The 144,179-nt window shown below is 35.0% G+C and overlaps 1 protein-coding gene across 1 annotated transcript; it reads left to right on the top strand.

Annotated features, from left to right (window-relative positions):
* The first annotated feature begins 26,322 nt into the window (after positions 1 to 26,322).
* Positions 26,323 to 104,440, top strand: valopa (vertebrate ancient long opsin a). Its single transcript, XM_030155635.1, has 5 exons — positions 26,323 to 26,988; positions 37,438 to 37,648; positions 65,694 to 65,811; positions 71,309 to 71,542; positions 102,882 to 104,440. The coding sequence occupies exons 1-5, from the start codon at positions 26,625 to 26,627 to the stop codon at positions 103,113 to 103,115; spliced, it is 1,161 nt and encodes a 386-aa protein (XP_030011495.1). The 5' UTR covers positions 26,323 to 26,624; the 3' UTR covers positions 103,116 to 104,440.
* The last annotated feature ends 39,739 nt before the right edge of the window (positions 104,441 to 144,179 follow it).

The raw sequence follows: 144,179 nt of genomic DNA, 5'->3' as shown, positions 1-144,179 counted from the left end.
GGTGAAGCAGCATTTACATGTCCTGCTACTACAGTAAACAAACCATTTGTATCTATCACAAAGGCCAACATAGTAAATCCAAGAAAATAGTTTCACTTTTCATGTGTCTGTGATTGAACTCCTCATTAATTCTTATTTAACTGTGTGATTTACTGTCAGTAAATTCATGACGGCTGTTCATTCTACTCATTTTTTAACCCATAAAAACCCAAACAGTCAACGACGACCAAAACCATCTGTTTAATAACTCCTGAAATGGTAATCCTATCGATACATGTAAATAATATGTGTAAAATACAGTTTGTCATCTTTTCATGCTCATCAGATCAGACCCATTTGGACATTCAGAGGCTCCGTAGTTACCGTGGAAACACCGTCATCTTCTACAACATTGATTCACCAGTAAAACCCATGGAGTTGGATCAATGACAGTAAATGGAGACAGCTGGTCTATGTTTAGTTAATGATATGTTTTGCTGAAAAAGTCACTTTTTCTTCAGTTTTCTGTAATAACCATCAAGTGTAATCTGAGCTTTTATGAACATCTACATGATCAGTGCATTAAATACAGGAAAATACCTAATTTTCTCTGAATAAATGCAAAATACAGAGGATAATGTAATAATAAATTAAGATAAATCACTCAAGAAATCTTTGACAGTGGACGGAGACACTGGGTTTATGTTCAATTAATGAAAGATTGGACAGAAAAAGACACTTTTTCTTCAGTTTACTCCATTTTTGATATAATAACCCTCAACTTTAATTTCAGCTTTTATGAATATCCACATGATCAGTGAATTAAATACAGGAAAATACCTAATTTTCAAAATAATTTTTAAAATACAGAGGATAAAGTAAATGGATGGATAAAGTAAGATAAATCACTTAAGAAATCTTTGACAGTGGACGGAGACACTGGGTTTATGTTCAGTTAATGAGAGATTGGATAGAAATATGACAATTTTTCTTCATTTTACTCCATTTTTAATATAATAACCCTCAACTTTAATTTGAGTTTTTATGAACATTCACATGATCAGTAAATTAACCCTTTCATGGATAGTGGTCACTACAGTGGACAGCTGTTCTCTTGTATATTTATAGATTTTGTTGTTTTAGTTCCATATCAGCCAACACAGTGGACTCTTATGCACCATCCCATCCACTGTAATTCATACCATTGCTGTAAGTTTGCTGTTCTAGATAAACCTGATCTGCAGTAACATGTTTGACATTAAAAAAAAGAAAAAAAAAATTGCTGACTGTAATTAATTTTTTTTTTTTTTTTTAACAAAACGGCTGTTAAAATGTGAGGAAAACATCAGATTAGCAGCATTAAACATGTTTTTATTTCATAATTTTCACACAATATATCAGTAAATACATGTTTCTTTGCTTCTAAAATTGAACAAATGGTGTCCAGCTGAGTGGACATTTTTGTTACTCCATGAAAAATAGGTTCTTTTTTTTTTTTTTTTCTCATACGTAAAAAGCAATAAAAACACTCAGGAAAAAAAAAATCTTCATTAATGTTCTCATAATTCATGCATGAAAGGGTTAAATAAAGGGAAAATACCTGATGTTCACTGAAAAAGTGCAAAATACAGAGGATAATGTCATAATAAATTAAGATAAATCGCTTAAAAGAAGTTAAATATAGATTAAAAAAAAAAAAAAAAAGATTACCACTGGGTATTTATGGCTTAATTATATTACTTTTTTCATTTTTATTTTATCCATTTTGTGATTTCTTTTCTTAGTTTTCCTATTTTTTATGATTCAATTTGTCTTTATCATTTGCATTTATTTATCATCATATTTAACTGTATCATGAAAATAATCTTGTCTCTTGTCTCACAAGATGGTCTGATAATTCGATTTTAATTAATTTTGCACTGCTGAATCCATTGCCTCTTCATTCTTTTTAGAGGTTTTAGTTGGTTGTGATCAGATCTTTCTCATTTACTGGCGTTTTCAAACGACTCACGCAGAGGATTATGGGTAGTAAACCAGCACTCAGGAACCATAAATGCATTCTTGCAATTTCTCTGAAGGAAGGACCCAGTTCTTGGAAGGATCCTTGACATGGGAACAGTCCTGTGATAAAATCTGATCACCTATATTTATGTAAATGAATCTGTGAATGATCCTTCACTGAACTGTTGTGTGTTACGTGTCTGCTGTGGTGCTGTTACCACCTGATGTATTTTCTATAATGATTTCCCCCATTGGTATACTATCAGTATAATTTTCCCATAAATGTAGTTTCTAGGAAATGTGAAGACCTGCAACAGTCACATGAGTTTCATTCATTGTCGCAGCAACAGAAAGAAAGAAAATGAGAGAATGAGTGAGATTGTTCACTAGATGTTGAAATATGAGGCGGTAAATAGAAAATAAATAGAATTAGAGGCTTTTTGTGGTGCATTTATTCCTCTGTACTTACACGGCAGTACTTGAGCTACAAGTAAAATACTGTTTATGGTTTAGTTTTGTTAGTGTTACGTGCCAGGAGGTCTAGGGTGCTGACACATAACAAAATTAAAAGAAAGAAAAAGATGGTCCGGGAGACAGCAAAGGAAAACGTGGAGAGCAGGTCGCTTGTAGCAAAAAGACTGAAAATTTATTATAGAAAAAAGAAATTGAAATATAGAAATATAAGAAATATATATTTATAAGAAATATAAATAACAAAAAGTTACAACAAACAAAAAGTAAACTGCCGCGGTGGACCCAGTCTCCTCTTCATGGTCGGAGCGCCAGGCTTTTATAGGCAGGCGGCGAATTGAAGTCAGGTGTTCCCAGTTGGCCCCAGATTGAAGGCGGAGACAAGGAAAAAAAAACAGAACAACCAACAGCCCCAGCCGTAACAGTTAGTAAATGGAAAAGCGTCTTAAGAAAAACGCACAAGAACCCAAACATACAACGGCGACCAAAATTATTTACTGATATAAAAAGTTAAATACCTGTCGGTCCATTAATTCTATCAATACATGTAAATAATTGGTGTAAAATGCAGTTTGTCGTCTTTTCATGGTCATCAGACATGACCTATTTGGACGTTCAGAGGCTTCGTAGTGAATGTGGAAACACCGTCATCTTCTACAACATTGATTCACCAGTAAAACCACTGGAGTTGGATCAATGACAGTGGATGGAGACACTGTGTTTTTATGTAAAGTTAATGATATATTTTACCGGAAAAGTTACTTTTTCCTCCGTTTTCTCTGTTTTGCTTGAAGATAGATTCTGTCCATTTAAATGTCATTTTGTTTTTGTCTTAATTTGCTTCGTTTTATTTTGTTTCTTTGCATGTTCGAAATGAATAAATAAATCAAATCAAATCTTAACAGCTGATTGCTTGATTGATTGATGGAGTTTTGTCTGCACTTTCAGAATATTCCACAAATAGCCGTGGTTCGTGGAGTTAGACCAGAGTTGGTTAAAGAGCCTTTTCATGGCTTATTCTATCTTCAGTGAATAATTTACAGAAGGACCTGAAACTCTCAGAAGGAATTACAGACTATTTTAAGGGCTGAGAAAATAGTACTTTTGGTCAATGTAATACAGTGGTTCACAACCTTTTTTGGCTTGTGACCCCATTTTAACATCACAAATTTCTGACGACCCCAGACATTCAAAACTGACCTTTTTTTTTTTTTTTTTTGCTAAAATTAATTTGTTTTTGATCATATAATAGTTTGCTATACTATGTTGCAAATAAACATTAATTTTAGAGGACATTTAGTCTATATAATGTATATTATTATGGACGGTGGCAGAAAAGCCAGGTGTAGATTACTGCACAAAGTGAGAATTTTATTTTCCTTGGTCAGGATATGTACAGTCAGTCCAGCTTGGATTTCCAAGGCTGACAATTAATACTGAACAAACAAGAACTCAAACTATGAATTATGAAAGAGCTGCAGCATCTGAAACTGACCACAATGAACATTTGACAGATAAACAGAACCACAGTGCTTCAGTTTCAGCTTCACAGTTTGTCATGTCTTTTATGTATTGGGATTGTCTCTGTCAACTCAACATATATTTTTATTAGTACATTTTTTTTTTTTTTACAATTTTTATCAATTACTAGAAATTTCAGGTGACCCCATTTGAATTCCAGGTGACCCCACGTGGGGTCCCGACCCCAAGGTTGAAAAAAAAAACGATGTAATTGCTTCTAAATTTGCACTGGAATCCTTTTCCTTCTTCTTGATCATCTTCTATCTTCTATAATTACACACTGGATTTATTAATTTTAAGTATTATGAAAGTTGTTTGTTCCATCTTTACTTATTGTTGTAACTATGTTTGAAGTCATATCTTGGTCAGGTCACAGTTGGAAAAGAGATTTTCTTTCTTTCTCTGCTTTTAAAAACTGTGGGAACAAAGTTGGCCACATCACAGCAGCATGTCCAGACTTCACAAGGTAAAAGAATGCCAGTGATTTTTTTTTTTTTTTTTTTGAGGCTGTTTCATAAATATTATTCTGCAAAACCTTCTCTGCAATAACCCCCCAAAATAATTGTGTACAAAATAAATGGTGTTTAGCATGATATTCCTTTAAGTTACACTATAATTTTCTGATTTTTTTCTAACACATTTATTTCAAAACCTTCAAATGTGTTCACACACCATGAACTTATGATGCATCCTGAGCAAAAATGTAGATCTGAGGCTAAAATTAGTTTGTATTATAATTGTCTCTCTCAACTCACTACATATTTTTTATTTTTTTTTTGTTTTTTTTTAAATCAATTACTAGAAATTTCAGGCGACTCCATTTGAATTCCAGGCGACCTCACATTCACATGGGATCCCGACCAAGGTTATAATAGTTTTGGATTTTTCATTATAGTTTAGTTTTATTTCGTTTTGACTTTTTTTCTCTAATTCGGTTAGTTTCAATTAGTTTTTAGAGCCGGTTTGCTACTTTTTATTAGTTTTCGTTATTTTCTAAATGCTTAGTTTTAGTTTAGTTTTAGTTTTTTCATATATTTTTTCTTTGTCACCGTCATATTCACAGAAATTCCATATGGGACTCTGCTGCTTTCTCCCAATTTTAGTCTCCATGTTTCCAGGTAGAGTGGGGACGAGAAACCAACTTTAAAAGACAAGTGACAAGAAGTGACAGATCGTTAAGTACCATATGGTGCCACCAGCTAAAATTACTCGAGGGAAATAAATCTATTTCATATCAATCCAACACTGACAAAGATGAAAACGAAGGGAATTAAATCCATAATTTTTTGTACGTTTTAGTTAGTTTTATACGCACACAATACAGTTTCAGTTAGTTATCATTTTTCCTTTTAATTATAGCTTTTATTTATTTCAGTTAACGAAAATGTTTTTGCAATTCTAGTTTTCGTCATTTCGTGAGTTTTTTCGTTAACGATAATTACCTTGATCCCAACCCCTTGGTCGAAAAACACTGGTTTAAATGGTAAATTAGTAAGAGGACCACCATTCATAAGATAAACATTTAGCTAAGTCCTCTACTCTGGTGCAGAAACAACCATTTTATTGGTAAAAATCAGCATTATTATTGTAATATTTAAATATTAATGCTAGGGCTGTACAATTAATCAAAATTCAATTACGATTTCGATTATTACACGCAACGATTACAAAAATTATGTAATCGAGAAAAAACGATTATTAATTTTGAGTTTTAATTCATGTGTAAGCAAGCTACCATGAGCTGCTCCGCCCCCCTCTAAGCTAGTACTGTCAGCTAGCCGGCAGGTCCACCCCAAGAGGACAGTTGTACCTAGCGGTCTGGAAAAATAGTAGGAGAATCGCAGCAGAAGTGCTTGGTAAACAAAAAAGGCAAGTCAGATTCAATTGTAGGTAATCACTTTGGGTTTGATGAAGAGCAAAAACCCATTACGTGCAAAAAGTGTTTCGTAGTTGTGTCCGCACCGACCGGTAACACAGCAAACCTTTTTAACCATCTAAAGTTTAACCACTGCCACCTTTATCATAATCTTATGAAAAACTAAAACACATAAAAAAAAAACTCCGTCTACAACTTCGTCCGCAATGCAATCTTCAGTCTCCGAATCTCTTTACGCTGCAACTCCTGTATTAACCTAACTGAAACCTCACAGCACGCCACTGAATTTACTGTTTCATACTACATTGAACATACTTGAATTTATAATTTGCACTTTACGTGAGTTTTTTTTTTATTGCTCCAGTTCTATGGCAAGTCTATAGCAGTTTAATTCCAGTGTACTATTTGTTTACTAAAGGAAACATACTTGAATTTACAGTATACTTATTTGCATTCAAAGATTTTTTTGTTTCGTACAAAAGTGAACATACTTTGTTTTAATGGTTAAAAGCTTTATTTATATTTAAAGAGTATATCTTACATTGTTTTGCAAGAAAAAAATAAACAACTTTAAGGTTAATAAATAATCGTTTCTAATAGTCATGATTTCAATTATTGCTAAAATAATCGTGATTATTTTTTTTCTATAATCGAGCAGCCCTAATTAGTGCATTATTTGACACATTTTTTCCATACATATAACTACATGGTCATTACACTTACACACGCTGATACTCTTTTTTATTCTTACTCATTAACTGGATTTCCCTGTCAGGTTTTGCATTATGTGAACCAGATGCATCACTTATAATAGGCTTTGCTTTGTGTATGTTTCGTGAGTAGACTACGGGAATTCATTCACATCACCTTTTCAAACATGCACATTAGTCATAAATATTCACCTTATACTCACTGCTAAATCTGCCACGAATGTAATGGAGAAATGAAAGTGTGTGGATTATGCAGTGTTGCTGTTTTTAGACTCCTCAATGAGTTCCTCAGTGAGATCATTATAAAACATGCATCCTCCCACTGGTTGTAATTATTGGTGTGAACCCTGACACAGCTGCCCATGGCTGCGTCTGATGTGGACATACAAGACGCAGAACGCCAACTAAAACACACTCCTCACACTAGTGTTGGTAGCAAGGTTATAATAGTTTTGGATTTGTCATTAGTTTATTTTTATTTAGTTTTGACTTTTTTTCTCCTCTAATTTAATTATTTTTAATAATAATAATAATAATAATAATGGATTAGATTTATATAGCGCTTTTTTGGTCACTCAAAGCGCTTTACATCATTGACCCTTTATTCATTCACTCTCACATTCTCCCTCTGGTGGTGGTGTTACGACCCTGAGGTCGTATATATGTTTGTATTTGTCCTGTTATCCCACCCTGGCCTGTAGAGGGCCAGTGGTGTATTTTTCTGTTAAGTATGTGTGTTGAAGTCCAGGTGGCTGTATTGGATTGGTGGGACACGCATCCTGTGGGTTGGCCAGCCTGGAGCGCACAGACCGCTAATTGGTGGAGGAGGACAGAGCCCGCCTTTAAAACCGCCTGTGGACAGCCCAGCCCTGCTCCTCGTCCTGCTCCCAACTAACGCCGCCAGTTCGTCGTATTAGAGAGAGAGATTTTCGACATCTTTGAATTCAGTATTTAGGCACATTGTAAATAGTTTATTGGACACCGCAGCACTTGTTTAGGGTGAGAAGTCGATTTTATTTTCATCACGTTTTCTCCTGTTTTGAGTTAGGAGGCCAGGTTAGTCCTGTGTATTTTTGTTCTTTTATTTTTTACTAGGGAAGTACAGAGTGTTTGAGTTGGTTTTGTTTGTTATTTTTACCACTGCTCACCCTACATTAAATAAACTGCTGCTCGGATTTAATTTAACCTTATCTGTCACGGTCTTCCTTGGGAGTGGGAATCGAGTGGGGAGTCATTTTATGTTATGCCTTATTTTACCCCTAGACTAGGGCGTAACAGTGGTAAACTACATATGTATCCACAGAATTGACAGATTGACAGAAGCGTGGCTGCCAATTTGTGCCAACAGCCCTCGAGCCACCACCAAACATTCATACTCATTCATACACCAGTGTGAGTGGCACTGGAGGCAAGGAGGGTGAAGTGTCTTGCCCAAGGACACAACGGACTGACCAGGACAGAGCGGGAATTGAACCGCCAACCCTTCGGTTATTGGCCGACCCACTCTACCATCTGAGCCATGGTTTAATTACTTTTTAGAGCAGGTTTGCTAGTTTTTCTTAGTTTTTGGTTTTTTTTTCTAAATGCTTAGTTTTAGTATTAATTTTAGTTTTGTCGTATCTTTTCTCTTCTTCGCCGTCATATTCAAATAAATCCCAGACAGGACTATGCTGCTTTCTCCCAAGCATGTCAGATTTGTACTCAGCTTTTATAGGAAGCTTCCAAGATTTTTAACTTAATATACTAATATGTTAAGTTAAGGCAGAAATGTCTGTTCAAAATCAATATGTTATTAAGTTAAGACTGTTTTCCTTGTTTTTCATTTAGACCAACTTAAAACTCCGGTATCCAGGTGTGCCTTTTAGGCACACTTTGCACTTTGTTTTAAAAAAACTTCGTATTATTTTTCACAATTTAAATAAGGTTAGAATTCAAAAGTTGTTCATTTTTGCATGATCTTTAAAATTCTGGCCACCAACTAAAATTTACACATTGTAAACAAAAGAAAATTACAAGACTAGCATCTGTCTCCTAAGTGTGCCTAAAACGCACTATTTCTTCCACTTGATATGCATGATTAGGGCTGACCTTGATTTACAAAAATAAAATCAAATTAGAGCAGAAAAATAAATCAATATATATTATTTAATAGTTTGATTTATAGGTGTGCATTTTTGGCACACTTGGTGACAGATGCTAGTATTTTTTAACATTTGACCTAGCGCCAAAAATAATAATGCAAATTAACCAGTTTTGGAGTTAATCATTGACATATGCCAGGATGAAAAAAATCAAATAATATATGATCCACTTTTTATGTAGTATATTGAAAAAAAAAAAAGTATTTTTTTGTGTATTTTGCATCCAAAAAAAAAAAAGGTTTGCTTACAATACAAACACGGCATTTAAAGGGTTAAAAAATGTGACAATTATTGAGTATTTGGTATTTTTATTTATGGCTCAAGTTGATGAAACAGAAAAAAGTGTAAAAGAATTAAAAGCAAACTGTGTGAAAATTTTTTTTTTTTACATTATTCCACAATGTGCCAAAAAGGCACACTTGGTGCTTAGTAAGGGCCTTGCTGGACAGGATACCGGAGGGTTGATAAAATAACTTGTCAACTGATTTAAATGTGTACATGTAACAAACTTAAATTTATAAGCAGAGAAAGCTCTTGATTTTAAGCTTAACTTACTAACCCCATGAATCATTTTTTAGAGTGTAGTTTCCATGTTTCCAGGTAGAGTTGGGATGAGAAGACGACTAAACAACAAGTGACGGACCATGAAGTATGGTGCTGCTAGCTAAAATTGCTAAAGCGAAATAAATTGCTTTCGTATCGATCCGACGTTGACAAAGATGAAAATGAAGAGAATTTTATCCATAATTTTTATCCGTTTTAGTTAGTTTTGTAAGCACACAATACAGTTTCAGTTAGTTATCGTTTTTTTCTTTTAGTTATAATTTTTATTTATTTCAGTTAACGAAAATGTTTTTACAGTTCTCGTTTACATTATTTCGTTAGTTTTCGTTAACGATAATAACCTTGGATGGTAGTGGCCTGTAAAGGTAGATGTTCAGACCAAGTGTGTGATCCCAAATGTCTGCTGTGGATAATATTGAGTTTTGTTATACTTGGGGAGAAACTTTTTTTATTCTACATCTGGGAATCTGTGAGAAAACTCTAAAAATATTACCATTTTGTCAGACAGCTTTTGTGTTTTTATATGGACGTGTATATAATATTTTAATCCAAATCCCTGTGAAGTCTGAGACATGTACCCACAAAGCCGGAATAATTTAGTTTTCAGACAAAAAGACCTTCTATTAAATACACATCACACTGTCACCACATGTAATGATTACAAACTGATTCCCAGTTACACTTATTCATCAAGAATAAATCACATTGAGCCTGTTTACATGACCATGAAAATCTGATAACTGGGAGTAATCAGATTATTCTAATAATATTAGATGATGTGATGTGTTTACATGCTTTTCAGAAATGGGATAATCATTAAACCCCGGTTTAGATGTTTCAGTCCATTATTAGATTTCTTTCAAAGTACGTACGTATGTACTGACGGTAGAATCAAACATCCAATTATTGTCTTCTGCTCACATTTGAATAAATCATACCTGATGTGTGCAAAAGTTTTTTTATAGTGTCTGAAAGTAAATATGAGTTGAGATGAGGTCAAATTTATGTTACAAAAAGCTAAAAAAGAAGTTAAAAGAAGATGTATGTCTTTTAAAGGGGTTTAACTGTGAAATAGTGATCATTTAAAGGGGTCATATTTTGCTAAACCCACTTTTATGAGTCTTTGGTTCATTTATTTAAGTATTTGGACGCTAATAGTTCATAAAGTTTGAATTTGAACCCTTCAGGTGCTGCAAAGTTATCTTTATATTCATTCCAGCAAAAATTGAGTGGATTTCTACAACCTGTTTCAATTCCTTCTTAATTTGTTACATTTTATAACTAGTTACATCACGACATTTGCACATATAAGGTCAAGACTTCAGATGAACATTTCTCCAAATACGACATAATTGTTTATCAGCAGCAGCGGTTGTAGTAAAAACTGAAAATATGTCCAAACTTTGAGCCGATTACCTAAAATGTTCAGTTGTTGGTTGTATTAACGAACACAAGTGGTTGAACGGGACAGAAAGCACAGTCAACAACCTGGAGGGGGCGGGGTATGAAGTGGCTCATTTGCATTTAAAGGGCCAGTGCTCAAAATGGCCTTTCTGGCATCATTAGTCAGAAATAGGGTTGAAGATGGACCTGTGGAGTTGATTTAATGAAGAATTCAGACCCAAGCAGAGCATTTACAGTTTATGTAGACCACAGGGAAATGTTTGAAAATACATAATTCTATTTAAAGAAAGCAAACTATCAATCCTTCAAGTGATTTATCACCATTTCTTATAGTGCTATCTTCTGCATTTTGTGTTAAGTGAAAATCAAGTATTTACCCATATTTAATTTACTGATCATGCACTTTAAACATCATGCTGAGATTACAATTGAAACTTAAGCAATCTACCTCCTTTGTTATGTTCAAAAAAGCATTATATGCATCTATATTGGAGAGCTATGGCTGTAATTGAAATATATATATATATATGTGCAAATTTTATTTATTTATTTTATTTTTATTTATGTATGGTGTAGCTTAAGCTGTAAAGTAGGAGGGCATTAATAAGCTTTGTTTCTGCCTGAGCCTTTTTCAGTCAAATTACATTATTTCTCTCTTCTTCTGTTGTTTACAAATGCATATATGACTGAAAACTAACTAACGAACTAACGAGCAAACTAACAAACTAACTAACCAATGAACTAACTCACTAATGAACTAACTAACAAACTAACTAACGAACTAACCAATGAACTAACAAACTAACTTATGAACAAACTAACGAACTAATAAACTAACGAACTAACAAACTGATGAACTAACTAATGAACTAACAAACTAACTAATGAACTAACGAACTACTAACAAACAAACTAATGAACTAACACACTAGCTAACTAACTAATGAACTAACGAACGAAAACAACTAACGAACTAACTATTGAACTAACAAACTAGCTAACTAACGAACTAGCAAACTAGCTAACTACCTAACTAACTTCTGTTTCCTTCTGTTGCCTTGCCCTTTTATGATTTTAACTGTTTTTTACACAACGAACGAACCAACTAATGAACTAACAAACTAACTAACCAATGAAGTAACTAACTAATGAACTAACAAACTAACGACCTAACTAATGAACTAATAAACTAACTAACAAACTAACTAACAAACTAACTAACTGATGAACTAACGAATTAACTAATAAACTAATGAACTAACGAACTACTAACAAACTAATGAACTAACACACTAGCTAACTAACTAATGAACTAACGAACGAAAACAACTAACGAACTATTGAACTAACAAACTAGCTAACTAACGAACTAGCAAACTAGCTAACTACCTAACTAACTTCTGTTTCCTTCTGTTGCCTTGCCCTTTTATGATTTTAACTGTTTTTTACACAACGAACGAACCAACTAATGAACTAACAAACTAACTAACCAATGAAGTAACTAACTAATGAACTAACAAACTAACTAACTTATGAACTAACAAACTAACGACCTAACTACTGAACTAATAAACTAACTAACAAACTAACTAACAAACTAACTAACTGATGAACTAACGAATTAACTAATAAACTAATGAACTAACGAACTACTAACAAACAAACTAATGAACTAACAAACTAGCTAACTAACTAATGAACGAACAAACTAACAAACTATTGAACTAACAAACTAGCTAACTAACGAACTAGCTAACTACCTAACTAACAACCGAATGAACTAACTAATGAACTAACTAATTAATGAACAAACTAACGAACTAACTTATGTTTCCTTCTGTTGCCTTGCCCTTCTATGATTTTAACTGTTTTTTACACATGCATTAATGTAATAGAATGAAATAAGTCAGGTTAACAGGTATCCATGCATGTAGACATTGGACTATTGAGGACAAATCCAGGTGTGTTTCTCAAAATCAGATTATCCTGTTTGATCCCTTAAATAATCTGACAACTCCAGAAATCAGATAATAACCGCAGTATTAGTGTGTATGTGAATGGACTCACTGTTACAACAGTAAACATTTATAAACCTGCAGAAATAGACTTCCCCAAAAAAAGCAGCAGGCTGTATCACACATGTCTAAACTCACATAAATGTCAGAAGATCTTCTCACCCGCTCTAAAACACCAGCGCTGCGGGGAATTTCTACACACCACAGGTGATATGGAGCACAGGACGTGAAACAAACATGGCCCGTGGGCTCAGTTTTCCCTCCTTTCCACCAGATAAAACAGAGTAACGTCATCCTCCGACCTGCACACTTGAAGCTTTGTGTCTTATATGTTGAGAAGGTGAAAGAACCTCAGGACGAGAGTTCAGCAGAAGATGTGGATGAACGTGTAAGTACAATGAATGAGTTCAGATGTGCAGCCCATTCTCCTGCAAAACATACAGACATAATGTCAATGTGTTTCACCAAAGTAAGGGAAGAGAAGAAAAAAGAATAGAACAAAACAAAACAGAATAGAACAGAATAAAATAGAATAGAATATAATAGAACAGAACTGAACAAAAAAGAACAGAACAGAATAGAATAGAACAAAACAGACTAGACTAGAATAGAATAGATAGGACAGAACTGAACAAAAAAGAATAGAACAGAACAGTAAAACAGAACAGAACACAACAGAATAGAACAGAATAAAATAGAATAGAACAGACTAGAATAGAATAGAACAGAACAGACCAGAATAGAATAGAAAAAACAGAATAGAATAGAATACTGTGAGGAAATACAATAGATAAAATAATACCTGATATAACACCTTTTATACCTTACACTGAAGCAGCACTGGGTTAGAGAAAGACATCAGAGCTTCATTCATACAGAAAAATGGCTGATTTACACAGGATTAAAATCACACATCACTGCTGCAATTATTCTAAATTACCTGAGGCTCATAGGTAATAGTGGTCCTGTGTGAATAGGGCCTGAGAATACGTCCCATTTTGTCCTAGTTGGATTTACATGGTGGTGCATATGGACATACAGTGAATGACACGTAAAGAAATGCAAATAATATAAAATACAAAACAAAAGCAAATGATATAAAATTTGATTTCCTGGAGACTTTACATGTTGATAAATGCATCATGAGTGACTTGGTTTGAATAACATCTTTGCAGGCTTTTACTCTTTCAGTGAATATCCATGTTATATCACAACATGAGCCGCCTGAATTTCCATCCAAAACACTTTAAAAACTTTATTTATCATCTATAACACAGCCTCCATCCTCCTTGACCAGGAAATAAACAGGATAAATGAACAGAAAAAACAAACAAAAAAAAGTCATAAATTGCAGAGTGGAAAGTGGAAAGACAAAAGTTGTAGTCTGTCCTTTTCAACTTATCTGCGGCACCTTTATCTCTTCAGTTGATGTCAAACTTTTAAAAAGCCACATAGATTTAGTTTCTTTTTAAAAACAAGACTCCATATTTTACTAAAACAGAGGGCATTGTTTTCTTTCAGCAAACATTCATCCATTCACGAATAAATTCTGAAGTTGGAGATACTGCAGAACAACAGATTAATCAACCCAGGTGCCAGAATAAAAAAAAATATTACCATTATTTTCCTCTGCAAAACACAAATAGGTACACTGCGATATGGTGTGAGTCATACTTTTAAGAGTTTATTCCGTGTTAAACGAATCTCTGGTCCCTGCCAGTTCCTGAACCTAACCGTAAAAAAGTTTAATAACACTGATATTGTTTTGGGCAGAAAACAAACGAATCATGTTTTCTGTGAACCAAAGCTTTGTGAAGGATTACAACTCATTTTATTCTGGTAAATGGACTGAGTTAAAAGATATTTTAGTTTGAGTTATTTAGGGCAAAAAAGTGCTAGTGTTGATGCCACCCAGAGTGTTTGGCTCTTTTATGCAGGTTTAATTAGTTTGGGGCAACAAATGAGTTTCATGGCACAGAGGAATAAACTACATAAGGATTAATACTTCTTACTGACCTTGTAATGATCAGTGTACGAAAACTGAACCCAGATGCAAGACCCAGAGACAGAAGTAAAAGTTCACAGTGTTGATTAAACACCCAGCTCACTGACAGATCAATGAATATGAAAAAGAACAAAAATCTTGAGGACAATGGACGCTGAGTTCTTCTCTGGGTTAGAACTCAGGACTGGGGACGAGAACCCTCCGTCCGGTTCGGTAGTACGCGTCGGTACCCCGACTAGGGAGAAGCAGAGGGAGGTCAGTGGCAGAAACAGGTCATACACGGGGAAGCAGTCAGACAGGCAACAGGACATAGGGATCAGGCTAGCTCACGTACCGTAAAAAGTCAGGCGAGGAGATCAAAAACCAGGAGGTCAGAATGAGGCAGACAAAACCGACAGAGATAAGGCAGACAGGCAAAAACGAGACGGCAAACTGGGTCAAAAAACAGGTAGGCAGACAGACAGACAGGATCCAAAAACGCTGGTAAGTACTTCACGAGAAAATACGAACTGGCGACTGACAAGGGGGAAAGACAGGGCTTCAATACACAAAAGGGAAGGAAGACAATGAGACACAGGTGGAACAAATTAGGGCGGAGTCAGGTAATCAAGAGCAGGTGGACACAATCAGGGAAAGGAAGCAAAGACACCAGACATGACACACGAGGGAAACTTAACAAAACAAAACAGGAAATGACAGACAACATAAAAGAGACAAAACCAGACTATCGTCTGGGGACAGGCTTGACAGACCTGCTGTTAATTGAATTGATTTAGAATATTCCCTGACCCACTTCGATGGCTTAGAAAAGACACTTCAATCAGCTGTTGACAGGACGCCTTCAATTACAAATAGAGGTGGTTATTAATCTTTTTATTCTAAATTCTGAAACTGTGACAATATAATGGTAATGCTGACTGAGTCAGTGCGCGTGCTTGTTTGGACTGACCTGCAGTCGGACGGACTGGGTCCGTGCGCGAGCCCCTATCCTCGAATCTCAGGATCTCTGTCCGTGCAGGTGCCTTCCGCCATGTTTTCCGAGGCCAAACATTACAAACTGCGCACATACGCCTGGAGTGCTGCTGCTTCTTCAGGAAATGAACAGTACCGTGAGTTTTCTAGGTGCGGTAATCGAATATGGTTATCACAATAATTAGAATCTAAACGGTAATACTAACCGTCGGAAATTTTACCGCGGTTTATCATTATACCAGTTATCATTACATCCCTACTACCTAAGTGGACTATCTCAGTTTGTTTCTTCTGATATTACAGAATGTAAATCCCAGCAGAAGAGATCAGCTGAAACTCCAGTAAAAGTGTGTGAAGTGTATACCTGCTGACAGGTGGGCCAGCTGATCCCCCACAGGTCTGCACAGCTTTTCCTAATTTATTCCTGTGAGTCATTTTGGAATGTCCATAACAACATAACGTACAACACAAAAGATATTCCCAATAAAAGATTCATGAAACGCAGCTGAGAATTTTGCTATCAGTAACAGAAAGTTGTATGTGCTGGGTAACATGTCAGCAACCTCAGCAGATGCATAGAACGCATCTGGGTGCTTCGATGAAACAGAACATGGGGGCTAAAAATTCAAACCAGATGTAGACTAATGTTATGAAGCAAGTTTGGAAGAACTTGGGGTCTATTTTAAAAATAAATACATACTGAGATAAAAGAGAAACCATTTTTCAGATACAACACATTTTTATATTATTTTACATCCTACTATATAATGCATGTTCTGAGTCCGTCCATCCGATCAATGTCCCGATGTTGCAGCACAGGAGGGCGTTTGTACGGGTTTTCCTCAGCCTTCACAGGCCCAATTGCTGCCAAACTCGCCAAATGAATAGAAACATTACCTGACTATCTACTAGGCACAATTTTATGTCTGTATTCAAATGTTGTGAGGTATGCTGGGTGATTTTAACAGGGTCCCAGCTCACCACAGACCGTCTCCCAGCTCACCACAGACCTTCACAGGCCTGATCGCCGCCAAACTTGCCAAATAAATATATATTATCTGACTATCTACTAGGCACAATTTTATGTCCGTCTTCAAATGTTGTGAGGTGTTCTGGGTAATTTTAGCCTCTCATGCTATCGTACAATGGCAGCACAAGTACAATGCTGCTAGTTATATTTAATACAAAAATCTGCATGTAACATGGTCTAAAATTACACACTACTATTCTTTTTTATATACAGTGTGGTGTCAAAAAATCAGTATTTTCATCAAAAGTATTCAATCTGTATTCAAAAGTATTTAATCTGTACTCATTTGCATGCCAGAGGTTATTCTTAGTGTAATGTGTGGATTATACCAGAGTAGCTGACTTTTTTCCTGAGAGACCCACTAAAGAACGAACACATGAAGCCATCGAAAGAACATGTGAAATTGTGGAAAGTTACGAAATGGGGCGGGCAGAAAGAGCATGTGAGCTCATGGAAAGTTTCGGCGAATATGGTGTACAAGCGAAGTACACGTGAGGGAAAATTCTGGATATCCTGGGAAATAATTTACATTATCTGAGAAAAAGTTTAATATTAATATATGATAAATTAATACTGGGAATTGGCTGCATATGCATAGTTATTGACCAATCCTGACCAACACTAAAAAAGGGGGTTTCCGACGTGACTAGATTAATGTTCAAAATATGATAAAAAAATGGGTATGGCTTGTAGCTAAACCCAACCTACTTCTGATAATATAAAAATGGTCTCCTGGGGCAAAAAAGTCAGTTGCTTCTGTGGATGTCAACTCAGTGTTTATTTTATGCATGAATAAACATTTTATGCAGCCCGAATTCTGCTCGATCTCCAACTTTGACATGACTCTGTGTGCATTTATTTGACGAAGCTCCACTACATAGATGGGAGTACAGAGACATAAATTCAACATGCCAGAGTACAGTGAGAAAGAGCGTCAAAGGGACCAAAGATGTCTCCCACCTGCGGTCGTAAATTTTTCACGACAACAGTATCTCGTACATTTTGGGAATTTAACTAAGTATGCAAGCAGAGTGTTTCACAAAAATGACCGCTGTTGCAAAATCATTTGCGATTTATATGTGTTTAAATGAGTAGCTTCTCGATATAACACAAGTGGACCCGGATTGAGACAGATTCATGAAAAACCCACATGTCTGGATTACAAAAAAACACTAGGATCATCAAATTTAACACAGCGTCTTTATCTTTCTGTCCATTTACAGGCAATGAACCAAATATGGCAACTTGTTACTATAGTTAGTTACCGTATTGTCCATTGTTACTTTTATTGTTTTATGTGATCGAATTTTAAGGTTAGCTTTTAATCTCGTTGTACTGCTGTGCAATGACAAAAATTCTGATTCTGAACTCCCTCAACCAAAATTTTCTACTTAATGTTACGGGTCCCAGGTATGGTACCACAGTAACAAAATACGAATCTGTGAAATACAGATAAAGTTGAGCAGCAATGAAGACACCGAGCATTCAGTTCTTCATCCAGATTGCATCTGTATTCAAAAACCACAAAATCTCAATAAAATATACAATACAAAATATGGCTTTTAGTGTCCGTCTGTTTCAGTTCTTAATAACTGTAAAATAAGTGCGATAAATGTCCATAAGTCCTTTCAGTCCATTTCTTTTCACAGAACACATTCACATTAATAACCATCACATTTTCACTATACTGTGCATGGTATTACATTTTATATAAATGAATCAGAGCTACTATCATGACATAGTGCAAATCACAGCAGTACTCAACTGTATTTAGAGCAGCAACATGTTATAGATGATTCTGGACATACACACTTAACATAAATTGTTCACTGACAGAGAAATACAAAACCCTTTTAATATAGAACCATTCAACTATACCTACATCTTAAAGAAAACACATTTACTCCTTTGACTTCATATTTCACATTAACACTCCTAAAAAATGAGCTAAACTTATTATTTTATTATCTTTAACACACTTAACCAATTATCAGTTCTGCTGTAAGATGTATTACATGTGTGAGAGCCGAAATAATAATCAGTACAAAGTACATAAACATTAGTGACATGCCTGCGAGACCGGACGGAGGGAAAAATAACCCACACACCCGCGATGCGGTGTGTTCCCGCTGCTAAGAGAGCGGCGCTACTTTTTAAAGTTCACAAAAATACTTAAATCAACACTGAAACACTTTCACAACATTTGTCCACATGCAGTAAGGCTTTAAACAACCGCGACTGGTTATTTTTACCGACTACTAACCTGTGAAATACAGATAAAGTTGAGCAGCAATGAAGACCCGAAGGATTCAGTTCTTCGTCCAGATTGCGTCTGATACGTGGGCAGAAGTCCCCACCTGAAACTACCTGGAGTGCAACCGCTCCCGTGACAAAGGTTCCACCTGGATGCCGCTTACATTTATCTTTTTTTTTTTTTTTTTTTCATAATGTACATGAAATATAAAATGACGTGGCTGTCAACTAATTTTTCCGAGCATTATTCAGCCCTGTAAACAAAGGAAATTATTTTCCAGCTACCTAAATTAAATACAGGGTGGGGAAGCAAAATTTACAATATTTTGAGGCAGGGATTGAAAGACAGTGTATGACCAATTAATTTATTGAAAGTCATGAGAATTTATTTGCCACAAGAAAATTGACATAATAGAAAATGTTTTTATTCTATGTGTCCTCCTTCTTTCTCAATAACTGCCTTCACACGCTTCCTGAAACTTGCGCAAGTGTTCCTCAAATATTCGGGTGACAACTTCTCCCATTCTTCTTTAATAGTATCTTCCAGACTTTTAATAGTTTTGCTCATAGTCATTCTCTTCTTTCCATTATAAACAGTCTTTATGGACACCAACTATTTTTGAAATCTCCTTTGGTGTGACGAGTGCATTCAGCAAATCACACACTCTTTGACGTTTGCTTTCCTGATTACTCATATGGGCAAAAGTTTCTGAAAAGGTATGGATAATAGTGTTAGGTATGATTATGACATCAATATATGTTTGGTTTCAAAACAATTGATGTAGTGCCTGCTGAGAAAAAACAACTAAATGTTCATTGTAAATTTTGCTTCCCCACCCTGTACTATACAAAAATGGTCACACTATTTTTGGCATGTCACATTAACAATAAAAAATTTAGAAAAATTTCACAAAAGTAGTCTTGTTTGGTCCTCCAATAACACACTCATGTTTATGGGTTAAAAACTTAACTAGACCTTTTTTTCTGTAGAAATTGTGACTCTTATATAGGCAAATACTGCTACTCTGGAAAAAACAGCTGCAAAGGTTTTTCACATTGTTTAAAATTCCCTTCCACAGCGGTACAGGGATCTGCAGGAGCCACCACATACATGTCCATTTCACTACTGTCTTTTACTTGCCAGTGCTTCTCCAGAATCCCCCCATGGACTTACATTCCCTAGGCTTCTGTGAAAAAGCCAGAGCAGCCAATTCCATAGGTCACTGCCCTAGTGCAAGCCTACAAACCCCCTAATAGATGAGCTGGGATGAGATAGGACTGTGTTGAAATAGAGCACGACTGAAGACATTAGGACTCCAACGATGCACGAGCCTCGGGACTGTAAACTAAGTTGCTTTTGTCTCTGATTGCCATTTAAATCATTTGCTTGACCTGAGTCAAAATTACCTCGTCAGGTTGTAGGTGTTCATGCACAACCATTACGCTGAGAGTAATAGATTTTTGCTACTGCACAGTTAGGGATGTAACGATATAAAAATTTCATATCATGGTTACTGTGACCAAAATTATCACGGTTATCAATATTATCGCGGTATTGTTGAAATTGCGCTCAAAATGTTCAAAAAGTACTTATACACACACTAAAATAATTTAACCAAGTTGTATTTTGAAAAAACAAAACAAAACAAAACCAAAAAAAAACAAACAAAGAAAATAATAGGCACAATGTACTTTCTGTTGGCAGAAACATGCAAGTATTAACCCTTAGGGGTCTGAGCCTATTTTGGTCATTTTTCAGTACTTTTGATTTTGCCTTTATATTTTATATAAACAAATGTTTACTATACCCATGTTTGGGATCTTTTTTTTCAGCACAACTTCATCTATATCATCTGTCTATTATTTTTTTCACTTTAACCTACTATAGCAAAATAAAAGGACAAAAAACACACACACAAAAAAAAAAAAAATCCGAGTTGAAAAATGTATATAATTTATTGCATAAATAACACAAAGATGCTTAACAAACCTTTTCAAAGATTTTAAAAGTGAATATGGGTTCCAAATATTAGGTATAGACAATTAAAATTGTAATAAATTAAAACTATACTCAAATATTTGACATAAAAGCAGATCTTTACATAAGAGTTTTCTCTAGAAAAGTGCGGTAATCGAACACGGTTATCATGATAATTAGAATTTAAATGGTAATACTAACCGTTGGCAATTTTACCGCAGTTTATTGTTATACCGGTAATTGTTATATCCCTATACAAAGTAAATCAATGCATATTTAACCCTTAAAGACCCAAACATTCAAAACCATCTGCTGATCTAAACTGTTTAATACCTGTTGATCCATTAAACATATTAATCCATGTAAATATTTAGTGTAAAAGGCAGTTTGTCACCTTTTCGTGGTCATCTGAAGACCTACCCTTCAACAACATTGATTCACCAGTAAAACCAATGGAGTTGGATCAATGACAGTGGAAGGAGACACTGGGTTTATGTTCAGTTAATGATCTATTTCACTGAAAAGGTCATTTTTCCTTCAGTTTTCTCTGTTTCTGATATAATAACCCTCAACTTTAATCTGAGCTTTTGTGAACATCTATATGATAGTACATTAAATATAGGAAAATACATGATTCTCACTGGGAAAAAAATGTAAAATACAGAGGATAATATAAAAAACAAATTAAATATAAGGAAAAAATATTTGAAACTGTCACAAATTAACACTGGGTCTTTATTGGTTAACTAACATGTCAAAACAACAAAATCACATAATCACACCTTTTGGCCACATTTTGCAAGTTTGGGAGGCACTTCAGGACTTAGTTCTTATAATGGCCATGAAAACTGGTGAAAATATTTTTATTTAATACAAAGGATAATATTATAAAAAATGTTCATCAGTTACTTAAGAAAAGTTGAATGTAGGGAAAAATATTTTGGAGCTACCACAAAAGTAGCACTGCAGGACTTAGTTCTCATGATAATGGCCATGAAAACTGGTGGGAAATAAATAAATAAATAAATAAATAAATAAATAAATATACACACAAAAGAGGGAAACACTGTGATCTTCTATTACGTTGATTCACCAGTGAAACCTATGTGGAGTTGGATCAATGACAGTGGATGGACACACTGGGTTTGTGTTTAGTTAATAATATATTTTGCTGAAAAAGTCACTTTTTCTTCAGTTTTCTATCATACCTCTCAACTTTAATCTGAGCTTTTATGAACATCTACATGATCAGTGCATTAAATATAGGAAAATACCACTGAAAAAAATGCAAAATACAGGAGATAATATCATAATAAATGAAGATAAATCACTTAGGAAATCTTAAAAAGAGAGAAAAATTTATTTGGGGACTGACACAAAAGTAGCACGGGGTCTTTATGGGTTCAAGAACCTTATGCAAAAATATCTGAGGAACACTCAAAAGTTTTGGGCTGTTACTGACTGAATACTCTTTGGACTTTTCTTGGGTGAAGTACAAGGTTGAAGCGGGCGATTTAACACCCGCCAAACAAAAGCAGTCATACACAGGTCAGGAAAGACAGAAAAGGCAATAAATCCTCATTTACGTGCTGGTCACTGAGCTGTGACAGGCTGGCTTCCACCACACAGAACTAGATCAAAGCCTGGGCAGAGGTGGAGACGGCGGAAAGGTGAGCCGGTCACCTTGAGGAAAAGTTCTGTGGACGCTCGCCGTGACCTCCAAGTTAACAGGAGGTGGAACTTTGAACCTGCTGTAAATGAGTTTAGAGGAAACCTTCAGCTAAGCCTTAAAGAGGACGGTATGACTACGAACATACTTGTGGGTTAAAACATCGTACTGTCAGCAGCAGTTCTTCAGTGAAACCATTTCATGCTTCATCGTTTTGATCTTGTTACTGCAACATCAAGTTAATCTTGCAGAGTTTTCTCAAATCCCTGAGCTTCTTTACTAACGCCTCGGGTCATAACCTCTGGATGGTTTTGATGAGAATCATATTTGAATAGTTTTTCATCTGCGTGACTGTATTAACACAACGAAAAGTAAAACAGTAAGGGTGATGGTAAAAAGATTAACCCATAAAGACCCAAACATCCACCAACAACCGACAGCATCTACTGATCTAAACTGTTGAAAATCTGTAGATCCATTAATCCTATCAATACATGTAAATAATTGGTGTAAAATACAGTTTGTCATCTTTTCATGGTCATCAGATATGACCCATTTGGACGTTCAGAAGCTCTGTACACTGCAAAAATCGAAATCTTACCAAGTGTATTTTTCTCATTTCTTGTCAAAATATCTCATCACACTTAAATTAACACATAATCACCTAAAGAGTAACTTTTCAGTGAGATATAACAACTCATTTTTAGACAATAGATCTGGAAAATCTTATTTCAAGAAATCTTACCAAGATAATTTTCACTTGTTCTATTGGCAGATTTTTTTATTTTTATTTTTGCTTGAATTAAGCTAAATAAATAAATAAATAAAAAAAAATCTTGAATATAGTGGGAAAAAAATGAAAGTGAAAATCATCAAGGTAAGATTTCTTGAAATAAGATTTTTAAGATCTATTGTCTAAAATTAAGATCTTATATCTCACTGAAAAGTTACTCTTTAGGTGATCGTGTCTTATTTGAAGTGTGATGAGATATTTTGACTAGAAATGAGAAAAATACACTTGGTAAGATTTAGATTTTTGCAGTGTGATAAATAGATTAACCCATAAAGGCCTAAGATCTAAACTGTTTAATACCTGTTGATCCACTGATCTTATCAATACATGTAAATAATTGGTGTAAAATACAGTTTGTCATCTTTTCATGGTCATCAGATATGACTCATCTGGACGTCCAGAGGCTCTGTAGCGAACGCTGAAACACCGTCATCTTCTACAACATTGATTCACCAGTAAAACCCATGGAGTTGGATCAATGACAGTGGATGGAGACACTGGGTTTATGTTCAGTTAATGAGAGATTTGACTGAAAAAGTCACTTTTTCTTCCGTTTTCTCTGTTTCTGATATAATAACCCTTAACTTTAATCTGAGCTTTTATGAACTTCTACATTATCAGTGAATTAAATATAGGAAAATACAAGATTTTCACTCAAAAAGCACAAAATACAGAGGATAATATATAATAAATGGTGATAAATCACTTTAGAATGGTGAAACCTGGAGAAAAAAAATCACCTGGGAACTGACACAAAAGTACCACTGGGTCTTTATGGGTTAAAGTAATTCTGTCTTAAATTGGTGTGATTTTATTTCTTGTACTAAGCACTGTTTGCTGAAATTTTAGCATTTTTGTCTATTTTTAAGGGGCATTGTTTTGTTTTTGTTAGTTGATAGATTTTTTTTTTTGCTTGTTTTAAGAATTTTAGCCAAGATTTTTTTTCGTACCCCATTGACAGATTTTTTTTTTGCTCAATATGAGTCATTTTGACCAGATTTAGGAATATTAGGGTTATTTCTAGCAGGACATTTTTTGCAATGAAACCCATGGAGTTGGATCAATGACAGCGAATGGAGATACTTGGTTTATGTTTAGTTAATGATGTACTTTGCTGAAAAAGTCACTTTTTCTTCAGTGTTCTATAATAGCCCTCAACTTTAATCTGAGCTTTAATGAACATCTACATGATCAGTGCATTAAATATAGGAAAATACCTGATTTTCACTGAAAAAACTGCAAAATACAGAGGATAATATCATAATAAATCAATATAAATCACTTAAGAAATCTTAATCTGTCTCTGTTTCGGATTTTTTTTATTTATTTATTGTTTTTTTTGTTGTTGCTTGTTTGTTTGTTTTTAAAGATGATGATGATGATGATGATGAATAACCCTCAACTTTAATCTGAGCTTTTATGAACATTTACATGATAAATAAATAAAATATAAGAAAATACTTGATTTTCACTGAAAAGTCACAAAATACAGAGGATATTAGTACAATAAATGGTGATAAATCATTAAGAAAGGTTAAATAGAGAGAAAACTACCCCCAAAGTCACGCTGGGTCTTTAGGGGTTAAAACCTGTATATTTCCCAAAAAGCATTTCCTTCCTTCAAATGTTTAAATGCATCTCCCTAAATTGAACTCATCTATTGGTGTGGATACCGTTATTTATGACATCCGTGGGCAGGAGATGTGTGTGGATAGGAGGTTTTCCCCACACAAAGACCAGTCTGTTGTGTGAGGTTTGTGCAGAACATTTTAATGCAATAGAGCACGGGTGTCAAACATGCGGCCCGGGGTCCAAAATTGGCCCGCCAAAGGGTCCACTCCGGCCCGTAGGATGAATTTGTGAAATGCAAAAATTCACACTCAAGTTATTAACAGTCAATCGTTTTACTTTAAGGGTCATAAAAGCCCTTCTTTAGTCTCAAGTGGGTCAGATCAGTAAAATACTACCATAAAAACCTACAAATAATGGCAATTCCAAATTTTTTCCTCTGTTTTAGTGTTTAAAAAAAGGGAAATTACATGAAAATGTGTAAATTTACAAACTAGCCTTTCATATAAAATATGAAAAACTAGAAATGTGCTAAGAGAAGTAAGTGCAATTTGACTAATTTTCTGTCAGCTACTCAAATATTTTGTGAATTTGCAGATCCATTGTGATCTGTAAGTTGTAATGCACATTTACAAATGATCATCAGCAGCAAAATATAGTTAAAATTGCACTTATTTTTCTTTATAAGTTTCAGTTTTTTCATGGTTGTTCATGTTCTTTACATTTTTAAAAGGACAGTTTACAGATGTAAACATTTCCATAATGTAATTTTACTTTTTTCACTATAAAACACATTGAAATGTTTGGAGTTGGCACTATTTATATTTTATTATGTTATTAATTCACGGTCCGGCCCACTTCAGATTATATTGGGAGGATGTGGCCCCTGAACTAAAATGAGTTTGACACCCCTGCAATAGAAAAAGAAGAAGAAATGTAACAGAATTTGTTGACATGACCCCTGTGAGACTGACGCGCACAATTAAGGCTGATCAATGAAGTGCGCACGGGAAACGCGCAAATCCAACAGGTCCATAAGCGCATCACCTGGGGGGGGGGGGGTAGTTTGCTTTTACAGGACCGAGAGCAGACATAAACGACTATAATATCCTGAGGTTCTGGTTCGAGTGGACTGAGAGCCGAGCCTTGACACTTTGATGCCACCGGTGTCCAAAACGCGTAAAGACGCGCACGAAAGGAGACGGACAAGCCGCGTCCTGTCGCCTCTCCTGGGGGGGTGGGGGGGCAGTGGTGACGTTGGAGCCGCCTATATAAGAGCTTCCAAGATGCAACTGATCGGTCATTAATGCACTTGCTTTTGCTTGTGTGTGATTTCCACGGCGCCCACAGTCTGCGTGTGCGCCTCCGCCACGACTCCGCTCCCACACCCCAGCGCGCGCGCTCTCATGCTCCACTACTCGAGATTTCTGCTTTTCCGTGCTCCAGCGAACACGCGGATTTCAACCCACGAACTTTGTCAAAGAAGCGTCCCAGGGCGCAGAGGATGCTCCACGGTGGTGCAGCCGCAGCCGCAACTGTGTGTGAACGCGCACCGGTGAGCGCGTCCGGAGAAGGTGCGAAGTGAAGTTGTGAGTATGAGAAAAAGAGATCACAGCGGATTTTCCCTGGGTTAGAGCCTTCTAGCAGATCAGCCCCAGTTCTGAGCATGGACAATGGATACTTTAAGTCTGTCCGTGAACGCCGTGTCCTACACTGAGGCCACTGAACTCACCACCTCTGATGATCCGTTCAATGGACCCATCAAAAACATCGCGCCATGGAACTTCACCATCCTGGCCGTGCTCATGTTTGTGGTCACGTCGCTGTCTTTGAGCGAGAATTTCCTGGTTATGTTTGTCACCTTTAAGTTTAAACAACTTAGACAACCCCTGAACTACATCATAGTCAACCTGGCCATCGCAGACTTTCTGGTGTCCCTCACCGGTGGACTAATAAGTTTCTTGACAAACGCCAGGGGTTATTTCTTTCTTGGGAAGTGGGCTTGCGTCCTGGAGGGGTTCGCTGTCACTTTTTTCGGTAGGTATTACCTGGTTTTATCTGTTGTGCTGAATGTGAGCAGCATCTACAACTGTAGGTGTCAGTGTCGGAACGTTTTTGTTTTTTTTTTGCTCCGAGAAAATATCGCAGAGATTTTATATATTTATTTAATCCTTTATTTAACCCATAAAGATCCACACTCTCAAAAACAGAGGTACCATCTTGTACTTAAAAGGGTACAAATGCTTGTCGCTGGGGGTGTACTTTTTTGAGAGACATTTCTGTACCATTTCGAAATGGTCCATTTTTGTATCTTAAGAACTTTACATAGAAAGAAAACTCTCATATAGTTGATAATGCCATGACGTTTAAAGTTTGAACCGGTGGCCTAATTGAGAAAAAAAAAAAAAAAAAAAAAACGGGATAGGCAAGCTACAACATCAAGACATGGAGGTGTGAATGAAAACTTGATAAAACAGAGATTATGGCAATAATCAGAGGTTCTAATAAGATAAATAAATTATTAGGCCATTATCATTGAGCTAATTGGGCTATTAAATTAAAACTTAAATTATTATTAAATATAATATAGAGTAATTACAGTATGATACATAATAAATAATGTCCTAAGCCTAATGTTTGAACTATAATTAGGCCTACTGTTCAGTTCTCCTAGCCTATAGCCTATTCTCATGGTCTGCACACAGTTTTTAATGCTGCAGGGTACCTTATAGTACAGATTTGTACTTTACATAACTTTGGACCCTTTCTCATAGTCTAAAGGTGCAATTCTGGCCTCCTAAAGACCAATATTGTACTTTTGAGAGAACAATCTTCAAAAAATATACTTATAGGTACATAAATGTTCTGATCTCGTACCTCTATTTTTGAGAGTCCAGGGATACTTTTGTGGCTGTTCAAAAATTTTTTTTTTTTTTCTCTTTCCTTCGAAGACCCAGCTATGGGTTTTCTGTCCATATTTGTGGACAAGAGTTTCACAACTTTATACAAAAAAAAAAAAAAAAAAAAGAAAACTGTCCACCACAAAGGACATTCCATAAAAATTTTAAAAACTGCATCTGAAAAAACTGTTCCTTCATGATGTTTCCAATATACACACTTATTTAATAAATAACAAAAAAAAAAAGCTTGTACTTTGCTGACATTTCCTGGGCTATATTTAGCTTTTTTAAAAGTGATTTATTACTTTTTATTCTGACAAAATCTTCTATATTTTGCATTTTTTCAGTGTAAACCATGTATTTTCCTCTATTTAATTCATTGATCATGTAGATTTTCATAAAAGTTCAGATTAAAGTTGAAGGTTATTACATCAGAAACAGAGAAAACCAAAGACAAAGTGAGTTTTTCAGTCAAATGTATCATTAACCTCCTAAGACCCAGGAAATGTCAGCAAAGTACAAGCTTTCTTTCTTTTTTATTAAATAAGTGCCTATATTGGAAACATCATGATGCAACAGTTTTTTCAGATGTAGTTTTTAAAATTTTCATGGAATGTCCTTTGTGGTGGACAGTTTTCTTTTCTTTTTGTATAAAGTTGTGAAACTCATGTCCACAAATGTGGACAGAAAACCCATAGCTGGTTATTAGGAGGATAATTCATTGATGATGTAGATGTTCATAAAACTTCAGATTAAAGTGGAAGGCTATTATATCAGAAGCAGAGACAACTGAAGAAAAAGTGACTTTTTCAGTCAAATCTATCATTAACTGAACATAAACCCAGTGTGTCCATCCACTGTCATTGATCCAACTCCATGAGTTTTACTGGTGAATCAATGTTGTAGATCACAGGTGTCAAACATGCGGTCCGGGGGCCAAATCCGGCCCGCCAAAGGGTCCAATCTGGCCCGTAGGATGGATTTGTGAATTGCAAAAATTACACTGAAGATATTAACAATCAATAGTGTACAAATCATTTTAATTCAGGTTCCATACATACCCATATAAACTAATTAGATCTCATCTGGGTCAGACCAGAAAAACACCATCATAATAACCTACAAATAATGACAAGTGCAGATTTTATCTTTTTTTTTAGATTTATGAAAAACCCACGTCTGGATTAGAAAAACTACTAGGATCATCAAATTTAACACAGTGTCTTTATTTATAGCACAATATAAGACCATTTACAGCCATGTTTTCATGATGAAATGCACTGACACCTAGGCAGGTTTTCGTGTCCCAATTTTGGTCCTATTTTGGTCCCAATATTTTATTAAAAATGCGTTAATTTTGGGATGGCTCAGAGCAAGAGTATAATTTTTTTTTTGCATTTATCTGAGGTCATCATTAAGTACATCCTGGGGGAAATATGTCTAAATTTGTCTTTTATTATTGGGTCTAAAAAAGCTGGAAAAGTGCCAGGTACCAAAATGAACCCAGTTTCATAGAAGAACCCAAATGAAGTTTTTATATTTTATCATTTTTTAATATATTTTTATGTGGGTATTAGTGTTATGAAAAGGACAGAGTTTATTTTTGTTTTTTTAATATGGGTATTATTGTTATGAAATGGACAGAGTATATTTTTGTTTTTTTTATATGGGTATTTGTTATGAATTGGATATAGTTTATTTTTGATAAGTATATTTCTACTAAGAAGGGGGAAATATGTTTACATTTCTCTTTTATTATTGGGTGTAAAAAAGCTGAAAAAGTGCCAGGCACCAAAATAAACCCAGTTTCAAAGAAGCACCCAAATGAATTTTTTATATTTTATTTTATCATTTTTTTAATATATTTTTTATGTGGGTATTAGTGTTACGAAAAGGACAGTTTATTTATTTATTTTTTTAATATGGGTATTATTGTTATGAAACGGACAGAGTATATTTTTGTTTTTTTACATGGGTATTTGTTATGAATTGGATATAGTTTATTTTTTATAAGTATATTTCTACTAAGAAGGGGGAAATATGTCTACATTTCTCTTTCATTATTGGCTGGACAAGTGCCAGGTACCAAAATAAACCCAGTTTCATAGAAGCACCCATCTACAAAGAGTCTCAGTTCCTACTCAGTTTACTTTTTAGATTCCAGGGTGTACATAATGTGTTTGACAGTTTTGGAATCATCGTCTGTGTAATAGTCATATATAGTTTTCTGTTCTGCTTAGGTCTGGGTATCAGACCAGATCCCAGGCTCAGTAACAGCTCTCTGTAAGTCTGTAAGTCCACGCTGACAGAAGCGGTGGGACAGGACTAGTCTTCTCATACTGCGACGCATGACTCCCCATAAGTAGTTTCACCACCGCCGTGACCACCCGTATCCTGTATCTAAGGCGGTGGATTGTCTCGTTGTGTCGACGCAAGCTAAGTTTGACGCAGAATAATGAAAGCAGACGCTCCCAACGTGGATGTGGGTGAAGGAACGAAGAACAGCCTGAGGTACACGAAAGTAAGACTGGAGAGAACATGATCAGTTCAGGCAACGGTGCCTTATTAGATTTAGTAACAAGGTTTGTGCAATTTATTTTTGAAACTTGGATAGCTTACAGATGACTAAGTCACAAGATACAAACGTACAGGTTTGTTGTCAGAAGTGAATGTTAAATTACAATAAATGCTGCAGAGAGTGAAGTTTATGTCATTTGTGATAAGTACATGATTAATTTCACTATAAAAAAACAGTCTTATTAGGAGTTTATCTGCCATCATGAGTTATACAGTCTAAAAGAATGCATAAAATATGATATTATTGTGTATTGCCTATTTATAATTTATTGATGATGATGATGATGATGATGATGATGATACTGCAACGGTGATATAAATGAATATTTTAGCAGGAATAGCTTTGTTTGCATTTTGCTTTCTCTTAGGAAACTATCCAATGATAAGAATATATCAAAATAATATGCAGCAGCTGCAGTTTGGTTATTGCACTTGGCTATAATCCAGTTTCAACAACACTTCAGCCCTAATCTACAGGAGTGTGTAATAATTACCAAAACATGGCCTGTATCTTAGTGGATAAATTGCATGATTATTCCTGATGTATTGCTTGGTTTTGAATTATATTATCACTTAAAACACAGATGGCTCCCCTTGTGTTGGTGGAGAATCACATTATTTATAATCAAGAAGCGCGTGCATTGAATAAAAAAGGGCAAAGGGCGAGTGTCCGCTGACACAAAAACTGTTTTAGTGGGATTAGAAGCTGGACACGTCCTCTACAATAACCACCTGATGTAATTATTGTTGAAGAAGCCATGCTGAGGTACAATCGATAGCCAACTGAAGTGATGCTTACATCTTCAAGAGCCTCGTGGTCGAAAGCCACTCCAATTTTACTCTGGACGACTCTGAGTGATTGACAGCTGCAGCGTCACATGGATATTAGTGTGTGTGAGAGAGAGAGAGAGTAGATGGGAAAGTAATTAGGCTGAGTTTGCTCTTTCCTATGAGATGGATGGATGGATGGATGGATGGGAATATTTTTACTCCACCTGTGTGTTGAACTTACCCCTTAAAGTACTAAATGGATTTTTTCTCTATTTAACTTTTCTTAAGTAATTTATCACCATACATTATAACGTAATCCTCTGTATTTTGCATATTTTCAGTGTAAATCATATATTTTCCTATATTTAACTAACTGATCATGTAGATCTTCATTAAAGCCCAGATTAAAGTTTGACGGTTATTACATCTAAAACAGAAAAAAACAGAAGAAAAAGTGACTTTTTTAGTAAAATATATCATTCAGTGAACACCCAGTGTCTCCACATCTAATCTCAGCATGATGATTAAAGTACGTGATCTGTAAATTAAATATAGGAAAATACCTGATTTTCAATGAAAAAATGCAAAATTCAGATTATATGATTTGATAAATGTTGATAAATCACTTAAGAATGGTAAAGAGATGAAATATTTATTTAATTTTTGTGGCAGTTCCCAAATTGATTTTTGTCTCTATTTATACTTCTTGAAGTGTTTTATTACCATTTATATATTATCCCTTATATTTTACATTTTTTCTGTAAAATCTGGTATTATCCCGTAAATTAATTTATTGGTCATGTAAAATTTCATTAAAGTTCAGATTAAAGTTGAGGGTTATTATATCAGAAACAGAGAAAACTGAAGAAGAAGTGACTTTTTCAACAAGGATATTAATAAGTGAACATAAAAACAAGTGTGTCCATTCATTGTCATTGATCCAACTCCATGGGTTTTACTGGTGAATCAGTGTTGTAGAAGATGACAGTGTTTCCATGTTCTTTTTTTTATATTTTCACCAATTTTCATGGCCATTATCACAAGAACTAAGTCCTGAAGTGTGTCCCAAACTTGCAAGATGTGGCCAAAAAGTGTCATGTGATTTTGTTGTTTTGACATGTAAAATAACTTATAAAGACCCAGTGCTAAATTGTGGCAGTTCCAAATATTTTTCCCGATATTTATCTTTTCTTAAGTGATTGATGAACATTTTTTATAATATAATCCTCTGTATTTTACATTTTTTTCAGTGAAAGTCATGTATTTTCTTATATTTGGTGTACTGTCATGTAGATGTTCATAAAAGCTCAGGTTAAAGTTGAGGGTTATTATATCAGAAACAGAGAAAAATGAAGAAGAAGTGACTTTTTCAACAAAGATATTAATAAGTGAACATAAAAACAAGTGTGTCCATCCACTGTCATTGACCAACTCCATTGGTTTTACTGGTGAATCAGTGTGGTAGAAGATGACAGTGTTTCCATGTTTAAAAAAAAAAAAAAAGAATAAAATAATAATAATATTTTCACCAGTTTTCATGGCCATTATCAGGAGAACTAAGTCCTGAAGTGCCTCCCAAACTTGCAAGAGTGGCCAAAAAGTGTTATTATGTGATTTTGTTGTTTTGACATGTAAATTAACTTATAAAGACCCAGTGCTAATTTGTGACAGTTCCAAATATTTTTTTCCCAATATTTAACTTTTCATAAGTGATTGATGAACATTTTTTATAATATTATCCTCTGTATTTTACATTTTTTTCAGTGAAAGTCATGCATTTTCTTATATGTGGTGTACTATCATGTAGCTATTCATAAAAGCTCAGATTAAAGTTGAGGGTTATTAGGGTTAAAGTGACTTTTACAGCAAAATACATCATTAATTGAACATAAACCCAGTGTTTCCATCCACTGTCATTGATCCAACTCCATGGGTTTTACTAGTGAATCAATGTTGTAGAAGATGACGGTGTTTCCATGGTAACTACAGAGTCTCTGAATGTCCAAACGGGTTATATGTGATGACCGTGAAAAGATGACAAACTATATTTTACACCAATTATTTACATGTATTTATAGGATTAATGAATCAACAGGTATTAAACATTTATAACAGTATATGCTGTTGGTCTACAGCGGTTGTTTGGGTGTTTATGGGTTAAATCAATAAAGGCAGCATTAAAAAACCTGAAATTAGATGACCTGATTAAAGTCATATGTTATACAGTGTACTACTTTTATACAGGCGCTACAGTTTGAGGATGTTCTAGGTCAACTTTTACCCACATTTACTGTAAATATAATTTCAGACTCTTTTGTAGTTATGTACCACTTGCATGTTATTACTGTAGATTCAGTTTGGGAATTATAGTCCATAATAACACTCTGCATGTCTCCATCATTTCATGTATTTTTTGTTTATTTTATGGGTTATAGTAGATGGACACATGCTCTGAATGCCACTTGTAGACATAAACAGTAGTCATATATGGGGTTAATTGCGTACAGTGAACCTTTAGATGCTGTTTTCGTTTATATGTGAACACCCTGACTTCCACCTTTCTCCAGTGAGGAGACATGAAGAGTACCTGGAGGTGGAAAGATTGGTAATTAGCCGGTCTGTGAAAATGACTTATTACCATAATTAATATTTTTGGACCTTAGAAGGCTAATGTGCTCAGTCTACATCATTAAACTATTTCTAGCATCCACACTGTCAGCTGTATTAACCCATAAAGACCCAAACAGCCACAGGAAATCAAACATATCTACTGATATATAATAAATAATACCTGTTGATCCACTAATTCTATCAATACATGTAAATAATTGGTGTAAAATATAGTTTGTTGTCTTTTCATGGTCATCAGATATGACCCATTTGGATGTTCAGAAGTTTGGATATTCAGTAGTTACCATGGAAACACCGTCATCTTCTACAACACTGATTCACCAGTAAAACCCATGGAGTTGGATCAATGACAGTGGATGGACACACTTGTTTTTATGTTCACTTATTAATATCGTTGTTGAAAAAGTCACTTCTTCTTCAGTTTTCTCTGTTTCCTCAACTTTAATCTGAACTTTAATGAAATTTTACATGACCAATAAATTAATTTACAGGATAATGCCAGATTTTCAAAAAAAAAAAAAAAAAAAAGTAAAATATAAGGGATATTATATAAATAGTGATAAAACACTTAAGGAAGTAGAAATAGTGACAAAAATCCAATTGGGAACTGCCACAAAAATAACTAAATAAATAAATATTTCATCTCTACCATTCTTAAGTGATTTATCGGCATTTATCCAAACATACATGTATAATCTGTATTTTGCTTTTTTTTTTTCAGTGAAAATCAGGTATTTTCCTATATTTAATTTACAGATCATATACTTTAATCATCATGCTAAGATTAGATCTGAGGGTTATTCGATTAAAAACTGAAAAAGCACAAGAAAAAGTGACTTTTTTCAGTAAAATATATCATTAACTGAACGTAAAAACAGAAGATGATGGTGTTTCTATGTTTAATATGGAGCCTCTGAACGTCCAAATGGGTCATATCTGATGACCATGAAAATATGACAAACTGTATTTTACCTGAATTATTTCAATGTATTGATAGGATTAGTGGGTCTTAAGTTATTAACCCTTTCATGCATGAATTGAATTTTTTTTTTTTTTTTTTTTAAATCTGGTTTTATTAAGAAGATATTTAACCTCCTAGGACCCAGGAAAGTACAAGTTTTGGCTTTTTTCAATTAAGTAATTGTCTATATTGCACACATCATGATGCAACAGGTTTTTCAGATGCATTTTTTTTTTTTTTTTTTTTTTTTTTTTTTTTAATTTTTATGGAATGTCCTTTGTGGTGGACAGTTTTTTGTTTCTTTTGTATAAAGCTGTGAAACGCTTGCCCACAAACATGGACAGAAAAGCCATAGCTGGGTCTTAAAAGGTTAACTTTATGAGATCACAGAGCAGTCACAATTCTAAAACTAAGAAAATACTTTTTTTCATTGTATTGCTTAGGGCCTATAGAGACGGTCCCCATGTGGTTTGGAGTATATTGCCTTTATAACCCTTTGGAAAGTGAGCTTAAACTGTGTGTCCACAAATGTGAACATCATGCATGAAAGAGTACATTTCAGATCAGTAGATGCTTTTGGTCACTGGTGGATATTTGAGTCTTTATGGGTTAAAGATGCCCAGAAAGTACACAGAGAAAATCAGTAAAATCTTCAGCCTTAATCATGTGACTCATACGTGTCAATAGGGGTGTGTATCAGCAAGAATCTGGCAATACAATACAAATCACAATACAAAGATCACGATATATCACGATACTGTTAAAAAGGCAATTTTTTATTGGTTTTGTTTCTTTTTTTAAAAGATTATTTCCTGGAAGAATGGAATTACACCAGAAATATGCACAAATACTAAATACATTTTTATTTGATCACAACAGGATTGAATGCTATGTCACAAAATGTTCCTGTGTTAACCCTTTCATGCATGAATTATGAAAACCTTAGTCAAAATTTTTTTCTTGAGTGTTTTTATTCCTCCTTAGGCATGAAAAAAACAATGTGATCAAGTTTTTTTTTTTTTTCTTTTCATGGAGTTACATAATGTCCATGCATTTAATTTTTGAAGTAAAGAAATGTGTTTAAAACCCACTATCAGAAAGTGAGATGAAAACAATGAAATAAAAACATTGTAGTGCTGCTAATCTGATGTTTTCTCATATTTTAACATATTCTAATGCTAGTTATTACTCACTTCATGGAGATAATATACAAAAAAAACCTTTTTGTGTAACAAATAATTTATTTACACTAAAACATGTCACTGCAGATCAGGTTTATCAAGAACAGCAAAGTTACAGTAATGGTCTGAATTGCAGTGTTTGGGATGGTGCATAAGTGTCCACTGTGTTGGCTGATATGGAACTAAAACAACAAAATCCATGAATATACAAGAGAATAGCTGTAGAATAACTGTCCACTGTAGTGACCACTATGCATGAAAGGGTTAAAACTTCAATTATGTTTTACAGACATTACAGTTTAAGATCGTGTTCAAATGTTCAGATTCTCATAGTTCATAACTAACATCATAACATTATTTTTGTGCAGTACCTACCAGGGATGTAAGAAAATATCAGTTTGGCAATATATTGCGATATTTCATTTCACAATACTGTATCGATATTAAAAAGTGCTGTATCAATATTTTTAGGTATTTATTCAAATGCAGATATTGTGGAGGTTCATTTTTGTTTTTTTGTTTTTGTTTATATTTTATTTATTATTATTTAACATTCTTATTAAATGAAGTTAGTTCCTTTGTTGGGATTGCACAAAAATAATGTTCTGATGTTAGTTATGAATTAATAGAAAATGAACATTTGAACAGGATCTTAAACTGTAATGTCTGTAAAACATAATGTAAGTTTTAACACAGGAACATTATGTGATGTAGCGTCAGATCCTGTTATGATCAAATAGAAATGTGTTTAGTATTTGTGCATATTTCGGGTGTAATTCAATTCTTCAGGGAAACAATCATTTAAAAAAAAAAGAAACAAACAAAAAAATTGCCTTTTTAACAGTATCGTGATATATCGTATTGTAATCCTAGTATTGTGATTTGTATCGTATCGCCCGATTGTTGTCAATACACACCCCCAATCCCAACAAAGGAACTAACATTATTTAATAAAAAAGTGTTTAATCATAAGAAATAAAATATAAACAAAAAAGAAAAACAAACAAAGCTCCACAATATCTACATTTGAATAAATACCTAAAAATATTGATAAAGTACTTTTTAATATCGATACAGTATTGTGAAATGAAATATTGTGATATATTGCAGAACCAATATTTTTTTATATCCCTATGTATCAGTAGTAAAGTCATGTTGAAAAAACGGAATTATGTAGCCTAGTTATTTGCGTCTTTATGGGTGACATAGCGTGACACTGAGGACAAAACCTAAGCTTGTGGTCCTGTTTGGATGTGTTCTTAAAGCACAGATATGATAAACTAATTGGATTTTACGCTTAAGTGAAAAACAGAGGTTATCTAAGGGAAATCTAAAGTGGGGATATTTGAAACAAGTAATTATTTACAGTTGAAAGTGTCAGATAATGATCAGAAAAGTCCAGGTCTGCCATGGATGTGTGTGTTTGTGTGTTCTGGTGCCGCTGACCTCCTGCCGTCTGCTCCAGGGATCGTGGCCCTCTGGTCGCTGGCCGTCCTGTCCTTCGAGCGGTTCTTTGTGATCTGCCGACCTCTGGGGAACATCCGTTTACAAGCCAAGCACGCGGTCCTGGGTCTGCTGTTCGTCTGGACCTTCTCCTTCGTCTGGACCTTCCCTCCGGTACTGGGCTGGAACAGATACACCATAAGCAAGATCGGAACCACCTGTGAACCCGACTGGTGAGAAAACGCTTTTCTTTACGTCTCGGCATGACACAAAATCACCTTCAGTGTTTAAAGAGATGAACTGTCAAAGGGTCGGCTCATGGTTCAGTCTGTGGATTATTGAACTTTTCACATGATTTCACTGTTAAACCCAGGGGTGTCCAGCTAGTTTTAGTTCAGGGGCCACATTCAGTCTCAAGTGGGCCTGACCAGTACCTTTATTTATTTATTTAAATTCAGAGATATATTGAGAATGGAACCTCATTTACAATATAGCCGAGACAAAACAAAACATTTGAAACATACAGTGGACATATCAGAAATACCAAAAAGCAGCGATGCACCGATACCACTTTTTTCCAGACTGAGTATAAGTACAAGTACTTACATTTAAGTACAGGGTGACACAAAAAACGGGAACTTTTTAACAATCCAATAAAACCAAGAGTGATGGAAGAAAAGAATTTTATTCATAGTAATTGAAACCTTAACACATGCCATTTAAGAAACAATGATGGAATTTTCATTTTTTAAAAATTACTTCCTGTAGATGGCGTCCTCCTGTACAAATGCATTCTTGAAATCTGCTGTTGAGATTCCTCATTGACCGCTGCAACATCTCAGCTGGGATACTGTGAATTTCATCCTGAATTCTCTGTTTTAACTCATCCAGAGTTCTTGGTCGAGTCGTGCACACTTTACTCTTGAGATAGCCCCACAAGAAAAAATTACAAACAGACAAATCTGGCGATCTAGGGGGCCAGAGAACGTTACCCAATCTTGAGATCACACATTTACCGAACAATTCTCGCACAGCCGCCAATGGTTACTAAAATGGCGGTGTGTTTACTTGCTCAAGGTCACTGTCTCGCAGTGCTGCCACTTTCTAATGTCTGCCAATACGCACTTCAAAAATTCACGTTTTTTTGGGTCACCCTGTATTTTTAAAAAATGAAAATTTCATCATTGTTTCTTAAATGGCATGTTTTAAGGTTTCAATTACTATGAATAAAATATTTTTCTTCCATCACTCTTGGTTTTATTGGATTGTTAAAAAGTTCCCATTTTTTTGTGTCACCCTGTACTTGCATCCATGGCTCAAATGGTATAGCGGGTTGTCCAATAACCGAAGGGTTGGTGGTGTTTGGTATCGGTATTGGTCATGAGAAGCAGGAAGTTTTCGGTTATCGGTAGTAAAAAACTATTATCGTGCATCCCTAGTTTTCACTATTGTTAACATATCCAGGCAACAGACACAAACCATCACTGTTGAGCCGCATTGTGTAATAAATTCCCATTACATAATAAAAGTTCAAAATGTAATAAGAATGTCACGTCATCTTGTAATAAAGCCGCATTATGTAATAAGCTGACGCATTTTGTAATAAATCACGTCAACGCATTATATAGTAAATTTTTTCACATTATGTAGTAAGTTATTACAATTTGAGAAATTTATTACAAAATGCACTTGACACATTTTTATTAAAAAAAAAAAATTAATGACATGGTTCATTATGTAATAACAATCCAAATTAATATAATTTCAGAGCAATTTAGAAGAAATTAGTCACAGGAGCTACAGGTAATGAATCAGAACTTTAACCACACAGTTTAAAGATTAATTTAGCACATTACATTTTCCTGAAAATAAAAATGTGTCAAGTGCATTTTGTAATAAATTTCTCAAATTGTAATAACTTACTACATAATGCGAAAAAATTTACTACATAATGCATTGAGGTAGTTTATTACGAAACGCGTCAGTTTATTACATAATGCGGCTTTATTAAAAGATGACGTGACATTCTTATTACATTTTGAACTTTTATTACATAATGGGAATTTATTACATAATGTGGCTCAACAATCACTGACGTGTGATGTTCTATGTTCTGATTCAACAAGTGCTGTCATTCAATTAGAAAAGACCTAAAGAGCTGTTAGCCAACAAAAGCATTTACTGATACAAGATGTTTAATGACTGTTGAATCATTGTTCTCATTAAATTATTTAAATAATTCATGTAAAATTCAGTTCCTCTACTGTTCATTGACATTAGATATAATATTCAGGGGTGGCCATGGCTCAGGTGGTAAAGTGGGTTGTCCAATAACCAAAGGGTTGGTGGTTCAAATCCCGCTCTGTCCATTGTGTCAGTCCATTGTGTCCTTGGGCAAGACACTTCACCCTCCTTGCCTGAAGTGCTGCTACTCACACTGGTGTATGAATGTTTGGTGGTGGTGGTAGTTTACCACCAGAGGGGGAGTGTGAGAGTGAACGAATAATGGATCCGCTGTACACACTTTGAGTATGTGTTCATAGAAAAGCACTATATAAAAGTAATCCATTATTACTTGCTGATACCGAGTACCGATTTAAGTACTTAATAATACCATTACAGTTCTTAGTTAGTTTTGTAAATGTGCTTTATTGCCGTTGTCATTAGTCTGACTGGAACAAAGTGCTGCTACTGACATTTAATGTGTTGGAATGAGTGTTTTTCAATCAATCCACCAGGGGGCGCCGCTCTTAATTAACCATACTGGACAAATACCACAAAGAAAAGTAAAGTTTTTTGAGAAGAAGAAGAATAAAGTCAGTAATAATAAACATGGAAGCAACAAAGGCAACACTAATGCGGATACTAATGTCGCAGAGTTTTTGCTGGTAAGGTTTACTCATCAGCTCAGTGGGATACAAAGTACCTTCTATAATTACATACTAGTTTGATAGGAGCTATTCTGCATAATCAACAGTTTTACTTTCGACACTTTAAACTACATTTGCTGATGATCATTATGTACTTCTAGTTAAGTAGCGGTGTGAGTTCAGGCGTTTACTTCTAAAAGGAGGTTCCTGCACTGTGTTATTTTTAATTTTATCTAAGTAAAGGATATGAACGCAATTTCCACCTCTGAAAAACTTCCACTTCTGATGTTTGGTGTGATTTATTTATTTATTTATTTTATCTAAACCTTTAAAAACACTCAAACCCAACCTCATGGAACTAATGATTCAGATCCAGACACAAGCCTCTTTTTTCTGTCCGATTGTTCAGTCTGGCTCCCTGCAGTTTGTGCGCTTTATAACTGAGTCTGGGTTTTATTCATCAAGTCTACACCTATCTGAAAAAAAAGAAAAAGAAAAAAAAAAAGAAAAGAAAAAAAAAGTTCATCTCCCCCACCTCCACATCCTTCTCTTACATCACAGAAGAAATAATTGCTTTGTGCATATACAGGGGTTGGACAAAATAATGGAAACACCTTAAAAAATCAACAAAATATAATTTAATATGCTGTAGGTCCGCCTTTTGCGGCAATTACAGCCTCAATTCTCCGAGGTATTGATTCATACAACTTGTGAATTGTTTCCAAAGGAATTTTAAGCCATTCTTCAGTTAGAATACCCTCCAACTCTTTTAGAGACGATGGCGGTGGAAATCAACGTCTTACTTGAATCTCTAAAACTGACCATAAATGCTCAATAATGTTGAGGTCTGGGGACTGTGCCGGCCATACGAGATGCTCAACTTCATTAGAATGTTCCTCATGCCATTCTTTAACAATTCTAGCTGTATGGATTGGGGCATTATCATCTTGAGGTGAAGGTGTTTCCATTATTTTGTCCAACCCCTGTATATATACAGCTGTATATCTATGGTTTAATTCACTCATAAGTCGTAAATCTCAGGTTCTGAAGGGGGTTTTGTTGTTTCAGGTGTTATATGTTGTGCTTGTGCAGATGTTCTACAGCACAGGTGTCAAACATGCGGCCCGGGGGCCAAATCCGGCCCACCAAAGGGTCCAGTCTGGCCTGTATGATGAATTATACAGAAGATTTTAACAATCAGTGGTGTAAAAATCATTTTAATTCAGGTTCCACTCAACTGGGTCACATCAGTAAAATAGTACCATCATAATAACCTATAAATAATGAAAACTGCAGATTTTATCTTTGTTTTAGTGAAAAAAAGTTAAATTACATGAAAATGTTTGCATTAATAAACTACCCTTTTACAAAAAATGTGAATAACCTGAACAAATATGAACAACCTGAAATGTCTGAAGAAAAGTAAATGCAATTTTACCAATATTCTGCCTGTTACTAGATGTTTTGTGCATTTGTAATTCTAATGTAAGTTGTAACGCACATGTGTAAATGATAAACTGATAAAACGGGGTATAATATTTTTAAAATTGTACTTGTTTTTCTTAAGACATTTCAAGTTGTTCATGTTATTCAGATTTTTAAGGAAACGTTGTAGATGTAAACATTATCATAATGTAATTTTACTTTTTTCACTGTTATTTTACAGGTTCAGCCCACTTGAGATCATATTGGGGTGAATGTGGCCCCTGAACTAAAATGAGTTTGACACTGTTCGACAGCATCACTCAACACAAAAGCATTCTGTTAAAATAACTAATGACCCACCTGAAGTATTAACTTAATCCGTAAAGACCCAAACAGCCACTGGTGACCAAAACCACCTACTGATCTAAAATGTTTAATAACTTCTGATCCATTAATCTTATCAATACATGTAAATAATTGGTGTAAAATACAGTTTTTTGTCTTTTTATGGTCATCAGATATGACCCATTGTGATGGCGTTAGTACAAACACTGAATCCAAATGCAGAACTCCGACACAAAAAATAAGGTTCAAAAGATTTATTAATTACACACAGGTGTAATAATAATAATAATAATAATAATAATAATAATAATAATAATAATAATAATAATAATAACAGAATCTTGAGGATAAAGGTTGGGGATTTCCTCCTTAGATTCGTCCTCCGGATCGAGGGCGACGGCCCGTCTCCCCGAGCGGCCTTTGGGGTATTTTTCCCGACTAGGGAAAAGCAAAGGGAGGTCAGGGACGGAAACAGGTCATGCACAGGCAGGCTATCAATCAGGCGACAGGACATAAGGACAAGGCAAAACTCACGTACCAGTAGTCAGGGCGAGAAAATCAGAACCAGGGAGTCAGATGAGGCAGACAAAACCGACAGGGAGCAGGCAGAAGGCAAAAAACCGAGGAATCCAAAAACGGGTCAAAACAGGCAGACAAACGAACAGACGAGGTCAAAACGCTGGTAAGAACTGCGAGAGTTACAAACTGGCGACTGACATAGGGAAGAGACAGGGTTTAAATACACAAAAGGGAGGGAAGACAACGCGACACAGGTGGAGCAAATCAGGGCGGAGACAGGTAATCAGGTAAGAGGTCAGAACAATCAGGGAACAGGAAGTAAAGACGACAGACAAGACACATGAGGGGAAACTTAACAAAATAAAACAGGAAGTGACAAACAAAACATAAAAGACAGACAAAACCAGACTAACGTCTGGCTGCAGGCATGACACCCATTTGGACGTCCAGAGGCTCTGTAGTTACCATGGAAACACCATCATCTTCTAGAACATTGATTTACCAGTAAAACCCATGGAGTTGGATCAATGACAGTGGATGGACAGACTTGATTGAAGTTCAGTTAATGATAGATTTTACTGAAAAATTCGCTTTTTCTTCAGTTTTTGCTGTTTGTGATATAATAACTCTCAATTGTAATCTCAGTATGATGTTTAAACTGCATGATCAGTAAATTAAATATGGGAAAATACCTCATTTTCACTTAAAAAACACAAAATGCAGCAGAGAGCACTATAATAAATGGTGATAAATCCCTTAAAAGAGTGATATTTAGCTTTTTTAAATGGAACTATGCATTTTCAAACATTTCCCTGTGGTCTGCATAAACTGCAAATGCTCTGCTTGGGTCTGAGTTCTTCATTAATTCAACTCCACAGGTCCATCTTCAACCCTATTTCTGAGTAATGACACCAGAAGGGTCGTTTCGAGCGCTGGCCCTTTAAATGCAAATGAGCCACTTCAGGCCCCGCCCCCTCCAGGTTGTTGGCTGTGCTGCTCTGTCCTGTTCAACCAACAACTGAACATTTTAGGTAATCTGCTCAAAGTTTGGACATATTTTCAGTTTTTACTACAGCCACTGCTGCTGACAAACAATTATGTCGTACTCAGAGAAACATTCATCAGGAGTCTTGACCTTATATGTGAAAATGTTGTGATGTAACTAGTTACATATGCAACAAATTAAGAAGGAATTGAAAATATATCATATCTAAAAGTAATGAAAAAATAACTATAACATCTCGAAATTTAATTACATATTTTGAACGTGATATTCATAATTTAGAATTTGTTGTAAATTTGATCATTTCATTTGGAAAATTTCAAATACACAAAATAAATACACCAAAATACACCCAAATTTTTTTTTAAATATTCCTGATAGAATTTGAAAAATATGTTAAACCTTTGGAATTTATCTTTAACAAAAAAAAGCACTAGCACCCTGACAATTTATGAAGAATTCTTTAAAACAGACTGAACTCTCTGATGCATTTATTTACTTATTTTTGTTATATATTTATTATTTGTCTATTCTGCCTTGTGTCTTTAGATCTATGCATTTTTCTTAAATTTATTTGTTCAAATGTTTTTTCTTTTTGACATCTTGATGTTTGTTTGTTCAAAAGTTATGTTTTGTATACCTGAATATTTTCAGTAAAGTTGCTTAAAAAAAAAAGAAGGAATTTAAACAGGTTGTAGAAATCCACTCAGTTGTTGCCAAAATGAATCTAAAGATAGCTCTGCGTCACCTGGAGGGTTCAAATTCAAACTTTATGAACTATTAGGGTCCAAATACACTAATAAATGAACCAAAGATTAATAAAAGTGGGTTTAGCAAAATATGAGCCCTTAAAGAAAGGCTAAATAGAGAGAACAAATCATTTTTGCAATTGCCACAAAAATAGCACTGGGTCTTTATGGGTTAAGTAGTTCAACCTAACCTTTACCCCTGAAACAAACTGATCATGGTTTTACTGCACATGCACTGATCATAATGACATTCTAGACGTTCTACTCTCAACCATCTGCCTCAGATCTCCATACGTTTTGCTGCCTCAGCTGTATTCATACGCACTGTGTGAATGTGGCTCAAGGAAAAAGTCAAGAAACGACTTGGTTCTGACCTTGGCCCTCAGGGTACCATCTGTGTAATGTTATTTAGCGGCGATGATCAAAGCGGTACAGATAGGGGGTTGAAGAAGAGCAGGGAGAGTAAATGGTCTAGACCAGTGGTTCTCAAACTTTTTACTGTGGAGGGCCCCCTGAAATACACTTTTTTAGCCAAGTTTTTATTTTTGTGACTTACTGAATGTTAGTGTTTCTATTTTTCTTTGGTTAAAGTCAGAGCATTGTGACTCATTGAAGATTTGGGTGGTTTAGATCAGTGGTTCTTTAACTTTTTACAGTGGAGTAGTTCCTGAAATATACTTTTTTTTTGCCAAGTTTTTTTTTTTTTTTTGTTACTTTGTGAATGTTAGTATTTCTATTGTTCTTTGGTTAAAGTCAAAACATTGTGACTCACTGGGGATTTGGATGGTTTAGATCAGTGGTTGTCGAACTTTTTACAGTGGAGTGCCCCCTGACATACACTTTTTTAGCCTTTTTTTTTTTGTTATTTACTGAATGCTAGTGTTTCTATTTTTCTTTGGTTAAAGTCAAAACATGGTGACTCGTTGAGGATTTGGATGGTTTAGATCAGTGGTTATTAAACTTTTTACAGTGGAGTATCTCCTTAAATATACTTTTTTTTTTATCCAAGCACCCCCAACTCTCGCTTCAGCATTTTTGATTGAAAAAAAATTAGGCAAATTTTTTTCCTGTGCCAAAGGTACAGGTAAGTAAATGTGTGCAAAATATAAACTGAAAGGTGTCCTCTTTCACTCATAAAATAAATAAATAAATAAATGGTCATTAATTAATAAATTATCCTTTCATTAACAAAAATAATTACTTAGCTATTCAAATAAAGTCATTTTGAATAATGTAAAATATAAATGTTCTTAAAATGTTACTAAACCTTAAACAAGATGACTGCCAATGAAACTATTATATGAAAATATTTATCGTGTTTTATATTTCAGCATGAATTCACATTGTTTATTTTGTATTTAGTACATGGTGACTTATTTATTTATTTATTTATTTATATTGATTTATTTTGAATATGGAAATGATACAAGCTTCCTGATTGCTGCTAATTGACTTCTTTGCACAACATAATACAGAAATGAAAATTCAAGGAAGCATAAAATAATGATACACACAAAAAGAAAAAAAGTCAAGAAAAAGAAAAAAAATAGAAAAAGAAAAAAGTCAAGAAAAAGAAAAAAAAGTCATGAAAAAGAAAAAAATCAGAAAAAGAAAAAAGTCAGAAAAAGAAAAAAAGTCAAGAAAAAGAAAAAAAAGTCAAGAAAAAGACAAAAAAGTCAGAAAAAGAAAAAAGTCAAGAAAAAGAAAAAAGTCACAAAAGGAAAAAAATGTCAAGAAAAAGAAAAAAAGTCAAGAAAAAGACAAAAAAGTCAGAAAAAGAGAAAAGTCAAGAAAAAGAAAAAAGTCAAGAAAAAGAAAAGTCAGAAAAAGAAAAAAGTCAAGAAAAAGGAAAAAAAAGTCAAGAAAAAGAAAAAAAAAATCAGATAAAGACAAAAAAAAGCAAAGAAAAAGAAAAAAAGTCATTTAATGTATTTTCCCAAAAAACATTCCAAGTACCCAGAGGGATTCTTCCGTGTACTCCACTTACAGAACCCCTGGTCTAGACAATACAATTAGGAGCCGGCCTTATGGAGACGCTCAGCACAGAGATGACCTGATCCACCTCTGGCTCCAAACTGTATGAGTTCGGTCAGAAAACATTTGGTTAACAGCAGCAGCACGAGCAGCACAGGTGCCGCATCCACGGCCATGATGCATTTTAAAAGCCTCATTTGTGTGCGTCTTTCTTATCAGTGGATGTATGCAGGTTTTCATCGCCGCACAGCTTTTGAATGTTAAAAAGGATGAACGCAGGGTTTTGAAGGATTCTACAGCGGATGGTTCATAGGTCCATGTCCTTGGTCAGGTGTGAGTGTGAGGATATGACCTACCAACACTGACTTTTTTTCACATCCCTTCCAGCGCTCAGGTATTGTGTATGACATTTATTACCGGAGTGCAGATGGAAGATGGCGTTTCAAGTCTCCAGACCTGCTGGGAAACGGTTTGGGCTTATAGCAGATCAGTTTTGCCCTCATTAAAGTATCATTATCAGCCAGACTGGCCTTCGAAGTGATGAAAGCAGCATATGTTTTGTGACTGGAGTCATCCCAAAAGTGAGAAAATGACAACTTCTAATATCTGCAAAGTGGGATTTCTCTTTAGCGTGTAATGTGTATTTAGTTGTCATGTTTTGCTGAAAATGTCAGAGGTGTTTAATGTCGTGTTTCCACTACATGGTACCTGCTCAACTCGACTTGACTCGGCCTTTTTGCGTTTCCATTACGAACTAGACAAGCACTCAGAGAACACAGACAACCACCAAAGCAGATCAGTGCCCCCCCCCATCACCACCAAAATGTAATCATTTGTTCCTGGTGCCAGTATCAACATTTCCTGAAAATTTCATCCAAATCTGTCCTTAATTTTTAGAGTTATCTTGCTAACAGACAGACAGACAGACAAACAAACAAACAAGGAGACAAACAAACAAACAAACAGACAAAGTACAAAGTTGAAGCTTGGTACCAGTCATATGTATGTTAAATTATATTAAATTCCAATCAATATTTGTTGAGTTATAATGAAAAATGTGTGGTAAATGGGATTTTCAATGTTAAATGTAAATGTCCACAGAGTCCACATTCCACAGTGGATGTGGACAATTTTATGCCAGATACAAGATATTGTTATAAGCTACGGGTGAATCAAATTAGAGGCTAATCAGAGTCGTTCTGAATTTTTATGAATTTTCAAAAATTGCTCAGTGATAAGAGATAGGAAAATTTGAGATTTTGTGACCTTGCTGTGACCTTGAACTTTGGCCTACTTGGCCCAAAATGTAATGGGTTGGTCCCAGGGCCTAGGCCTATCTGTGGGTACAATTTGGTAAAGATGGTTGGAATAGTTTTCCCGTAAAGTTGCTAACAAACACACAAACAAACAAACACACAAAGCAAAGTGATCACAATACTTCCTGGAGGAGTTAAAAAGGTCCTGGAATCTGGTACCCAGTACTAGTTTTTTAGTATCACCTCCATGGAGGTTCCAGGACTGGGGACCACATACTAAAATGTGATGTGTAAACACTGCAGACCACTGATTGGTCAGACAGTTGTCTCGGTGACCCGCTGTTTACAAAAACAGATGTGGAAGTTGACAGTAAATAAAGCTGTAGGTTAACCCACCTGATGACAGCCTGTAAAACTACACCATGGTCGGTTGAGGAGGTTCAGGCGTAAAAAGTATAAGCTTGATGAGACAACAAGCAATGAGTGAGTTTATCAGCAACTCTTTGAGCAGACGACACGGAAGTAACGCGCCGCATCGCTATGACGTCCAGGTACTGTAAAGTCAGTAGTGTCCTGTAATGGATACGGTCTCCAGGAATAGGACCTGGTACCAGAGTCGAGCCGAGTCAAGCCAGTTCCACATAGTGGCATTAGTTCACCTTTGAAGTGACATTAGGCTTGTTTTGGTTGTACATTTGTACTTTATTCTTGGGTGGACGTACTGTAACAACTGGAGGTATATGGGTGCGTTTCATAAGTACCGTGTCAACCGCAACAGGCGTGAAAATGAACATAAAACTAACTTTGAACTAGGGATGCAAATTATCGATTAATTCATTAATCATTAGTTGGTTGACCTTATTGATCGATTAACGATTAATTGATAAGCAGCGATTTTCCTCAGAAGCTGAATTTGTCTTTCGATAGGGTCTATAAGAATAAAAGCTAAATATTGCTTATAGACTTCATGAAAAAAGCATGTCATATTCCTTAATGATTGAATGATTGATTTATCGTACCATTGGATACAGTACAGGCAATGACATTTATGGAGTAGAACTAAAGAAGTTCTGCAGAGAAATTCAATAAAATAAAAGGATCTGAAGAGGGGCAGATTAGAAGAAATGGGTATTTCTGACTTTGCATCACTGACACGATGGAGCGACATTTCAGTGGAGATGCATCAAGTGGCCTCTGTGTGTGTGTGTGTGTGTGTGCATGTGTGTGTGTCCGAGGATTTACACAAAATCTGTAAAGAGCTGACTGCTGTAGTTTGCCATACTTTTGGATTTTGAGTCGAGGAAGACACTAGTGAAAATGGCAAGTTGATAGGACCAATATTTTGGGAGATATTAGTAATTTTGGAATACAATAGCCTTACAAAAATGCCAAAAATGGAACACCCTGCCTGATATAATTTGGCTTGCCATATCAGTAGCCATTTAAAAAAAAAAAACATTTAAAATGTACCTTTTTTTGACAGCGTTCTGTTGAGTTGTGTGTGTGCATGTGTGGTTGTGTGGGTATGTGCGCGTGTGCGAGTTTAAGTGTGTGTACATATGATTGTTTACTTGCACTTGCACTCCCTTTTTTATGATTGTTTTTTATATTGTTTACCTGTTGTGAAGCACACAGAGTCTGCCTTGTGCATGAAACGCACTTTATAAAGTTGAATTGAAGTGAACTGAATTACAATCACGTTGCTATGGCCAGAATGCTTTGGTGGTGACTGCTGGACAAATGTGGTACAGCATGCACGAATACACAAGAGGGTCAAAGCACGGTGTTTGAAACCTCTCTGACGGGATGACAGATTAGTGTTACTAAATGACCCACATTTTTACTTTTAAATCCACTTTTGCTTTAGTTGGACCATAAGGGATTATCCAAAACAAGGAGCTACTTTATATTTAAATTAGTGGTGGGCAACGATTAAAATTTTTAATCGCGATAAATCACATGGCTTTCTGCGATGAATCGCATAGTTGTTGGGGGGGGGGGGGGGGACGCATCAACAGCATGTATTGCCTTTCAGTGATATTCCAGACTGGAAGTACTCCGGTGATAAAAATAATTGCACGTCAGTACTTCCAAACAGCTGTGTCGTTCTCAGCCCCACCATCTGAAGACATTTAAAATGAAAATGTCCATGTTAAAAACCCCTACTTTTACACATGTTTATGTCCCCACCAGTGTATTTACAGTTGTGAGTGATTGACAGGAGTCTTAAGCCCACTAATCAGTACTAACACTAATAAGCCCATTAATATGTGATGTTCACTTGTTCAAAGCAAGCAAAAGGGGCCCTGAAGTGGTCAGAATAAGTTGCACTAACGTATGTTTTGTCCTTTCCGTGTTACCGTAGTCAGTTCGGACATTAAACTAACAGACACGCTTCTTTCACTCTGTTTGTATGGCCCCAAAAACGTTTGCCTGTGAGCATTTTATGTTCAGTTGTTGTAAGAATGAATAGTATCAAATATCTCTGATGTGAGCCTTTGTTGCTCAATAAAAAGACGTTGTAAATCTTTAATTAACCTGTAAATGCTAATCGTTAGCGTGTCTATGGATTTTCCCATTCAAGTTAGCATCGAGATAAAATGACTGCTAATACAACATTCACATCGTAAATGAGTAAAGGTTAGTTCAAAGGCTGACATATTAGACCTAAACACAACCAATGAATTTACATAAACTTAACATGAGCCTGCATAAAGAATTAGCAACCCATCTCCGACTGCTAGCATAAACGAATTAGCTTAAACATTAGCATTACTTGTAAAGTGCGCCGGTTTTCTCCTCTCAGCTGCACATACACACAGCACCGGTGTGTGGACCGGCAAAATAAAAGCATGAGTTTCAAAATAAGAGTCCGTATGTATAAATCAACTAAGACTTGCTTGAAAGGCAGAACAATAATAAAACAGCGTTAACGTGAGATAAAAAAAACAATTGTCGGCGTTATTTAATGAATGCGTTAACGCGGTAATAACGCGTTAACTTGCCCACCCCTAATTTAAATAAATGTTGGAATGACAGTCAATTAAAGTTGGCCCTTTCATTTTAATTTCTACATTTTATTACAAAATGTAGTTTGTTATTACCAAATTAGGCGTTATTACATAATGAGGTGAAGAATTATTAGATTATTACATATTGCACCGTTATTACATAATGCGGCGCCACAGGCAGTATAGGGAGATAATATGTTCAAATGGTCTTTATATATTTGACAGTTTCAATGTGTTTCATCATAATCAAATCCCAGAATTTAGTTTACAGCTCAAAAACATGCTTTAGTGCGCACTACCTCAGTTATTCTGTTTATTGTGCCTGTGCTTTGTGCAGAGCTGCCATATCATTCACAGGCTTTATTCCCTGTGTCCGTATCTGGTTTAAGAAGAAAAATGTTGGAACTGAAGAAGAAACTTTAGTGAACACCTAAGTTTTAATATTGAAGACTGAGCCCTTCCTTAACTCTGTTTGCTCTTAAAGTTCCAGCATGAGCAACGCGTTATAAATGCTGGTGTAATGACTGTTGCTGCTGCTTTCTGGGTGATTTTACACCCAGAAGATAAACTATGTCCACAGTGGGTCTCCCATGCGAATAATAATGGGAAACAGTAATTAAAACAGCTAAACATGAGGAAGTATATGCACAAATAAATTGATGTAACGATATAAACACAGATAAATGTATTTATACCTATATTTATGGGTTTTACTGGTGAATCAATATTATAGAAGATGACGGTGTTTCCATGGTAACTACGAAGCCTCTGAATGTCCAAATGGGTCATATCTGATGACCATGAAAAGATGACAAACTGTATTTTTACACCAATTATTTACATGTATTGAAAGGATTAATGGATCAACAGGTATTAAACATTTTATATCATCAGATGGTTTTGGTCGCCAGTGACTGTTTGGGACTTTGAGGGTTAGAGACGTCTAGAACGTACACAATACAAACTGTCAAAATGTATTTCAGCAACATATGAATATTGACAGAAATACACTGGAAATAATCAAAATCTTACCAAGTATATTATTTTCGTTTCTAGTCAAAATATCTCATCACACTTAAAATAAGACATAATCACCTAAAGAGTAGCTTTTCAGTGAGATATAAGAACTTATTTTTAGACAATAGATCTGGAAAATCTTATTTCAAGAAATCTTACCAAGATCATTTTCACTTGTTCCATTGGCAGATTTTTTTTTTTTTTTTTTTTTTTTATTGCTTAATTCAAGCAAAAAATGGTCTGGACCAGGGGTTCCCACACTGGAAAAAATCTAAATCTTACCAAGTGTATTTTTCTCATTTCTAGTTAAAATATCTCATATCACTTAAAATAAGACAGAGTAACTTTTCAGTGAGATATAAGAACTTATTTTTAAACAATGGATCTTGAAAATCTTATTTCAAGAAATCTTACCAAGATAATTTTTACTTGCTCCATTGGCAGATTTTTTTTTTTTTTGCTTGAATTAAAAAAAAAAAAAAAAAAAATCTAGAATTTAGCAAAAAAAATCTGCCAATTCCATGAGTGAAAATTATCTTGGTAAGATTTCTTGAAATAAGATTTTCCAGATCTGTTGTCTAAAAAAAGTTCTTATATCTCACTGAAAAGTTACTCTTTAGGTGATTATGTCTTATTTTAAGTGTGATGAGATATTTTGACTAGAAATGAGAAAAATACACTTGGTAAGATTTAGATTTTTCCAGTGTAGGAACATTTTCAGCTTTAATCATGTGACTCATCCATAACAATAATGAAGTTTTGTTGAAATAAATGAATTATGTGACATATTAATAATGGTAATAGTTTTAGGTGATAATATACACTGGTGTCAGCTGCTGTTTTTCTGAGGTTTGGCCACTTATTAAGAATTTTACAAACTTTGGTCATGGGGAAATGCTTTCAGAACCATATTCTTCAGTCACCTGTACTGAAAAATCTCTGCTCTCATAAGCTCATTTCAGTAAACGTTTCCACCAAAGTGTCTTTTGAGTGTTCCTCAGTCTTTAGCGTCTTTCTTCACCCATCACCCTTCACCTCCCGTTAGCTTCTCTCTGACTTTGTAGCACTTTTCAGAATCATACGGGGGTGGAAACAGACTCAAATGGGGATAAAATTACTTGAAACATTTCCCTACCTCCTGCTACTCCTCGGTGCCCCACAGTGGAAGCACATAAAACACTCTGCTCTCTTTACATACTTTGCTAATAACCAGTATTTTCAGTGGTGCTCTCCAACTTTCAAAGGGAAATCTGTGCCGAGCTCATCCCTGTAAATAAAGCAGATTTAGTGTGACGTTCAGGGCTCGTGGTGAAATGAAGAACACCAGCTGCCAGTGGGAAGACTGATTCTTTTACCCGATTAGATTTTGTGGAAGTGCTCAGGTGACTCACCTCATCTGAAGAGGCTTATATACAGAAGTGGGCGATAAATCAGTGAAAAAAAGTGAACGGGCCATAAATTTCCCTTTAATGGGAGTACCCACCTGTTGGTTGACTTCAGAGTGGAACTTCAGCACCGTTCTAACACCACCCGCTGAATGGTTCTGAAAAATACTACAAAGTCAGAAACAGACTAGTTCAGGGACATCTGTAAACACAGAATCATAAGACCAGGGGTCTAGAGCATGCGGCCTGGGGACCAAATGCGGCCCGCCAAAGGTTCCAATCCAGCCCCTGGGATGAATCTGCAAAGTGAAAAAATTCCACAGTCTTGAATTGAATTAAGCAAAAAAAGAAAAAAAAAAACAGCTTGAATTAAGGAAAAAATCTTGAATTAAGCAAAAAAAAAAAAAAAAAAAAATCTTCAATTAAGTAAAAAAATCTTGAATTAAACCAAAAAAAAAATCTCAAATTTAGCAAAAAAATCTTGAATTAAGCAAAAAATCTTGAATTAACAACTTCAAATTTTTGTCTTTGTCTTAGTCCAAAAAATAACATTAAATTATGAAAATATTTACATTTCCAAACTATCCTGTAACAATAAAATGTGAATAACCTGAACAAATCTGCACAACCTGAAATGTCTGTAGAAAATTAAGCCCAATTTTAACTATTTTTCTGTCTGTTCCTCAGTGTTTAGTGTCTTTGTAGATCTGATCCATAATGCACATGTACAAATGGTAAGTTGGGGCAGAATATTTTTTAAAATTGCACTTATTTTTCTGAAGAAATTTCAGTTTTTTCAGGTTTGGATAGTTTGTAAAAGTAAGTATTTTCAGAATTTAATGGGGGGTTTACACTAAAACAAAGAAAAAAATCTGGAGTTGTCATTATTTATAGGTTATTATGCCATTATTTTATTGGTCCGGCCCACTGCAGATCAAGTTGGGCTGAATGTGGCCCCTGAAAGAAAATGAGTTTGAGACCCCTGCATAAGATAGTCTTTACCATAATACTGGGAGGGCTCATAACATCTGTATGTGTATCTGTGCGGTTCTGAGAATTTGAGATGTTTCTAACTGGTCAGTTTGGTACCTACAGTTGAGGAATAGTCCCATCTCAACATTAAATATATTTCTTCTTTAAAATTCCATTTTTTAAAGTCAGGAGGAACTGATTTCATTCACGTTGCTAAGCAGTTGCCAGGGGGAGGGACAGGAAGCAGCCTTGCACGTCAGGAGACAATAGGCGTGATCAGTGTTGTCCTCTGGTGGTCAAACACAGTAGGTCATTCAGAGCTGTCCTTCAGTCTCTACATATTGGTATTAATATATTAAACATGTAAAGCCTGAACTGTTAAAACACTGACAGAAAATTCCAGTTCTTCAAAAGTGGAGCCTTTATTGGTCCTTCTGAACAACCCCCCAATTTTTTTTCAAATATCAATTTCCATGTATGAATTTCAGTTTTGTATCATATTTGATACATCAGGTCTCAATGCTCAAATATTATTCTGCTTGAACAAACAAAAACACAATATAACACAAATATGTCAAAAAAAAAAAAAAAAAAGGTAATTCCTTTTCAAAACTGGCAAAGTTCTTCCTAATTCCTCATTTATGACAATCTTGTAGTGTCACTGGAAAGGCCTCTGTTGAACAAATTCCTCCCCCCTGGTGGATTATCTGTGTATTGCATGTAGCTAATTGTAAGCATCAGGTTTTTCAAGAAAAAAAAATATCACACTGATCATGTAGAAGGCTTCCAAACTCATGGATCAAATATGCTACGTTTGGCGTTACATGGTTAATTGTTGTTTAAATTTTAAAGAATGATTTACCATAGTAATTTTGGAATACAGTAGCCTTATAATCATGTTGCTATGCCCATAATGGTTGACAGGAAGTGCAGCACCACACTGCATGATGTGAAATGAAGTTAAAAACAGGAATGACACACTTACTCATAACTTCAGTCCCTTGGTATCGGTGTTAATATATTTATTGTCATTTAAATTTTAAAGAATGACTTACCAAACAATTTTCATGTCAGTACTTATAAAATATAGAATAACATCTTTTCACAAAAGCCAGCTCTCTCCAGTATAAAAATTACCACATCTAGAACCCGTGGTTCCCCACAGGTCAACGTGCTAGTAGAACCATATGAGCCTCAGAAAGGGTTAGTTTGAGTTAGTTTGTCCTGGTTATACCACCTGAAAAAGACTAAAAATCAATAATCGTTTACATATATAATTGTAGGTGCCACAGTGGCAGCACAGTGGGTTTGATGCATGTGTGGAATTTGTATGTTCTCCATGTGTCTGGTTCTCTCTGGGTACTCTGGCCTCCTCCCACCATCCAAATAATATGCACCTTTGTAGGTTAGTTGGTCAATCTACATCACCCATAGGTGGCAATGTGAGGGTGGATGGATGGATGGACAGATGCATGCATGCATGGATGGATAGATGGATGGATGGATGCACAGATGGATGGATGGATGGATGCACAGATGGATGGATGGATGGATGGATGCATGGATGGATGGATGGATGGGTGGGTGGGTGGGTGGGTGGGTGGATAAATGCATGGATGTATGCATGGATGGATGGATGGGTGGGTGGGTGGATGGATGGATGAATGCATGGATGTATGCATGGATGGATGGATGGATGGGTGGGTGGGTGGGTGGATGGATGGATGAATGGATAAATGCATGGATGGATGGATGGATAAATGCATGGATGTATGCATGGATGGATGGATGGATGGATGGGTGGGTGGGTGGATGGATGGATGGATAAATGCATGGATGTATGCATGGATGGATGGATGGATAAATGCATGGATGTATGCATGGATGGATGGATGGATAAATGCATGGATGGACGGATTGATGGATGGATGCTGTATTTTGAGTATTTCTATCTATTTTTCCACCCTATTTTTTGAAGCAGCCTGTTTTTTCGGTATCACAGCTGTGTTTTACTACATTCTTTTCGTTTCAGACTATTGAACCATTCAAGGCAGTAGTTATGTGTGGTAAAATTGCTAATGCGAGTCCAGAGCTTCAAAACAGAGCAATACAATGAAAAATGAATGAGTGTAATCGAATGTGGCTGACGGACAGGTGGACTGAACATCTCTGAATAGAGTTGATAATACTGTTTTAATACAGATTTCATGACTTAGGGTTGTACTTAAACAATAGTAAAAGTACAACTCTGAAATGGATATGACAGCTCACAAATATCAAACAAACAGGAAGTGCAGAGCTGAGACATTTTTTTATCCATGAAATGCAGAATTTTTACATATTTGCCAGTTTTTATGTGCCTTATCACTGACACTGAGACATTTAAAGGGTCTTATTTAATTTTGTTTACAGATCAGAACCTGTTTGAATATTTAGTATCATTTTAATGTATTTGGATAATCAAAACAGACATGGTCAGGTATAAGTCACAGGGTCCTTTGGAGTAACTATAGAAGAAGTGGAGGTTGGTAATTAGGGATGTAACGATTACCTGGTATAACGATAAACCATGGTAAAATTGTCAACGGTTGGTATTACTGTTTAAATTGTAATTATCATGAAAACCGTGTTTGATTACCGCACTTTTCTGGAGAAAACACCTATGTAAAGACATGTTTTTATGTCAAATATTTGAGTATAGTTTTAATTTATTACGATTTTGATTTTATATACCTAATATCTGGAACCAATATTCACTTTTAAAGTCTCTGAAAAGGTTCATTAAGCATCTTTGTGTTATTTATGCAATAAATTCCATACATTTTTCAAATCAGATTTTATATTTTTTTGTATTTTTTAGCCTTTTATGTTGATATAGTAGGTTAAAGTGAAAAAAATAATAGACCGATGATATACATGAAGTTGTGCTAAAAAAAAAAAAAAGATACCAAACATAGGTATAGTAAACATTTCTTTATATAGTAAATAAAGGCAAAATCAAAAGTACTGAAAAACAGCCAAAATAGGCTCAGACCCTAAGGGTTACTACTTGAACATTTCTGCCAAGACAAAGTGCATTGTGCCTGTTATTTTATTTGTTTTTTTTGTTGTTTTATTTTTTCAAAATACAACTTGGTTAAATTATTTCAGTGTGTGTATATGTACGTTTTGAACATTTTGAGCACAATTTCAACAATACCGTGATAATACTGATAACCGTGATATGAAATTTTCACATTGTTATTTCCCTGTTGGTAATATTTGAACAAAACCGCAGGGGCAGATGTGGTAAGTCTGGGTGGAGTGCATGAGTCCATAAGGGTGCTATGAAAAAACTGAGCAAACACATGTTTTACCTTCAGGGGGAAGTCTGAAGAATTCATGAGGCCCAGACAGAGAACTGCCAGACACTTTCACTAAGACGTTCACAGTGTGTTTGTTTACACAGGCACTAATGGTCCACTATGAACAATAATATGTGGGAGGAGCAATAACAGGAGGAGGACTATGGGAAATATAGGCTACATGAAGATCACAACCCAGGAAATACTGTCTGAGAAGCTTTGGATATTACTTGAAAATCAGTTCTTAACCTCCTAAGACCCACTGTCCACATTTGTGGACAAGAGTTTCACAACTTTATACAAAAAAAAAAGCAAAAAGGAAAGAAAACTGTTCACCACAAAGGACATTCCATAAAAATTTTAAAAACTGCATCTGAAAAAACTGTTGCATCATGATGTTTCCAATAGAGGCACTTATTTAATAAAAAAAACAAAAAAAGCTTGTACTTTGCTGACATGTCCTGGGTCTTAGGAGGTTTAGGTTTAGGTTAGTTTATTTCAGACACAGACATAATACAAAACATATGAAACAAAAATAAAAAAAAATAAAATAAAATAAACAATACACAATACACAAATTTAAAAAAATCAAACAATAGAAAAATAATAATAGTAATGATAAACAATACAAAAAAAGTCAAATAGTAGAAAAAAAAAAGAACAACTAACTAAATTACCTGTTTAAATAAAGGTAAAATTAAGTAAAATAAATTTCAAAAATGCCACTACTTCACTACTGACACAAGGTAGACTACAATTAAAACAAATGGAAAATGGAATTAGCTCCAATAATGTGATGATTCTAACTTTTCAAAAGACAAATCATGTAGTGTAGGACCAAAAATGACAAAAATACGTCATGAATTGCCACATAAATACCTGTGCTAAAGTCCAATTCCACCTTTATCTCAGGGTTTAAATGTGTATACATATTTATTTCTTCAAATGCAGCAAGAAAATACAGGAAATATATGCACAGCCGTAAAAAGAAACACACAAAAAACTGAAGTAAACTGTGATGGAAATGTTAAAGTCAGTATTTAGTGTGACCTCTGACCCCATGATAAGAAGCAGCAGAAATAAATATAAACATTTGACATGTGTTGAATGAAACCTGGTATAAAACATCAGAAAATTAAGGCAATAAATCTCATATTTTCTGAACAAAAGGGTTAAAGATGTGTTAAATGCAAAGGGAGCTCACACTAAATATGACCATTTTGGTTTATAGAAGCTGTTTTTCTCACTGAAACTTTAGTTTTTCCTGCTGTTCATACTTCACATATATTAGATTGGATCTAAATACAGACAAATGCATATGTGTGGACATAACTAAACCTTAGCTAAACCAACAAACCTAATGTTGGACTAGGACTTTTACACAGTGTTTTACACAGTGCACTTCCTGTGTACCTCATAATTTCATTCTGCAGGCGGCCTGGGTATTAACAGTGTATATTAATTGTCGCTTACATTTTAAAGCAGTGGTTCCCAACCTTTTTTGGCTCATGACCCCATTTTAACATCACAAATTTCTGGCGACTCCCAACATTCAAAACGGAGACTTTTTTTTTTTTTTTTTTGTTAAAATTAATTTCTTTTTGATCATGTAATAGTTTGCTATACTATGTTGCAAATAAACATTAATTTTAGACAACATTTAATCTATATAATGTATATTATTATGGATGGAGGCAGAAAAGCCAGGTGTAGATTACTGCACAAAGGGAGAATTTGATTTTCCTTGGTCAGGATATGTACAGTCAGTCCAGCTTGGATCTACAAGGCTGACAATTAATACTGAACAAACAAGAACTCAAACTGTGAATTATGAAAGAGCTGCAGCATCTGAAACTGACCACAATGAACATGTGACAGATAAACAGAACCACAGTGCTTCAGTTTCAGCTTCACAGTTTGTCGTGTCTTTTATGTATTGGGCTTGTCTCTCTCAACTCACCACATATTTTTTATTAGTAAGTTGTTTTTTTTTATCAATTACTAGAAATTTCAGGCGACCCCATTTGAATTCCAGGTGACCACACGTGGGGTCCCGACCCCAAGGTTGAAAAACACTGTTTTAAAGAATGATTTACCAAACAATTTTTTTGTCACTACTTTTGACACATCTTTTCCCAAAAGGCTGCTCTCCCCAGCATAAAAACTACCACATCTAAAACCCACAGTTCCCCACAGGTCACATACTAGTCGAATATAAGACTGTTATACAGTATTTGAAAGTTATGTAAGTTGTCTTTGTGAGATACACAAAGGTGCAACTGTTAATTCACATGTCCACCACTATCTAATACACATTGTAAAAAACAAAACAAAAACGGTAACATTCTGGCAGCTGGGGTGCCAAAAAAATACTGCTAAATAATGGAAAATAACCATCTCATAAAAATACGGTAATTTTCCATAATTAAAATACAGTTTTTTGCCCTAACTTTACATGAGATTTTACATATTTTTTTGACTTTTTAATGTTTGATAAAGAATATTTACATGTATTGAAACAATCAAATTACCTACAAATACACATATAAATAATTTTCAATGAGACTCAGTTGTACAATCCACTGATAAAAACTGTATTTGGACAGTTTATCAGTGCTTTTACATGTTATACATTCACAAAAACACATTTATTCAACATTTTTGTTGTGAAACCTCCCATAAATACACAAGATATTTGTCAATTAACAAACAAGTCTTGTTAAACTTACAGAACAAATACTTGTTTTACGGTTAATTGTCAGTAATTTTATCTCATTTTATTATTCTTATTTTTTACAGTATTAAACGTTAAATTAACAGTTTAATCTCATAAATAGAACAGAAATATTTGTGAAATTATGATACATTTGCAAATGTATTTTAATTGTATTTTTCTGTGAAAAAAGAAAAAAAAATTCTTTAAAAATGGAAAGTTTTTGGTTATTCACAGTTACAGCTTTTTCATGTTATTTTACATTCGACATGTAAAATCACAGTCTATTTTTGTCATTTCATTGATATTTTCCTGTATCTTAAAAATACAGGAAAAATCTGTAAAATAAACTGAAAGTTCTGTTAAATTACTTTTTTTTTTTTTTACAGTGCAAGACTATAATATCCTGTTTATATCAGTATTCTTATTTCATATATTCATATTTTTAATATTTTTAAATTTAAATATATACATTTACATTACATTTTACAGTATTTTAACACTATAAACTGGACTAATTATAAGTCTTACCTCTTCTCATGGGTCTGGAAACCAAGTGAGGACAATAATGAATCTGCAGGAAATAATGACACTGAAAGGTCAGAGGTCACACAAAGTACATACAATTAAGATCGACATAAATTTATTATAATTTATTTATTTAATATTATTTTCCCCCTCACTCCCCCCTCTCTCTTTCTCACTTTCATTCACACCCCCTCTTCCCCTTTTCCCTATCATCCCTAACCAAGCTATATTGTTTAGTTGCTATTTACATTTATGATTCTTTTCATTGTAATATGATGTTGTCGTTGTTGTTTGTCAATACTCTGTCGTCGTTGTTGTTTTTGGTTTGTTTATTTGTTTGATTTTCCCTTTATGTGTTGTTGTTGTTGTTGCTTTTCTGTCCACATTGCCTTGTTAACTATCACTAATTTAAAAAAAAAAAAGATCGAAATAAATACAAGTACATAGAACAAACAACAACAAAATATGAAGAAATGGGAAAAAAATGGGCATTAATTCATTACATAAATATAGTTATTATCTTTTAACAATAGTGTGATATCTCCCATTTCTGAATGTTGTGTTAAATATGGCAACATGAACAAACTTAAGGCATCATTACCCAGAATTTTATGCGTGTCACATGTTAGTAAATGAATAAACGAATGAGCAACAAGTTGAGAATCACATCAGATGTACTCATTCCTACTGTTAAACAAGAATTAAGATCAACCCAATACACACATGCATAAAGCACATGATCTGACAGGTAGTTTCTTTACAAAGGATCTGTGCAGAAACCTCAGGGCGTGTTTCATTTCACTGTGTCCCATTCTAATGGAAATGACATAATTAAACCAAATGAGTAGCCTCAGGGTCTCTAATTGTGTCACAGAGATGTGTCTCAGCTGTGAAATTCCCCCTTTTTAACTGAAGCTCAAATGATGTGAAAAACTGTCACCGTTCTCCCCAGTCAGATAAAAGCCTCTGAATGTCAAAATGACATTTTAAAGATTGCTGTGGAATTATGGGACACCTGAGTGTTTTCAGCATACACCATTATCTGCAGATTCTTCTCTGTCTGTGGAAAATTTCTCAACACTTTACTCCGTCTTTGTTCTATTTTGGGATTATTTCTGTGTAGTAAACAGCTGGACCTGTCTGTTAACCCTCGTAGTATCCTTGAAATCAGTTCGACCCCATTCAAAGTTTATCATTCAAAAAACAATAGGTGACTTTTTTTTTTTTTGCTTCATATTTCATGACTTTTCCTAATTTGATGGGAACAACTGATTAAGTATAACATTATCACGATACTTTTCAATGTGCTGAACATATATTGCACGTATTGGTGAGTCAATTTGACCCCAAGCTGTTTAGGCTACGTTTAGACCAGGGGTGTCAAACTCATTTTAGTCCAGGGCCGAACCAGTAAAATAATAACATAACTAGAAGCACTCGGAGAGCGCAGACCTCCGCCAAGGCTGATCAGTGGCTCCCCCTGTGGGCCCCCCACACGCCAAGGAGGTTATGTTTTTGCCAGGGTTTGTTTGTTTGTTTGTTTGTCTGTCTGTCTGTTTGTCTGTCCGTTAGTGTGCAACATAACTCAAAAAGTTATGGACAGATTTTGATGAAATTTTCAGGGTTTGTTGGAAATGGGCCCCCCTGTGGGCCCCCCCACCCCCGATCACCACCAAAATTTAATCATTTCTTCCTTATCCCATTTCCAACAAACCCTGAAAATTTCATCCAAATCTGTCCGTAACTTTTTGAGTTATGTTGCACACTAACGGACAGACAAACAAACAAACAAACAAACAAACAGACAAACAGACAAACAAACAAACAAACCCTGGCAAAAACATAACCTCCTTGGCGGAGGTAACTAAAGTATTTTCTCTTCTATTTACATGGAAATGTTAAACCTGAACTAGAAGCACTCGGAGAGCGCAGACCTCCGCCAAGGCTGATCAGTGCCCCCCCCCCGTGGGCCCCCCCACCCCCGATCACCATCAAAATTTAATCATTTCTTCCTTATCCCATTTCCAACAAACCCTGAAAATTTCATCCAAATCTGTCTATAACTTTTTGAGTTATGTTGCACACTAACGGACAGACCAACAAACAGACAGACAGACAGACAGACAGACAAACAAACCCTGGCAAAAACATAACCTCCTTGGCGGAGGTAATAAAGGTTTACATGAGATATTAATGAAGTAGATAAGTGAGCAAAAGGGTTTGCGCTGCAGTGCTCACGTTGCCTTGTTCTCGCAGCCCTTCCTTTACCGTTTTAGCTTTGCATTAGTTTTTATTTCCCAAGATTTTATTTCTGCAGTAAGTCACATCGCCATGATTTGAGCCTCAATTTGTGATCATATTGACCCCACCGGACTAAAGTAATGATTAGGGAGAACTGAATTTCACAAAATCACTCGTAAAATACTACAAATCACCTATAAAAGCCTGGCTACATCTGACCATAGGAATGAAGCAATTATGCTAAGCTAGGCTAAGCTAAGCTAACGGAAGGGCTGCGAGAACAAGGCAATCGGTGCACTGCAGTACAACTGATTTGCCCACTTATCGAACTCATTAGTGCATGACAAATGAATTAATAAAAATACAAGTGGTGAACTCTTCCTTCAGGGTTTTCCAGGCTGGTAGATCCCATCAGAATAGCCCACTGGAACGGTTTGGGTTGACTAGACTGCATTGCATATTCTTCCACCAGCGCAGAATGTGTGCATCATCACGACAGGACAAGACAACGAGCATGTGCAGAATGGAAGGAATAAAGTCCAAAAGGAATAAAGGGTTTACATGTCCGAGGAATAATTTAGTTCGGAATAAAAAGGGGATTAAACCAGTGACTTTATTCGGGTTTAAATTTAATCTGATCTATTTTTTTTCAACTGGAATAAGGTGTTTACATGGGCATCTGAAATAGGATCTAACGTTTATTCAGATTAAACCAGGAATAAAAGTTGTCATGTAAACGCACGGAATGTACAACTAATGTCAACTCCAAACTTTTCTCTATGTTTTAGAGCGAAAAAAGTAAATTTACATTATGAAAAGGTTTACATCTGCAAACTATCCTTTCGAAAGATGTGAATATCATGAAAAAACTGAAAAAAATAAGTGTAATTTTAACAATATTATGCCTCAGTTTATCATTTACACGCGTACATTATAACTTACAGATCACAGTGGGTCTACAAATACACAAAACATTGAGTAACAGACAGAATATTGTTAAAATTGCATTTACTTCTCTTAAGACATTTCAGGTTGTTCATATTTGTTCAGATTATTCACATTTTTTGCAAAATTATACTTTGTTTTAGTGTAAATACATGAAAATATTTACTTTTACAAACAAACATTTGGAGTTGTCATTATTTATGTTATTATGATAGTATTTGACTGGTCTTGCCCACTGGAGATTGAATTGGTCTGAATGTGGAACCTGAACTAAAAGGATTGTTCATATCTCAGTGTAATTTTTTTGCATTTTACAGGACCCTTTGGCGGGCCGGATTTGGCCCCCGGGCCGCATGTTTGACACCTGGGGTTTAGACGGTAACAGTCTGAATGGAAAAACCAAAAGTGGCATTGTGTTTTCACTTTTAATTCTATGTTTAGACATGCGTTTTGGGGGGTAATCTGCACACAGACAGACACGCAAAAGTGTGAAATGTCCTATTTATCCATGTTGTATGCATCACCACCACGCCTGGGTAGAACCGTTCTACTTCTCTTCCTGTTCTCTCCTAGCGCAAAATAAAATCACAAAACAGGAAACAGAACATTACTCTCTATTAAGATTCATGACAATTGCTGAAACGACTCTTGGATGTAAATTAGAGCGGTTAGGGCGAATTGAAGTTCTGTCACAGGAAAATAATCCGATCTGTTGTTGTTTTCCTGTACTGGCACGTGTCTGTGACGTAAACTCTATGCGACGAGAAAACAGTTTTGCGTTTTTAAGTGGGTCAGACCGGTAAAATATTGATTGATTGATTGATGTATTTATTTTGAATATGAATGTCAAACAGAAGAAAATAAATAAACAAAACACTTTAACATATGACATATAATACATATTTGAAAAGGAGTGAGAAGAAGTACAACTTATAAACTCCCACCCCTTCTCCTTATATAATTAATAACAATAATAACCTTCCTAGTCTAAGCAGATCTATACACAATACCATAATATGACTGATACTTACTATTAAATAATTTGGTTTCTGGCTTTATATTATTATGAACAAATATAATATGATTTACATAAACACATAATACAATAACACATATATGTAAATACATATTCATACACAGATCTATACACACACACATACACACACCTATACATACATATACACACACCTACCCCATACTTGTACATCTTTATCACACCCAGCGATCCCCAAGCCCTCCCTCATCCCTGTACCTCTGAAAAATTGTATCTTTGTACCTCTTTTTAAATTCTTTCATGCATGGACATTGCTTTAACTCTATATTAAATCTGTTCCACAGTCTCACCTCGCTGACATAAACACAAAAACCCTTCCTAGTTGTGCGTATTAGGGGAATTTTAAAGTTAATTTTCCCCCTTAAATCATAACCCGCCTCATGAATACTGAATAATTTCTGTATATTTGTTGGTAAAAGATTATTTTTAGCTTTGTACATTATTTGAGCTGTTTGATAGTCCACAATGTCTGTGAACTTGAGTAATTTTGACTGTAAGAATAATGAGTTTGTGTGTTCCTGGTAGCCAACGTTATGAATGATCCGTATTGCTCTTTTTTGAATGATAGTTAGTGGCTGTAGTGAGGTCTTGTAGTTGTTGCCCCAGAGCTCAGCACAGTACTGTAAATGTGGTGAGACTAGGGAAGAGTATAGAGTGTGAAAATATTATAGAATAATCTATAAATAATGACAAGCCCAAATTTTGTCTTTGTTTTTTTGGTATGAAAAAGTAAAATTACAAATACTTGGTCAACAATTTTATGTAGATCATTTCCTGGAGGCAGATATCCCTTGGGGTCAGACTGACCCCAAAAGTGAAATGTGGTAGTAATATTTGAGGATAATGGAGGGTTAAATGTGATATTTCCAGACTTTGATTCTACCTGAATGCTGATCACATAAATGTTTCCTCTCCACCTTTGCACAGGTATTCAACTAACATCACCGATCACAGCTACATCATCACCTTCTTCGCCACCTGCTTCATTCTACCGCTTGGAGTGATTTTCTTTTGCTACGGGAAGCTCCTGAGGAAGCTCAGAAAGGTCAGTGTGAGCTTTCAGACCAAAACACAAACACATGATTCACTCACTGAGTTTACTTAATGAGACATTTATTTAAGGGCCGCTATTCTATGTATGTGATTTCATGTCTCCACTTTTCTGTTCACTACTTTAACCCTATGATGTCAAACGTATCATATTTGATATATGAGTTTTGAAGCCCTCTACATGATCAGTGTAATATTTTTTATCCTTAAAAAACCTGATGTATACAATTAGATACATGCAATACACGGATAATCCACAAGGAGGAGGAATTCATTCACCAGAGGCCTTTCCAGTGACACTATGAGACTGTCATTAATGAGGAAGGAGGAAGAACTTTGCCAATTTTGAAAAGGAATTACCAATTTGTTAGACATGTTTGTGTTATATTATGTTTTTGTTTGTACAAAAATAATAACATTTGAGCACTGAGACCTGATGTATCAAATATGATACAAAATTGAAACTCATAAATGGAAACTGATATTTGGAAAAAAAAAATGCTGTGGTTGTTCAGAAGGACCAATAAAGGCTCCAGTTTCAAAAAGCTGGAATTTTCTGTGTATATCTGTGTATCTAATTGTATACATCTGGTTTTTCAAGAAAAAAAAAAATCACACTGATCATGTAGAAGGCTTCAAAACTCATGTATCAAATATGACACGTTTGGCGTTACAGAGTTAAAAAACAATCAGCAGCGTTAACCTGAAGAGAAATAGTTATAAATAAATTGACTTGTCAAACGGTAATAATTCTTGTTTTTAAAACCAACTGCATATTTGTTTAATGAGGTTAGAATGACTTCTTGCATCTAATTATGTTGGCATGAACGTGTCAGGGGAAATATAGTAAAACATGTTAGATGACCATGGTTTATGCACTATATGCTATTTATTGAAGAAAAACGAGTGCAGGTGAAGCATTAACACAACTGCAAGGACCAGTTTAGAGCTCAGACTGAAGTTAAAATCCTTGTGAATCATGTGTAAAAAAAAAAAAAACCAGAACGACTCTTCTTCGTTTTTTCATGTCTCATGGTTCAGTGGTTTTTGCAGAATGCTTCAGGTAAGAAATCAAGTTGAGCCAGGCAGAGCTGCTTTAGATAGATCTGCTGCTGCAAAACAAAGACAAACTATACATTCCTGGTAGATGCATTTGCAATGAAAATGTTGATGGGAATCAGGGGAAAACTGAATTTTCTTCTCCTGCTGTCTGCAAATCAAAAGACTGAATATAAATTTGAATTCAATCGCATATTTAATCCTTAAAGACCAATAACTATTTTTGTGGGTGACTTCCAAATTAATTTTTTCCCCTACATTTAACATTTTTATCACCATTTGTTATAATATTTTCCTCAGAATTTTCAGTCACAATCAGGTGTTTTCCTATATTTAATTTAATAATCATGTAAATGTTCAGAAAAGCTCAGAGTAAATCCAAATGCTATTATATCAAAACAAAAAAAGTGAAAATATATTGTTTATACAGGGTGGGGAAGCAAAATTTACAATATTTTGAGGCAGGGATTGAAAGACAGTGTATGACCAATTAGTTTATTGAAAGTCATGAGAATTTATTTGCCACAAGAAAATTGACATAATAGAAAATGTTTTTATTCTATGTGTCCTCCTTCTTTCTCAATAACTGCCTTCACACGCTTCCTGAAACTTGCGCAAGTGTTCCTCAAATATTCGGGTGACAACTTCTCCCATTCTTCTTTAATAGTATCTTCCAGACTTTCTCGTAATAGTTTTGCTCATAGTCATTCTCTTCTTTCCATTATAAACAGTCTTTATGGACACTCCAACTATTTTTGAAATCTCCTTTGGTGTGACGAGTGCATTCAGCAAATCACACACTCTTTGACGTTTGCTTTCCTGATTACTCATATGGGCAAAAGTTTCTGAGAAGGTATGGATAATAGTGTTAGGTATGATTATGACATCAATATATGTTTGGTTTCAAAGCAACTGACGTAGTGCCTGCTGAGAAAAAACAACTAAATGTTCATTGTAAATTTTGCTTCCCCACCCTGTAAAGTGTCTACAACCACTGTCATTTGTCAGTGCTACTTTTGCAGCAGTTCCCAAACATATTTTTTCTCTATATTTAACCTTTCTTAAGTGGTTTATCACCATTTATTGTAACAGTATCATCTGTATTTTGCATTTTTCTCTGTAAATCTGGTATTTTCCTGTCTTTAAATCACAGATCATGTAGCTGTTGACAAAAGCTCAGATTAAAGCTGAAGGTTATTATATCAGAAACAGAGAAAACTGAAGAAAAAGTGACTTTTTCAGCCAAATCTATCATTAACTGAACATAAACCCAGTGTGTCCATCCACTGTCATTGATCCAACTCCATGGGTTTTACTGGTGAATCAATGTTGTAGAAGATGACGGTGTTTCTATGGTAACTACTGAGCCTCAGAATGTCCAAAGGGGTCATATCTGATGAGCATGAAAAGATGACAAACTGCATTTTAAATGAATTATTTACATGTATTGGTTCAATGGTTATTAAACATTTTATATCAGGATAAGCTTTTGGCAACTGTTTAGGTCAGGGGTGTCAAACTAATTTTTTAATTCAGGGGCCACATCCATCCTAATATGATATAAAGTGGGCCGGACCAGTAAAGTAATATAAACAATAGGATAAGAAGTTTTGAGTGAAAAAAGTAAATTCCGTAAAATAAAAAATACACTTAAATATCCAACAATACACGCAAAAATACACTTAATTATGCTCAAAAATCCTACAATACAAGCAAAAAACACACTTAGAATTCCATAATTAAAATGTTTACATCTACGAATTGAACATAACATAAACAAATACGAACAACCTGAAAATTCTTCAGTAAAATAAGTGCAATGTTAACAATATTACGCCTTAGTTTATCATTTATATATGTGCTTCACAACTTAGAGATCACAGTGGATCTACAAATACACCAAACATTAAATAACAGGGAGAATATTATTAAAATTCCATATACTTCTCTTAAGACATTTCAGATATTTACATTTTTTTTTTGCAAAAGACTAGTCTGTAAATGTAAACATTTTTGTGTAATTTTACTTTTTTTTACACTACAACAAAGAGAAAAATTTGTAGTTTTCATTATTTATAATTTATTATGATAGTATTTAACTGGTCTGACTCACTTTAGAATTAATTGACCTAAAATTATTTTAACATCCTTGATTGTTAATATTTTCAGTGTAATTTTTGTATTTCACAAATTCATCCCACTGGCCAGATTGAACCCTTTGGTGGGCCGGATTTGGCCCCCAGGCTGCATGTTTGACACCCCTGGTTTAGGTCTTTGAGGCTTATCCCTGGAAGTCCAGAGAAGAACTACAAGTCTTGTTTCCTCTCTTACAATGTGTTCAAATATAATTATGTAATATTTACCCAGTGATGCCAAAAGTAATTGTGCACTGAAGCTTTAACCTGATTGGTGTTTTGATATATTTACATATTATAAAACCCATCTATAGGCAGATGTGTTTGTCACTATGAGCTAAATTTGAATAATTTATATCTGAATTGCTCAACTTGAACACTTGCATTAAAAACTCAATTTAATACACATTATTTTAGATGGAATTTATGAGTTTGGACTTGAATTCCAATGAGCTTCAAAATAAATGTTGTATTTTTAAAATCTTGTTGACACCACATATACAGTATAAATGATTTATGTATTAATGAGCAGTATTTTTGATAGATTGCATCGGAAGTTAATGGATGTGACTGGATCCTGGGTTGTTTACATGTTTTTTTCGTATGTTTTACACTCATACCTGTTTTCAGGCTGAGTAATTACTGATTTAAAAAGAATAATAGGAGACACAAGGTAAATATTTAATACATATTCATCTCTGTGCAGAAGAATCAGTGGCACCTGGTTAAAAATAAGATTGGAATGGTATTAGAGAACATAGCGGTTGTAAAATTTGAATGCAGAGCCGACATATTTGTGTCATTCAGGTGATATTGTGTTGGGATAATGTGATAAGCCTCTGATTTAAATCAAGTTTAGCAAGTAATGATTAGGTTTTCTTCTTCAAATTAAAACTCATACACTTATTTTGACAGTCAGTCAAAAAAAAAAAAAGCTGTCTTATAATCTTCACCTGATATCACCATCAGCTGATAGTTTACATTATAGCTCTGTTAGCCTAGCTAATTTGTTTTTTGTTTTTTTTTTACTTTATAATCATGCCATTCTTCTTCTTATTAATTTCTTTGGTAACACTTTATATTAAGACACATATTCACCATTAATTAGCTGCTTTGTAACATGTATATTAGTAGCATACTAGCTAGCTATACTATTAGCTATACATTATTAGCCCCCACCCCCGACCCCCGAAGGGGAGGCAAGGGGTATTGTTTTTGATTCAGTTTGTTTGTTTGTTTGTTTATTAACACTCCAGCAGCAAAACGATTGGTTGAATTCATACCAAATTGGGTTTATAGATTGCCAGGGATCCAGAATAGATGTGGTTACATTTTGGGAAAAATAGGTAAATGTTTAAATTTTTAATGAATTTTTAAAGTCTTCTTTTTCTCCCCATTTACTTATAATGGGTGAAATTTCTAATGTCTGTAGCAGCAAAACTACTGGTTGAATTCAAACCAAACCGGGTTTATAGATTGCCAGTGCCCCAGAATAGTTGTGGTCACATTTTGGGAAAAGTAGGTCAAAGTTCAAATTTTTTATGAGTTTTTAAAATCTTTTTTCTTCTCCCATTTACATATATGGTGTCAAACATGTGGCCCGCGGGCCAAATCCAGCCCGCTAAAGGGTCCAGTCTGGACCTTGGGATGAATTTGTGAAATGCAAAAATTACACTAAAATATTAACTATCATTTTAGTTCAGGTTCCACATTCAGAACAATTCAATCTCAAGTGGGCAGGACCAGTAAAATACTGTCATAATAACTTATAAATATCGACAACTTCAAATTTTTCTCTTTGTAAATGTAAATATTTTCATATATTTACACTAAAACAAAGTAGAATTTTGCAAAAAATGTGAACAACCTGAAATGTCTTAAGTAAATACGATTTTAACAATATTCTGCCTGTTACTAAATGTTTGGTGTATTCGTAGATCCACTGTGATTTGTAAGTTATAATGTACATGTGTAAATGATAAACTGAGGCATAATATTGTTAAAATTACACTTATTTTTTCAGTTTGTTCACGTTCTTCACATCTTTTGAAAGGACAGTTTGTAGATGTTAACCTGTTCATAATGTAAATTCACTTTTTGCACTCTAAAACATAAAGAAAAGTTTGGAGCTGACACTATATATATATTATGTGTTATTATTTTGCTGGTTCGGCCCATTTCAGATCAAATTTGGCTGAATCTGGCCCATGAACTAAAATGACTTCGACACCCCTGACGTAAATGAACCAAATGTTGGAATCAGTGCAGTAAAGTACCTGTTATTTCCGTTTCCTCCAGGTTTCTCATGGTCGACTGGCCACTGCGAGGAAGCCTGAGCGACAAGTGACCCGTATGGTCGTGGTGATGATCGTGGCGTTCATGGTGGGCTGGACTCCGTACGCCGCCTTCTCCATACTGGTCACTGCTCATCCAACCATCGAGCTGGACCCCAGACTGGCCTCCATCCCTGCCTTCTTTTCAAAGACAGCTGCTGTTTACAACCCAGTCATCTACGTCTTCATGAACAAACAGGTAATTCAGATCTAATATAATTGATATGAGCTATAGGTGTCTGTAAAGGCTCTTTAATATTTAACACATTTATTACAAAAGCAAATGAATAGACAAAGCTGTGGAAATTATTACAAAATGAAAAGTAGATATTGAAGGTTTTCGCCGCATTTAACCCATAAAGACTCCAACATCCATTGGCGAAAAAAAAAACATTTACTGATATAAACTGTTTAATACCTATTGATCCACTAATCCTATCAATACATGTAAATAATTAGTGTAAAATGCAGTTTGTCATCTTTTCATGGTCATCAGATATGACCCATTTGGATGTTCAGAGGCTCCATAGTTACCATGGAAACACCGTCATCTTCTACAACATTGATTGACCAGTAAAACCCACTGAGTTGGATCAATGAAAGTGGATGGAGACACTTGGTTTATGTTCAGTTAATGATAGAGTTGACTGAAAAAGTCACTATTTCGTCAGTTTTCTCTGTTTTTGATAGAATAAACTTTAAATTTACTTGGAGCTTTAATGAACGTCTACATGATCAGTGGATGAAATATCGGAAAATACATGATTTTCACTTAAAAATGCAAAATACAGAAGATAATATGATGCTAAATGGACAAAGCAGTTAAGAAAGGTTAAATGCAGAGAAAAATGTATGTGGGAACTGACACAAAAGTAGCACTGGGTCTTTAGGGGTGAATGATTTTAATAGTTTTATTTCACACGTCTTTTTATTTTATCCTAACAAAAGAGTCATGTATTTGTCTTAATTGTGTTGATTTTTATCCCTGCATGATCCACAAGTTTATTTTGATCTCTTAAAAGTATATGTCATAATCCTTTTATTTTATTTATTTATTTATGTTCAGTTAATGATAGATTTTACTGAAAAAGTCACTTTCTCTTTAATTTTCTCTGTTTTTGATAGAATAACCTTTAAATTTACTCTGAGCTTTAATGAACATCTACACGATCAGTGGATTAAATATAGGAAAATACAGGATTTTCACTTACAAATGCAAAATACAGAAGATAATATGATAATAAATGGAGATAAAGCACTTATGAAAGGTTAAATCTAGAGAAAAATGTATTTGGGAACTGCCACAAAAGTAGCACTGGATATTTATGGGTTCATGATTTTAATAGTTTTAATTCACAGGTCTTATCATTTTATCCACACAAAAGAATATTGAAAAAGTCACTTTTTCTTCAGTTTGTATCAGTTTATTCTGTTTTGATACAATAAATTTAGAGGATAATATTGCACTAAATGGTGATAAATCACTTAGGAAAGATTAAATAGAGAGAAATTCATTTGGGAACTGACATAAAAGTCATACTGGGTCTTTATGGGTTAAAAACAGGAAATTAAATATAGGAAAATGTATGATTTACAGTGAAAATGTTAAAATACAGAGGATAATCTTTTAATAAATGGTGATAAATCAATTAAGAAGGTGAGATATCGAGAAAAATTCATTTGGGAACTGACACAAAAGTAGCACTGGGTCTTTACGGGTTAATACACCTCTAGTAGCGTGTTGATGCATGGGAATCCATGGGTTCTAGATGTGCTAGTTTTTATGCCGTTGTGTATTCGTGCATGCTGTACCACATTTGTCCAGCAGTCACCGCCAAAACATTCTGGCCATAGCAACGTGATTGTAAGGCTATTGTATTCCAAAATTACTAATATCTCCCAAAATATTGGTCCAATCAATTTGCTGTTTTCACTAGTCTGTTCCTTGACCAAAAATACATAAATAAATAAAACTGCAGCTGTCAGCTCTGTACGGATTTTGTGTGAATCCCCAGACACACACACATACACACACACACACACAGAGGCTTTTATGATATAGAATATGGGCACCATTAGTTGTACGAAGCACATCAAAATGGTCATGGATTTCTTGCCATGTCATGTTCACTGTCCCTACATCCATAAATTTCTTGCACCATGCACGAATTGACAGACATGAAGGTGGATGTCTTCCATAGTTAATCCTCTAGTTTCGCTGAGTCTGTGTATCCGATTTTATTCCAATTTATTTCAATAAATTTCTTGAGGAGTAGCCTTTTTTTAGGGGTTTACTTAACAGAACCTATTTCAACCAAAGTTATTATTGTTAACGAAAATTAAAGAAATGAGGAAAACTAAAATTGAAAAAACATTTTCGTTAACTGAAATAAATAAAAACTATAATTAAAGGAAATAATGATAACTAACTGAAACTGTATTGTGTGCTTACAAAACTAACTAAAACGGATAAAAATTATGGATAAAATTCCCTTTGTTTTCGTCTTTGTAAGTGTAGGATTGATGCAAAATCGATTTGTTTCCCTCAAGCACCTTTAGCTGCTGGCACCATATGATATTTAACAGTCCATCACTTCTGGTCACTTGTGGTTTCTAGTCGTTTTCTCGTCCCCACTCTACCTAGAAACATGGAGACTAAAGTTGGGAGAAAGCAGCAGAGTCCTGTCTGGGATTTATTTGAATTCGACGGTGAAGAAGAGAAAAGATATGAAAAAACTAAACTAAAACTTAACATTTAGAAAATAACAAAAACTAATAAAAACTAGCAAACCTGCTCTAAAAACGAATTAAAACTAACTGAATTAGAGAAAAAAAAGTCAAAACTAAATAAAACTAAACTATAATGAAAAATCCAAAACCATTATAACCTTGATTTCAACAACAGAGTACCTAAAATACATACATCCAATATGATTAAAAAACCAGTAAATACATGCAGTTGCAGAAAAAAATGATTAGACCATCAAAAATTCTCAAAAACAATGGTTATGCAATCCAGTACTAACTCCTGTGTGTATCATGTGACTAAAACAGACAGAAAACAAAACACGGGATGCCTAAAAGCACTGTTTTTGTCAGTACAATGCCATAGCTGTTGATGTAAGAACTTAAATGATTTTGGTTATTATCAAGAAAACATAGAAAATGGATAGATATCAGCTCTGAAATTAAACTCTTATGAGCTGTTTTTGTTGTTATTATATTTGTCCAAACAAATGTACCTTCAGTTATACCAGGCATTAAAATGAACAAGAAAGTGAAGAAAACAAGGTTGGTCTAATCATTTTTCCGCCACTGTATAATGGTCCACATTTTAATGGCTTATAATATGCAAATGTTTACAGATATCACTATAGTCACTGTTGAGCACTGATAGGAAGTCATATATGGACTTTCATTTGGGTCCACGACCTTTGACCTTGAGTGACCTTGAAGGGTTAAACACAAGTTACCAATGTCTAGATTTCAACAAAGTTTGTTCACATTTTTGAGAAATATAGATTTTTGAATTTTGGATGAGTTTCTGAAATTTGCCTTTACTTACAGTCGTGGAAAAATTATTAGACCGTCAAAAGTCATCAAAAATAATGGTTTCACAATCCAGTACTAACTCCTGTGTGTATCATGTGACTAAAACAGACAGAAAAGAAAACATGGAATTTCTAAAAGCACTGTTTTTGTCAGTACAATGCCATAGATATTGATGTAAGAACTGAAATGATTTTGGTTTTTATCGAGAAAATCATGGAAAATGGATAGTACAGGGTGGGGAAGCAAAATTTACAATATTTTGAGGCAGGGATTGAAAGACAGTGTATGACCAATTAGTTTATTGAAAGTCATGAGAATTTATTTGCCACAAGAAAATTGACATAATAGAAAATGTTTTTATTCTATGTGTCCTCCTTCTTTCTCAATAACTGCCTTCACACGCTTCCTGAAACTTGCGCAAGTGTTCCTCAAATATTCGGGTGACAACTTCTCCCATTCTTCTTTAATAGTATCTTCCAGACTTTCTCGTAATAGTTTTGCTCATAGTCATTCTCTTCTTTCCATTATAAACAGTCTTTATGGACACTCCAACTATTTTTGAAATCTCCTTTGGTGTGACGAGTGCATTCAGCAAATCACACACTCTTTGACGTCTGCTCTCCTGATTACTCATATGGGCAAAAGTTTCTGAAAAGGTATGGATAATAGTGTTAGGTATGATTATGACATCAATATATGTTTGGTTTCAAAACAACTGACGTAGTGCCTGCTGAGAAAAAACAACTAAATGTTCATTGTAAATTTTGCTTCCCCACCCTGTATCAGCTCTGAAACTAAACTACTATGAGCTATTTTTGTTGTTATCATTATATTTGTCCAAACAAATGCACCTTTAGTTATACCAGGCATTAAAATGAACAAGAAATTGAAGAAAACAAGGGGTGGTCTAATAATTTTTTTCTGCGACCATACCAGTAAAATAAATCTGATGAACATATCTCATCAGTTGTTATAAATATTTTAAATTGTTAAGAGACTTTATGGACACCCTTAAAAAAGAACAGAACATATTATTTTAGCAGTTCGGCTCCAGCAATGTAAAAGGTAGTATAATAGTTTTCCTTGACAGCGGAGTGGAGACACAGCTGCTTTTTTTTTTTTTTTTTTTTTTTGGATGTTATCCGTCTCTCAATAATGCATAAAGTATGAATAAATGAAATGTGAAATCCAGAGGGTACAATTGTCCATGCATTTCTCTGTTAAATAATACATAATACATTAGTCACATATGGTATGCTTGTGAGGAGTTGTGATAGGCCGGTGCTGACATTTCTGTCATGCCATTTACTTTGTTTAATTTTACATTGTGCTGTCTTGCTCCTTCTCAGTGAGACATCCACTCAAAGGGGAATCATTTTGATGGTGCAAATTGCTTTTGAGGAAAAAAAAAAAAAAGGCAGAATTTTCAATGTTTTATTCTATTTTTAATTTATTGTCATCTTTGCTGAGCTGAAGGGCAGTCACTTTGCAGAAACTTTTTTTTTTTTTTATCTCTTTCACCTCCCACAACAATTAGCATCTGATTATCTGTATTTAACTTAATTTAACACATATTATATCAAATCACATTCCAATAGATTACACGATTAGGTCTTTGTTTCAGGTAGTTTTACTTGAGTGCTATATGTGACAAGTTTCAGGAGATTTTTTTTTTTTTATAAAATAAAAGGATTATGACACATACTTTTCAGAGAACAAAAAACCTGCCACAAAAATCACACGGATCGTGCAGGGATAAAAAAAAAAATAATGCAATTAAGACAAATACGTGACTCTTTTGTGAGGATAAAATGATAAGATGTGTAATTAAATCTATTAAAATCATTAACCCATAAAGACCCAGTGCTACTTTTGTGGCAGTTCCCAAATACATTTTTCTCTAGATTTAACTTTTCTTAAGTGCTTTATCTCCATTTACTATCATATTATCTTCTGTATTTTGCATTTTTTAAGTGAAAATCATGTATTTTTCAATATTTAATTCACTGATCATGTAGATGTTCATTAAAGCTTAGAGTAAATTTAAAGGTTATTCCATCAAAAACAGAGAAAACTGAAGACAGAGTGACTATTTCCAGTAAAATCTATCTTTTACTGAACATAAACCAAGTGTGTCCATTCACTGTCATTGATCCAACTCTGTGGGTTTTACTGGTGAATCAACATTTAAAAAGTGATTTATTTAAGATTGCTTTCAATGTTTAATCTTAATGTTTATTGTTTAATTGTTTTATATTTGTATACCTGCCTTTTGCACCTGCTTTTAATCTGTTTTTAATATGTCTGTTTCTGTTTTTATCTGCTGTATGTAAAGTGTCTTTGAGTTATATGAAAAGCGCTATAGAAATAAAATGTATTATTATTATTACCTCCGCCAAGGAGGTTATGTTTTTGCCAGGGTTTGTTTGTTTGTCTGTTTGTTTGTTTGTTTGTTTGTCTGTCCGTTAGTGTGCAACATAACTCAAAAAGTTATGGACAGATTTGGATGAAATTTTCAGGGTTTGTTGGAAATGGGATAAGGAAGAAATTATTAAATTTTGGTGGTGATCGGGGGTGGGGGGGGGCCCACGGGGGGGGCCACTTATCAGCCTTGGCGGAGGTCTGCGATCTCCGAGTGCTTCTAGTTTATTATTTATTGGTCAGCAGTGGTTGTTTGGGTGTTTATGGGTTAAATCAATAAAGGTAGCATTAAAAAACCTGAAATTAGATGACCTGATTAAAGTCATATGTTATACAGTGTACTACTTTCATACAGGCGCTACAGTTTGAGGATGTTCTAGGTCAACTTTAACCCACATTTACTGTAAATATAATTTCAGACTCTTTTGTAGTAATGTGCCACTTGCATGTTATTACTGTAGATTCAGTTTGGGAATTATGGTCCATAATAACACTCTGCATGTCTCCATCATTTCATGTTTTTATTTATTTATTTATTTATTTATTTTACAAGGCGACCTGAATCCTACTGTAAGTCAGTGGTTTCCAACCTTTTTTACTCGTGCCCTCATTTTAACATCACCAATTTCTGGCGACCCCAGACATTCAAAACGGAGACTTTTTTTTGCTAAAATTAATTTGTTTTTGATCATGTAATAGTTTGCTATACTAAGTTTTTTCTTTTTTTTTATGTCAGGGATTGTACCTTTTAGGATCGCACTTTTTAATTTCGTTGTACAAATGTACAATGACAATAAAGTTCTATTCTATTCTATTCTATTCTATTCTATTCTATTCTATTCTATTCTATGTCGCAAATAAACGTTAATTTTAGATGACATTTAGGCTATATAATGTATATAATGCACCTTTTTGGTGTCTGCTTCTCAGTTTCTCTTGGAGATGTCTTAGCGGGGTCAGGCAAATGAAGAAATCTTTCCATTCTCTGTTCGGTCTGGTTTTCTGACTGTGACTGTGTCCGGGCAGGTTGAAGAGTAGTAACGCACACGGTCACATGATCAGGTCAATCAAGATATGCCCTCTCAGATATTATATCCTGCATTTAGTTGAACTTGATTTTTATTTGGAAAAGTATGTGGTGTTTTGATTATAATGACATACTGAATCATTACCTCTGCAAAGGAATGGTGGAGGTAACGTTTTCATCGGGGTTTGTCTGTCTGTTTATTTTGTTTGTCTGTTAGTGAGATAACTCAAAAAGTTATGGATGGATTTGGATGAAATTTTCAGGAAATGTTGATACTGGCACAAGGAATAAATGATTGAATTTTGGTGGTGATTGGGGGGGGGGGGTGTTGAGCCGCATTATGTAATAAATTCCCATTATGTATAAAAGTTCACAATGTATTAAGAATGTCACGTCATCTTGTAATAAAGTCGCATTATGTAATAAACTGATGCATTTTGGAATAAACTACGTCAACACATTATATAGTAAATTTTTTACATTGTTAAAGACACTTTCCCGAGTATTTTATTTCCAGCTGCCGTAGACACTTTATATTGATTGAAATATATTCAGCAAAATACATTTTAGTGGTGTGACGGTTTAGCTCTTTTTTATATCCAGAAATGTTGTTTACATTCTTAAAGACACTTTCCTGAGTTTTTTCTTTTTTTTTTTTTTTTTTAAACTAGCACAGACACCTTATATTGATCAAAATAGTTTAAGTTGCCTTAAAAAGGTTCTGTTTAGAAATAAAGCCATTTATTGTTCAACATCAGCATTTTCTACTTTGTGTGTGCATGCTGGAGTGTGTGTACTAATTGCGAATGTAATGCTAATAGGTAGGCTATCATTACCACTTCTACAACTACTAATCTGCAGGGCTACTTCAATTAAAGAGGGCAAAAAAATCTACTTGAGTATCATTATTACGTAATGAACCATGTTATTATATTTTCCTGAAAATAAAAATGTGTCAAGTGCATTTTGTAATAAATTTCTCAAATTGTAATAACTTACTACGTAATGTGAAAAAATTTCCTACATAATGCATTGAGGTACTTTAAAACAAAATGCGTCAGTTTATTACATAATGCGGCTTTATTACAAGATGATGTGACATTCTTGTTACATTTGGAACTTTTATTACATAATGGGAATTTATTACATAATGCGGCTCAACAGGTGCACTGATCTGCCTTTGCGGAGGTCTGCGCTCTCCGAGTGCTTTTATAGTTTATTTGTAATTTTTTTTTTTTTTAATTAATTACTTGAAATTTCAGGTGACCCCATTTGAACACCAGGCGACCCATGTGGGGTTATTTATTTATTTAATAGGGACAGTGTATATTAATGAACATCTACAACAATTGCAGCTGTAAATATGTCAGATTGTAGCAGCAGTGCTAATTTCCATCTGTAGTCCCTAGACAGGTGACAAGAAAGACAGTGGACAAAAAGGCAAAACATCGTAAAAACACACAGAACAACACTGAGGATGATCTACTGATGGTCACAGGCTTGGTTTTCCTTCAGCCAATGTTTAAGTTGTGACCCCAAGGTTGAAAAATACTGCTGTAAGTCAACAATTGAAAGTATACTATTAAATCAAAAAACATGCACTTATTGGGAATTTATTACAGCATGACTTTTCACTAAAGTATCTTCCTGAGTAGATGAGATATTTAGGAGTCCAGTAAAGAGTGAACAGTAAAGAGTAATATTTACAGGCTTGAGGTCAGTGCTTTTCAACCTTGGGGTCGGGACCCTACGTGGGGTCACCTGAAATTTCTAGTAACTGATAAAAAAAAAACAACTTACTAATAAATAATATATGGTGAGTTGAGAGAGACAATCCCAATCCATAAAAGACATGACAAACTGTGAGTCTGAAACTGAAGCACTGTGGTTCTGTTTATCTGTCAAATGTTCATTGTGGTCAGTTTCAGATGCTGCAGCTCTTTTATAATTCATAGTTTGAGTTCTTGTTTGTTCAGTATTAATTGTCAGCCTTGGAAATCCAAGCTGGACTGACTGTACATATCCTGACCAAGGAAAATAAAAATCTCACTTTGAGCAGTAATCTACACCTGGCTTTTCTGCCTCTGTGCGCAATAATATACATTATATAGACTAAATGTCATCTAAAATTAACGTTTATTTGCAACATAATATGGCAAACTATTACATGATCAAAAAGAAATTAATTTTAACCAAAAAAAAAGTCTCCGTTTTGAATGTCAGGAGTCACCAGAAATTTGTGATGTTAAAATGGGGTCATGAGCCAAAAAGGGTTGGGAACCACTGCTTTAAAATGTAAGCGATAATTAATATACACTATACTATACACTCTTCTATAACACTGGGTTACAAAACAATGTTTTTTGCAAGTCGTCTAGGTTTTTTCAACTGAATTAGGACTGTTTTGCACCGTTAAATCCAAAAATGACATCTGTTTTTCTCAATCAGGTCAGGTTTTTTTTTTTGTTAATTTGATTTTGAAAAATTTGATCTTCTCACAAAATTGATTACATTTTTGTGACTTTATCAGTTGATTTTTTATATAGCTCTCACCCAAAATAGGTTTTAAGAGAAAAAAAATAATTTTCTAACAGTATTCGTATTAGGTACAATGGTGTATTCACCGCAGATGTAGCAGAATACGTCAGGCTTATTTTTGCAAGATCTTCTAGTCGAAGCCATTTCATTCACCTGTAATATTAGAAAAACCATTAATCATAAATTGGCAAAAGTAAAATCTTCAGAACTCATTTATTGCAAGAAATATGAAAGAATTTTGAATCATATGATGTGAAAATGCCCATAAATGTAAGCAAAAATGTTAAAAAGCCAATATGTAGCATAGTTCAGAAAGTTGACCTGATTGAGCAAAATTAATGTGATTTTTGGATTCAGCACACCAAAATTATCCTAAATCAGCTCAAAAAACTTAAACAATAAATTTGTTGTTGACCAGTGTAATTAACGTTATAACAAACTATTACATGATCAAAAACAAATTCATTCTAGCAAAAAAAACCCTCTCCGTTTTGAATGTTTGGGGTCACCAGAAATTTGTGATGTTAAAATGAGGTCACGAGCCAAAAAAGGTTGAAACAATTGCTTTAGGTGGTATTTTAAGAAGCTTTTTGGTGGATGCACAAATCAAAGATAGGTTAAAAGCAATGGATTTAAATGAAACGTGATTGTTGTCACTATTATTGGGGCAGATGTGGGTTCTCATACAGTTTCGTGTCTTCATCAGCTGTCACAGACTTGATGGATGGCTCAACTCATTCTATCGTCCTACAAGAAAAATAAACACAGATCCAGATCATTGTGTCTGTGGTAAATAAAAGTGTGCCGAGTGCAGTTTTCTAGACCTCGTCATCAGAAAAAATGTTGACATTGTGCATTTCCTCATCACACACATGCAATTTTAACCTTTCAGAGTCAAAAAACAGCCTGTGTCATCATTTCTACATACATGTGCATCAATATAATAGTGTTTTAACCACTAATGATGCTTATCCATCTTGTCTTTTGTGGTTCTGTGGTTAGGGTTAATCAATAAGAGCTGTTTTTAAAGATGCAGCATGTAACACTAAGGGCATTTATGTCCTTAAATTCAGTCAATTGTGTTGTGTGAGGAGCTTAGCTATTGTTGGACGCTGTAAAGAAAAAAAGATGGGGATTGAGGCATTCAGGAGAGTAAAAATAAGACAATAAGATAAGGGAAAATGTTCACTTTTGAGGCATGTTAAGATCAATTCAGACATTGGAAATAAAAAGGTGATGAATTCATATTATATGTATTTTTAAAGCTGTAGGGTTGGATAATGTTTCTGACATTATTGGGGGAAAAAAATCTCATGTCATGGTCAAAGGTTTTACAGTTTTCACATACTTTGTGGCTTCAGTTTTTAAGTTTTCCCCCATTATGTTTAAGGTAAGGTTAGGTAAGATAAGATAAGATAAAATAAGATAAGATAAGATTAAATGGATAAGCGGTAGAAAATGGATGGATGGATGGATGGATGATAAGATAAGATAAATGGATAAGTGGTGGAAAATGGATGGATGGATGGATGATAAGATAAATGGATAAGTGGTGGAAAATGGATGGAAGGATGGATGGATGGATGGATGGATGGATGGATGGATGGATATAAGATAAGATAGGATAAGATAAGATAAGATAAGATTAAATGGATAAGCGGTAGAAAATGGATGGATGGATAGATGATAAGATAAGATAAATGGATAAGTGGTGGAAAATGGATGATGATGAATGGATGGATGGATGGATGGATGGATGGATGGAAGATAAGGTAAGGCAAGATAAGATCGTTTCTAATAGTCCCTTAAGTCATGGAAATTTGCAGTGTTACAACAGCATAGGGATAATGATATTAAAAATAAGAATTAAAGTATGAAATATAAAAAGAATTAAAAATATATACACAATGTTTAAAAACTAAATAAATATAATACCACTCAGTAGAAACAATAATCATAAATACGTACTGAAAAATATATGTATAAGAGTAAAGTATGAAGTATTACAACAAGCCTTGCACCTTGCTGAGGTCCATCTACAGTATATTATAAAAGGAAAGTTGACTCTGCGTGTGTGTGTGTGTGTCTCAGGCATCACACAAAATCTGGACAAAGCTGACTGCTGAAGTTTGTCATATTCATGTATTTTTGGTCAAGGAAGAGACTAATGAAAACGGCAAGTTGATACGTCCAATATTTAGGGAGATATTAGTAATTTTGGAATACAATATAGCTTTACAATCATGTTGCTATGGCCAGAATCATAGAATCATTATTGATGTGGGTTACCTAGCAACAGATAAACAATAGGGTCATGTTGCCATGGTGTCAAATTTCACGTGTAGAGACAGACATGCCAGCTGAGAGGTTATTCAACTGAAAATGCCAGTGGAATTTACCAAGAAAGTAAAGGAACGTTCAAAAAAATTCATGGGAAGGAATGCTTCTCACACCAAAAAAAGAGTGTTCGAGGTGCTCTTTGGAAAAAGGGATTCATAAAGTAGGTATCAAACCAGAAGAAAAATCCAAGGCACTCTCTTTAAAAATTAAAATACCTTTATTTACATGGCACGGTCATATCTAGACCCAAAACCACTGTGTGTTCTAAGTGTTTTTGGGTCTAGATATGGTCATGTCATGTTAATAAAAGCATTTTAATGTTTTAAGAGTGTGCCTTGGGTTTTTTCTTCCAGTTTGATATCTAAATTAAATGAATGAACTGGATCAGAGGATCTAGAACCACAGGTCAATGCACTGATGTACTCTAATAATACAATAAAGAATGATTGAAAACACTGTCCAAGTTATGATAGATTAGTAAGATTTCTATTAACAAATCACTTCCAAACAAAGAGTACATTTGTGTCACTGGCAAAACTATGTAACTGTTCAATAACTGTATAATTACCTTTCATCCTAGTGCTATTCATGTGGTTTAATAGAAACAAGGACTCTACTCACTGTGTTTAACTCTGTTCTCTGTCTGCGGAAAATCTACCCTGAGGTGCAGACTTAAGCTAATCACAGGTCTTTTCAGGCAGAGGGGTTTAATATGTTATCGACAGCTGTAATTGCACATCACTGATCACAGTTAAATCCGACTGCTCTTCTTCATGGCTCAACACAGACGCTTGGAAAAGTATCATCTTTTTTCCACAGCGTTGTAAAAAAGCAACACATTCATCTTGTATTTAATATTTAGTCTCTTCATCTGGACTGAGAAGCGAGAGCTGCAGCAGGAAGGCGTTTACGTCCAAATTATGGTGTTTTTTTCCCCATAATTAACTCCACCAGGAGGTATTGGGATCACTTTGCTTTGTGTGTTTGTTTGCGTGTTTGTTTGTTTGATGGTTAGCAAGATAACTCAAAAAGTTATGGACGTATTTTCATGAAATTTTCAGGAAATGTTGATACTGGCACAAGGAAGAAATGATTATGTCGAGGCCCAAAACGGAATCTGGCCCGATTCTGAATCGGGCCGGCCCAGAATGGAATTCTATTCTAGGCTGGCCTAGAATGGAATCCTGCTGCTATAATGTTATTTTTATACCATGTTTAATGCAAATGATCTAAATTATTACAAAAATCAATACATGGAATTTGCAAATATGTGGAAAAAAAAATTAAACAAACAACATTTTAATTGTAAACTATAATACACTTTATTTACAAATAGAACCTAGTGGTACTCCCCACCAATATATGGTACAGTGAAATTGACTGAAATTGACAATAGTTACTCAAGGTATGTAAGACTGAAAATGTAAAATTATGACAAATTATGGAATTATGGATCATTTGCATTAAACATGGTATAAAAATAACATTATAGCAGCAGGATTCCATTCTAGGCCGGCCTAGAATAGAATTCCATTCTGGATTCTGAATCGGGCCAGATTCCGTTTTGGGCCTCGACAATTACATTTTGGTGGTGATCGGGGGAAGGGCAGGACTGGGGGGATCTGTCTTGGCGGAGGTCTGCGCTCTCCTAGGGCTTTTTCTTGTTTATATTTTCTGATACCCTGTGTTGGGCATGTTGGGAGTGTTTTTGTGTTTGTGTATTGTGTGGGCGTTCATGTTCAGGCAGTGATTGTTTTGTTCCTGTGCCTTGGTTGTGTGTGCACATGGCAGAGACTGTGTGGGAGAGGAAGAAGAGACGGCACGGTGTGTGGCTGTTTTAGCTACGTTTTAGAGAGCGTAAGTTGTGGCTAAACAGCAACTTCTGTTCCTGACTGAATAAAGCCTGAAACCTGTGGAATTACACGCTGTCTCCGGTGTCATCAACTTCGGGGGTATTGCAATATGTTTCTATGTGGTTTACTGCTGGTTGGCTGGTTTAGACATGTTTCTGTCTGGTTATCTCCACCACAGAGGTTATGTTTTTGCCAGGGTTTGTTTGTTTGTTGGTTAGTTAGCAAGATAACTCAAAAAGTAATGGACGGATTTTGATGAAATTTTCAGGAAATGTTGATACTGGCACAAGGAACAAATGATTACATTTTGGTGGTGATCGGGGGGGGGGGGGCAGATCGTCTTGGCAGAGGTCTGCCCTCTCCGAGTGCTTTTCTAGTTGCAATATTATCCTCTTTAGTTTGAGTTTTTCTGTGAAAATCATGTAATTCTTATTTTTAATTTATTGTCATCTTTGCAGAAACGACTTTATTTTTTATCTCTTTTTATCTCCCACAACAATTAGCATCTGTTTATCTGTATTTAACTTTATTACCTCCACCAAGGAATGACAGAGGTTCTGTTTTCATCTGGGTTTGTTTGTTTGTTTGTCTACCTGTTAGCAAGATAACTCAAAAAGGGAAGGAAGGATTCTGATGAAATTTTCAGGAAATGTTGATGCTGGCACAAGGAACAAATGATTAAGTTTAGGTGGTAATTGGGGGGGGGGGGGCTGATCTGCTTTTTCTAGTTTTTATCTGGCATGTACTCTAAATGATGGACATTTTTTTTGTGTGTGTTTGTTTGTTTGTTAGCAAATTTACGGGAAAACTATTAGAACCATCTTTACCAAATTGTACCCACAGATAGGCCTAGGCCCTGGGACCAACCCATTACATTTTGGGCCAAGTAGGCCAAAGTTCAAGGTCACAAAATCTACAATTTTCCTATCTCTCATCACTGAGCAATTTTCGAAAATTCATAAACAATTCAAAACGACTCCGACTAGCCTCCAAATTGATCCCCCCATAGCTTATAACAATATCTTGTATCTGGCACAAAATTGTCCACAACCACTGTGGAATGTGGACTCTGTGGATATTTACATTTAACATTGAAAATCCCATTTACCACACATTTTTCATTATAACTCAACAAATATTGATTGGAATTTAATATAATTTGACATACACGACTGGTACCAAGCTTCAACTTTTTCTGCTGTATGGAACAACCTTGAAACTGTTTAATTTAAAAAGAAATAGGTGATCCACACATGCACACCGTTCGGGGTGCATGTGTGTGCAGAGGTTTGTGTTCTCTGAACACTTGTTGCAGATGTGACAGTGACAGATCTGCTAAAAAAAAAAGTCTCAAAATGCATTAATTAATATTTAAAATAACCCAAACCAGTGTTTTTTGCGTAAACACTGCAAACAATAAGCGATGAGATGCAACTTCCCATATCCCCCACCTCCTGTCTATTATAGACGGATGAAAAAGGTTATGGATTCCTAAATTATGGTAACCAACTATTGATTTAAATTGTTTAATACCTGTTAATCCACTAATCCTATCAATACATGTAAATAATTGGTGTAAAATACAGTTTGTCATCTTTTCATGGCCATCAGATATGACCCATTTGAACGTTCAGAGGCTCCGTAGTTACCGTGGAAACACCATCATCTTCTAGAACATTGATTTACCAGTAAAACCCATTGAATTTGATCAATGACAGTGGATGGACACACTTGGTTAATGATAAAGTTGACTGAAAAGTCACTATTTCTTCAGTTTTCTCTGTTTTTGATATAATAAACTTTTAAAATTTTAAATTTACTCTGAGGTTTAATTAACATCTACATGATAAGTGGATTAAACATTGGAAATTACATGACTTTCACTTAAAAAATGCAAAATACAGAAGATAATATGATGCTAAATGGAGATAAAGCAGTTAAGAAAGGTTAAATCTTGAGAAAAATGTATGTGGGAACTGACACAAAAGTAGCACTGGGTCTTTATGGGTTAATGATTTCAGTAGTTTTAATTCACACGTCTTATTTTATCCTCACAAAAGAGTCATGTATTTGTCTTAATTGTGTTGTTTTCTATCCCTGCATGATCCACGTGGTCTTTTGTTCTCTAAAAAGTATATGTCATAATCATTTAATTTTATTTAAAAAGAAACTGCTGAAACTTCTCACACATAGCACTGAAGTGTAAATCTACCTGAGACAAAGACCTAATCATGTGTCCCGTTGTAATGTGATTTGATATAATACGTGTTAAATAAAGTTAAATATAGATAATCAGATGCTAATTGTTGTGGAAGGTGAAAGAGATAAAAGAAAAAAAGTTGTTTCTGCAAAGTGACTGCCCTGCAGTTCAGCAAAGATGATAAATTAAAAATAAGAATCACATGATTTACACTGAAAAAACTCAAACTAAAGAGGATAATGTTACAATAAATGGTGATAAATCACTTAGGAAAGGTTAAATATAGGGAAAAAAATAATAAAATTTGGGAAATGCCACAAAAGAAGCACTGGGTCTTAATGGGTTAAAGTTGATTGTCATGTATTTTCCACATTTAGAGTACATGCCAGATAAAAACTAGAAAAAGCAGATTAGCCCCCCCCCCCCCCCCCCCGATTACCACCTAAATTTAATCATTTGTTTCTTGTGCCAGAATCAACAATTTCTGAAAATTTCATCCAAATCCATCCATAACTTTTTGAGTTATTTTGCTAACAGATAGACAAACAAACAAACCCAGATGAAAACAAAACCTTCGTCATTCCTTGGTGGAGGTAATAAAGTTAAATACAGATAAACAGATGGTAACTGTCGGAGGTAAAAAGAGATTTAAAAAAAAAAAGTTGTGCAAAGATGACGATAAATTAAAAAAAAAAAAAAGAATTACACGATTTTCACTGAAAAACTCAAACTAAAGAGGATAATATTATAAATGGTGATAAATCACTTAAGAAAGGTTAAATATAGGGAAAAAATAATACAATTTAGGAACTGCCACAAAAGAAGCACTGGGTCTTGATGGGATAAGTAGATTTTCATATTTTCCTTATTTAGAGTACAAGGATAGAAACTAGAAAAGGCAGGTCAGCCCCCCTGATTACCACCAAAATTTAATCATTTGAAAACATTAATGCCACCATTCCTTGGCGGAGGTAATGAAGTAGATAAACAGATTGTTGTGGGAGATAAAAGAAATTTTAAAAAAAGTTGTTTCTGCAAAGATGACGATAAATTAAAAATAAGAATTACATGATTTTAACTGAAAAACTCAAACTAAAGAGGATAATATAACAATAAATGGTGATAAATCACTTAGGAAAGGTTACATATAGAGTCAAAAATAATTACATTTGGGAACTGCTACAAAAGAAGCACTGGGTCTTTATGGGTTAAAGTTGATTTTCATGTATTTTCCACATTTAGAGTACATGCCAGATAAAAACTAGAAAAAGCATATTAGCCCCCCTCCGATTACCACCTAAATTTAATCATTTGTTTCTTGTGCCAGAATCAACATTTCCTGAAAATTTCATCTAAACCCTTCCATCGCTTTTTGAGTTATCTTGCTAACAGACAGACAAACAAACAAACCCAGATGAAAACAGAACCTCCGTCATTCCTTGGTGGAGGTAATAAAGTTAAATACAGATAAACAGATGGTAACTGTGGGAGGTAAAAAGAGATTAAAAAAAAAAAAAAAAGTTGTTTCTGCAAAGATGACGATAAATTAAAAAATAAGAATTACACGATTTTCACTGAAAAACTCAAACTAAAGAGGATAATATTATAAATGGTGATAAATCACTTAAGAAAGGTTAAAAATAGGGGAAAAAAATAAAATTTAGGAACTGCCACAAAAGAAGCACTGGGTCTTAATGGGATAAGTAGATTTTCATGTATTTTCCTCATTTCGAGTACACAGATAGAAACTACAAAAGGCAGATCAGCCCCCCCGATTAGCACCAAAATTTAATCATTTGAAAACATTAATGCCACCATTCCTTGGTGGAGGTAATGAAGTAGATAAACAGATTGTTGTGGGAGATAAAAAGAGATTTTAAAAAAAGGTGTTTCTGCAAAGATGACGATAAATTAAAAATAAGAATTACATGATTTTCACTGAAAAACTCAAACTAAAGAGGATAATATTACAATATATGGTGATAAATCACTTAGGAAAGGTTACATATAGAGAAAAAAAATAATTACATTTGGGAAATGCTACAAAAGAAGCACTGGGTCTTAATGGGTTAAACTTGATTTTCATGTATTTTCCACATTTAGAGTACATGCCAGATAAAAACTAGAAAAGTAGAAAAGGCAGATCACCCCCCCCCCCCCCCCACCACCACCCCCAAAATTGAATCATTTGTTTCTTGTGCCAGCATCAACATTTTCTGAAAATTTCATCCAAATCCATCCATAACTTTTTGAGTTATCTTGCTAAAAGCCAAACAGACAGACAAACCCCGTTGAAAACAGAACCTCCGTCATTCCTTGGTGGAGGTAATAAAGTTAAATACAGATAAACAGATGGTAACTGTGGGAGGTAAAAAGAGATAAAAAAAAAAAAGTTGTTTCTGCAAAGATGACGATAAATTAAAAATAAGAATTACATGATTTTCACTGAAAAACTCAAACTAAAGAGGATAATATAACAATAAATGGTGATAAATCACTTAGGAAAGGTTACATATCGAGTAAAAAATAATTACATTTGGGAACTGCTACAAAAGAAGCACCGGGTCTTTATGGGTTAAAGTTGATTGTCATGTATTTTCCACATTTAGAGTACATGCCAGATAAAAACTAGAAAAAGCAGATCAGCCCCCCGCCCTCCCCATTCACCACCAAAATTGAATCATTTGTTCCTTTTGCCAGCATCAACATTTTCTGAAAATTTCATCCAAATCCTTCCATCACTTTTTGAGTTATCTTGCTAAAAGCCAAACAGACAGACAAACCCCGTTGAAAACAGAACCTCCGTCATTCCTTGGTGGAGGTAATAAAGTTAAATACAGATAAACAGATGGTAACTGTGGGAGGTAAAAAGAGATAAAAAAAAAAAAAGTTGTTTCTGCAAAGATGACGATAAATTAAAAATAAGAATTACATGATTTTCACTGAAAAACTCAAACTAAAGAGGATAATATAACAATAAATGGTGATAAATCACTTAGGAAAGGTTACATATCGAGTAAAAAATAATTACATTTGGGAACTGCTACAAAAGAAGCACCGGGTCTTTATGGGTTAAAGTTGATTGTCATGTATTTTCCACATTTAGAGTACATGCCAGATAAAAACTAGAAAAAGCAGATCAGCCCCCCGCCCTCCCCATTCACCACCAAAATTGAATCATTTGTTCCTTTTGCCAGCATCAACATTTTCTGAAAATTTCATCCAAATCCTTCCATCACTTTTTGAGTTATCTTGCTAACAGACAGAGAAACAAACAAACCCAGATGAAAACATGACCTCCGTCATTCCTTGATGGAGGTAATAAAGCTAAATACAGATAAACAGATGCTAGTTGTTGTGGGAGATAAAAAGAGATAGAAAATAAAGTCGTTTCTGCAAAGATGACAATAAATTAAAAATAAGAATTACATGATTTTCACTGAAAAACTCAAACTAAAGAGGATAATATTGCAACTAGAAAAGCACTCGGAGAGGGCAGACCTCTGCCAAGACAGATCTACCCCCCCCCGATCACCACCAAAATGTAATCATTTGTTCCTTGTGCCAGTATCAACATTCCCCGAAAATTTCATGAAAATCCGTCCATAACTTTTTGAGTTATCTTGCTAACCATCAAACAAACAAACATGCAAACAAACAAACATGCAAACAAACAAACATGCAAACACACAAAGCAAAGCGATCACAATACCTCCTGGCCGAGGTAACCAGATGGAAACATATGTAAATTAAAAATGTGTCGTAAATGGGATTTTCAGTGTTAAATGTAAATGTCCGCAGAGTCCACATTCCACAGTGGATGTGGACAATTTTGTGCCAGATACTAGATATTGTTATAAGCTACGGGTGTATGAAATTGGAGGCTAATTGGAGTCGTTTTTCAATTTTTTATGGATTTTCGAAAATTGCTCAATGATGAAAGATAGGAAAATTTGCGATTTTGTGACCTTGAACTTTGGCCGACTTGGCCCAAAATGTAATGGGTTGGTCCCAGGGCCTAGGCCTATATATCTGTGGGTAAAATTTGGTAAAGATGGTTGGAATAGTTTTCCCATAAAGTTGCTAACAAACAAACAAACACACAAACAAAAAACACACAATGCAAAATGATCACAATACCTCCTGGCAGAGGCAATAAATGGTGATAAATCATTTAAGAGAGATTAAATATAGAGAAAAAATAATTACATTTGGGAACTGCCACAAAAGAAGCACTGGGTCTTAATGGGTTAAAGTTGATTGTCATGTATTTTCCTCATTTAGAGTACATGCCAGATAAAAATAAGGCATTTATGATTAACACAGCCAACTTTCACGCCCACCCACGTCCAGTCTATTTCCAGACAGAAGCAGAATTATGCTGTATGCACTTGGAAAACTGCCACTCTCAAAGCTCTTCTTGCCAGGAAACTGCATGTTCATCCGACTGCCCCAGTTCTGGACCGTGCTGCTGTTAAAGTGGGTCAGCCAGTGTCATCAGTTAGAAATAGTCTGGATGTAAAGAAGGACTTGTAGACTCTGACAGCAGAATTCCTCCTGCTTAAACCAAAGTGAAAGCAGCTGACCTCAAGTGCATGATCCCACTCTTTCTCAGTTACATAATGCTTTTAAGTGAGGCAGTGTCGGGGGGTAAGGGGTGGGGGGGGGGTTTCCAATGACGCCTAACTCTGCCATTCATAAGGAAATAACCTTGTGGGATTTCAAAGGTCAAAGGTCAAACAAGATCCTAGAAATACCCATTCATCACGTTAACCAGCGTAATTGAATTCTCATTTTACAGGAGGTTTACACAGGCCTTGATCTCATCACCACCGTCAATCAATAAGAAAGGTGACCCTGAGATCTAAAAATAAAGCATGTAATAGCATTAAGTCTGAACCGTGTTGACAAGATACACAAAACAAATTAATAAATTGATGTTTACCCGCCGGAGCCTTGACGTGGGAGGGGAATGAAATCGATCCTTTTGAGGAAAATAATAGTTTCTTTCTGCAAACCATGCACAGATTAAACCATCTGTGTGACTTTTAACTGCTTTAAAGGAAGGATATTTTGCTTTTTTTAAAAATGGAATTATCCATTTTCAATCACTTCCCTGTGGTCTACATAAACTGTAAATGCTCTGCTTGGGTCTGAATTCTTCATTAATTCAAATCCACAGGTCCATCTTCAACCCTATTTCTGAGTAATGACACCAGAAAGATCGTTTTGAGCGCTGGCCCTTTAAATGCAAATGAGACACTTCATGCCCCGCCCCCTCCAGGTTGTTGTCCGTGCTTTCTGTCCCGTTCAGCCACTTGTGATTGTTAATACAGCCAACAACTGAACATTTTCGGTAATTGACTCAAACTTTGAACACATTTTCAGTTTCTACTACAACTGCTGCTGCTGATAAACAATTATGGCGTACTTGGCAGACGGATCTCATGAAATCACGTTGTATATGACGCCAATTTATTGCATTTGGCATGCTATACATATGCATTTTCATCCTTTCGCGTGTTACTTAACGCCATTTGATGACGTGTCAATGCGCCAACCGCTAATCGTGTCAATCGCTAACCCTAACCATTTTAATTACACAGCTGTTTTTATGTCTTCTTAATCTATTCTTGTATTTTAGTCTATTTTTTTATTTATTTATTTAGTTATTTAGTTATTTATTTTTTAATTTTAGTTTTCCCCTGTAAGTCGCTTTGGAAAAAAGCATCTGCCAAATGCATAAATGTAATGTAATGTAAATATAATTGTGCTAATTGCTAACTGCTAACCCCAAACCTAACCCTAGCCACTAATCACGCTAGCCGCTAATCGCAACAATGGTGTGCTATTTTTTAAAAATATACACACTGAAAGCTTATAATGCATACAGATAACACGTCAATTAAAAGTGGCGTGTTATCTGTACACAGTATATGCTATCATGTTGTACTTGGAGAAATGTTCGTCGGAATTCATGTCCTTATATGTGCAAATGTTGTGACGTAACTAGCTATAACACTTGAAAAATTAAGCAGGAATTAAAACAGGTTGTAGAAATCCACTTGATTTTTGCCAAAATGAATATAAAGATAGCTTTGCAGCACCTGGAGGGTTCAAATTCAAACTTTATGAACTATTAGGGTCCAAATACACAAATAAATGAACCAAAGAGTGATAATAAAAGTGGGTTTAGCAAAATATGACCCCTTTAATAACATCAGGAAAAACACATTTCTGGAAACACTTTCAAAGCTATAATAAAAACTTAAGTGTGATGTGTTATTTTGCTTTAACCTTTATTTAACTGAAAGAAGAACTTAGTGCATTTTGTAAATATTAACAACTTTTTCATTTATTTATATTGATATATTTTGATGCCTGCAAGACACTAAAAAATACGGGAGAGGCATAAAATGAGACTGAAAAGTCCGTTACAGGTGAGAGGATGATGACTGAATAATAATAAAGCATTCACCAAAGGTTTAGGTTTTTAAAAAAAATTAGTTTTGACTCAACGCTTTGTTCCAAATTTAATGAAAAAACTGTCAGTCATTTCTAAAAGACTGTTTCTCGTTGCATAATTCCAAGGCCTTTAGGTTTTTATCTACGTTATATGATATAGTGAAGAGATTCAACGAGTCTAGGGAAATCTCAGTGGGTAAAGGTCGAGGCCCTAAAGCCCTGAGGCTGCCATTGTATGAAAAACCATCAATGCAATTTACATGGAGCTGTAGTCCGGGTCAGCTGCATGTGATGGCTTTGTGTTATTATGTGAAGGATAGTCCTACTGGTGTACGTAATACACAGCCTGGGGTGCTGTTAAGGGTTAAGGGGGGTAAACAGGACAAATTCATGGGGCGAAGTAGTGAAAATTTTGTGTAAGATCCGCTGTATAATAGAAGCATATGAGTCAGGAGTCAGACGTTGAAAGTATGTTAAGTTTCAGTTTTGCCAGCATAAGTTACATTACTTATGGACCCCACCCCCCACCCACCTGGTCCGACAGATTGACAAGATAGTGAATTTTTTTAAAGGGCCTGTTGAGCCGCATTATGTCATAAATTTCCATTATGTAATAAAAGTTCAAAATGTAATAAGAATATCACATCATCTTGTAATAAAGCCGCATTATGTAATAAACTGACGCATTTTGTAATAAACTACGTCAACGCATTATATAGTAAATTTTTTCACATTATGTACTAAGTTATTACAATTTGAGAAATTTATTACAAAATGTACTTGACACATTTTTAATTTAAAAAAAAAAAAGTAAAATGTAGAGACATTATATTGATAAAATTGTACTTATTTTTCTTCAGAAATTTCACTTTATTCCAGTTATTTACATCTTTTTTGTTCTGGATAGAAGTAGTTTCATCATTTAATGTTATTTTTTGCACTAAAAAAATTGGAGTTGTCATTATTTATAGGCTATTATGCTATTATTTGACTGGTCCGGCCCACTGGAGATCAAATTGGACTGAATATGGCCCCTGAAAGAAAAAGTTTGACACCCCTGATTTACAGTTTATCTAGACCACAGGGAAATGTTTTTAAAGGCATAATTCCCTTAAAAAAAGCACAATATCACTCCTTTAAGAAAAGTTTGTTGAGCTGCATTATGTAATAAATTTCCATTATGTAATAAAAGTTCAAAATATAATAAGAATGTCACGTCATCTTGTAATAAAGCCACAGTATGTAATAAACTGACGCATTTTGTAATAAACTACGTCAACGCATTATATAGTAAATTTTTTCACATTATGTAGTAAGTTATTACAATTTGAGAAATGTATTACAAAATGCACTTGACACATTTTTAATTAAAAAAAAAGTAATAACATGGTTTATTATGTAATAACAATCCAAATTAATATAATTTCAGAGCAATTTAGAAGAAATTAGTGACAAGAGCTACAGGTAATGTAATCAGAACTTTAACCACACAGTTTAAAGATTAATTTAGCACATTATTATTCTATTGCCGTGTCAGTTGTGTCTGATACAGTATCTTACGATCTTGGAAATGAACCATGTTGCAGGCATCAATATACACTGCTGCCTATAAAGTTGGAATAAACTATTTTTACCTCTTCTCTTGAAATGATCGTGACAGTGTGATTTATACTCGATAGATAAAGTGTAACTGGGTCTCAGTATATAATCACTGTACCAGGTCAAAGGTCATTACCGATGTGTATAAATATGAAGAAAAGAGGAAAGTGTCTGAAAACAAAATTATTCACACTTTGTGGGCAACAGTGTAAAAAAAAAAGTGACTTAAGCTTCAAATTATTCAGAAATATTGAATTGAGATGGTAGATATGTTTTTTGTTGTTACTGATTTTTTAAATTATTATTATGGTGTGAATGCTCGATGCTGCACACATTTAAGTTGATGCATGCAGTGTATTAGGTGAAAAGGATAGGCAAAAAAAAAAAAGCTTTTGCTTCTAGCCTTTTCCTTTTTTGGTTTTTATGTTTATTACGATTAATGTACTAAGTACAGTGATTGATATAAAACCAAAAATAAATTCATTCATTCATTCATTCATACACTTAAGGTGATCATTAAAAACACTGAACATATTTTCGTTGTATTTTGCTTGATAAATAAAGGTTTAAATAAATGAACAACTAATTTATAATAGCTCATCATATATTTTAAAAAGAAAAAAAAAAAAATGGAGGTGGGGTTTGTACATAGATCCAAAAAATCTTACCAAGATAATTTTCACTTGTTCCATTGGCAGATTTTTTTTTTGCTTAATTCAAGACTTTTTTTTTTTTTTTTTTTTTTTTTGCTGAATTCAAGCAACAACAACAACAACAACAACAACAACAACAACAACAAAAAAATAGGACCAGTGGCCCTGTAGCTTACCAGCCCAATTAAAAGCTTTGGGAAATGTATCCAGATGCCATTTATTATCACCCAGTTCTGTGTATTTATTATATTACAGAAAAAGCACATGTTTTGGTCATATTCCAATCAGATCTGCAAAAAATTCAAATTCCAACTTGATATCATTGATACTGATTTATTGGATCAATCCACTTCCTACCTGTTATAGTGGGAAAATTTTTCAAAGTCGCACCAAATCCAGAATCAGATCTGGATCCAAATAATTTCACTAACTTTCGCTGACATCATCATAAAGAAGCGGTATACCAAGTTTGAAGTCAATCGGAATTGTAGTTTCAGAGAAGAAGATGATTGAAATTTTTGTAACGGACGACAGACGATGATGCCGGACGACGCATGACGACAATAGCTTACGGCCTGTCGGCCAGTAAGCTAAAACAAACAAAAAAAATCTGCCAATGGAACAAGTGAAAATTATCTTGGTAAGATTTCTTGAAATAAGATTCAATTTTTTTTTATTGATTTATTTCAAATATGGAAATGATACAAGCTTCATGATATAAGCTTGATTGCTACTAACTGACTTCTTTACACAACATAATATAGAAATTAAAATTCAAGGAAGGATAAAATAAAGAATAATAATTTTCAAGATCTATTGTCTAAAAATCAGTTCTTATATCTCACTGAAAAGTTACTCTTTAGGTGATTATGTCTTATTTTAAGTGTGATGAGATATTTTGACTAGAAATGAGAAAAATACACTTGGTAAGATTTAGATTTTTTGCATTATAGTTATGTAAGTTATGGACAGCACCCCCACATATATAACTGCTGCCCCTACCCCACGTACATAACCCGCCCCCCCACTCCAACAGATGGACTACATACTGAATTTCATGAAGGGCCCACAACTGCTAGCGGCGCCCCAGGATGTAATGGACAGAGAATGGGAACTGAACTGAGTGTTCCATTTCAATGATGGAGCAAATCTTCCTGTTTTTGTTTGTCTTTTCACATGAATCGGCGTCTTAGAACCAAAGGGCATCATTGTAAGAGACTGAAGGCAGAAATATTTCAATTTCTGTCACATCCCAAAGGAAATACTGATAGTGTTGATGCATTGTGAGCGGAATACCTGCGTCCTTGGGTGCCTTTTCACCAGATGAAACCATGCTGTACATTTATGTTTGTAGAACCATATTCTAAGAGATGACGGTGCCCTAGTCCAGCTGAACGCAACAAAATCAACCTTGAGGATGTACGCTGATGTCAGGGTTTTTCTTTTTCTCAACTACACTAGTATGAACAATAACAGCTGCAATAAAAAGAATGCCCCAGAAAGCTATCGGAGTCAAAAATGGTTGATATGAGGAACTGAATAGTCAGGATAAGTAGTAGAAAGAACACCTGGGATACTTTATGCATTTATTTCAGCAGCTTGTTTTTTTTTAGGTGAAATATCAGATATACCATGCAAAAGTTTGACACAACATTTAGTTTTGTTGTTTTTGCAGGACTGTAGTAAGCATTCATAGTTATTTGTAGAGATAACAAGAAGATACAGGAAATACGTGTACGGTAAGAAATAGGGCTGTAACGAGTACCAGTATAACAATAAACTGCGGTAAAATTGCAGATGGTTAATATTACCATTTAAATTCTAATTATCATGATAACCGTGTTTGATTACCGCACTTTTAGGGGAAAAAACCCTATGTAAAGCTATGCTTGTATGTCAAATATTTGAGTATAGTTTTAATTAATTACAATTTTGATTTTCTATACCTAATATTTGGAACCAATATTCACTTTTAAAGTCTTTGAAAAGGTTTGTTAAGCATCTTTGTGTTATTTATGCAATAAATTATACACATTTTTCAAATTGGATTTCTATATTTTTTTGTGTTTTCTGGCCTTTTATGTTGATATAGCAGGTTAAAGTGAAAAAATAATAAGCAGATGATATAAATGAAGTTGTGCTGAAAAAAAAGATACCAAACATGGGTATAGTAAACATTTCTGTATATAGTATATAAAGGCAAAATCAAAAGTACTTAAAAGCGGCCAAAGGGTTGATATCTGAATTTTTCTGCCAAGAGAAAGTGCATTGTGCCTATTATTTTATTTTTTATTTTTAAATTTTTTCAAAATATAACTTGGTTGAATTATTTTAGTGTGTGTATAAATACTTTTTGAACATTTTGAGCACAATTTCAACAGTACCGCAGTAATAATGATAACCGTGATGATTTTGGTCACAATAACCGTGATGTGAAATTTTCATATCATTACATCCCTAGTATGAAACACATGCAAAACATCTGAACTAAATGGCTCCTACAGGCTAACGTCTGTACTTATTATGACCTCTGTTTATGTGACAAAACAAAGCCGAAAAACAATAAGAAACATCCGACATGTGTTGATTGAATCCTGGTGAATTAAAGACATGTCAAGTGCAAAGGAATGTCATATTAACCCTTTAACCCCTGACGTGTCTGTGGTGAGCGTTCTGAATATAGGATTTATTTTAAATCAGTGGTTCCCAACCTTTTTTGGCTCATGACCCCATTTTAACATCACAAATTTCTGGTGACCCCAGACATTCAAAACGGAGACATTTTTTTTGGCTAAAATTAATTTGTTTTTGATCATGTAATAGTTTGTTATACTGTGTTGCTATTAAATGTTAATTTTAGATGACATTTAGTCGATATCTTTCTTTATTTATTTAGGATCCCCATTAGCTGTACCATAGCTACAGCTATTCTTCCTGGGGTCCTTACAATAATCTTTACAACTTGTCAATGCAAATAACATACAATATAATCATTCAAAACAATTTTCACATTCTACATAACACACACACACAAAAAAAAAAAAAACAGACAAAAAATACAGACATGACAGCTCCTTTAGATCAGCAGCGGTATAATATATACTGTACATATATTCAGTTAACCCAGGTATCAATCATCTATTGTCAACAGATGTTTCTTAATATAATGTATATTATTATGGACTGAGGCAGAAAAGCCAGGTGTAGATTACTGCACAAAGGGAGAATTTGATTTTCCTTGGTCAGGATATGTACAGTCAGTCCAGCTTGGATTTCCAAGGCTGACAATTAATACTGAACAAACAAGAACTCAAACTATGAATTATGAAAGAGCTGCAGCATCTGAAACTGACCACAGTGAACATTTGAAAGATAAAAAGTACCACAGTGCTTCAGTTTCAGCTTCACACTTTGTCATGTCTTTTATATATTGGGATTGTCTCGCTCAACTCACCATATATTTTTGTATGTAGAAATGATGTATTTCTGTTGTTTTTAGAAAATAAAACTGTAAATTGAAAAACAATGTGATGCCGTTTAAATTGCAAGACCGTGATGTTGAAATAACGGCGTATTTGCTCTATCTACAGGGGTTGGACAAAATAATGGAAACACCTTCACCTCAAGATGATAATGCCCCAATCCATACAGCTAGAATTGTTAAAGAATGGCATGAGGAACATTCTAATGAAGTTGAGCATCTCGTATGGCCGGCACAGTCCCCAGACCTCAACATTATTGAGCATTTATGGTCAGTTTTAGAGGTTCAACTAAGACGTCGATTTCCACCGCCATCGTCTCTAAAAGACTTGGAGGGTATTCTAACTGAAGAATGGCTTAAAATTCCTTTGGAAACAATTCACAAGTTGTATGAATCAATACCTCGGAGAATTGAGGCTGTAATTGCCGCAAAAGGCGGACCTCCACCATATTAAATTATATTTTGTTGATTTTTTAAGGTGTTTCCATTATTTTGTCCAACCCCTGTATGTATGTATGTATGTATGTATGTATGTATGTATGTATGTATGTATGTATGTATGTATGTATGTATGTATGTATGTATCTATCTATCTATCTATCTATCTATCTATCTATCTATCTATCTATCTATCTATCTATCTATCTATCTATCTAAGTTATAAAAAAGTAAACATTTAACAATTCAACATTTTAAATTTATAAATTAATGGGTTGGTAGAGTTGGTATAGAGCAGCTCGTTCAATAACCAAAGGGTTGGTGGTTCAAATCCTGGCTCCGACTGTCCATATGTCAGAGTGTCCATGGAAGACACTGAAGCCTAAACTGTTCCCAGTTGGACCTGGTGGTTTTGGACATCATGAAGGTGTAGAAAATGTGCTAAATAAGTGCAGCCCATTTACCATTTAAATCCAGTTTTAAATCTCCCTGTTTAAAATGTTCATTCTCCATGTTACTCTGTAAATATTTTTACAGTTGGATGTGTTTTTTACAGTATTGTTCTGGAAACCACAGCTGCCAGTTTTTTTCCATAAAAACAACAGGATTTTTTTTAGTGTTGTGTTGCTCATCTTATTTTTCCTTTTGGTGTAAAATCCTGATGCATAAAATCTTAAGATATTTTAATTTGGATGGATTACAGAATATAACAACAGCATTTCTGGATGATATGAATTCTCGCAGGATGCAGTAATGTTTCAGACCTAATATGCGTCTTTGATATGTGTTTTATCACTTGGGTGAATCTCTATAATTCAGCTTTGAACTGCTTTAAAGAAGCAGACCTGATGCGGGTACTCGGGGTTAATGCATTTGGGGCCTTTCCTGTTGCCATTAAGATGACATTTTGTAACCTTATTCTGTGCGTGGGAGGGTTTTAGAGCCATGTTTTCAAAGAAATCTGAGGGGAGGTGTTATACAAGTGTTACATGTATGATATTTAAGGCGCACAGAACACAGTTATATACGGCAGCATTACAACAGCAGCTCTTTGTCATGACATTAATGGTCGCAGAGGTGTTATTGAAAAGCATTACTGGTTTAAGGGAAGCAGTTAGGAGGCTTGCGTGTTAAATTAGACAGGTCATTAAGGGTCACAAATCACAATTTCTCCCCGGGGCGTCACTTGAGTGGGAGCCTCAACCCTGAAAAAGGTCAATTAGTGTTTTTAGATTTAACGTAATGTGGAAAACAATGATCGTGGTGCTGCCGAAGAGAACAGGTTGAGCATAAATCTGGTCTTCCAAGAAAAACGGTGTCATTGTCACTTCTGGTGTGGATTTGTGTGTCTGAGGAGGAAATGTCAATTGCAAATCATTTTTAACATTCATGCCATGTGTTATAGATATCTAGAGATAATGCACAAACTAAAACTGATAAATCGCATTCATGTGTAACTAAACTGAAACGATTTTTACAGTGGTACATTGCTTTTTAACAAAATACAAATTTTTCCATAAAATATTAATACAAACTAAAAGCAGCTCTAAAAAACAAAACAACAAAAAGATAAGTGGTGTCAGGCACAACACACCCCGCCCCTTGCATGTATTGTAGTTTATAGATCCAGCTGATGTCAGCGTATCAATTGTCTCTATATATGTATGAAGTTTGAAGTAAATTGAAACAAAATTGATGTTTTGATAATTTGAAATTTCGCCTGTTATAAGTAAATGGGAGAAGAAAAAAGATTTTAGAAATTCACAAGAAATTTGAACTTTGACCTACTTTTTCCAAAATGTAACTACATCTATTCCGGGTCACTGGCAATCTACAAACTCAATTTGGTATGAATTCAACTGATAGTTTTGCTGCTGCAGACGTGTGAAATTTCACCCATTATAAGTAAATGGGGAAAAAAAGATGAGGATCAGCATCACCAAATCCGAGGCCATGGTTCTCGACTGGAAAAAGGTGGTCTGCCCTCTCCAGGTCGGTGGGGAATCTTTGCCCCAAGTGGAGGAGTTTAAGTATCTCGGGGTCTTGTTCACGAGTGAGGGAAGGATGGAGTGTGAGATTGACAGACGGATCGGTGCAGCGTCTGCAGTGATGCAGTCGCTGTACCGGTCGGTTGTGGTGAAGAAGGAGCTGAGCTGAAAGGCGAAGCTCTTGATTTACCGGTCAATCTACATTCCTACCCTCACCTATGGTCATGAGCTTTGGGTCATGACCAAAAGGACAAAATCCCGGATACAAGTGGTCGAAATGAGTTTCCTCCGCAGGGTGGCTGGGCGCACCCGTAGGGATAGGGGGAGGAGCTCAGTCACCAGGGAGGAGCTCGGAGTAGAGCCGCTGCTCCTCTGTGTCGAGAGGGGCCAGCTGAGGTGGCTCGGGCATCTGTTTCAGATGCCTCCTGGACACCTCCCTGGGGAGGTGTTCCGGGCATGTCCCACCGGGAGGAGACCTCGGGGAAGACCCAGGACACGTTGGAGAGACTATGTCTCTCGGCTGGCCTGGGAACGCCTCGGGGTCCCCCCGGAAGAGCTGGAGGAGGAGTCTGGGGAGAGGGAAGTCTGGGCATCCCTGTTTAGACTGTTACCCCCGTGACCCGGCCTCGGATAAAGTGGAAGAAAATGGGGGGAAAAAAGATTTTAAAAATTAATAAAAAATGTAAACTTCAATGTACATTTCCCAAAATGTAACAGCCACATGAGCTCTGAGACAAACATTCCTTTTGAATAAAACACATTCTCTCATTAATTCTCTCGGAAAGTTCTCTAAGAATGAATAATAACACAACTTATCACTGCTATAATTTGAAATCTCAATCATATATTTCTGTTTTCAATACAGTTTTATGACCTTTTATACACCCTTTTATCATTATAAAAATCATATTATTTTATATAATATAGAACATATATGTTCTATATTATGACTTACTCTTCTTTGCTTCTCCATTTTTGTCCAGTTCAGGAAGTGTCTAATCCAGCTCTTCACCGGCACCGGGACCATCCCAGACAACTTGAACCAGACCTCAGAACGACCTGGAATAACCGCCGAGAGTCAAACAGGCGAAATGTCAGCCATCGCGGCCCGCATCCCCGTCGGCGGCACGGCGTCGCAGAAATCCGACGACTCTCCGACCGACTGCGGCTCATTCGCCCAGCTCCCCATCCCAGAAAACAAAGTGTGTCCCATGTAACAGTCAACCTCATCCCAGTAGTTGCTCTTTCCAACCCCCCCCCACCACCCCCCCGTCTTGTGAGTCCTATACAGCCCATATTAACCACTTGTAACGTAGATGCTGTGTGTTTTAGAAAGAGCTCGGACTTCAACAGAGGCGTCGACGTCTCTGTAAATACGTGGGGTTGATGGAGAGAGTACAGTTTGAGGAGCCTTTTCAATGGTTTCCGCTGACTATGATTCCAGCACATTTGGAAATTCGATGCAAAAACGAGGCACAAAACTTGAAAAGCAAAGGTTTTGCTGCCCCAGATGCATTGGTAGTTTGATAAATAATGGATGATGATAGGTTTAAAAGGAAGAAAAAACTGTTTCAAGAGCTTTTGCCCTCTAGGTATCATGTAAATATCACCTTCACCTTTCCTGTTGCTGAATATCTTGGATGTTATCTTAACCATCAGTGCACATCAGTTTGTCACATTAGAGGGCGCTTGATTGGACTTGATAGTGTTTGGCTTCACCTGTGAAAAAAAAACACACAGACTGATAAAAACCCAAACCTTGACATCAGTTAGTTGAGGGCTCGCCAGTGTTTTTTCCAATACCATAACGCATCCTGGCTTTCATCTCGTCCTTGCCTTCTCCTTTGAAGCCCTGTGATGGCGCCTGCAGAGAAAGCGTTGTTTTTAGATTCTGTTTCAGCGCTTTGCCTCGGCCCCCGATTCTTCATTCAACCCCACTCGTCAAGCGGACACAGCGGTTCTTCTGAATTTGGATACTTTTACTTTGGGTAAGCTAGTTTGGGTCAAAGCTTTCATCTACAGCGAAGACGGTCAGTGGGACTTGGAGATGCAAGGCTTCTGTTTTCTCTGCTGCGAAGTAAAAAAGGGGACAACATATTTATGAAGTGCCAGCAGAGGATCAACAAATACACAAATATGCACACAAACAACAAATGCACACACATACAGATACACACAACGAATGCAGTTCACTTCCTGTATCACTATAAGCTCTCTATCGGCACTGTGAAGATGATACAATGCACCAATAAATATTCTAGCACAAGAGTGGCTTAGCCAAGCAGCCATGTACAAAAGCAATGAGTATCTCCATCACAAGTACAGGTTAACAGCAATATTAAAGCTAAATGCTGTCACATGGATGAACATTTAAGCGTTAGCTACAGTAGATGTAGCAGTGAGTGTTAAAATGTCTTCTACTTGACTTTGTGGTGCATGTTTGTTCACTATTACTGGATATTTGTCGAAACACCGTTGTATTCTCTATGCTGCACAGTGATTCACTATGTTAAAATAAGTGACAGTATGGTGTCTCTTTGCCATGTAGAGTAGGGGTCTCAAACATGCGGCCCGGGGGCCAAATGCGGCCCGCCGAAGGTTCCAATCCGGCCCATGGGATGAATTTGCAAAGTCAAAAATTCCACAGTCTTGAATTGAATTAAGCAAAAAAAAACAAAAACAAAATTGCTTGAATTAAGGAAAAAATGTTGAATTCAGCAAAATGAATCTTCAATTAAGTAAAAAAAATCTTGAAGTAAGCAAAAAAAATTCTTGAATTAAGCAAAAAAAAAAAATCTTAAATTTAGCAGAAAATGTTGAATTCCGCAAAAAATCTTGAATTAACAACTTCAAATTTTTGTCTTTGTTTTAGTGCAGAAAATAACATTACATTATGAAAATATTTACATTTACAAACTATCCTGTAACAATAAAACGTGAATAACATGAACACATATGAACAACCTGAAATGTCTAAAGAAAATTAAGCACAATTTTAACCATTTTCTGCCTGTTACTAAGTGTTTAGTGTCTTTGTAGATCCGATCCATAATGCACATGTAGAAATGATAAGTTGAGGCAGATTATTGTTAAAATTGCACTTATTTTTCTTAAGAAATGTCAGTTTTTTCAGGTTATTCACATCTTTTTTGTTTGGATAGTTTATAAAAGTAAGTATTTTCATAATTTAATGGGTTTTTTTTTCTTTACTCTAAAACAAAGACAAAAATTTGGAGTTGTTATTATTTATAGGTTATCATTTTACTGGTTCGGCCCACTTTAGATCAAATCGGGCTGAATGTGGCCCCTGAAGGAAAATGAGTTTGAGACCCCTGATGTAGAGTGTCTGTTTCAGTCATGTTTGGCCAGTCTGATAGGAATAACATCTTCCATCTATAAGCATCAATGCATCTGTGGCCAATTAAGTGTGATACCTTCGATATAACTCATAGAACAGGAGACAGAAACCACAAGACGTATTAAAACATGATGTTAAACATAAACCCAATGGCACATATTTTAATAACCCTATTTAACCCTCCGGTATCCGGGTGCGCTTTTAAGGCACACTTTGTACTTCGTGTTAAAAAACTTCATATTATTTTTCACAATTTATATAAGGTTAGAATTCAAAAGTTGTTCATTTGTGCATGATCTTTAAAATTCTGGCCAACAACTAAAATTTTCACATTGTAAACAAAAGACAATTACCAGACTAGCATCTGTCTCCCAAGTGTGCCTAAAACGCACTATTTCTTCTATTATAACCACTGTTTTTGATCCGTAAGCCATTAAGGCATAAATCATGCTTTTACTGATATCTGGGATTCATGAGAGGTGAGGGTCTAAATTAATGTATTAACGTTGTTAATGTTGCTGTTAATCATTGACATATGCCAGGCTGCAAAAATCAAATAATCCAATTTTTATGTAGTATTTTGAAAAAAAACAACATATTTTGTTTTTTGCATCAAAAAATGTAGTGACATCATGATGAAAAGAGATTGTTTAAAAGGTTAAAAAAATCTAAAATGAATGATTATTTGATATGTATGATGATTAGGGCTGACCCTGATCTGCAAAAATAAAATCAAATTAGAGCAGAAAAATAAATCAATATATAATATTTAATAGTTTGATTATAGGTGTCCCATTTTGGCACACTTGGTGACAGATGCTAGTATTTTTGAACATTTGACCTAGCGCCAAAAATAATAATGCAAATTAACCAATGTTGGAGTTAATCATTGACATATGCCAGGCTGCAAAAATCTAATAATATGTAATCCACTTTTTATGTAGAATATATTGAAAAAAATTATTTTTTTATGTTTTTTGCATCAAAAAAAATTGTTTACATTACAAACATGGCATTTAGAGGGTCAAAAAAATGGGGCAGTTATTGAGTATTTGGTATTTTTATTTATGGCTCAAGTTGATGAAATAGATAAAAGTGTAAAAGAGTTAAAAACAAACTATGAAATTTTTTTTGATATTATTCCACAAGTGTGCCAAAAAGGCACATTTGGTGCTTAGTAAGGGCCTTGCTGGACGGGATACCGGAGGGTTAACTAAAGCGGCATTAGTCAATATTTTCAGTGTCAGCTGCTGTTAGTGTTAAAATGCGCAACGTAAAAGGGTAAGTGCTTGTGATTTAAGCACTCAGAGTGACCTTCTGTCCTTTTTTTTTTAATTTTATTTTTTTATAGTGTTCTAACAGACTAAAGACTATGCACATTTAGTCCTGAACGACTGCAACTCACCACTCTAATCCTCTAATCAGCCTTCTATTAAACTTTTGGACTAGATTAGAAATTCAGTGTAAAAATAAAGACAACTATTGATTTGTCTCTATTATGGAAGCAAGCAAGTGTGCATACATGTCACATAACTTGAAGGTTCAACATGCAAAATTTGCAGGTGCTCATGTGAAGTGAAGTTTTGTTGTGTCGATACATGTTGATGTTATTTCTCTGCATTTTTAAGCTAACAGTAACTAATGTTGCACACTGTGGATGCTGTAGAGGAGCAAAAGGGAAGCAATGAGGTTCTCAAGAGCATTTATGTGTCCTCAATAGTCACTTTTCTATTGACCCTCAAACTGTGCAAATATAACTTGCGCATAAAAATTTACCTAATGGAAAAATGACAATTTCGCCGAAAGTCTCATTTTTTAATTAAAAGTTTTTGCACTGGCAAGAGGTGGTTTTTTGGGTGTCGCACAAATGGTATATCACGCAAAACTGCAATGGAAAGGCCTTTTTTTGCAAAAGAGTCAGGTGAATTAAAAAAAACGGATGTTGACGTATGTTACAAGAAGCAAAGAAGAAACATGTTGCGGTATGTGTGGACACACAAGGAAACCCAATTTTTTTAAAATTTAGTACAAGATAGAGGGGTAATATATAATAATAATGAATATATATGTAAATCAACACCATATTTATGTTCATCACCATGTTTATGGAATGACTTCTTGTGTCATCTCGCGATAATAAATAAACAAATCATCGCATTTGTGATTTAATGGAAAAACCAACATTACGCACTTCTGTTTTTTCGAAATTTAGTAAATGTCGGTAAAGTTTTGCGCAGATGTCCAATGGAAAAGCGACTAATGTAGTGTATATGCTGTTATCATGGATGCAGGTGTTAGCTTAGCAATGGAGGTAGCTAACATCAACAAAAGACTCATCTAGGGATGTAACGATATGAAAATTTCATATCACGGTTATTGTGACCAAAATTATCACAGTTATCATTATTATTGTGGTTTCGTTGAAATTGTGCTCAAAATGTTCAAAAAGTACTTATACACACACTGAAATAATTTAACCAAGTTGTATTTTGAAAAATAAAATAAAATAGGCACAGTGTACTTTCTGTCGGCAGAAACATTCAAATATTAACATGTAAACATCAAACATACAAATGTGCACTAAAGATGGAACCTTATGGCCATTGTTTGACTATTTTACGTATCAAGCTTGAGTTGTTTTAGTTTCTTTTTCAGATGGAATGCTGATGCTTCTCCAGGAATTGAGCAATACCGTGAGTTTTCAAAGTGCGGTAATCAAACACGGTTTTCGTGATCATTAGAATTTAAACGGTAATACTAACCGTCGGGAATTTTACCTCATTTTATCGTTTTACCACTAATCGTTACATCCCTAGACACATCACAACGAAGACGGCAACACAAACTTAAAGCCCATGCAAATGTCACATAGTGAACCTTCAACAGCCTTTTAAGAATTTACACCTGCAGTAGTCCTTTTTTTTCCTGTATTTCAGCTGCTGTGATGTTAAAATGTGCAATGTAAAATGGGCAGTGTCTGTGATTTAAACACTTGAGTAACGCTCAGTCCTGTGGAACATCCTTTATATCACAGGCAGTGTTATGACAGTGCACTTTTACTACAGGATGGGTCTGACTCAACACTCTTATCAAGTTTCTTGAATCTTTTTCTCTTATTACAATTCGTCTTCAGGCTTTTCATCGGTTAGTGGCAGTATACAGACAAGAAATGTGAAGAAAGAGAGTATGGGAGTGACATGCGGCAGATGGTCTTGTGTCAGAACCAGAACCAAGCCGCTGCTATCAGGCCTTAGCCCATATGGTATGCATGGAAACAGATGAGCCACCAGGGCATCACTAAAGCCAGGTTTGAATTTTGGACTTAAATGAACAAGGTGCTTAGAAATTCAAAACCAATTCATGAGTGTCCATGGAAGCAGTGCCGTACGAGGGGGGGGCTGAAAAGTTCCTAGCCTGACTAAGAAGGAGTTATTCCACAGCAATGAAACTTGGCATACATTAAATTCTACCTTTCCTAATACTAACTGCATGGTTTCCTTCCAGATAAACCCACATTGGATAAATAATTTAGGACTTTGAAAAGTAGTACGACAGACATTTCATGAAAATGTTTGCTTTTCACCCCTCCCTTGTTCTCCCTACCCCTCTTGAATTCAACTTTCCAGTTGTGCACAGTTGATAAAGCTGGAGCATCATCCCCCTATAGCAACCATGTCAGCATGAATGTCCTTGGGGGTTAATGCCTTTTTTTGCAGACATTTGATAAGACCATGGTGCCACAGATGGTTCACCAAATGTCTCTGGTACTTCTTTTCAAAGTCCTAAATTATTTATCCATTGTGGGTTTATCTGGAAGGAAACCATGCAGTTAGTACCAGGAGAGGTTGAATTTAATGTATGCCAAGTTTCATTGCTGTGGAATAACTCCTTCTTAGTCAGGCTAGGAACTTTTCAGCCCCCCCTCGTACTTTCCGGTCTATAAACCGCTATTTTTTTCCACACACTGTGAACCCGCAGTTCTAAAATGATGCGGCTAATTTATGTTTTCTGGGCTAACGATCGATCCAGCTGACGAAGAAGGAAATAGAGCTGCTGCATCAATGAATCGATGGTGGGACGTTGGAGATGGGGTGGATGCAGCTTATAGTCCGGAAAGTACAGTAATTGTTTGCTTCTATTGCATATAACTTAATATTAGGGATGTCCGATATTGGCTTTTTTGCCAAAAACCGATATGACGATATTGTCCAACGCTTAATTTCCAATTCCGATATCTACCGATACCGCTGCCGATATATGTGGGATATTAAACTAATTTTAGGTAACATCACATATCTCCTGTCATGGAATTAACACATCATGCCTAATTTTATTGTGATGCCCCATTGGATGCATTCTCAAATGCAAGAAGGCTTTCAAAATGTAAACACTGTCTGTGCAAAGAATACATACTTCAACTTGTGGAAAAAATGCCATATTTGTGTATTTTCTCTCCCTCCATGAGTCTATTACAGTGTGGCAACTCTACTGTACAATTTTGAAAACTGCACATTTCTTTCAGCTACAAACAATGTTTCATTTACGTGTCGGTAAAATCAAAGCATTATTTTATCAGTTTTAATGATAGGCAAAAAAACTGATAACGATATTCACCAATATTACATTTTTATGCCAATATCGGGCCAATAATATTGGTGGGCCAATATTATCAGACATCCCTACTTAATGTGCTTACTATACTTCAGCAATCTGTAAGCTTATTTTTGTAACTTTCTCCACAGTAGTGGCTGGAAGTTAATTAATGTGATATGAAGAGATTTTATTATCAAGTGTTCCCAGAATTCCAGCCTGATCCCAGCCCATAGCACCAGCAGAGAGAGGAGAACCACAGAGATTTGATTTTGTTAGTTGAAAATGACACATTTAAGGTTTGGTTGAGTAGATAAAACTAGGTGACAAATTAAAGGAAAAACCTAATGGGTGTGGTATTCTAAAAAGGTTGACAATGCAGCCCAGCCACAGTGCTTGAGAGCTCAATAAATGGTATAATGAATGTAAAAACATACTATGGTGTTAATATTCACCAGATCTAAATGTACAATTAAGGGAGCTTTGAACTCTTTTAAATCTGACGTGTCATCGCTGACACACCCTGCACATATGCAGTTTGGATGGCTGTAACTCTTTCACTGTTTGTGCAGTTTGAAAAATTCCAACAGTTTCTGAAACCTGAGACGTTGCGCTTTATTGGCTTTATTGGGTCATTACGGTAATTTCACTCATTCCTGTACTAAAAACCAGAGAATAAGCTGTTTTAGTAGTATTGTAACATTCACTTAAATGTAAATGACTGCTAGATTTTGAAAGTTCTAAGCGCTCTGGAAAAATGGGCAAAAGGACTTAGTCATATAAAAGCACATTTTCTAACCTTTTTTATAGTCAAAATAAGAAAAAAAAAAATCCAGACGGTCCATTTTAGGCTTAGGGTTTAAAGGGTTAAGGTATTGGACTGTCCTTTACACCATCATCATCTCTTGTGCCTTTACAGCTACCTCATGTGTTCCAGACTTTGGGACTTTTCAGTTTGATCCAACCCTAATTCGCCAGTGTGGAACCTTCTCTGGACCAAACAACCAGCCTTAGGTCCAACCACAGGTGATGACTAGATGACACAGGGTTTGGCTGGTGTAGATAGTTTGGACTAGTTATAGGAAGTTATGCTCGGCTGTAAAAGGAAAAAAAAAAAAAAAAAAATTAGCATCCTGCTGCCACAAGATGCATGGGGTCTATAAATAATCAATGTCAAAAATATAGATACTGCATGTATATATGATGGTGGACATACATAGTAATATACAGCTTGCAGGGTGAAAGTAAAAATAATGGAACCAATATTTGGCCCAAATACGATTTTTTTGCCCATATGTGACCTGTATCTGATCTGAACAGCACAAATCCGATTTTTTCATTTCCGACCCAGGCCACTTTCATATGTGGTCCTAAATCCGATACGTATCTGACATTTTGCAATGCAACTTCAGTCTGGTCACATTTAGCCGACTGTTAACGTGTTCTTTTGTTGGAAGCTCCAAGAAAAAGTCTGGATTCTTTTAGGTTTCGTTTATATACATTTAATTTGGCTTATCTGACCACAAACAAAGTACATAGTATGACTCAGCGCTGAGGATCCACACCAAGCAGGAAACTGGATCCAGACATTCCAATGCACATCACTTGTATAATCCTTGTAAACTGATCTTCAAACTATGGGCTGACCCCTTGTGCTAGGTGGGTTGGATCACAGAAAATGGACTGCTGTCATCTGACTCTAAAGTCATGCAGATGTGTTACCTCAACTCTATGTAAAACCCCACACTGACAGTGTGTTTACCTCTTATCTCCTGTAATTTATGATCCTATGTGGGCATGTGTATTTAAAAGTGTGCCTAAGGTGTTCATAAATCTGTCAGTTTAGTTTGTTGACCAACATGTGACCTATCCTAAGAACTTTACCACTAACCAATGAAACAAATAAATCTAGTGACACAAAGGAATCCTAACTAATACTGACTAAAATGTGATTAAACTTAAGAATTCAGCTATCTAAATTAAAATAATATTTCATGACCTTTGTGTCATAATTCTGTGTCCCAGGAGGAGAAGCGACGGAAAAAACATATTTCCTTCTGTAAACCCCGTGCGAGCCTGCATGGTCATGTATTACGTCAGGACCTTTTTTGCGTATGCGGGTCACTTCAGGGTCACATTCAGTTCATACTAAAAACTGATAGAAGTTGTATTTAAGGTATAATATGAATGAGCACACAAAAAAAATCACATTTCATCAAAAAATTGAATTGTGAATTGAAAGACCTGCTGTCTGAACATAGCCTCAGTTATGAAAATGCCCTAAAACACCAAATGAGGGATTATCTATTAGTAGAATGTTATTTAACCCTACAGTGCAGTTTGCAGACATGTAAAGTCAATGTCCAGGTAGCATTCCATAACATATTATCTTGGTTTTTCCTTTAATTTGTAACCTGTTTCTATGTATGTTACAGTACTGAATATGCAGTTATAGAATGGTTATAGATAAAAACAACATCCAAGCAGTGACATATCCAACCCCAACCTGCTCCTTACATTGACTTTATTCTGTTTAGAACCTTTTTCTGGCGCCACTTTTACTTAAACAGCAGAACTGCGCAACAACTAGATGAGACTACACCGCTAAATGCAATTATTTGTAAAAAAAAAAAAAAAAAAAAATGTGGTTACACAATGGATTGAATTGCCACTACACTGGAAAAGTTTGACTCTAGACTGAAGGAGCTTGTTTAGTGACACCATTTAGATGATTGATTTACTTATGTTTACATGCTTAAGCTATATCTCAGGTCTGTCAGAATTAGCTGTAAAGTGAAAGAAAAGCTATAAGGGTTTGTACTGCATTGCTAAACTCCAGTATGATCATGTTGTTGCCTCTCTTTCATTATTGAATTGATGAACTGATCAAACACGTTTTATTGGCTTGTGTTTTGGCACATTGGACGCAAATCAAACTACTTTTATTTATTTTTTTTTTTTAACTGTCTCGCAAATGAGCCTAAATGGAAAAAAAAAAGTTGAATGAACTGAATAGGTTCAATGATTACTTATAGACAAATATTTTCCACTGATTACAGTTAAATTCTAATATGATCACGTTGTTGTCCCTCTTTCATTATTGAATTTATTAAATATATTTTATTGACATGTGTTTTCATAGCCTGGCCAGCCATCCGGTTTTCTCTGTGTATTCAATACTGAGACTAGAAAGGCACTCAGAGAGCACAGACCACCAAAATTTTATCATTTGTTCCGTGTGCCAGTATCAACATTTCCTGAAAATTTCATCAAAATCCTTCCATAACTTTTTTGAGTTATCTTGCTAACAGACAGACAAACAAACAGACAAACCCTAATGAAAACATAAGGACACCTCCGCCAAGCACCCCGAACAGTGTGCATGTGTGGATCGACTATTTCTTTTTAAATTAAACATTTTCCAGGTTGTTCCATGCAGCAGAAAAAGTTGAAGCTTGGTACCAGTCATGTGCATGTCAAATTATATTAAATTCCAATCAATATTTGTTGAGTTATAATGCAAAATGTGTGGTAAATGGGATTTTCAATGTTAAGTTGAAATGTCCACAGAGTCCACATTCCGCAGTGGATGTGGACAATTTTGTGCCAGATACAAGATATTGTTATAAGCTACAGGTGGATCAAATTGGAGGCTAATCAGAATCGTTTTGAATTTTTTTTAATGAATTTTCGAAAATTACTCAATGATGAGAGATAGGAAAATTGTAGATTTTGTGACCTTACTGTGACCTTGAACTTTGGCCTACTTGGCCAAAAATGTAATGGGTTGGTCCCAGGGCCTAGGCCTATCTGTTGGGACAATTTGGTAAAGATGGTTGGAACAGTTTTCCCGTAAAGTTGCAAACAAACAAACATGCAAACAAAAAAACAAAGCAAAGTGATCACAATGCCTCCTGGCAGAGGTAATAATAATAATAATAATAAAAACAGTCTGGAATTGGGCCAATCGCTGTGAAATATGCACAATCTATTCTATACTGACCAATCACAAGTCTGGAGGGGCGGGTGTTTTGCAATGCGTCGTACTCACCGACTTCGTTTTGTCACGAGTCAAAGTCAGTTCCAAGTCCGCAAATCTCTTTACAACTGTTGTCGGTTGTTTATTTGATTCAAAAATAAGGATTGAATTATAGATTACACCCTGTATTCTTTAGTGTCTCTGACAAAAGCGTCACTTCTGTCTTATCTGTGATTGGTTTACTCGACGCCTGTTAGTCCTACCCTCATATTTGTATTCAGGCCCCGCAATTCCAGACGAATTTCTCATTGAGACAGATGGATGGCTGACCAGGCTAGTGTTTAGGCACCACTGGACACAAATCAAATCACTTTAACTGTCTGGCAAATGTACGACGGTGTATTTGGGCCACATAAGAAAATAAAAATGCTTGTCACTATGAGAATAAAGTCATAGTTTCAAAAAACTCATTATTTAACGAGAATAAAGTCATATTTTTATGAGATTAAAGTCATAATATTTTGAAAATTCGACAGTTTCTGGTTTTACAGTGAAGGCAACAAGCGAAGCAGCAACTTTCACTTCTGTTGGACTCTAAAACTTGAAGTAGAATCCTCACAGTTTCTTGAGAAACAACAAATCCCACAGTTCTAGTGTAACCACCGATAGCCCTGCAGCCGACCACTTTGTCAGTTTCTCCTCCACAAGAGGCAATTTGCTCCAAATCAGTTCGGTTCTTACAACAAACCCAAATGTGTGCGAACTCGCTTCAAAGTCCTGAGACTAATGATAATGTGTCGATGGGGGCGGAGCTAATAGGCTCAGTATGTGGCCTTTGTGCGTAAACCCCAAATGAAAGTATAACTTCATAAAATGTTCCAAGTTCTCCATTATTCAATGAGTGGGTACGACTTTATTCTCATTATATTATGACTTTATTCTTAAAATATTACGACTTTATTGTTGTTAAATAATGAGTTTTTTTAAACTATAATTTTATTCTCATTATACAATGACTTTATTCTCGAAATATAACAACTTTATTCTCGTAGTGGCAAGCGTTTTTATTTTCTTATGTGGCCCTAATACGCTGTCGTACAAATGAGCCTAAATGGGAAAAAAGTTGAATGAACTGACTAGGTTTTGTAACTATTTAGACCAGGGGTGTCAAACTCATTTTAGTTCAGTTCCACATTCAGCTAAATTTGATCTGAAGTGGGCTGCACCAGTAAAATAATAACATAATAATATATAAATAATGTCAACTCCAAACTTTTCTCTGTTTTAGAGTGAAAAAAGTAAATTGACATTATGAAAAGGTTAAATCTACAAACTATCCTTTCAAAAGATGTTAATGACATAAACAAACTGAAAAAATATGTGTAACTTAACAATATTCTGCCTCAGTTTATCATTTACACATGTACATTATAATGTACAGATCACAGTGGATCTACAAATACACAAAACATTAATAACAGACAGAATATTGTTAAAATTGTACTTACTTCTCTTAAGACACTTCAGGTTGTTCTTATTTGTTCAGGTTCTTCACTTTTTTTGTGAAATTATACTTTGTTTTCGTGTAAATACATGAAAATATTTATATTTACAAAAAGAAAAATTTGGAGTTGTCATTATTTATATGTTATTGTGATAGTATTTTACTGGTCCTGCCCACTGGAGATTGAATTGGTCTGATTGTAGAACCTGAACTAAAATGATTGTTAATATCTTAGTGTAATTATTGCATTTCACAAATTCATCCCAAGGGCTGGACTGCACCCTTATGTGGGCCGGATTTGGCCCCAGGGCCATATGTTTGACACCTGTGATTTAGAAAAATACTTTATTTGCAAATATTTTCCATATTTTAGAGAAAAATATGGCAGTATTAAAGTTCTATAAAGTACAAATGAATCAGAGTATTCAGCACAAAAGGCAAAAACAACATGATCGTGGAAGTCTGGCCAGTTTATCTCAGCAGGTTTACTTGTTCCCAGATAGAGTTTGGATCTTATTACATTATGCAATATCAGTTAAATGTGTAGCATAGAGCAGTCCTTTGATACTATATGTAGACACTGTTGGCCAACCACAGTTAATAAACATTTATTTAACCTTTCCAAAGCCTCCCCCTGTTCCCTTTTATACACTCTCGACCCATCTGCAGCTGAAGGTACAGTAGCTGCTGAAAGTAGTTTCTTCACCTTGAAGATCAGACAGGATATAAATCAAACAAACCTGCCAGTGTTGCATTTTGGTGCACGGATTACAGATTGCACCGCATGCTGATAAGGGGAGGAAATGCTCCCAACATGCATAGATGGGTTAAAGCTCCTATTTTTCACCTCCATACTCTGAATATCAGCCGCTCCACCTGTTTGTTGTTGTGTACTAACAAAAAGGCATGTTGAGAATTATTCTGCTGTATGTTTTTTTTGTTTTTATGTGTGTGTGTGCGTGTGTGTGAGCGCGCTTGTGTGTGTCATGAGTACTTCTGTCTTGAGTTATTTATATGGGTTTACAGTTTGTAGTTGCATGCTGGTTATTAAAATGTCTGTATTAAAGGATATTTTTTGAAAAGCAATTCCCCTGCATTGTTGTGTTGCTCCTTTAATGTAAAAGGTAATACTCTGATTGATGGTGCAATTAGTTGGTCAACTTAGGACTCACTCAGCCGCTCTCTGTGCTACATTATGTCTGGCACTTGAGGTGCAAACCACATATCCATGGTGACAGATGATGCATTCCCTCCGAATCCCAGAAGGATCAGGGGTTGCTGCACCGTAAAACTACAAGTACTTGTAGACTCACTCACTAGATTTTTGAGATATTCACACCTGATAGGAAAGAGATTTTCAGTGTTTTTGGGATGTCTGGTCTTTTTTTTTTTTTTTTTTTTTTTCAGATTAAAGTGACTGAAAAGGCTGAATGCCATTTATTGCACTGACTAAATTAATATAGATATGTAGTAAAATAGTCATGGAAATGCATATGGTAAATTTTTATTTGCAAGTTCACTATTCTGGCTTAACACAAAAACACCCAAAACACCCACCATCAGCCAAAACCATCTACTATTATAAACTGTTTAATACTTGATGATCCATTAATCCTATCAATACATGCAAATAACTAGTGGTCATGTTGAATGAAAAACATTTCCTTCTGTTGGTGGGTTTTCTATTTCTCATACAATTCCCCGTTTCCCATGCACTATTTTAATAGACTCATTCTCACACACACACACATGCGCACACACACGCGCGCACACACACACACACACACACACACACACATATATAATGTTAACCCATAAAGACCCAAACAGCCATTGTTAACCAAAACTATCTACAAATCTAAAATGTTTAATACCTGTTGATCCATTAATTCTATCAATACATGTAAATAATTGGTGTAAAAAAAAAAAAAACAGTGTTTTTTGCCTAAACACAGCAAACAATAAGCGAGGGAACGCAACTTCCCATATCCCCCACCTCCTGTCTATTGTAGAAAGATGAAAAAGGTTATGGATCCCTATATTATGGTAATAAATATATGCATTCTGTAGAAATCTGTGTAATAAAGAAATACTTTAACCCATAAACACCCAAACATTCACTGTCGACCAAAACCAACGACTGATTTAAACTGTTTAATACCTGTTGATCCATTAATCCTATCAGTACATGTAAATTACTGGAGTAAAACGCAGTTGGTCATCTTTTCATGGTCATCAGATATGACCTATTTGGACGTTCAGAAGCTCCGTAGTTACCGTGGAAACACCATCATCTTCTACAACATTGATTCACCAGTAAAACCCATGGAGTTGGATCAATGACAGTGGATGGAGACTTTTGTTCTTATGTTAAATTAAAGATATTTTTGCTGAAAAGGTCACTTTTTCCTCATTTTTTTCTGAGTCCTGTAGATATTTAGGATTAAGAAAAAAGTGATTTGGTTCAGTTGTGTATTATTTTCTCCACATTTAAAATTTCAGTTTACTTACAAGCCCTGGCATTATCCTCGAAACATAATTAAGTACCTAAACACTGTCTGCTTTATGATGCCATCACATTCCTTGCCTATGCAGCACTAATTATTTATGGACCAAAATCATTATGAGTTTATCAGTTCTGTCATCTATATTTCCTTAATCCATAAAGACCCAAACAACCACTGGAAACCAAAATCATCTTCTGATCTAAACTGTTTAATACCTGTTGATCCACTTATCCTATCAATACATGAAAATAAGTGGTGTAAAATGCAGTTTGTTGTCTTTTCATGGTCATCAGATATGACCCATTTGGACGTTCAGAAGCTCCGTAGTTACTGTGGAAACATTGTCATCTTCTGCAACATTGATTCACCAGTAAAACCCATGGAGTTGGATCAATGGCAGTGGATGGAGACTTTTGTTCTTGTGTTAAATTAAAGATATTTTTGCCGAAAGGGTCACTTTTTCCTCATTTTTGTCTGATTTGTTCTAATAACCTTTGAATTTAATTTTTTTTTTTCATTGGAAGGAATGCTTCTTGAACCAAAAAAAGTTTGTTAGAGGTGCTTTGGTAAAAGGGATTCATAAAGTAGATATCAAACTGGAAAAAAAAATCCAAGGCACTCTTTAAACATTAAAATCCCTTTATTAACATGGCACAGTCATATGACCGTGTCATGTTAATAAAGGCATTTTAATGTTTAAAGACTGCCTTGGATTTTTCTTCCAGTTTGATATCAACCTTTGAATTTACTCTGAGCTTTAATGAACATCTACATGATCAGTATAGGAAAATACATGATTTACACTAAAAAAATTTTAAATAAAGAGAATAATATTACAATAAATGGTGATAAATCACTTAAGAAAGGTTAAATATAGAGAAAAAGTTATATGAGAACAGCCACAAAAGTAGCACTGGGTCTTTATGGGTTAAGAGTCTGGTTTGGTTTAGACCAGCTCTAAATGTAAAGTGTCATGACATAACTTTTGTGATGCTATATAAATAAAATTTGATTGATTGATTGATTGATTTATAACATGCAAAGAAACAAAATAAAACAAAACAAAGCAAAATAATACAAAAACAAAATAACATTTAAATGAACAGAATCTATCTTCAAGTACGTGCAAGTCTGAATTTTGCATGGTCGAAAAGGAGCAGGAAGAAGTTAAATTTATATAATCCTACCCCTCAAGTGCTTTTACACCTTTATCACTAACTTAACACAAGAATCAAACAATTTTTCCTAATTTTAGCATTCAACCACAACTAATACATTGATTGATATATATAAAATGATTGCTTGATATTCTCAATACGATTACTCATACTACTAGTGTTGGGAAGGTGAATTTTCCCTTAGTTTTTTCCTCAGATTCTACAACAAATAGGTGTAAAATGTAGGTCTGGATTAACCATGGGGTGCCACCAGTATTTTTCTCCCTGTCCATCAAACAGGAGGACATAGTAGATGTAGTAAGACAGTCTGACAAGCAGAGAAGAACAGACGGTGCTGACCCAGTCATGGCTTTTTTCTGGGTGAAGCCAGCTTTCAAGAACAACTCAGTCCCCAGAAGAAAACATTGCCGTTGTAGATTTCAGCAAACTACACATTCCATCAAGCTCAGTGTTTCCGGACCAAAAACATGTTTCACATCAAGATTCCAAGATACGCGTCGCTGACTAAAATGCAGTAACCATGGAGATTTTGGAATTTAACCCATAAAGACCCATCATTACCTTTGTGGTAGTTCCCAAATAATTTTTTTTCTTAACCTTTATTAAATGATTTATCACAATTTATTTTTATATCCTGTGTATTTTGTTTGGTTTTTTTTAAGTGAAAATCTGGTATTTTTCATTATTTAATTGACTGATGATGTAGATCAGGGGTGTCAAACTCATGTTAGTTCAGGGGCCACATTCAGCCTAATATGATCTAAAGTGGGCCGGACTAGTAAAGTAACATAAATAATAGGATAAGAACTTATGAATAATGTCGACTCCAAAGTTTTCTTAGTGTTTTTGAGTGAAAAAAGTAAGATTCTGTAATGAACATGTTTACATCTACAACTGTACTTGAACATAACGAACAAATAAAAACACCCTGAAAATTCTTAAGAAAAATAAGTACAGTTTTAGCAATATTATGTCTCACTTTATCATTTATACATGTGCATTACAACTTACAGGTGACAATGGATCTACAAATGCACAAAACATTTAATAACAGGCAGAATATTAGTAAAACTCCACATACTTCTATTAAGACATTTAAGGTTATTCATATTTGTTCAGGTTATTTACTTTTTTTGTAAAAGGTTAGTCTGTAAATGTAAACATTTTTGTATAATTTAACTGTTTGGGTTGGGTTTTTTTTTACAGTAAAACAAAGAAAAATATTTGCAGTTTTCATTATTTATCGTTTATTATGATAGCATTTTACTGGTTCTGACCCACTTTAGATTGAATTAACCTAAAATGATTTTAACATTCTTGTTTGTTAATATCTTCAGTGTAATTTTTGCATTTCACAAATTCACTCCGCGGGCCGGATTTGACCCTTTGGTGGGCCGGATTTGGCCCCCGGGCCGCATGTTTGACACCTGTGATGTAGATGTTCACAAAAATTTTGATTAAAGTTGAGGAATATTATATCAGAAACAGAGAAATTATTCTATTCTATTCTATTCTATTCTATTCTATTCTATTCTATTCTATTCTTAAAGAAAACACGGCGGGCCGGATCTACTAAGATCCCAGTTAGTGTGTGATTTACTAAGATCGCTTGTACAAATTACAACATGTGCAAAGTCTTGGAGACCGGCCGATTTAAATGAGGGTTTTGCGTGCACTACTGGAGACAACACGCTGTAAAAACTGCTCTGGGATACAGCAGCACTAATGGGAACACTGACTGAATGATCCAGACACACTGAAATGTGACGCTGGAGGAGTTCAGTCACAGAGGGTATTGCATGACTCATTCCTTCATTTATTTTTCATTTTAGAGGTGGGGGGCCATGGGGGTTGTTAGATTGCGTGCGTGGGGGGGGGGTCCATCACTCCAAAAATGTTCACACGAGGAAGAAAAATGCGTTCTCTGCATGTCGTTTCATCATTTCTTTGTATCCTAACCACAGCCTGCACAATTACACATCCAACTTGTTTGCTCCTCCTTTTGAGATGTGTTAAATATAGACACAGTTTCTATGAGCAAAACTGCTTTCAGGTTTGATAAATCCCTTTGTGTGTGCTAAATTAATATATTTACATTTTCTCCTCCCACCACACGCACAGCTGCATGTAAACACCCAAAATTGCATTATGCCAAATGTACTAACTGGATGCAGATGCACTGTTTTGCACCTTTGAAAGATGCAACCCTTAGTGTGCACTGTTAGTAAATCAGTTTGTCCATTTTTTTGCGTGTGCAATAAGTTTGCACATGTTTAAATACATGCAAACCTTTAGTAGATCTGGCCCAGAATGCCTACAAGCACTGTTTTTGTCAGTACAATGCCATAAATATTGATGTAAGAACTGAAGTGATTTTGGTTATTATCAAGAAAACATGGAAAATTGCAAGATATCAGCTCTGAAATTGTACTCTTGTGAGTTATATTTGGTGTTATCATTATATTTGTCCAAACAAATGTACCTTTAGTTGTACCAGGCATTAAAATCCTGTCCTGTCCAAAACTGAACTGCTGGTCTTCCCAGCTAAGCCAACCATACAGCTGGACATCTCCATCACTATTGACTCCATACCTCTGGCTCCTACCAGTGTAGTACGTAACTTGGGAGTCATGATTGATAATCAGTTGACCTTCACGGATCACGTTGCCTCTGTCACCCGATCATGCCGTTTCACTCTGTTCAACCTAAGAAAGATCAGGCCATACCTAACCGAACAGGCCACCCAGCTCCTGGTGCAGACTATGGTTATCTCCCGTCTTGACTACTGCAATGCTCTTCTAACGGGCCTCCCAGCTTGTGTTGTCAAACCACTACAGATGGTCCAGAATGCAGCAGCGCGTCTGGTCTTCAATCAGCCTAAAAGGGCACATGTCACCCCCTTACTCATTGAGTTACACTGGCTACCCATAGCTGCCCGCATCAAATTCAAATCTTTAATCCTAGCCTACAAAATTCTCCGTGGGTCTGCTCCTGTCTACTTAGGTGCACTAATAAAAGCTTATGTCGCCCCACGACCACTCCGCTCGTCTGGGGAACGTAGTCTGGTGGTCCCCAGACCTTGTACAAGACAATCCAGGCTCTTTTCATGGGTCGTTCCACGTTGGTGGAACGCTCTACCAAGTGCTACAAGAACAGAGTCATCCCTGCCTATCTTCAAGAAGCTCCTGAAGACCCAGCTCTTCCGAGAGCACCTCCTGTCCTAGCACTTTCAAACATTCCATTTTAAATATTCTAATAAGGTTTTTCCCAGGACAACCACAGATTCTTTCACGATTATCTCTGGACCTGCTGCGGTGGTCCGGCCTCTTCCCTGCCCTCATCATCACCACTCACTTATCCTCAACCGCCTCCATGTGTCTCCCCCTACTCCCCCCTTCTCCCCCTCTCCCCCAGTCCCTATCTCTATCGCTCTCTCTTTTTCCCCTTCTCTACCCTCTCTCTTTAACCCCAACTGGTCAAGGCAGACGGCCATCCTCCAGGAGTCTGGGTCTGCTCGAGGTTTCTGCCTGTTAAAGGGAAGTTTTTCCTCGCCACTGTCACCAGTCACAAGTGTTTGCTCCTGGAGGATTCTGTTGGGTTTCTGTAGAATTGACTTAGAGTCTGGTTTTGACCAACTCGATATATAAAATGTCAAGAGATAACTTTCTTGTGATCTGGCGCTATATAAATAAAATTTGATTGATTGAGTGATTTAATTGGTTTCCCCTGTAAGTCGCTTTGGAAAAAAGCGTCTGCCAAATGCGTAAACATAAACATAAACATAAAATGAACGAGAAATTGAAGAAAACAAGGGGTGGTCTTATAATTTTTTCCGCGACTGTATATAAATATATATAAAACAATATAAAATATTCAATTTCAAGAAAATATGTCCTTTTGTAAGCTTTTTTTTTTCCGATTGGTAGAAAATTTTAATTTGGCATAAATTCTTAAAGTAACTAAAATAAATTCTGGAAATCATCATTTTCTGGAAAACAAAACACTTGTTTTACACAAAAATCTGGTTTAAAAAGAAGCATTTTATTTTGTGAAAGTCAGTAAAAAATGTAGATATTACCACAATTCACAATGTATTTTTCTAATTTTGCATCAGAAGGAGATGGAACAGGATCTCTAAGTGAAAACCTTTTGAGGACCATTATAAGTGTGTAGAAATGAAAATACAACAAAACATACAAAGCTTACAGAACATTTATCCAATAACACTGAAGATTACATGGTTTCTGTCTTTTCTTTCAGTGAAATTGATCAGCTGTTTTATAGAATAAAGGACCAAATCTCTCTTAGTCCAAATGCTTTGGGATGAGCTCAGTTTGTCAATTCAGTCCTTGTTTCTGTTTCTGTTTCTGAGAAAACAGCAAATAAATTAAATAAAACCAACCTTCATCTACCAATAAATCCCAATTTACTCACACAGGGTCATATCTGTCAAGTACGTGCTTCAAGAATCTCTATTTCATTTTGTTTTTCTTTCATCTGGGGTAAGAACGGGTCAGGGAGTATTCCTGCTGTAGGTATCATGTTTTATTTGTTTTTGGATATGAACTGTGTTTGCCTTAACACTAAACTGAGCTCATTCCTTCACTGCATAATTTGTAAGAAAGAGAGAAAATGGGATTTTTGCAAACATATTTTCTCAGTCTGCAGGCTATGCCAAAAATACTAGTGGAAACAGACTGAACAGTGTTTGAAGGCCTCAAGTGTCAGAAATAAAGCAGCTTTGAAACCTTGGCTGGATTTTCTGTCGTCATTTGCTCACATTCTTCTTCTAAATACACGTTTTCAAGGTCCCATTCTTTTCCCCTCATTCACACGATCAATATTTGCAATCGTGATGATGGATGTGTGACCACGTACATGTGACACACATCATAAAGCGCATTAACTGACCCTGTAAGACAGCAGCTATCGGCTACTCGTTACATGGCCCATTATGATGACATTACTGGGAAATGTCCTTATTATGGACTGTGCCACACTGACCAAAACGGAGCGGATTAAAGGGTCAGACCCAGTCCACGGCAGGCAGGAATGTTCATCCTCCTTAATATGTTCCTCCTCCTCTCCAATGTCTGAGCCAACAAACCATGACTGAGGGTGGAAGTGTGAGTACTACAGTGTAGAAATACTGCAGGTGAGAGTTCTGAATTCTAAAACCTGCCTCAGTTAAAATACTTTACATTCAACATTATCAGCACAGTGCATTTAATGGCCTGATTACAATCAAGGAGTACAAGTATATTTGCATCAGTTATTAATCAGTATTGCAAAAAGATACCCCCAAAACCATTCCCAAAATGTTTCTTTGGCCATCTTATTACTAGATCTTGTAATCCTCCAAATCTGAAGAAAATCGGATAAAAACTGATAAAATGGCGACCCAATGAGCGTGAAAACATGTGCACAATTTTATTGTTATAAAAGAGCAAAATTATTGTACGTAATGTTTTGTAACACAATAAATAATTACTACTCAACTCCTGTGTCTTTTTTATTAGAAAATACACACATCACATTGCTTTTCATTTATTGATCATTTTTGTTGAACAGCTGTTTGATTATCAATTCTTATTTTCAGTATTAAGACAATCAACCTTTACCGATATTTACTAAATGTTGAAAAAACAGAAGTGCTTAATGTCTGTTTTTCCATTAAATCACAAATGCGATGATTTCTTTATTTATTATCGCGAGATGACATGAGAAGTCATTCCATAAACATGGCGATGAATGTAAATATCGTGTTAATTTACAGATATATTCATTATTATTATATATTATTGCTCTATTCTGTACTACATTTAAAAAGTATTCATTTCCTGGTGTGTCCACACACACCACACAATGTTTCTTTTAAAACTCTTCTTCACTTGTTGTAATGTCCGTCAACATCCGTTTTTTTTTTTTTTTTTTTTTTTTATTCCTGCGACTCTAGTTGCAGAAAAATGTCTTTCCATTGCAGTTTTGTATGATATACCACTTGCACTACGCCCAAAAAAACCACGTTTTCTGTGTAAATATTCTAAAAGTTACACAATCCATTATGGCTGCCATATATAAAGGACCAAATCACTGTTAGTCCAAATGCTTTAGGATGAGCTCAGTTTGTCATTTCAGTTCTTGTAGTGTCGCACCACTGGTTCCTCGGCCGAACGCACACACCAGCTCACGTTTACTGGAAGAGCTGACGTCGAAGGATCAAAAAGTTGCTATGAGCACTTGGTCACTACAAGCCAGTTTATACCCCTAGTTGTTTTTCTGACACCTCCTGCTTACAACCCAAAAAAGTCAGAAGGATCGTGAGGCTCCGCTTTCACGGACTGAAAACTAAGATCAAGCGAGTGTTTGCCCTTCTGCACTGGAGGACTCTGTGGTCCCTGAGCTGGCCTTAGCACACCTGCGTTACTGTTCGACAGGCGTAACTCCCCACCTGCCACTGTCCCCAATTCCCCAGCCTCACCTTAAATGGGTACATGAAAAAACGATAAAAGTGTCATTATTTTACCAGCAGCTGAATCCCCCTCATTTACTCACAGTTGCAGAACAGAGTCAACCTCAGCTCTGTTCACATCGATTTGGCCTCTAGCAGGGGCGCAGAATTGCATAGGGACGCGAGGGACACGTCCCTACCAATATCCAGCCACTACTGTGTAGTCACTGTCAATACAACCACTGTTCGTAGAGTTTAGTCAATGACTGTGGCACACAAAGGGTTAACGGTCTATCTCTGCAAGAAGTCCTCTTATAACAATAATAGTAATAATAATAATAATAAACTTTATTTGTATAGCACCTTTCATACAGAAATTGTAGCCCAAAGTGCTTCACATTAATTGAAAAAATGCAATATTAAAATACATTAAGATTTGATTATACATCAAGAAATAAAATGAAATTTGAGAGAAATACAATAAAATAAAAATAAATATAAAAACAGCGCACATTAAAATATTTGAAATATTTGATGTAAATGTCGCTCTCTGATTGGCTCTTTGGTTTTGCTAACGTACATGTGATTGGCCATCCCCGCTGTCACTCCATCTACTTGTAAAAGGAACCTGCTAGTTGGACTGCTAACTAAGATATAAACAATCAAGGATGTCAAACTCATTTAAGTTGAGGTTCCACATACAGAACAATGTGATCTCAACTAAAATAATAGCATAATAACCAATAAATAATGACTCCAAATGTTCTTAGTTTAATATGAAAAACATATTACATTACGCCTATAAATAATGGACTCAGAATTTTTCTCTTAATTTTAGTTTAAAAACTTACATTAAATTATGAAAATATTAACATTTACAAACTATCCTTTAACAACAAAATGTGAAAAACCTGAACTTTTGAAAATGAAATTTTAACATTATTCTTCCTGTTATTAAATATTTTGTGCCTTTGTAGATCCAATCCGTAATATGCACGCATAAATGGTAAGTTGAGGTGTAATATTGTTAAAATTGCACTTATTTTATCTCAAGAAATTTCAGTTTTTTCAGGTTATTCACATCATTTTGTTTGGATAGTTTGTAAATGTACATATTTTCATAATTTAATTTTGACTGCAGTAAAACAAAAAGAAAAATTTGGAGTCGTCATTATTTACAGGTTATTATGCTACTGTTTTACTGGTCTGACCCGGCTGAGGTCAATTTGAGCTTAACCCTTTCATGCACAAATTATGAGAACCTTAATCAAATTTTTTTCCTGAGTGTTTTTATTCCTCTTTAGGTATGAAAAAACACAATGTGATTGAAAATTTTCTTCTGAAGAATAAATAAAAAAATAAAATAAAAATGATTTAAAAAATTTAAAAAATACATTAAAAAAAAATAATAATGAAAAAAAAAATTTCTTATGAACCTATTTTTCATGAAGTTGCAAAAATGTCCACTCAGCTGGACACCACACATTTAATTTTTGACGCACAGAAATATGTATTTTCTGATAAATTAAGTGAAAACTATGGAGAGGGCTTGTGATTCTGGGGGTTTATGCTCAGGAGAGATCTACATAATGTTACCAATTCATGTCAGAAAAGATATGTAGTGTCTTAAAACTTTAATAAAGATATGTGTAAAAAAAAAAAAAAAAAAAAAAAAAAAAAACCCGGAAAAGAACAACAAAACCCATGAATATACAAGAGAACAGCTGTAGAATAGCTGTCCACTGTAGTGACCAGTATGCATGAAAGGGTTAATGTGGCCCCTGAGCTAAAATGAGTTTGACACCCCTGGTGTAAACGGTGAGGGAACTCTCCTGTGTTGAACATCGTGACCTCTGATCCTTCATATGACCACATGAAGAACTGTCACTTCTTTACGTGATAGAACCACATGGGTCAGGGTTTGTGTTGCAAATCTTTGTCCATCCCTACAGAATCACAGCCACAAATGCACACTGTAAACACTTTTTTTTTTTTTTTTATAGCTAATACCTACTAGCATTTGTCATCATCAGCAGCAGCCTCATAACTGCAGAAGTGATCTACAGCAAGAAAACTAAGCCAAAGAACTATTTGTGGACAACAGCGGTACAGAGACATTCATCATTATATTGATCAGTTCACACACCAGCAGCACGAGCTCAGCAGCAGCAACTGTCACCGAATCATAAAGAAAAAGATAAAAAATAAATAAAAAAAAAAAGAGAGAGAGAGAGAGAATAGGGCAGATGTAGAACATTAACCCATAAAGACCCAAACATCCAATAGTGACCAAAACCATCGACTGATCTACACGGTTTAATACCTGTTGATCCACTAATCCTATCAATCCATTTAAATAACTGGTGTAAAATAAAGTTTGTCATCTCTTTATGGTCATTTGGATGTTCAGAGGCTCCATAGTTACCATGGAAACACTGTCATCTTCTACAACATTGATTCACCTGTAAAACCAATGGAGTTGGATCAATGACAGTGGATGGACACACTGGGTTTATGTTCAGTTAATGATATATTTTACTCAAAAAGTCACTTTTTCTTCAGTTTTCCCTGTTTCTAATATAATAACTCTTAACTTTAATCTGAGCTTTGATGAACATCTACATGATCAGTGAATTAAATGTAGGATAATATCCAATTTTCACTTAGATAATGCAAAATGCAGAGAAGAATATTATAATGAATGGTGATAAATCCCTTTAACCCCTTTATCGGGCAAGTGACTATTTTTGGTCATTTCCGCACACATTGCAAGACAGTGACAGTAACAGTTCCAGTGAGTCAATCTCAGGTCTAATGTGGTCTACAGGGTCTGTAAGGTCCACCTCTGCATGAACAGTGAGTGTACCTGCTTGGTTTGGTACCATGAAGTAATGGTACTAATAAAAAGAATGATGTTCAAAGGGATCATGTGGATGTAGACCAAGGTTATTATCGTTAATGAAAACTAACGAAATGACAAAAACTAGAATTGAAAAAACATTTTCATTACCTGAAATAAATAAAAACTGTAATTAAAAGAAAAAAAAAAAGATAACTAACTGAAACTGTATTGTGTACTTATAAAACTAACTAAAACATGTAAAAATTATGGATAAAATTCCCTTTGTTTTCGTTTTTGTCAGTGTCGGATTGATATGAAATAGATTTATTTCACTCCAGCAATTTTAGCTGTTGGCACCATACGACACTTTATAGTGCGTCACTTGGTTTAGAATCGTCTTCTGGTCCCCACTGTACCTGGAAACATGGAAACTAAAGCAGCAGAGTCCTGTTTGGGATTAATGTGAATACGACAGTGAAGAAGAGAAAAGATATGACAAAACTAAAATTAATACTAAAACTAAAATAAAACTAAGCATTTAGAAAAAAACAAAAACTAATAAAAAGTAGCAAACCTGCTCTAAAAACTAATTAAAACTAACCGAATTAGAGAAAAAAACAAGTCAAAACTAAATAAAACTACACTATAATGAAAAATCCAAAACTATTATAACCTTGATGTGGACAGGGGTCTGGATCAGCACTTATGTTGGTCTAATGTTCTAAAAGACATGTTCCGTTAACATTAAATGTGTTTTTCTTGTATTTTTTATATGTACTTCTTGTTTTGTTTTGTTTTTTGACACTTATGGTCGAGGAACCAAATATGGTAACTTCATTGACCTTGATTTTCTTCATGACTATAAAAAAATTTCAAACATTTTCACAAACATAATAAAGTCTTGTTATGTCCTCCAATAATGCACTAGGGTTGAAAATTTGAATTTCAGAATATTTCTATGAGTGAACTATAAAGGGTTAAAAGGCTCATATTTAGCTAAATCCACTTTTATTCGTCTTTGGTTCATTTATTTGTGTATTTGGGGACCCTAACAGTTCATAAAGTTTGAATTTGAATCCTCCAGGTGCTGCTAATGTAACAGAGTTCATGTATGTAATGTGTGATTCCATTTGCCATCTCTAACACTGTCATTGTATTAATTACAATTTTATTTGATTGTCATTGAACGCAGCACCCCTGCTGAACAGGGTCGTGAACCCCAGGGAGATAGCAACAGTTTTGCTGTGCCGTCTACCAAGTAGGTACACTTACTGTTATTCCTGTCATTATTTTACATTATTTGTCTTAATTTCGTATTTAAGTGGTTGTTTTACAATATTATATTTGTGTAACATTTAGCTCCCTATCGGTTGAGCATATTCTTGTGTGAAAGTGATTGTTTTTACCTATTTGTTCATAGCATGATTAACACATGATGAGCTAGCTAACTTGCAATTTTTTTAATTTTAACAGTGTGCTTAACAGTGTGAGAACACATTTGGGTTTTACTGATGAGACTGACATGGTGACGAACATAAATATCGTGTTGATTTACAGATATATTCATTATATTTATTTATTATCACTCTGTCATGTACTAAATTTAAAAATTATTCATTTCCTGGTGTGTCCACACATACCATACCATGTTTCTTTTAAAACTCTTCTTCTTTGCTTGTTGTAATGTCCATCAGCATTTGTTTATTTTAAATTCCTGTGACTCTAGTTGTGGAAAAAGGTCTTTCCATCGCAGTTTTGTATGATATACCACTTGCACTACGCCTGAAAAACCACATCTTCTATGTAAATCCTCTAAAAGTTACACAATCCAATATGGCTGCCATATATAAAGGACCAAATCACTGTTAGTCCAAATTTATCTTAATTTCATATTTAAGTGGTTGTTTTACAATATTATATTTGTGTAACATTTAGCTTCATATCGGCTGAGCATATTCTTGTGTGAAGGTGATTGTTTTTACTTATTTGTTCATAGCATGATTAACACATGGTGAGTTAGCTAACTTGCAATTTTTTATTTTAGCTCAACGGTGTGAGAACACGTTCGGGTTTTACTGATGAGACTGACTGTACGCTCTTCTGCCAGAAATAAACGGTGAGTGTCTGAAGTGGTTTGGTTTCAGTCCTATTTAACACAACGTACGAATACAACCACTATACAAAGCTATCTTTATATTCATTCCGGCAAAAATTGAGTGGATTTCTACAACCCGTTTCAGTTCCTGCTTAATTTGTTACATTTACAACCAGTTACGTCACAACATTTGCACATACAAGGTCAAGACTTCTGACGAACACCTCTCCAAATACAACATAATTGTTTGTAGTGATGGACTTTTGGCTCTTTGAAGGGAGCCGTTCACTGAAAAGAGCCGTTCAAAAGACCGGCTCTTTTATGATTTTGCATTATTTTGAAACACCAATGTTTTAATGACTAAATAGGCTACATGTGATCATTGACATTACATTTTAAAGGCGTTTAATTGCGCGGCAGTAAATATTATGTTACCGTAAAAAAAGAATAGTTAGTTAAAATGTGTGGGCTAAATACATGACATGAGAAGTGACATTAGGCAAATGCTGGAGTTACACTGTATGTAACTCCAGCAACATGAACAAAAATATATGTAAATACTAGAAAGCTGCACAATGCACAAATATCTTCAAACAGTTGTTCTTCAAAGTAGAAATAAAATGAGGTAATAAGAAAAGGAATGCCGTAATGAGAAATAGAAAAAAAAATGTTCACGCTTTGGCCTGCAGATGTATGCACCGGATGTTGCTACAATTGAACAAAAAGAAACAATCTTAGCAAAAAGAAAACAATTGAAAACAAAGAGGGTTTCAGTGACGCTAAATTGACAGGCAATCGGACACTCCCTCCTTAAAAAAAAAAAATAAATAAAAATAAAAAATGAACAGCTCTTTACAAAGACTCGGTTCCCATCGTTCATTTCAAAGAGCCGTTCAAAAGATTTGATTCATTCGTGAACGTCACATCACTAATTGTTTGTCAGCAGCTGCGGTTGTTGTAAAAACTGAAAATATATCCAAACTTACCTAAAATGTTCAGTTGTTGGTTGAATGGGACAGAGCAGCACAGCTAATAACCTGGAGGGGGTGGGGCCTGAAGTGGCTCATTTGCATTTAAAGGGCCAGTGCTCAAAACGACCTTTCTGGTGTCATTACTCAGAAATAGGGCTGAAGATAGACCTGTGGAGTTGAATTAATGAAGAATTGAAACCCAAACAGACCATTTACAGCACAGGTGTCAAACATGTGGCCCGGGGCCAAAACCGGCCCGCCAAAGGTTCCAATCTGGCCCGCGAGATGAATTTACGAAGTGCAAAATGCAAAAATTACCCTGAAGATATTAACAGTCAGGGGCATCAAACTCAAAATTAATAGCATAACCTAGAAATAATGACTCCAAATTTTCTTCTTGGTTTAATGTGAGAAAAATAATATGACATCATGCCTCTAAATAATGGCATCACCAATTTTTTCTCTTTGATTTATTGTAAAGAACATTATATTCTGATTCCTTTAACAATAAAATGTCAATAACCTGAACAAATATGAACAACCTGGAATGTCTAAAGAAAAATAAGTGCAGTTTTAACCATATTCTGCCTTTTTTATGTCTTGGTAGATCTGATCTGTAATGCACATGTAGAAATCATAAGTTGAGGCAGAATATTGATAAAATTGTACTTATTTTTCTTCAGAAATGTCACTTTATTCCAGTTATTCACATCTTTTTTGTTTTGGATAGAAGTAGTTTCATCATTTAATGTTATTTTTTGCACTAAAAAAAATTGGAGTTGTCATTATTTATAGGCTATTATGCTATTATTTGACTGGTCCGGCCCACTGGAGATCAAATTGGACTGAATATGGCCCCTGAAAGAAAATGAGTTTGACACCCCTGATTTACAGTTTATCTAGACCACAGGGAAATGTTTTAAACTGCATAATTCCATTTTAAAAAAGCAAAATATCACTCCTTTAAGAAAGGTTTGTTGAGCTGCATTATGTAATGAATTCCCACTATGTAATAAAAGTTCAAAATGTAATAAGAATGTCACGTCATCTTGTAACAAAGCCGCATTATGTAATCAACTGACGCATTTTGTAATAAACTACCTCAATGCATTATGTAGTAAATTTTTTTCACATTATGTTGTAGGCTATTACAATTTGAGAAATTTATTACAAAATGCACTTGACACATTTTTATTAAAAGAAATGTAATAACATGGTTCATTATGTAAAAAGAATTTAAATTAATATAATTTCAGAGCAGTTTAGAAGAAATCAGTCACAGGAGCTACAGGTAATGTAATCAGAACTTTAACCACACAGTTTAAAGATTAATTTAGCACATTACATTTTCCTGAAAATAAAAATGTGTCAAGTGCATTTTGTAATAAATTTCTCAAATTGTAATAACTTACTACATAATGCATTGGGGTAGTTTATTACAAAATGCGTCAGTTTATTACATAATGCAGCTTTATTACAAGATGACGTGACATTCTTATCAAGGTTATAATAGTTTTGGATTTTTCATTATAGTTTAGTTTTATTTAGTTTTGACTTTTTTTTCTCTAATTCAGTTAGTTTTAATTAGTTTTTAGAGCAGGTTTGCTAGTTTTTATTAGTTTTTGTTATTTTCTAAATGCTTAGTTTTAGTTTAGTTTTGGTTTCTTTATATCTTTTATCTTCTTCACCGTCATATTCAAATAAATCCCATACAGGACTCTGCTGCTTTCTCCCAACTTTAGTCTCCATGTTTCCAGGTAGAGTGGGGACCAGAAGACAACTCTAAACCACAAGTGACAAGAAGTGACGGACCATTAAATATCATATGGTGCCAGCAGCTAAAATTGCTTGAGGGAAATAAATCAATTTTATATCAATCCGACACTGACAAAGACGAAAATGAAGGGAATTTTATCCAGAATTTTTATACGTTTTAGTTAGTTTTGCAAACACACAATACAGTTTCAGTCAGCTTTCGGTTTTTTCTTTTAATTATAATTTTTATTTATTTCAGTTAACGAAAATGTTTTTACGAATCTAGTTTTCAGCATTTCGTTAGTTTTCGTTAACGATAATAACCTTGATTCTTATTACACTCTGAACTTTTATTACATAATGGGAATTTATTACATAATGCGGCTCAACAAGGTTACATACAGAGAAAAATTCATTTTTGTAACTCACAAAAGTAGCTCTGGGTCCATATGGGTTAAGGGAGGTTTGAGAGTCAGAGCAGAGTTGTTTAGGTTTAGGAGATAGTTGTGATTCAGTGCCTTGCTCAAAGGTTTTTGATGATTAGCATCTGTGCTACTTCCTCTGTCCTTCGCCCACAGCAGGATGTCAATTTTTCACAATTTCTTTGAAGCAATAGTGACACGCTGACTCCATATCCATCATGCAGAGGAATAGTAAATATTTACAAAGACCCAAAAGAAAACCACAAGCCATATGTGACAGCTGAGATGAAAGAAAATACATTAAAAAAATATATAAAACAAAAAAAGAGACGGAGAAAACACAGAAGCAGGGTTATGGAGCCAGAGGTAAAAAGGCTGGTAAAAACCCAAACTACCACTGCCAACCAAAATCATCTACCAATATAAAATGTTTATTAATTTCTGATCCACTAATCCTATCAAAACATGTAATTAATTGGTGTAAAATACATTTTTCACAACTTTTTAAGTAGTGTCGATCTGCTGTTTGGACACATTTTAATGGTTTTGCACTGTGCATTTAATTTTGTAACTTTGTGTATATTTATGTTCTTTATTTTTCTTTATTTATGCATTTACTTTCTCCTCATTGTAAACCTTGATAGATGAGATGTGGGGCTGGGAGGTTGGGACTGGGGTTACTATAGTTCATATAGTATGTCTATGTTCGCTATGTATCTATGTACTGTGATTCTAACATTCAAAATTCAAATAAATACATATAAAAAAAATAGTTTGTCATCTTTTCATGGTCAACAGATATGACCTATTTGGATGTTACCGTGGAAACACTGCATCTTCTACAACACTGATTCACCAGTAAAATCCATGGAGTTGGTTCAATGACAGTGGATGGAGACACTGGATTTATGTTCAGTTAATGAGAGATTTAGTTGAAAAAGTCATGTTTTCTTCATTGTTCTCTGTTTCTGATGTTATGACGATTAACTTGAATCTGAGTTTTTATTAACATCTACATGATCAGTAAATTAAAAATGGGAAGATACCAGATTTTTATTGAAGAGAAACAAAAGACAGGATAATATTCTAGTAAATGTTGATAAATCAAATAAGAAAGGTTAAATAGAGAGAAAAATTCATTTGGAACTACCACAAAAGTAGCACTGGCTCGTCATGGGTTAAGTAGTTATCAAAATGAGACTGAATCATGTAATGTGTGTAAATCTATGTTTGAATTCAAAAAGATGGATGAATAAGTGAAGTTGACGTCATCTGGATCTGCACGGGTGCATTACTCATCTACCTGTCAAACACTTCAACTAATTACGCTCTCCACTTTAGAAAAACATAATGGACTCTATGCACAGCTCCACTACTTCCTGAACTTCAGGTGGCTCCTTTATTTCCAGTCTTTCATTATTGGACACACTGATTAATCCAGGTGTGTCTGCTGCTTCTTGTTGTGACGACCGATTAATTAGGCACACCTGGATTAATCAGTGTGTCCACTAATGAAAGAGAGGAAATAAAGGAGCCACCTGAAGTTCAGGAAGTAGTGGGGCTGTGCATAGAGCCTATTGATGACATATTCGACACAATCCATGTTTCATTAGTTAATTCTGTTTTTCTGTTACAAAATAAAACCAGATTTTTTTTTTTTTCTAGTACTCATATTTAACCCATAAAGACCCAGTGTTACTTTTGTGTGAGTTCCCAAATGTTCTTTTTTCTCTCTATTTAACCTTTCTCAAATGATTTGTCCTCTGTATTTTGAATTTTTCCTGTGAAAGTCAGGTATTTTCCTATATTTAATTTACTATATTTGATTTAGACATTCACGAAAACACAGAGTTAATTGAACAGTTATATCAAAACAGAAAAAAACAGATGAAAAAGCGACTTTTGCAGTAAATCTATCATTAACTGAACATAAATCCAGTGTGTCCATCCACTGTCATTGATCCAACTCCATGGGTTTTACTGGTGAATCAATGTTGTAGAAAATGACAGTGTTTCCATGGTAACTACGGAGCCTCTGAACGTCCAAATGGGTCATATCTGATGACCATGAAAAGATGACAAACTGTATTTTACACCACTTATTTACATGTATTGATAGGATTAGTGGATCGATAGTCATTTAACAGTTTAGATCAGTAGATGCTTTTGGTCAATGGCGGATGTTTGGGTGTTTGTGGGTTAAGGCCAATTAAAAAGGACTAGCGAAAACGGCAAGTTGACAACACCAATATTTTTGGGAGATATTAGTAATTTTGTAAAACAATAGCCTTACAATTATGTTGCTATGCCCAGAATCATCATTGAAGTGCGTTACCTAGCAACAGATAAACAATAGGGCCTCGTTGCCAAGATGTCAAATTTCATGTGTAGAAACAGACATTGCAGCTGAGAGATTATTGAACTGAAAATGTAAAAGTCAGCTCTCCCCAACATAAAATCTAGAACCCGTGGTTCTCCACAAGTCAATGCGCTAGTTCACATTCATTTAACCCTATGACGCCAAATGTATCATATTTGATACATGAGTTTTGAAGCCTTTACATGATCAGTGTGATAGTTTTTTTCTTGAAAAACCTGATGTGTACAATTAGATACATGCAATACACAGATAATCCACCAGGGGGGAGGACTTTGTTCACCAGAGGCCTTTCCAGTGACAATACAAGGAATTACCAATTTGTTTGACATTTTTGTGTTATATAATGTTTTTGTTTGTTCAAAAATAATAATATTTGAACATTAAGACCCGATGTATCAAATATGATACAAAATTGAAACTCATACATGGATATTGATATTTGAAAAAAATTAAATATTTTGGTCGTTCAAAAGGACCAATAAAGGCTTAGGTTTCAAACTGGAATTTTCTGTCAACGATTTAATGGTTCAGGCTTTACAGGGTTAAAGTACGTTTTTTGGGTAAAATTGAAATGATACCTGCTATGTATAAAAAGTTAAAAAAAAAAACAAACAAAAAAAACATGTTCAGCAATGTAAACAGAGGCAGCCATATTGAGGATTACTGGATTACTTATAATAATACTCTAACGTTGTAAACGTCACTGCAAGTTCTCTGCTACAAATAAGCTTAAAATATCTTCATATTTTACAGAATGTAATTCACATTTTCCTCACTGATCATACACTATGTTACACATCTGCAAACCCATAGAGAGCTGGGGTGTCAGTGTGAAAATATATGTTGAAAGAATGAGAAAGTGGGGGTGGGGGTGCGCGGTGAGATCACGCCATTTTAAAAGAAAAGTCTGCTGGCCAGGAAAAGCATGTTCAGATGGTAAAAAACCTAATTACAGTTTCACAGCTATCATGTACTGATGTAGAGAGGAGGTCAGCAGTGACGTCATCTGAATCTGAAACATGTGCATTAATCATCGACCTGTCAGCAATGTCAACAAATTATGTTCCCAATTTAAAGACCTGTAAATGATGACAAATTCAAGCCATAGGTCATTTGTTCATGTTCTTGTTTCTGCTGCAAAGATATGTGCAGTGGTTAATGGCAAAAGGCAAGAGATGTCTTAATTCCTTTGTGGGTGATGGTTGATGGTATTTTATCAGACATTTCCTTTATTCGCTCCCTTTTATTTCTGTTAAAAACTAATGAGTGTTGAAGCTGACATGTAGGGCATCACATTATAAAAATTGCTGCTGATGCATCTGTAGCTACGTAACTTCAAGATGGTGATATTCCGTCACGTACCAATACATTTTTTTACATATATAATTTGACACAGACTGTATCACTCATTGAATATATCTAAATGGGTGCTTCTATGAAACTGGTCCCTAAAACCAGGACAGAGGGGCTAAAAATTCAAACCAGATGTAGATTAATGTCATGAATCAAGCTTGGAAGCACTTTGGATCTATGTTAAAAATAAATATTTACAGAGATTTTTCTGATAAAACACATTTTTATGTAATGTTTATACAAGAATCCGCATTTAACACAATAAAAAAGGACACAAAAATTATGCGCTACTATTTTTTTTAATATCTTTTTATTCTCTCACAGGTACATTTTGGGAATTGAACTAATTATGCAAGGCAGAGTGTTTCACAGAAATGACCGCTGTTGCAAAATCACTCACGATTTATTTGTGGTTAACTGGGTAGGTTCTTTACAAGTTAGTACTTGATTGTGTAACCATTGTTTTTGATGACTTTTGATGATGTAATTATTTTTTCCATGACTGTATATAAGTATGAGCTCATTGTTTTACACACATCTGTATTATGGTTAGGGGTGTAAAAAAATATAGGTTCTGCAATATATCGCTATATTTTATTTCACAATACTGTATCGATATTTAAAACTACTGTATCAATATTTTTAGGTATTTATTCAAATGCAGATATTGTCGAAGTTCATTTTTCGTTTACCGTTTTTCTTTTTTGTTTATGTTTTATTTATTATTATTTAACACTCTTATTAAATAATGTTAGTTCCTTTGTTGGGATTGCACAAAAATAGTGTATGTTAGTTATGGACTAATAGAATATGAACATTTGAGCAGGATCTTAAACTGTAATGTCTGAAAAACATTATTTAAGTTTGAACACAGGAAAATGTTGTGATATTGCATTAGATCCTGTTGTGAACTAATAAAAATGTGTTTAGTATTTGTGCATATTTCTGCTGTAATTCCATTCTTCCAGAAAATAATCTTTTAAAAAGAAACAAAACCAATAAAAAATTGCCTTTTTAACAGTATCGTGATTAGGGCTGCACGATTTTGGCAAAAAAAAAAATCCCGATTTTTTTCCTCTAAAAACTCGATTTTCGATTTTGATTTCGATTTTTGGGTAAAACTACAAAAGACAACAGAAGTCAGCATGCCATTTTCGTGAGCAGCCAACAATGCAAGGCACTGCTCTAACCTCAAATCTGTGATGGGATCACGTGATGAACCCACAGAAGTTTTATTCTTAATTAAATCTTTATTGAATGAAGTAGAGTATACAAACAATGTATACAACAAGAGAATAACAGAAGTTTGTCAGGGGGAATACACTATATAATACAATGTCCAAATCAGAGCAAATACTTATGTTTTTTTACAGCCTTTTTGTTTCCACATTTATCTAACAGCTTTAAATAAAGTTCAACATCTTTCAAAAAATAAATAATATTTGGTTTTGTGTTACAGAACTTACATTTGTGAATGAAAAATTTAGCAAGTAAGAGGACTAAATTATAAATATGTGTGTATATATATATATATATATATATATATATATATATATATATATATATATATATATATGTTTTGGTTTTTGTTTTTTTGTTTTTTTTTCTGGGTATCTGGGCCCACAGAAGTGATACCAATGTAAGTCAGTGACAGGCATCAGTCGTGCGTGTGTGCGTGGACCACGTTAATATGAGTGTTCCACATGCGGTTCTATTTAAACTGGGGGATCCGTGCGTGGAATAGACCGACCCAGGACACACTGGAGGGATTCTATGTGTGGAGCTGGTGCATGTGTGTGGGCACAGGGCTGTATGGGCTCCTCTGCTGAGGCTGATGACCCCGAGACCCGGACCCGGATCGGAAGAAGATGGTACGATACGGATCCGGGACAACGTAAGATGAGTGATCCGCATGCAGTTCTATTTCAGTTGCGGGATCCGTGCGTGAAGCCACGGCTTACATTGCTATAAGTGCTGCGGGCTCATTAACACATTTAAAGTCCGGTCATTACACGGACTTCTGTGACAGACCGCTGTCACTGATAAGAGGAGGAGCCTACGGGAGCCCGCAAGCGCGCGGCCCGCAGGCACGAGAGAGATGAAATCGATTTTACGATTTCCCTTTTTTAAAAATCGTACTAATTAAAAAATCCGATTTCGATTTAAAATCGATTAATCGTGCAGCCCTAATCGTGATATATCGTGATCCTAGTATTGTGATTTGTATCGTATTGCCAGATTCTTGCCAATACACACCCCTAATTATGGTATCATCACATTTTCTTTTTCAATCTAAAGCTCATAGTTCAGTAGTTCCCAACCTTTTTTGGCTTGTGACCCCATTTTAATATCACAAATTTCTGGTGACCCCAGACATTCAAAATGGAGATTTTTTTTTTTTTTGCTAAAATTAATTTGTTTTTGATCATGTAATAGTTTGCTATACTATGTTGCAAATAAACATTAACTTTAGACGACATTTAGTCTATATAATGTATATTATTATGGACAGAGGCAGAAAAGCCAGGTGTAGATTACTGCACAAAGGGAGAATTTCATTTTCCTTGGTCAGAACATGTACAGTCAGTCCAGCTTGGATTTACAAGGCTGACAATTAATACTGAACAAACAAGAACTCAAATAATGAATTATGAAAGAGCTGCAGCATCTGAAACTGACCACAATGAACATTTGACAGATAAACAGAACCACTGTGCTGCAGTTTCAGCTTCACAGTTTGTCATGGCTTGTATGTATTGGGACTGTCTCTCAACTCACCATATATTTTTTATTAGTAAGTTTTTATTTTTATTTTTTACCAATTACTAGAAATTTCAGGTGACCCCATTTGAATTCCAGGTGACCCCCAAGGTTGAAAAACACTGTCATAGATGCTTATTTTAACCGACACTCAAAATAACAGTGTCTGATAATGTTCACGCGCTGAATCAGCTGATCGCAGGAATCGAAGATTACCAAGTGTAACGTGTCGACACACCACTGTGAGTTATGCCCTGGGGGAGGATGTCCTGCTTTGATTGGTACATGTTTGTATATAAGGCAATACTCGGCCTCTTGCCTTTCTACATTTGCATATTAATCGTGAAAAACAAGTCTGACATTTATTGTCTCTATGTAAATGATCATGTATTGCCTTCCGTTCCATGCATTGGTACAGATCTGGGCCAAAGGACTTTTGTTTACTCTGTACCTTATGAACGGAATCAGCTGCAGAAATACTAGAAACTAACGGAGTTTTTTTCATTGAGCCAGTTTAAATCCAGACTGAGAGGTGCGTTTTAAAAGAGTTTTAAAAGAAACATGGCATGGTATGTGTGGACACACCAGGAAACTGAATCATTTTTTTAATTTAGTATGGGATAGAGGGGTAATATATAATAATTATAATGAATATATCTGTAAATCAACACGATATTTACATTCGTCGCCAAGTTTATAGAATGCCTTCTCATGTCATCTTGCGATAATAAATAAACAAATCATCGCATTTATGATTTAATTGAAAAACCAACATTACGCACTTCAGTTTTTTTTTTTTTTTTACATTTAGTAAATATCAGTAAAGTTTTGCACAGATGTCCAACGGAAAAGCGACTATTTGGAATTTACTGCATGTTATAATGCTGATAAAACAGCTTATTCTCCAGCTTCTAGTACAGATGTCCAATGGGAAAGTGACTTCTGAGATAGATATTTTCTAAAAAAAAAAAAAAAAAAATAGACCAGTGTTATTAAATGTAAAAAAAAAAAAAAAAAAAAAAAAAAAAAGTTATCCAGAGCCTGCACTGAATTATAAGCCTGCACTACTCACACACTCTGCGGCTAAACTGTTCCTAAAATAAACCCAGGTGCAGTTTTCCACATGCCTCAGACCCACATCAACACAGACCTGTATGTGTTTTTGTTTCATGGCGATGCTGACCTCTTCTCTCTACTCTATGTGACTTTTGCACCGTCTCATAAATCACTGTAAGTGCTAATACTCAGATCTAGTCAAACAGCTGACAGACGCCGTCCATCACTTGTGTGAAAACAGTGACGAGTGGGTCGGACGGGGAAGGGGAGTTTCACGGACGGCACCGTGGACTCATCCATTATTTCTACTGGAGATGCTGAGTGGACATTGTACAGCAGACGGACATGATCAGACACCTTCAGGTTAGAACAGTGTGGTTCCCAACCTTTTTTGGCTCGTGACCCCATTTTAACATCACAAATTTCTGGCGACTCCAGACATTCAAAACGGAGCCTTTTTTTTTTTTTTTTGCTAAAATTAATTTGTTTTTGATCATGTAATAGTTTGCTATACTATGCTGCAAATAAACATTAATTTTAGCCAACATTTAGTCTATATAATGTACGAGGGGGGACTGAAAAGTTCATAGCCTGACTAAGAAGGAGTTATTCCACAGCAATGAAACTTGGCATACATTAAATTCAACCTCTCCTGATACTAACTGCATGGTTTCCTTCCAGATAAACCCACATTGGATATATAATTTAGGACTTTTTTTGTTTTGATACAATAACCTTTGACTTTACTCTGAGCTTTTATGAACATCTGCACCAGGGGTATCAAACTCATTTTAGTTCAGGGGCCACATCCTCCCAATATGATCTGAGGTGGGCAGGGCCAGTAAAATAGAAATATAATAATATATAAACAATGTCTACTCCAAACTTTTCTCTATGTTTTAGGGTGAAAAAAGTGAAATTACATTATGAAAATGTTTACATCTACAAGCTATTCTTAAAAAAATGTGAGTTACATGAACAACCATGAATGGCCTGAAATTTATTTTAAAAAATAAATGCAATTTTGAAAGTATTATGCCTCAGTTTATCATTTACACATCTTCCAGATCATAGTGGATCTACAAAGACACAAAACATTTAGGAACCGGCAGAATATTGGTAAAATTACACTTATTTTGGTTAAGACATTATAGGTTGTTCATATTTGTTCAGGTTATTCACATTTTTTGTGAAAAGGTAGTTTGTAAATGTCAAAATTGTCATGTAATTTTACTTTGTTTTACACTAAAACAAAGACAGGAATTTAGAGTTGTCAGTGTTCATGTTATTATGATATCATTTTACTGGTCTGATCCACTTGAGAGTGAGTTGGTCTGAATGTGGAACCTGAACTAAAATGATTGTTAATATCTTTAGTGTAATTTTTGCATTTCACAAATTCATCCCAGGGGCCACATTAGACCCTTTGGCTGGCCTGTTTTGGCCCACAGGCCGTATGTTTGACACCCGTGATCTACATGATCAGTGAGTTAAACATAGGAAAGTAGGTGATTTTCACTTTCTGTTCTTTTCACTTTCTATTCTATTCTTTTCATTTTCTATTCTATTCTATTCTATTCTATTCTATTCTATTCTATTCTATTCTATTCTATTCTATTCCTGTTTTGCTGATGATTCTAGTTGGGACAAATGTCATGTTTTCATTGAATTTTCCTCTAAGTTCTTGTGCACAGTCATGGTGGATCATTTGGGTAAATGGGACTTTCCATCCTTCTGTCACAGGATTTGAAGAATGTTTTCAGCTGGACTGGACTTGGATGACTCAGATGACAGGAGTGCAGGAAAACAAAAAGTACATTTAGTTTAGTAAAACAACAAAAGTGTGATGCTGAATGGGTCTGATAGCTTGTCCGTTCTTACTTGACTGATTGTTTCCTCAGCTCCGTCACTTGGAGTCATATGACAGCAGCTGGCAGATGTTTACTGTCCTACATGTTGAACAGAGTGGAGCACAAATTTAGACATTTGGCTTTCGAGGAAAACTTGAAAGTAATTTATTCGGTGCAGACAGAGAACTTTTGTCCTTGGAAGCTCACAAGTTAATTTTTTAATTATCTTGAGGAAATAAAGTTTTCTTTCACATCGTAATAAGTTTATTTATCGTATTACCTTGAGAAAAACAACAGTAAAAATATGACCTTTTATTTAACTATTTTCAAGCAAAGTGTTTTACAAAGGATATTGATGAAATATAGAATGATAGAACACAGAATGTAAGAGATTTTTAAAATAGTACAAGAAAGCAACCATCTGATAAAACCAGGATATTCCTTCTAGTAAAAGTCCACTCATAGACAAACATGTTGATATGGGGTTAAAAAAAGAAAGTCTAAAATATAATCTAGAACCAGAACATGGCTAGAAAAGTAATTAAAAACATAAAAATTAACATGAAAAATGAACATAGACCTGGTTCATAGGTGCACATACTGTTTTACATAGATATTACATACTGTTTTTATGGGAAATAGATACTGTTAATTGTGCCTATTCAAATTTTATCTGGTTTAATTTTTTTATTTTTATGCCACTAAACTCTATTCTTATGTTACCTTGTTAAATTGTACATTTTTTATAACGTTTTCTTATCTTATTTTTTTAGTTTTTTAAATTTTATATTCACTCTATTCTTATTTCTGTAGCACTGGTGTTTGCAAATACTGCTGCACTGACTGGAGTTGCATTCCTAATTTCATTATACACACAATAACAATGAAGGTTATCGTATCGTATTGTATCCTATCGTATCATATCATATCATATCGCATCACATCGTATCATATTGCATCGTATCACATCTCATCGTATCTCACTGTATTGTATCGTACCGTATTGTATCATATTACATCGTATTGTATTGCATCATACTGTATCGCATCGTATTGTATTTTGCGTTGTATCGCATCGTATCCTATCCTTTCCTATGGCAACGTATCATATCGTATTGCATCGTATTGTATCATATCGCAATGTATCCTATCCTATCCTATCACATCGTATCATATTACATCGTATCGCATCGTATTACATCGTACCGTATCGCATCGTATCCTATCCTA

Source organism: Sphaeramia orbicularis, chromosome 15 (assembly GCF_902148855.1).
Source record: "Sphaeramia orbicularis chromosome 15, fSphaOr1.1, whole genome shotgun sequence".
Classification (NCBI taxonomy): Eukaryota; Metazoa; Chordata; class Actinopteri; order Kurtiformes; family Apogonidae; genus Sphaeramia; species Sphaeramia orbicularis.
The sequence above is the reverse complement of the archived record's forward strand: the minus strand, read 5'-3'. Positions and strand labels throughout refer to the sequence as shown.

Excerpts from the sequence above, each read along its gene's own strand:
- valopa (XM_030155635.1), top strand. The coding sequence starts at position 26,625 with ATGGATACTTTAAGTCTGTCCGTGAACGCCGTGTCCTACACTGAGGCC. Across the intron at positions 26,989-37,437 it reads GTTCGCTGTCACTTTTTTCG|GGATCGTGGCCCTCTGGTCG; the intron begins GTAGGTATTACC and ends CGTCTGCTCCAG. Across the intron at positions 71,543-102,881 it reads ACGTCTTCATGAACAAACAG|TTCAGGAAGTGTCTAATCCA; the intron begins GTAATTCAGATC and ends ATTTTTGTCCAG.